At 45.1% G+C, this 144,179-nt stretch overlaps 3 protein-coding genes across 3 annotated transcripts; 2 read left to right on the top strand and 1 right to left on the bottom strand.

Annotated features, from left to right (window-relative positions):
* The first annotated feature begins 61,931 nt into the window (after positions 1-61,931).
* On the top strand, positions 61,932-63,272 carry LOC109786977 (myb-related protein 308). The gene is made up of 3 exons (XM_020345537.4): positions 61,932-62,184; positions 62,287-62,416; positions 62,538-63,272. Exons 1-3 carry the CDS (start codon positions 62,052-62,054, stop codon positions 63,091-63,093), a joined length of 819 nt encoding a protein of 272 aa, XP_020201126.1. The 5' UTR covers positions 61,932-62,051; the 3' UTR covers positions 63,094-63,272.
* An 18,577-nt stretch (positions 63,273-81,849) lies between these two features.
* LOC109786973 (uncharacterized) lies at positions 81,850-82,257 on the bottom strand. The gene has a single exon (XM_020345534.1). The coding sequence runs from the start codon at positions 82,255-82,257 to the stop codon at positions 81,850-81,852; it is 408 nt and encodes a 135-aa protein (XP_020201123.1).
* A 28,083-nt stretch (positions 82,258-110,340) lies between these two features.
* On the top strand, positions 110,341-111,129 carry LOC141022688 (uncharacterized). The gene has a single exon (XM_073498950.1). The coding sequence runs from the start codon at positions 110,341-110,343 to the stop codon at positions 111,127-111,129; it is 789 nt and encodes a 262-aa protein (XP_073355051.1).
* Positions 111,130-144,179: the final 33,050 nt, after the last annotated feature.

Here is a 144,179-nt window from a genome sequence, read left to right as displayed (position 1 = left end):
CTATGAGAATATGAAACTCCCGAATACCGGAGGAACACCTTGTGTGCTATCAAACGTTACAACGTAACTGGGTGATTATAATGATGCTTTATAGGTATTTCCGATGGAATTTGTTAGTTGGCATAGCTCGAGATTAGGATTTGTCACTCCGTCTATCAGAAAGGTATCTCTAGGCCCTCTCAGTAATGTACATCACTATGAGCCTTGCAAGCAATGTGACTAATGAGTTAGTTGCGGGATGATGCATTACGGAACGAGTAAAGGGAGTTGCCGATAACGAGATTGAACTAGGTATGATGATGCCGACGATCGAATCTCGGCCAAGTAACATACCGATGACAAAGGGAATAACGTATGTTGTTATGCGGTTTGACCGATAAAGATCTTCGTAGAATATGTAGGAGCCAATATGAGCATCCAGGTTCCGCTATTGGTTATTGACCGGAGATGAGTCTCGGTCATGTCTACATAGTTCTCGAACCCGTAGGGTCCGCACGCTTAACGTTCGATGACGATTTTGTATTATATGAGTTATGTGATTTGGTGACCGAATGTTGTTCGGAGTCCCGGATGAGATCACGGACATGACGAGGAGTCTCGAAATGGTCAATAGGTAAAGATTCATATATAGTACGATAGTATTCGGACACCGGAAGTGTTCCGCGGGTACCGGGTACGTATCGGGTCACCGGAAGGGGTTCCGGGCACCCCCCCGGCAAAGATATGGGACTTATTGGGCCTAGGGCGGGACTGACCAGCCCCTTGTGGGCTGGTGCGCCCCCATATGGGCTGATCTAAGTGGAGAAAGGAAAAGGGTAGGAGTAAAGGAAATAGAGGGAATAGGATTCCCCCTTCCTTTCCCCTCTCCCCTCTTTCCTTCCCCCTCCGAATAGGAATAGGAAAGGGGGGAGGCCGACTTGGGAGGCGCCCAAGTAGGATTCCTCCTACTTGGGGCGTCCCCTTGGCTGCCTATCCTCCCCTCCAACCTATATATATATATGAAGGGGGGCACCGCTAGAACACAAAACAAACATTGTAAGCCGTGTGCGGCGCCCCCCTCCACAGTTTACGCCTCCGGTTGTATTCACGTAGTGCTTAGGCGAAGCCCTGCGCAGATCACTTCACCGTCACCATGTCGTCGTGCTGACGGAACTCTCCCTTGACACTTTTCTGGATCAAGAGTTCGAGGGACGTCATCGAGCTGAATGTGTGCAGAACTCGGAGGTGCCGTACGTTCGGTGCTTGATCGGTTGGATCGCAAAGACGTTCGACTACATCAACCGCGTTAAGCTAATGCTTCCGCTTACGGTCTACGAGGGTATGTGGACAACACTCTCCCCTCTCGTTGCTATGCATCACCTAGATGGATCTTGTGTGTGCGTATGAATTTTTTGAAATTACTGCGTTCCCCAACAGGAGTGGCTATGCCCGTGCAAGTGCGGAAGCGCCATGCTCTGCGCTGGTGATAAACAACTGGGCGGCCTCATGGCCGCATTAACCTTAGGGAGCCGCCAGGCTCGATGTTCAGCCTCATGGCAACACTTTCCCTTCGGGAGAGTCACTCGAGGGGGCTGGGCACGAGGGCTACGCTCAGGTCACGCCTAGCGTACGCCACCCAGCCAGGTCCCTCGGACCTGGTCGTCGCGCGCCCCTTCTGAGCGGGACCTCGGCGAGGAAACGCATGGAGGTCTGTTCGTATGTCAAGGAGGACTTCCGAGCATCGCGACTCAGGAGCTTAACAGGTCACGTAGCCCCTCACTCCTTGGTCTCGAGCTGGCGATCCGGATGACCCAAAGGCAGCTGAGGTATGCGCGGGGTCGGGCCCTGCCGACGCAGAACGCTAAGGCCTACTCTCGCATCTCCTTCCTAAGGGTTGTTTGTACGTCAAGGGGGACTCCTGAGCATTGCGACTCAGGAGCCTAACTGGTCACGTAGCCCCTCACCTCTTGGTCTCGTCCTGGTGATCCGGACGACCCAGCGGTGGCTGAGGTATGCGCTAGGCCGGGCCTTGCTGACGCAGAACATAAAAGAAAACGGGAAGGAAATCGCAAAATCCTAGCAAGTTATTACAAAACATACTGTATCTCAAAGGTGCATGTTGCCGGAAACAAAATGGAAGGGAGCGCCACCAGCGAGCTTCTTCTACAGCCTTGGGCGCTGCCATCGCCCGCAAGGAGTGCCCCGTCGTCGATAATGTCTCCCTCGCCCGTACCGTCAGCCGTGGCTGTAGGGTCGGCAGCGCCATCAGCCATGGGCGCGGGGTTGATGGCGAGGAACTTCCGCAGCAGGGCCTCCACCTGGTCCTTCACGGCTTCGGCAGTAGCGGTGCAGTGCTCCAGGTCCACAGGTTCAAGCAAGGCTCCAAAGTCAAAGTTGGGGTCGCGAAGATGGAGGTGGCTAAAGACGCGCGTCATGGCTGAGGCGGAGAGTGTGCGGGCTGCTCCTTTCACCATGGGGCCGACCCCAAGGACAACGCCCTCAGTGCCATGACAAGTTGGGTGAGCAGCTCGGCGGGGCTTCCTCAACAGTCACCAACGACTCCTTCAACCCCCTCCCGTAGAGATCCCGCAGCGCCTTGCGGGACCTCTGCTCAAGAGAATTGAAGGCGGCACATTCTTTGGCAGGAACTTTTGCCTTGGCCTCCACCTGGGCCTTCTCCGCCTCCACCTCCTCCTTCAGCTTCTCCAGGCGGCTTCGCTCGGCGGCCTGCTTCCGTGCCACTTGCTCGAGCTCGGTGTCACGGTCGACGACTACGGCTTCTCGGGCCTCCAGCTTCTCCTCCCGCGCCTTGCGCTCACGAGCCTCGGCGGCCAGCCTGTCATGGAGGGTCTTCAGCTCGGCCTCCGCCACTCAGCAGCGCCCCTCGGCAGCCTCAGCATCCTTCACCGCCACGTCGCGGGCGGCCGCGGCCAGGCCGGCAGCCTGTTTGCCCTCCTCTGAGGCCGCCACGGCCTGGGGCCATGCCGCCCTCACAGACGCGCCGGCTCAAAGCCATCCCGAGATCAGCTCCAGGCTCCCCGACGCCACGCGCCGGTCGGTGCCTTGAAGATCGTCACGAAGCTGGTTCAACGAGGAAAGAGCCTCCTCCAGAGCACCAGGCGCGGCAGAAGAATCGCGGCCCATTGGCGTGATGGACGGGGGAGGAGACAGCACCGGCGTCAGGATCAGCGAGGAAGCAGCAGAGGGGGCCGGGCGCTCCCGAGCCTTCGGGACCTCAGCAGCCGAGCAGAGGGCGGGAGCCTCCAGAGCCGGCTTGGCTACGGAGATGCCCTCCTCCTGAGGCCGGGCCCCCGAGCCACGGGAGGATGACCTAGCCGCAGGAGCGTGCAGGCCATCCCCGTCCTTCTGTGCCGGAGGTGGCGCGGCCATGGCAAGCTACTGGGCCTCGGTGGTCCCGACCGTCTCCTTCTTCTTCTTCACCACCGGCGTTGCCCTAGCCGTACAAAAGGGAAGCATCAAGACACTGCGACAAGAACAGGAAACAAAGACCAAGACGACGCGCTTACTGGTCCACGGCAGCGTAATCCCTCACCCTCTTCGGAAGCACCATGCCCGCAGGCCTCGCAGGCTGGGGCAGTGGCGCGTGAGCCCTAGGGGCGGACAAGGGCGCGGCGCCCAGGTCTGCAGCAGTGATGGCCGGCGACGAGGCGGAGGCATCGCCTCGCGGGATCAGCGCCGACCTGCTCTTCTTCGGGACCCCTAGCTTCAGCTTCTTCGGAGGGGTGCCCTTGGACCTCGTGGTGACCCCGGCGGAGCGTGGTGACTCCCTGACTAGGTGCTCGCCGGCGTCGTCGTTGTCAGAGAGGGTGCAGAGAAGATCAGTTTGGCGCGGGGGAAAGATCTCCCCCGCCCCCTCCCGGGTCGTCTCCGAGTCCACCCTCTCCTCCTGGTCGGACTCGCCGGAGGACACCGTCACCAGAGAGCCAGGGGGCTGGGAAGGCGCCAGAGGTAAGAGCCTGCGCTCGTCGAAGATAGGCATGGCAGCAGCGATCTTCTCTCCATCTGGGCGGTGGTACAACGGAAGATGGGAGTCCGGGGGGCAGCCCTGATCCTTCCCGAGCAGGGTGCGCACGATCTTGTCCAGCTCCTCCTTGGACAAGTCATCCGAACACAGCCGCAGGTCAACAGGTGGTGGTGGTGGTGGGTTGTTGTTGTTGTTGCCTTGGTTCTGAACTAGCGCTTGCATCAGGGTATTCTGCTGCTGAATCAACTGAGTGATCTCCGGTGGGAAAACAAATCCGGTGTCACGTCTCGGAGGCATCTGATGGGTTTAGAAAAGATGAGAAAATAGGATAGAATGAGGTCTAGAGGGAAAACACTACCCATATGCACATGAGGCAAACACAATCATATCACTCCAATCAATTCAAACAAGGCATACAATCGATCTAACTATTGTTACAAAGTGCTTGGACTATACTATATACATGGTGGAATACTACTACTAATTTGGTGGTCTACTAGAAAAATTGATCGGTCGAAGACTCCATGATATCTGCTCCGGCTTCATCAACATAGTCATCATCGCTGGGATCCAAGTCGGTGTCGTCGATGATGATGTAGTTCTCCGGGCAAGTAGAATCGTCATCTTCTCCTCCTGGTGCTGGATCTCCCATGAATACTCCGATCTTCTTTGTCAGGTCGCCATTCTTCTCCACTAGTGCGACGATTTCCTCCATATAATCCTCACGTGTAGCCTTGAGTTCTTCCTCCAGTTCCATGATCCTAGTCCTTGCCTCCTTCAGATCTATCATGTCTGCGCACATCTGGTTCTCCTGGCGACGAATGTGCTGGTTTAACTCCTGAATGAAAGCTGCAATAGATCTATCCTTCCTGGTGCTGATCATCTCCCATTGCTCGTCTCGGCGCCCACAAATCTGATAGATAGTATCCTTAAGATCCTTGTGGTACACTTCTCCAATGCGTCCCATGGTGATGTGGGCTGCCATGCTCTTTCCTAGACTCCAGGTTGGTGCATCAAAGGAAAACTCTATGGGCTCAGTGACTGGCATGAACGTCCTTCCTGGAACTTGAACTTGAATCATCCAGCGCTCTTCTTCTGGTAGTATGGCATTGTAGGTCCCGGTGAAGCTTGGTATTCCGATGTTCAGGTACTTAGTAACTTCCTTTAAGTGTCGTCCAAAAGGTGTATCCTCTTCCGGTTGCGCGAACTTGTTCCTTGCATCCGCCATCCTAAAAGAGTGGAAGAAAGGAGAGGAGTCAGAAATGAGAAGAGAGTAGTGATCTAGGGCTTTAGCTTAGTGGTCGTGTCCTACAGTCAGCGTGTGCTCTGATACCATCTTTGTAGCGACCAGACCTCAAACAGTCTAGTCTCTGTGCATCAGTGTCATCCCTGGATCGGTAATGCTGACACACACAGTACTTGAAGGATTTATAACAGAGTAGCAATCACACACTTATTACATCGAATAGTCTCAAGAGAGAACTTAATACAATAAATATGGCTTAAGGCCATCTAAAAATGATAACAGCGGAAGGCTTGGAAGATAAGTGAGTCCATCAACTCCAACAGCATCACTGAGTATAAGACCACGACCTATGGCACCTTACTCGTCGTCTGAAAAGTCTGCAACATGATACGTTGCAGCCCGAAAACGGGTCAGCACATGGAATATGCTGGCAATGTAACACATAGAGAGTAATGAACAGAATAATGCTATCACTACATGCATATTTGGCTGGTGGAAAGCTCTACGGTTACAGTTTTGTGAAAAGCCAATTTTTCCCTACAACAAAGGAATAAATTTTATTTAACTATCATGGTGGTTGTTAATCATTGAGAAGGTACCTCCAACTCAATCCCAATTAAGAACGTGATTAACCCAATCAAATTAAATTAAGTAACATGATGATGAGATTCACATGATAATCCGAGGACTAGATACTCAAGATGTCCATAACCGGGGACACGGCTAACCATGATTAGATTGTACACTCTGCAGAGGTTTGTGCACTTTTCCCCACAAGACTCGATCTCCTCTGTTTGATTTCTCGCACTACATGGTGTTTGAGAAACGGATGACCGAGACACAGTCTTTCAGAAACAATAACTCTTTACTCCGGGTGGACAGTTACACCTACTTTCCCCTACATCTGCTAGCCCACCTCTTCAAGAGGTCATGTAACCTACTCAACTATGCTAGAGCCCATAATAGCTTGTGGCTGCACACGGAAGTTTCTAGCATGAATAATCTCATGATCCCTTTGAGCCTGGGTGGCGGTCCATAGGATGATCACACGGGTACTCCGGGATATCCAAAAAAATACAGGCAACACTGGGTACTCCAGGTGCCTCAATCCACCCAGATGTTTATTTAAGTAGCCACCTTAAGTTGAACCATTAATTAACAATCTCACATCTGTCATGGAAAAATCCACTCAAACCCAATCCACGTTTACGAGCATAGCAAAGCAATATAAGCAAACGTAGAAGTAACTCCCAAAGGTTTGATAATAAACAGGGCAATAGGTACTACCTCATCTACTTCCCAAAACCCACATATTAAACAGTTCCTAACCATGCAATAGTTTGAGGGTTGATCTAATGCAATAAAACTGGGTGGTAAAGAGGTATGATCAAAGTGTTACTTGCCTTGCTGATGATCCGTGAAACCTAGAGACTCATAGTAGCATGCTTCGCACTCCGGGTACTCTATCGCAAACAAACAATACATACATAAGCAATCAAGCAAGGGTGCATGGGTAAAACTCAAAATAAGAGATCTAACCAGAAAGTTCAACTTAAAACCTCCGGTTTGCAAAAAGAATCAAATCGAACGAAACAACGAAACTCAAACGGCGAAAGAAACAAGATTCATTTACTAATCTGGACCTAAGTCAAATTTTACAGTAGCAAAAACTTGTTTAAGTTGGTTAAACAGAAAGAGGGTTTCGAGATGAAACTCTAGGCACTTGAATCGCCGGATTCCGATAAACGAGCGAAAATTTATACTAAAACGAAAAACAGATCGGAAATCGCGATCGAAAATAATCGCGGAAAAATCCGAGAAAAAGAAAAACTGACGAACAGGCTAACGAACGAACGTTCGCTGTCTGCGGTTAAACGACGAAAACCGTTCGTTAAAACGAACGCACGGACGAACGTCCGCAAAATAACTAAACCGATCTATATAAAAAAATCTAGGGTTTAAAAAAACCGAACGAAAAACTGGGCGGTTTTCTCGCGGAAACCGGCGGCGGCGGCGGTCAACCTCAGGCGGTAGGACGGCGGCGGCGGGGCAGCTCCGGCATCGAGCGGGGCTCCGGTGGGGCGGCGGGGCTTCGGGCAGCGGCGTCGGCGGCTTTGGGCGGCGGCGGGGCGGTTCGGGCTGGGCTACGGGGCTCGGCCTCCCGCTTATAAAGGCCGGCCGGGCCAGAGTCCTAGCCGGACACGGCACGGTAGGTCGGTTAGTTTTTTTTAAATAATTCGGACGTGCAGAAAAAGAAAGAAAAGAAGTACTAAACGGACTCCAAAAATCCCAAAATAAATTTTTCCCGTCCTCTAAAAATAAGCCGGAGAAGGTGAACATTTATTTGGGCCTAAAATGCAATTTTGAAAAACACGTATTTTTCTAATTCAAATAAAATCCAAATAAAATCAAATATTTGTTTTTAATATTTTTCCTCCAATATTTCATTATTTGTGGAGAAGTCATATTATCCCCTCTCATATTTCTTTAAATATGAAAAAAATCCGGAGAGAAAAATAATTAAAACAAATGACCCTATTTTCAAAATTTGAGAAAACCCAAATATGAAAATAACGAAATCCCCAACTCTCTCCGTGGGTCCTTGAGTTAGGTAGAATTTCTAGGATCGCAAATCAAAATGCAATAAAATATGTTATGCATGATGATCCAATGTATAACATTCCAAATTGAAAATTTGGGATGTTACAAACCTAGCCCCCTTAAGATGAATCTCGCCCTCGAGATTCGAGTGGGCTAAAAATAGGTGAGGGTGGTCCTTCTGTAGATCTTCCTCTCGCTCCCAGGTGGCTTCATCCTCGGTATGGTGACTCCACTGAACTTTGCAAAACTTGATAACCTTGCTGCAGGTGACTCTGCTGGCAAACTCCAGAATCTTAACTGGTTTCTCCTTGTAGGTCAGATCGCTATCCAACTGAATCGCTTCCAGGGGCACTGTATCTCTCAGAGGAATATCAGCCATCTCCGCGTGGCACTTCTTCAACTGAGAAACATGGAACACATCGTGAACTCCCGACAATCCTTCGGGCAATCCCAACTTGTAAGCAACTTCTCCCATACGTTCCAAAACTTTGTATGGTCCTACAAAACGTGGCGCTAACTTTCCCTTAACTCCAAAGCGCTTCACTCCTCGAAGTGGTGATACTCGAAGATAAACTCTGTCTCCGACTTCGTAAACTGTCTCCTTGCATTTAGAATCTGCATAGCTCTTCTGCTTGGACTGGGCTACCTTGAGCCTATCGCGAATCAACATCACCTTCTGTTCAGACTGTTTAATCAAATCTGGTCCAAAAAACTGACGGTCTCCAACTTCATCCCGCAACAACAGTGTCCTGCACCTCCTTCCGTACAAAGCTTCGAAAGGCGCCATCTTCAAACTGGATTGGTAGCTATTGTTGTAAGAAAACTCTGCATACGGTAAATTATCGTCCCAACTGGATCCATAATCTAGCGCACAAGCTCTCAGCATGTCCTCCAAAATCTGATTGACTCTCTCGGTCTGTCCGTCTGTCTATGGATGAAAGGCTGTACTGAACTCTAGCCTGGTACCCAAAGTTTCGTGCAACTGAATCCAAAACTTTGAAGTAAACTGGGTTCCTCTATCTGATACAATGGTCCTCGAAACTCCATGCAGACATACGATCCTGGTCATGTATATCTTTGCCAACTTAGCACTGGTATAAGTGGTCTTTACTGGGATGAAATGAGCTACCTTCGTCAAACGATCGACTACAACCCATATCGAGTCATAGCCTGAACGAGTCCTGGGAAATCATGTGATAAAATCCATGCCTAGCTTATCCCACTTCCATTCGGGTATCGGCAATGGTTGTAGCAATCCTGCTGGCTTCTAATGCTCTGCCTTCACTCTCTGACATACATCACAAACTGCTACATACTCCGCAATATCCTTCTTCATTTCGGTCCACCAGAAACTATCCTTCAAATCCAGATACATCTTGGTATTTCCTGGGTGAATCGAATATGGTGCATCATGGGCCTCTTGCAGAATCAACTTCCTGATCTCTGGATCATTGGGCACATAAACCCGGTCCTCAAACCATAAGGTATCGTGCTCATCCTCACGAAATCCCTTGGCTTTTCCTTTACTCATCCTTTCCTTTATCTCGGTAATCTCCTTGTCTGTCTTTTGAGCTTCTCTGATCTTATCCATCAAAGTAGACTGAATCTCCAATGCTGCTACAAAGCCTCTTGGAACTATTTCCAAACATAGTTCACAAAGATCCTCTGCTAACTCCTTGGGTAACTCTCCGGTCATGAGTGTGTTGACATGGCTCTTGCGGCTCAACGCATTAACTACTACGTTAGCCTTCCCTGGGTGATAATGCAATCTCATATCATAATCCTTAATGAGCTCCAACCATCTCCTTTGCCTAAGATTCAACTCCTTCTGCGTGAAAATGTACTTCACACTCTTGTGATCCGTGTACACCTCACAATGGTTTCCGATGAGAAAATGTCTCCATGTCTTCAACGCATGCACTACGGCTGCTAACTCCAAATCATGTGTAGCATAATTCAACTCATGGGGTTTAAGCTGTCGTGAGGCATATGAAACAACTCTTCCCTCCTGCATTAGCACTGCTCCAAGTCCTCGACGAGAAGCGTCGCAATATACTTCATAATCCTTGCGTTGATCTGGCAGAATCAACACTGGCGCTGTAACTAAACGTTTCTTCTACTCCTGGAAACTAGCCTCACATTCCTCAGTCCAATTGAACTTGGTGTCCTTCTTCAACAATTCCGTCATAGGCTTTGCAATCTTCGAGAAATTCTCAATAAATCTCCGGTAGTATCCTGCGAGTCCAAGGAAACTCTAGATCTCTCCAACTGTCGTGGGTGACTCCCAATTTGTCACAGTGTTAACCTTGGTGGTATCTACTGCTATTCCTTCTCTGGATATAACATGTCCAAGGAATCCAACTTCCTTTAACCAAAACTCGCACTTGCTGAACTTGGCATATAACTGATGTTCTCTGAGCTTTCCAAGTACCAAACGCAAATGCTTCTTATGCTCTTCTTCATTCTTCGAATAGACCAGAATATCATCAATGAACACTACGACGAACTTATCCAAAAACTCCATAAACACTTTGTTCATCATGTTCATGAAATAGGCAGGTGCGTTAGTCAGGCCAAATGACATAACGGTGTACTCATATAGCCCATACCTTGTGGTAAAAGCTGTCTTGGGTATATCCTGCTCTCGAATCTTCAACTGGTGGTATCCTGATCGCGAATCAATCTTGGAAAATACTTTAGCTCCTTGTAGTCGGTCAAACAGATCATTGATCATCGGCAGTGGGTACTTGTTCTTGATTGTTACTTCATTCAATCCACGATAATCAACAACCATCCTCAACGATCCATCTTTCTTCTCCACTAGAAGTACTGGTGATCCCCAAGGTGACGAACTTGGGCGAATATATCCTTTATCCAGTAACTCCTTAATCTGCTTCTTAATTTCTTCCAAATCCTTAGCGGGCATCCTGTACGGTCTCTTAGATATTGGCCATGTGCCTGGCAAAAGCTCAATAAAAACTCAATGTCTCTATCTGGTGGCATGCCTGGCAACTCCTCTGGAAATACGTCAGGGAAATCCTTCACCACTGGCACTTCCTCGTACAACTCCTGATAAGGAATTCACTTGAGTCCTCTTCGGCACATGTCGGGATACATACTTAATCCTTCTTCCTTCTGGGGTAGTAAGCAAGATCGTCTTACTAGCACAATCGATGTTTCCTCCATACATCGATAGCCAATCCATTCCCAAAATCACATCCAAACCTTGGGACTCCAAAACTATTAGGTCTGAGGGGAAAACATGCCTACCTATGGCCAATGGCATCTGAAAACATCCTTGGCTTGCCATATACTCTGCTCCTGGCGAGGTTACTAACATAGGTGTTCTAAGAACTTTAGTGGGCAACTTAAAATTATCCACAAATCCCCTTGATATGTATGAATGCGATGCACCAGTATCAAAAAGAACGATTGCAGTAATTGACTTAACCAAAAACTTACCTATTACTGCATCAGGCTGTGCTTCGACCTCCTCCACGTTAACGTGGTTCACTTGTCCCCTGTTGAAAGGGTTTGGCTTCTTCCCCGAGCTTCCATTGCCATTTCCATTCTTAGCTTCCGGACAATCAGTGGCATAATGTCCAGTCTTCTGGCACTTGAAACAAGTAACGTGGCTTAGATCCCTCTTGGCTGGGGTTGATGGGTTGGTACGGTTCTGTCCGTTGCTTCCTCCATTCCCATTGCCATTCTTGGGGCCACTATGATTGTGCGAGCTCCCTCCATTGTGATTGTGACCTCCGTGGTTATGCTGAAGGTGTCCTCCCGAGTTCGGGGTAAAACGAGGCTTCTGATGAGCTCCTGTACTATACTTTCCTTGTCCATACTTCCTCTTGCGGCTCTCAATCTGCTGCTGCTTCCCTTCAATCATGAGAACTCTATCTACCAACTCCTGGTAGTTGTTAAAAGTTGCCACCATCAACTGCATGCTCAGCTCATCATTCAGTCCTTCCAGAAACTTCTCCTGCTTAGCTGCATCCGCAGCAACGTCATCTGGGGCATAACGTGCTAACTTACTAAAATCCTCCACGTATTGGCTAACGGTACGTCTTCCTTGGCATAAGTTACGAAACTCACGCTTCTTCATGGCCATAGCTCCTGCTGAAACATGGGCAGTACGGAAAGCTTGCTGAAACTGGTCCCATGTGACGGTGTCAATGGGGTGAGTGGCTGTGTAATTCTCCTACCATGATGCTGCGGGTCCATCAAGCTGATGTGCGGCAAAACGCACTCTCTCCGCATCTGTGCATCCTGCAGTGGTCAACTCCCTTCCAACCTTGCGGAGCCAATCATCTGCAACAATCGGCTCGGTGCTACTAGAAAACACCGGCGGATTCAGCCTAAGAAAGCGGGCTAAGTGATCAACAGGTGGTGGTGGTGGTGGGTTGTTGTTGTTGTTGCCTTGGTTCTGAACTAGCGCTTGCATCAGGGTATTCTGCTGCTGAATCAACTGAGTGATCTCCGGTGGGAAAACAAATCCGGTGTCGCGTCTCGGAGGCATCTGATGGGTTTAGAAAAGATGAGAAAATAGGATAGAATGAGGTCTAGAGGGAAAACACTACCCATATGCACATGAGGCAAACACAGTCATATCACTCCAATCAATTCAAACAAGGCATACAATCGATCTAACTATCGTTACAAAGTGCTTGGACTATACTATATACATGGTGGAATACTACTACTAATTTGGTGGTCTACTAGAAAAATTGATCGGTCGAAGACTCCATGATATCTGCTCCGGCTTCAACAACATAGTCATCATCGCTGGATCCGAGTCGGTGTCGTTGATGATGATGTAGTTCTCCGGGCAAGTAGAATCGTCATCTTCTCCTCCTGGCGCTGGATCTCCCATGAATACTCCGATCTTCTTTGTCAGGTCGCCATTCTTCTCCACTAGTGCGACAATTTCCTCCATATAATCCTCACGTGTAGCCTTGAGTTCTTCCTCCAGTTCCATGATCCTAGTCCTTGCCTTCTTCAGATCTATCATGTCTGCGCACATCTGGTTCTCCTGGCGACGAATGTGCTGGTTTAACTCCTGAATGAAAGCTGCAATAGATCTATCCTTCCTGGTGCTGATCATCTCCCATTGCTCGTCTCGGCGCCCACAAATCTGATAGATAGTATCCTTAAGATCCCTGTGGTACACTTCTCCAATGCGTCCCATGGTGATGTGGGCTGCCATGCTCTTTCCTAGACTCCAGGTTGGTGCATCAAAGGAAAACTCTATGGGCTCAGTGACTGGCATGAACGTCCTTCCTGGAACTTGAACTTGAATCATCCAGCGCTCTTCTTCTGGTAGTATGGCATTGTAGGTCCAGGTGAAGCTTGGTATTCCAATGTTCAGGTACTTAGTAACTTCCTTTAAGTGTCGTCCAAAAGGTGTATCCTCTTCCGGTTGCGCGAACTTGTTCCTTGCATCCGCCATCCTAAAAGAGTGGAAGAAAGGAGAGGAGTCAGAAATGAGAAGAGAGTAGTGATCTAGGGCTTTAGCTTAGTGGTCGTGTCCTACAGTCAGCGTGTGCTCTGATACCATCTTTGTAGCGACCAGACCTCAAACAGTCTAGTCTTTGTGCATCAGTGTCATCCCTGGATCGGTAATGCTGGCACACAGAGTACTTGAAGGATTTATAACAGAGTAGCAATCACACACTTATTACATCGAATAGTCTCAAGAGAGAACTTAATACAATAAATATGGCTTAAGGCCATCTAAAAATGATAACAGCGGAAGGCTTGGAAGATAAGTGAGTCCATCAACTCCAACAACATCACTGAGTATAAGACCACGACCTATGGCACCTTACTCGTCGTCTGAAAAGTCTGCAACATGATACGTTGCAGCCCGAAAACGGGTCAGCACATGGAATATGCTGGCAATGTAACACATAGAGAGTAATGAACAGAATAATGCTATCACTACATGCATATTTGGCTGGTGGAAAGCTCTATGGTTACAGTTTTGTGAAAAGCCAATTTTTCCCTACAACAAAGGAATAAATTTTATTTAACTATCATGGTGGTTGTTAATCATTGAGAAGGTACCTCCAACTCAATCCCAATTAAGAACGTGATTAACCCAATCAAATTAAATTAAGTAACATGATGATGAGATTCACATGATAATCCGAGGACTAGATACTCAAGATGTCCATAACCGGGGACACGGCTAACCATGATTAGATTGTACACTCTGCAGAGGTTTGTGCACTTTTCCCCACAAGACTCGATCTCCTCTGTTTGATTTCTCGCACTACATGGTGTTTGAGAAACGGATGACCGAGACACAGTCTTTCAGAAACAATAACTCTTTACTCCGGGTGGACAGTTACACCTACTTTCCCCTACATCTGCTAGCCCACCTCTTCAAGAGGTCATGTAACCTACTCAACTATGCTAGAGCCCATAATAGCTTGTGGCTGCACACGGAAGTTTCTAGCATGAATAATCTCATGATCCCTTTGAGCCTGGGTGGCGGTCCATAGGATGATCACACGGGTACTCCGGGATATCCAAAAAAATACAGGCAACACTGGGTACTCCAGGTGCCTCAATCCACCCAGATGTTTATTTAAGTAGCCACCTTAAGTTGAACCATTAATTAACAATATCACATCTGTCATGGAAAAATCCACTCAAACCCAATCCACGTTTACGAGCATAGCAAAGCAATATAAGCAAACGTAGAAGTAACTCCCAAAGGTTTGATAATAAACAGGGCAATAGGTACTACCTCATCTACTTCCCAAAACCCACATATTAAACAGTTCCTAACCATGCAATAGTTTGAGGGTTGATCTAATGCAATAAAACTAGGTGGTAAAGAGCTATGATCAAAGTGTTACTTGCCTTGCTGATAATCCGTGAAACGTAGAGACTCGTAGTAGCACGCTTCGCACTCCGGATACTCTATCGCAAACAAACAATACATACATAAGCAATAAAGCAAGGGTGCACTGGTAAAACTCAAAATAAGAGATCTAACCAGAAAGTCCAACTTAAGAACTCCGGTTTGCAAAAAGAATCAAATCGAATGGAACAACGAAACTCAAACGGCAAAAAAAACAAGCTTCATTTACTAATCTGGACCTAAGTCAAAATTTACAGTAGCAAAAACTTGTTTAAGTTGGTTAAACAGAAAGAGGGTTTCGAGATGAAACTCTAGGCGCTTGAATCGCCTGATTCCGATAAACGAGCGAAAAGTTATACTAAAACGAAAAACAGATCGGAAATCGCTATCTGCGGTTATACCCGAGGAAAAGAAAAACCGTTCGCTATCTGCGGTTAAATGACGAAAACCGTTCATTAAAACGAACGTACGGACGAACGTCCGCAAAATAACTAAACAAAAAAAACTAAACCGATCTATATAAAAAATCTAGGGTTAAAAAAAACCGAACGAAAAACCGGGCGGTTTTCTCGCGGAAACCGGCGGCGGCGGCGGCGGTCAACCTTGGGCGGCGGGACGGCGGCGGCGGGGCGGCTCCGGCGTCGGGCGGGGCTCCGGTGGGGCGGCGGGGCTCCGGGCGGCGTCGGGCGACGGGCGGAGGCGGCGTCGGCGGCGGCGGGGGGACTAGGGTTTGGGCGGTGGGGCGGCTCGGGCTGGGCTACAGGGCTCGGCCTCCCGGCTTATAAAGGCCGGCCGGGCCAGAGTCCTTGCTGGACACGGCCCCGTAGGTCGGTTCATTTTTTTGTTTTTTTTAATAATTTGGACATGCAGAAAAAGAAAGCAAAGAAATACTAAACAGACTCCAAAAATCACGAAATAAATTTTCCCCGTCCTCTAAGAATAAGCCGGACAAGATGAACATTTATTTGGACCTAAAATGCAAACTTGAAAAACACGTATTTTTCCTAATTCAAATAAAATCAAATAAAATCAATTATTTGTTTTTTATATTTTTCCTCCAATATTTCATTATTTGTGGAGAAGTCATATTATCCCCTCTCATATTTCTTTAAATATGAAATATTTTTTGTAGAGAAAAATAATTAAAACAAATGACCCTATTTTCAAAATTTGAGAAAACCCAAATATGAAAATAACGAAATCCCCAACTCTCTCCGTGGGTCCTTGAGTTGCGTACAATTTCTAAGATCGCAAATCAAAATGCAATAAAATATGTTATGCATGATGATCTAATGTATAACATTCCAAATTGAAAATTTGGGATGTCACAGTAAAGTAGCGTAAGTATTTCCCTCAGTTTTTGAGAACCAAGGTATCAAATTGAAAATGGAAGATTAATATAATGGAAAATAGACCCGGGGGCCATAGGTTTCACTAGTGGCTTCTCTCGAGAGCATAAGTATTATGGTGGGTAAACAAGTTACTGTTGAGCAATTGACAGAACTGAGCATAGTTATGAGAATATCTAGGTATGATCATGTATATGGGCATCACGTCTGCGACAAGTAGACCGACTCCTTCCTGCATCTAGTACTATTACTCCACACATCGACCGCTATCCAGCATGCATCTAGAGTATTAAGTTCAAAAGAACAGAGTAACGCTTTAAGTAAGATGACATGATGTAGAGGGATAAACTCATGCAATATGATATAAACCCCATCTTGTTATCCTCGATGGCAATAATACAATACGTGCCTTGCTGCCCCTACTGTCACTGGGAAAGGACGCCGCAAGATTGAACCCAAAGGTAAGCACTTCTCCCATTGCAAGAAAGATCAATCTAGTAGGCCAAACCAAACTGATAATTCGAAGAGACTTGCAAAGATAACCAATCATACATAAAAGAAGTCAGAGAAGATTCAAATATTGTTCATAGATAAACTTGATCATAAACCCACAATTCATCGGTCTCAACAAACACACCGCAAAAAAATATTACATCGAATAGATCTCCACGAGAATCGTGGAGAACTTTGTATTGAGATCCAAAGAGAGAGAAGAAGCCATCTAGCTAATAACTATGGACCCGAAGGTCTGAGGTAAACTACTCACACATCATCGGAGAGGCTATGGTGTTGATGTAGAAGCCCTCCGTGATCAATGCCCCCTCCGGCAGGACGCCGGAAAAGGCCCCAAGATGGGATCTCACGGGTACAGAACGTTGCGATGGTGGAATTAGGTTTTCGTGGATGCTTCTGTTGGTTTGGTGGTACGTAGGTATATATATAGGAGGAAGAAGTACGTCGGTGGAGCAACATGGGCCCCATGAGGGTGGTGGGCGCGCCCAGGGGGGTAGTCGTGCCCCCCTACCTCGTGCCCTCCTGGTTGCTTTCTTGACGTAGGGTCCAAGTCCTCTGGATCACGTTCGTTCCAAAAATCACGTTCCCGAAGGTTTCATTCCGTTTGGACTCTGTTTGATATTCTTTTTCTGCGAAACACTGAAATAGGCAAAAAACATCAATTCTGGGCTAGGCCTCCAGTTAATAGGTTAGTCCCAAAAATAATATAAAAGTGTATAAGAAATCCCATTATTCATCCAAAACAGAATATAACATAGCATGAAGAAATAAAAAATTATAGATACGTTGGAGACGTATCAAGCATCCCCAAGCTTAATTCCTGCTCGTCCTCGAGTAGGTAAATGATAAAAACAGAATTTTTGATGCGGAATGCTACTTGGCATAATTTCAATGTAACTCCCTTAATTGTGGTATGAATATACAGATCCGAAAGATTCAAGACAAAAGTTTAATATTGACATAAAAATAATAATACTTCAAGCATACTAACTAAGCAATTATGTCTTCTCAAAATAACATGGCCAAAGAAAGTTATCCCTACAAAATCATATAGTATGGCTATGATCTATCTTCACCACACAAAGTATTTAAATCATGCACAACCCCGATGACAAGCCAAGCAATTGTGTCATACTTTTGGTGTTCTCAAACTTTTTCAATCTTCACGCAATACATGAGTGTGAGCCATGGACATAGCACTATATGTGGAATAGAATGGTGGTTGTGGAGAAGACAAAAAGGGAGAAGATAGTCTCACATCAACTAAGCGTATCAACGGGCTATGAAGATGCCCATTAATAGATATCAATGTGAGTGGGTAGGGATTGCCATGCAACGGATGCACTAGAGCTATAAGTATATGAAAGCTCAACAAAAGAAACTAAGTGGGTGTGCATCCAACTCGGTTGCTCATGAAGACCTAGGGCATTTTGATGAAGCCCATCATTGGAATATACAAGCCAAGTTCTATAATGAAAAATTCCCACTAGTAATGAAAGTGATATCATAGGAGACTCTCTATCATGAAGATCATGGTGCTACTTTGAAGCACAAGTGTGGTAAAAGGATAGTAACATTGTCCCTTCTCTCTTTTTCTCTCTTTTTTTTATTTGGGCCTTTTCTCCCTTTTTATGGCCTTTTTTTATTAGTCCGGAGTCTCATCCCGACTTGTGGGGGAATCATAGTCTCCATCATCCTTTCCTCACTTGGGACAATGCTCTAAAAATGATGATCATCACATTTTTATTTACTTACAACTCAGCAATTACAACTCAATACTTAGAACAAAATATACTCTATGTGAATGCCTCCAGCGGTGTACCGGGATATGCAATGAATCAAGAGTGACATGTATGAAAGAATTATGAACGGTGGCTTTGCCACAAATACGATGTCAACTACATGATCATGCGAGGCAATATGACAATGATGGAGCATGTCATAGTAAACGGAACGGTGATAAGTTGCATGGCAATATATCTCGGAATGGCTATGGAAATGCCATGATAGGTAGGTAGGGTGGCTGTTTTGAGGAAGGTATGTGGTGGGTGCATGATACCGGCGAAAAGTGCGCGATATTAGAGAGGCTAGCAATGGTGAAAGGAAGAAAGTGCGTATAATCCATGGACTCAACATTAGTCATAAAGAACTCATATACTTATTGCAAAAATCTACAAGTTATCAAAGAAAAGTATTACGTGCATGATCCTAGGGGGATAGATTGGTAGGAAAAGACCATCGCTCGTCCCCGACCGCCACTCATAAGGAAGACAATCAATAAATAAATCATGCTCCGACTTCATCACATAACGGTTCACCATACGTGCATGCTACGGGAATCACAAACTTTAACACAAGTATTTCTCAAATTCAAAACTACTCAACTAGCATGACTCTAATATTACCAACTTCATATCTCAAAACAATTATCAAGTATCAAACTTCTCATAGTATTCAACACACTCATAAGAAATGTTTTACTAATCTTGAATGCCTATCATAATTAAGGCAAATTACCATGCTGTTTTGTAGGACTCTCAAAATAATCTAAGTGAAGCATGAGAGAACAATAGTTTCTATAAAACAAATCCACCACCGTGCTCTAAAAGATATAAGTGAAGCACTAGAACAAAAACTATATAACTCAAAAGATATAAGTGAAGCACATAGAGTATTCTAACAAATTCCAAATCAAGTGTGTCCCTCTCAAAAGGTGTGTACACCAAGGATGATTGTGGTAAACTAAAAAAATAAAGACTCAAATCATACAAGACACTCCAAGCAAAACACATATCATGTGGTGAATAAAAATATAGCTCCAAGTAAAGTTACCGATGGAAGTAGACGAAAGAGGGGATGCCTTTCGGGGCATCCCCAAGCTTTGGCTTTTTGGTATCCTTAGATTATCTTGGGGTGCCATGGGCATCCCCAAGCTTAGGCTCTTGCCACTCCTTGTTCCATAATCCATCAAATCTTTACCCAAAACTTGAAAACTTCACAACACAAAACTTAACAGAAAATCTCGTGAGCTCCGTGAGCGAAAGAAAACAAAACACCACTTCAAGGTACTGTAATGAACTCATTCTTTATTTATATTGGTGTTAAACATACTCTATTCCAACTTCTCTATGGTTTATAAACTATTTTACTAGCCATAGACTCATCAAAATAAGCAAACAACACGCGAAAAACAGAATCTGTCAAAAACAGAACAGTCTGTAGTAATCTGTAACTAACGCAAACTTCTGGAACTCAAAAAATTCAGCCAAAATAGGAAGACCTAGACAATTTGTTTATTGATCAGAAGCAATTGGAATCACTATTTTATCACGTGTTGGTGATTTTTAACAATTGTTTTCGTGAACAGAAAGTTTCTGGAATTTTCAGAAAGATCAAATAACTATCATCCAAGAAGATCCTATAGGTTTAACTTGGCACAAATACTAATTAAAGCATAAAAACAAATCTAACCAGAGGCTAGATCAAAGATTTATTCCTAAACAGAAGCAAAAAGCAAAAAACTAAAAATAAAATTGGGTTGCCTCCCAACAAGCGCTATCGTTTAACGCCCCTAGCTAGGCATAAAAGCAAGGAGAGATCTAGGTATTGCCATCTTTGGTAGGCAATCCATAAGTGGCTCTCATAATAGATTCATAAGGTAATTTTATTTTCTTTCTAGGGAAGTGTTCCATGCCTTTCCTTAACGGAAATTGGAATCTAATATTCCCTTCCTTCATATCAATAATTGCACCAATCGTTCTAAGGAAAGGTCTACCAAGAATAATAGGACATGAAGGATTGCAATCTATATCAAGAACAATAAAATCTACGGGCACATAATTCCTATTTGCAACAATAAGAACATCATTAATTCTTCCCATAGGTTTCTTAATAGTGGAATCAGCAAGGTGCCAGTTTAAAGAACAATCATCAAAATCACGGAAACCTAGCAAATCACATAAAGTTTTTGGGATCGTGGAAACACTAGCACCCAAATCACACAAAGCATAGCATTCATGATCTTTAATTTTAATTTTAATAGTTGGTTCCCACTCATCATAAAGTTTTCTAGGGATAGAAATTTCCAACTCAAGTTTTTCTTCATAAGATTGCATCAAAGCATCAACGATATGTTTAGTAAAAGCTTTATTTTGACTATAAGCATATGGAGAATTTAGCACGGATTGTAACAAGGAAATACAATCTATCAAAGAGCAATTATAATAATTAAATTCCTTGAAATCCAAAATAGTGGGTTCATTAATATCTAGAGTTTTGATCTCTTCACTCCCACTTTTACAAATTTTAGCATCAAGATCTAAAGATTCCGAATTTTTGGAACGCCTTCTAGGTAGAGGTGGATCATATTCAACCCCGTCACTATCAAGATTCATATTGCAAAACAAAGATTTAATAGGGGACACATCAATAACTTTTAGATCTTCATCTTTATTTTCATAGAAACTAGAAGAACACGCTTTCACAAAACAATATTTCTTAGCACGCATCCTAGCGGTTCTTTCTTTGCACTCATCAATGGAGATTCTCATGGCTTTGAGAGACTCATTGATATCATGCTTAGGTGGAATAGATCTAAGTTTCAAGGAATCAACATCAAGAGAAATTCTATCAACGTTCCTAGCCAATTCATCAACTTTAAGCAATTTTTCTTCAAGCAAAGCATTGAAATTCTTTTGCGAATTCAAAAATTATTTAACAGTAGTCTCAAATTCAGAAGGCGTCTTATTAAAATTTCCATAAGAATTGTTGTAGAAATTACCATAATTATTAGAGGAATTACTAGGATACGGCCTTGGATTAAAGTTTCCTCTATACGCGTTGTTACCAAAATTATTCCTACCAACAAAATTCACATCCATAGATTCATTATTATTATCAATCAAGGTAGACAAAGGCATATCATTAAGATCATAAGAAACACTTTTAGTAGCAAATAATTTCATAAGTTCATCCATCTTTCCACTCAAAACATTAATTTCTTCTATCGCATGCACTTTTTTATTAGTGGATCTTTCGGTGTGCCATTGAGAATAATTAACCATAATATTATCTAGGAGTTTACTAGCTTCTCCTAAAGTGATTTCCATAAAAGTGCCTCCCGCGGCCGAATCTAAAAGATTTCTAGAAGCAAAATTCAATCGGGCATAAAATTTTTGTATAATCATCCACAAATTCAAACCATGTGTAGGGCAATTACGTATCATTAATTTCATCCTCTCCCAAGCTTGTGCAACATGTTCATGATCAAGTTGCTTAAAATTCATAATACCATTTCTAAGAGAGATGATCTTAGCGGGGGGAAATACTTAGAGATAAAAGCATCTTTGCACTTATTCCAAGAATCAATACTATTATTAGGCAAAGACGAAAACCAAGCTTTAGCACGATCTCTAAGCGAAAAAGGAAATAGCTTCAATTTAACAATATCATTGTCCACATCTTTCTTCTTTTTGCATATCACACAAATCAACGAAGTTATTTAGATGAGTAGCTGCATCTTCACTAGGAAGGCCAGTGAATTGATCTTTCATGACAAGATTCAATAAGGCAGTGTTGATTTCACAAGATTCAGTATCGGTAAGAGGAGCAATCGGAGTGCTAAGAAAATCATTGTTGTTGGTATTGGTGAAGTCACACAATTTAGTATTATCTTGAGCCATCGTTAGAAGCAAGCAATCCAACACACGAGCAAACGAGAAGCAAGCGAAAAAGACGCGAACGGAAAAGAGAGGGCGAATAATACGGCAAGGGTGAAGTGGGGGAGAGGAAAACGAGAGGCAAATGGCAAATAATGTAATGCGGGAGATAAGAGTTTGTGATGGGTACTTGGTATGTTGACTTTTGCGTAGACTCCCCGGCAACGGCGCCAGAAATGGCTCGTTGTCGGGAGTCAAATCTTGACTTGACTGGGTGTAGGCCTCCCCGGCAACGGCGCCAAAAATCCTTCTTGCTACCTCTTGAGCACTGCGTTGGTTTTTCCTTGAAGAGGAAAGGGTGATGCAGTAAAGTAGCGTAAGTATTTCCCTCATTTTTTGAGGACCAAGGTATCAATCCAGTAGGAGGCCACGCACAAGTCCCTTGCACCTACACAAACAAATATAAACCTCGCAACCAACGCAATAAAGGGGTTGTCAATCCCTTCACGGTCACTTACGAAAGTGAGATCTGATAGATATGATAATATAATATTTTTGGTATTTTTATAATAGAGATGCAAAGTAAAATAAAAGGCAATAAAAATAGCTAAGTGTTGGAAGATTAATATGATGAAAAATAGACCCGGGGGCCATAGGTTTCACTAGTGGCTTCTCTCGAGAGCATAAGTATTACGGTGGGTAAACAAGTTACTGTTGAGCAATTGACAGAACTGAGCATAGTTATGAGAATATCTAGGTATGATCATGTATATGGGCATCACGTCCGCGACAAGTAGACCGACTCCTTCCTACATCTACTACTATTACTCCACACATCGACCGCTATCCAGCATGCATCTAGAGTATTAAGTTCAAAAGAACAGAGTAACGCTTTAAGTAAGATGACATGATGTAGAGGGATAAACTCATGCAATATGATATAAACCCCATCTTGTTATCCTCGATGGAAACAATACAATACGTGCCTTGCTGCCCCTACTGTCACTGGGAAAGGACGCCGCAAGATTGAACCCAAAGGTAAGCACTTCTCCCATTGCAAGAAAGATCAATCTAGTAGGCCAAACCAAACTGATAATTCGAAGAGACTTGCAAAGATAACCAATCATACATAAAAGAATTCAGAGGAGATACAAATATTGTTCATAGACAAACTTGATCATAAACCCACAATTCATCGGTCTCAACAAACACACCGCAAAAGAAGATTACATCGAATAGATCTCCACGAGAATCGTGGAGAACTTTGTATTGAGATCCAAAGAGAGAGAAGAAGCCATCTAGCTAATAACTATGGACCCGAAGGTCTGAGGTAAACTACTCACACATCATCGGAGAGGCTATGGTGTTGATGTAGAAGCCCTCCGTGATCAATGCCCCCTCCGGCAGGACGCCGGAAAAGGCCCCAAGATGGGATCTCTCGGGTACAGAAGGTTGCAGCGATGGAATTAGGTTTTCGTGGATGCTTCTGTTGGTTTGGGGGGTACATAGGTATATATAGGAGGAAGAAGTACGTCGGTGGAGCAACGTGGGCCCCATGAGGGTGGAGGGCGCGCCCAGGGGGGTAGGCGCACCCCCTACCTCGTGCCCTCCTGGTTGCTTTCTTGACATAGGGTCCAAGTCCTCTGGATCACGTTCGTTCCAAAAATCACGTTCCCGAAGGTTTCATTTTGTTTGGACTCCATTTGATATTCTTTTTCTACAAAACACTGAAATAGGCAAAAAACAGCAATTCTAGGTTGGGCCTCCGGTTAATAGGTTAGTCCCAAAAATAATATAAAAGTGTATAATAAAGCCCAGTATTCATCCAAAACAGAATATAACATAGCATCAAGCAATAAAAAATTATAGATACATTGGAGACATACCAGGCGAGCGCGCGGACTTCGCCTTGTCGGTGGCCATCAGTCACGGGCTTGGGGGAGAGTTTCGATGGATCTAGAGTCTCTCTCGGCAAGGAGAAGGGGATCTGGAGCAAGACGAAGGAAGGGCAATGAAAGTTCCGTAGAAGGCGCCAGCCTTTTTGTTAGGCAGGGGCAGTTGTCGAGGCAGTGTGGGGAAGCGGAGGCGCCCATGTCTCATCAATCGCCACGTGTCAACCAAGGCCGAAGGCGGTTGAGGCCCGCGGCGCTCCGCACTTGCCCTTTAGCTTCGCCTCGAAGCCAAGTTCGAGCGCGCCTTGGGCCCGGGGGCTACTGTCGGCGTTCTGGGAACGGGGGTACCCAGACTTGCCTTCCTACGGCCCACGGCGTGGCTCCGTCGATGGCCCGGTATGGCCCAGCTTCAGCAACAACAACCCAAGACCCTCGCGAGGCGGACGACACCAAGACCTCCCTGGGGGGGGCCTCCCCAGGTTGGCTCCCGAGGAGCGGAGATATCTATGCAAGCTGCACCTCGCGAGGTTCATATGACGTGAGCTATGACGACCAAGGCCAGACGGGCACCAGCAGGCGCAGTGTACAAGTTTCCTCTATGGTGCTAAGAAGGCGAGCGCAGGCACGGGGTCCCGAGGACTCAAGCGAAGGTTTCCATATCGGTGCAACAAGACCAAGACCACCAGGACGGTAGGACGAAGGTCATCGCGGAGCCCACCGCGGCGTCACCACTAGAGGCTTTTGCACGCGAAGACTACTTTTGTCAGGATAACTTGTACTAGTTGTCTCCCTTCAAATTTGGCCGTTGTGGGATCCCTTCCCGCCTACATTTGGGAAGAGGACCAAGGCCACTATAAATAGGACCTTGCCACCACCATAGAGGAGGAGGGATCATTTATATCATCCTCACACCCACCAGCTCATCGAGCTCAAGAACACCTCACCTCCTGAGGCTGTTCGTCCATTGTACTACTTCATCCACAGCCCCTCGAGGCCAATCCACCACAAAGCAGGAGTAGGGTTTTACACCGCAAGGTGGCCCGAACCTGGGCAAACTGCCGTGTCTCTTGTCCATTTGGTTCGTCGAGCTAGGTTGTGGAATCGATGCGTAGGCAGACTGGGGAGGACGAGTTCTTCGCACGCACCCCAGATTTTGAACCTCTCAAGGGTCTGCAGAACCCTGAATCTGACACCATGGAAAGGATCAGATTCAACCAAAGTAATTAACTCTGGGTTGACAGAGAATTCATAATCCTTATCATCAACAAAGATAGGTGAAGTAGCAAATTCAGGATCACATTTCATTTTAGCATTCAAAGTCTTTTCTTTATACTTGCATAATAATTTTTCCAGATCAGTTCTATCCTTACAACCAAGAATGTCTCTAGTAGTCTCCTCATCCATAACATAACCTTCTGGTATCTTAGGCAATTCATATCTAGGAGAACTAGTTCTAATAGGTGTTTCAAGATTTTCATTTTTCAAGCTCTTCATCAGTTTCAGCAATTTCATCAGTTTCAACATTCTCAAAAGCTTTAGTTCTAGCAAGTTGTTCATCAAGAAATTCACCTAGTGGCACACTATCATCAAGCAAGGTACTAGCATCATCATAAATATCATTCATAACAGAAGTAGCAACATCAATAACTTGCGACATATCATGATTAATAGCATGTGGTGGTGTTGCAAGTTTACTTATAACAGAAGGTGAATCAAGTGCAGAGCTAGATGGCAAGTCCTTACCTCCCCTCGTCTTGGAGGGAAAAATCTTAGTCTTAGCATACTTCATATTCTTCATAGTTATAATTTGATTATAATCCCAACTGACTCCAAAAATATAGCTATGCTCCCCGGCAACGGTGCCAGAAAAAGGTCTTGATAACCCACAAGTATAGGGGATCGCAACAGTTTTTGAGGGTAGAGTATTTAGCCCAAATTTATTGATTTGACACAAGGGGAGCCAAAGAATATTTTCAAGAATTAGCAGCTGAGTTGTCAATTCAACCACACCTGGAGATTAATTATCAGTACAAAGTAGTATGATAGGTGTGATAGTAGTAGCAACAACAATAGTGACGGTAACAGTGATAGCAATGATTTTGTAGAAGTGCAACGGTAACAATAGCAATAGTAACTTAGCAAGAACAATATAAGAGAAATCCGTAGGCATTGGATCGGTGAATTCATTGGATGATATTCATCATATAACAGTCATAACTTAGGGCGATACGGCACTAGCTCTAGTTCATAAATATAATGTAGGCATGTCCGTAAATAGTCATATGTCCTTATGGAAAGAACTTGCATGAAATCTTTTGTCCTAGCCTCCCGTGGCAGCGGGGTCCTATTGGAAACTAAGGGATATTAAGGCCTCCTTTTATAGAGAACCGGAACAAAGCATTAACACATGGTGAATACATGAACTCCTCAAACTACGATCATCACCGGGAAGTGTCCCGACTATTGTCACTCTGGGGTTCCCGGATCATAACACGTAGTAGGTGACTATAACTTGCAAGATCGTATCTAGAACATATATATAATGGTGAGAACATAAACGGTTCAGATCCGAAATCATGGCACTCGGGCCCAAAGTGAAAAGCATTAAGCATGGCAAATTCATAGAAACATCAATCTCAAAACATAATGGATACTAGGGATCAAGCCTTAACAAAACTAACTCGATTACATGATGAATCTCATCCAACTCCTCACCTACCAGTGAGCCTACGAAGGAATTACTAACTCCCGATGGGGAGCATCATGGAATTGGCAATGGAGATAGGTTGGTGATGACGAAGATTGAAGATCCCCCTCTTCGGAGCCCCAAACGAACTCTAGATCTGGCCTCCTGATGAAGAACAAGAGGTGGCGGCGGCTCCATCTCGTGAAACACGATAATTCTTTCTCCCCCATTTTTCAGGAAATATGTGATTTTATAGTATCAGGGTTGGAGTCGCGGGGCCACCAGGTGGGGACAACCCACCTGGGCGCGCTTGGAGGGGGGCGCCCTGGTGGGTTGTGCCCACCCAGGTGCTCCCCTCTTATGGTTCTTGGCTCCAGAAATTATCTTTATTTGTATAAAAATTCCTCGCAAAGTCAGTCCGGGTTAGTTTCATTCAAATCATGCAAATTAGAGTCCAAAACAAGAGGAAAAGCGTTAGGAAAAGTAGATACGACGGAGATGTATCACCTATCTTTTACTTTCATGTATTTACATTTAAGCAAGAGTCAATAGTATTCCTTCTTATTTCAACCTCAATTATTCTTTAGTTGGCAAGTATCATATGGTGGGGAAATATCCAAGCATATATGGCCATTCAAATATATTTGATCATAAACTATTATCATTGACAATTATCTATCTGGTTAATAAGTTGGGAGGCGAAACATTAAGCCCCAATCTTTCTCTGTGTTCGACAGATGCTATTTGTTCTAAAGATATGCTTTGAGTGTTAGCAATCATGGAAGACTATATGATAGTTGAGTATGTGGAATTTGCTAAATCAGAGCTCTTACATAGACCCTTCCTGAAAGTAAGATGAATTGCAATTGTTTGGTGACTGAGAACATAGTTTGTTAGTTTTCAAGAAACTTTATGGTCTTTACTTTAACATGTGCATAGCTTATTACTTGATCATGAGAAGTCCTATGAGATGAGCTATAGTTTATGATACATAATGATGCTAGAAAAGTGTTTGGAACTATCATTGATCAAATTTATGCACTATGCTAGCATTCACACTTCATAAATTATTTCTTTTGTAATTTACGTACTCGAGGACAAGCAAGAATTAAGCTTGGGGATGCTGATACGTCTCCAACGTATCTATAATTTATGAAATATTCATGCCATGTTTACAACAATTTTATATGATTTTGGTATGATTTGATTAGAACTAACCCAGACTGACGTTGTTTTCAGCAGAACTACTGTGGTGTCGTTTTTTGTGCAGAAATAGAAGTTCTCAGAATGGGCTAAAAATTTACGGTGGTTTTTTATGCACAAGAGCTGGGCCAGGAAGTGGACGAGGAGGCCACAAGCCCTCTAGGCGCGCCCTACCCCCCAGGGAGGGTCCTCCGGGCTTGTAGGCCCCTTGCGCACCCCTTGACGTGACACCGATGCCAAAAATTCTTATAAATACCCAAACCTCCGAAAAGAACCCTAGATTGAAGTTCCGCCGCCACAAGCGTCTGTAGCCATGAAAAATCAATCTAGGCCCTCTCTGGCACCCTGCCCGAGGGGGCCATCATCACTGGAGGCCATGGAGAAGGACCCCGGAGGGGGCCATCATCACCATGGAGGCCAAGAACCAGAGGGAGAACCTCTTCCCATCTAGGGGGGAGGTCATGGAGGAGGAAGCCCTCTCTCTCGGTGGCGCCGGAGTGCCGCCGGCGGAACCATCACTGCGGTGATCGTCTTCATCAACATCACCTTCCTCATCTCTTTTAAGCGGTCCACTCTCCCGCACCCCGATGTAATCCCCTACTTGAACATGGTGCTTTAGGCCACATATTATGATCCAATGATGTGTTGCCATCCTATGATGTTTTGAGTAGATTTCTTTTGTCTTTTGGGTTGATTGATGATCTAGATTAGTTTGAGTTGTATGTTTTATTTTGGTGCTGTCCTATGGTGCCCTCCGTGCCGTGCACACGTGAGGGATTCCCGTTGTAGGGTTTGTAATATGTTCATGATTTGCTTATAGTGGGTTGCTAGAGTGACAGAAGCTCAAACCCTAGTAAGGGGTTGCTTGCGTATGGCAGTAAAGAGGACTTGATACTTTAATGCTATGGTTGAGTTTTACCTTAATGATCTCTAGTAGTTGCGGATGCTTGCTAGAGTTCCAATCATAAGTGCATATGATCCAAGTAGAGAAAGTATGTTAGCTTATGCCTCTCCCTCATATAAAAATGCAATGATAATTACCGATCTTGTTAACAATTGCCTAGGACAATTCCGCACACCGTTCCATCATTATTCCACACTCGCTATTTGTAATACATTGTGATATATTCTAACTTTATGATAACAACACATATTTTTAGTTTAGTTCTCTGATATCATGCAAAGCTATCCTCTTCGTATCCACAACGTAGTTTTAATTCTTGTTTCTAGATGGAAGCAAACGTTCGGTGTACGTAGAGTCGTATCAGTGGCATATAGGACTTGAGAGAATATTGATCTTACCTTTAGCTCCTTGTGGGTTTTACACTCCATACTTATCAGTTCCACCTTTGGAAATTGCTACGATGATTCCTTGCACTTGGGGATTATTAGCTAGCATTTTAGTTATCTTACGGCCGAGCGCGTATTGCTTCGGATTGCACACCCCTCTAGCGCAATGACAACCCGCCACGTAGCTAGTACCCAATCTATTTTTAAGCTTATTTTTATTTTTGTTTGGCGGAACCATCTCAATAACAACAAACATTTTTTAGTAATTGCAAGCAAGTCCTTTTGTTGCAGGAAAAAATTGCTTTTGGCAAAAACTTAAACGTAGAGCCCCACAGCAAAATTGCATATAGTCACTGTATTTTATTACTATTCTCTCTTTGACATGCCGGCATATTCAAAATGCTGACCTACACGGCTGCAACGTCTCATGTCGTAGAGGATTATTCCAACCAGGAGTGAGGCTACGATCCACACTCGGTGATTGCCCTTTGGAGTTGGACGGACTCGCTTATCATCTACGCTTCCGCATTAGTTTTTCTCATGAATTGGCCTTCGATCGATTATTCTGATGTAATAAAGACTCTATATGAGAATCATGTAATAAATCAGGTGTGATTGAACTTTGATATTTTCGCCAATGTACTATGTGCCGACATGATCTTGGGATGGTACAGATACACACAGACTTGACCATTTTCGAGTCGGGTCGCTACACAGATGATATTCAGAGCACACGCTGATCGTAGGTCGCAACCCCTAGGATCGGAAAGCCATAGGAAGAAATTATTTTATTTTATGTCTTTATTTTTTCCATAATTCTCCCCTGTTCATTTCTGACTTCCCTTCAATTTCAACCTTCTAGATGGCCACCGAGTACATCCCAGTCTTGCTGTCAGAGTTTTGCCAGTCGGATGAGACGATGCCTTTCGGCAAGTAGTTGGTTCAGATCATCAGGAGGTTGAAGATTGCTCTGCCCTCCATCACCTGGACTCCTACCAATGCACTTCTGACGGACACTCGCTATAGGATTGTGGTGCACATTCCAGGGAGGACTTTTGGAAGCTTCTCAGAGCCCATTGACGTCTAGTTAACCGCCCCTACTTGGATCCTCGGGAGGGACATGGCTATTCATTGTGCACCTGGACACCTCCGGGAGGAGTACAGGGTCGAGCTCGACGGATCAGATCTCACCATGATCTCTCGCAGAACTGCAAATGCAGAGATCATGCACACCTTGGATGACGACTCCATTCTCTCATATGTCCAAGACCTGGAGACTCACATCAGGATTCTGGAGGTTCAGACGCATAGAAGCTCGAAGATGTTCAGGAAGCTGATCTTCCGTGAAATGGAATTTGAGGATAAAGCACGCGAGGACCATGACGATAATGGAGAAAAGGTCAAGGACTTTTTGGAGAGAATCCAGAACTTGAAGACTTATATTGCCGCGATGGAGGAGAAGATGGACCTGGGAGAAGACCTCTATCCGAATGGTGACGATGGACCCTTGCTGAGCAATGATGAGGATAACAAGGAGAGCTCCACTGAAGGACGCACCAAGAGGAGACGCACCACCGGAGGACGCACTGCTGGAGGACGCAAGGATATCTGAGGAGGATACTTAGTCACGACCACCATGTTATCATTTTTATTTTCTCGTTGATTGATTAGGCCGATGTTTTCTATTTGTCGTAAGGTTTGTATCCCGAGTTGAACTATGATTGAGTTGAATAAGTGAATGATTGGTGTGATAATGATTGTTGCATGCATATGGGTAGTGTTATTTTCTCTTTAGACCTTGTTCTATTCTAATTTCTCATCCACTCCAAAACATCAGATGCCTCTGAGACATGACCCCGGATTTAATTTGCTGCCGGAGCACACCCAGCTGATCCAGCAGCAGAATGCCTTGATGCAGATGCTCATCCAGAACCAGGGCAACAACAACAACAACCCACCACCACCACCCCATGTCGATAACCTGACCCGTTTCTTAAGGTTGAATCCGCCTGTGTTCTCTAGCAGCACCGAGACGATTTTTGCTGATGATTGGCTCCGCAAGATTGGAAGGGAGCTAGTAATTACTGGATGCACGAATGCGGAGAAGGTGCACTTTGCCGCACATCAGCTTGATGGACCCGCAGCCTCTTGGTGGGAGAACTACACCACCACCTATCCCATCACCACAGTTACATGGGATCAATTTCAACAGGCCTTCCGCACCGCTCATGTCTCAGCTGGAGCCATGAGTTTGAAGAAGCGTGAGTTCTGCAACTTATGCCAGGGGAATCGTCGTACTGTGGGGCAGTACGTGGACGAGTTCAGTTAGTTAGCTCGCTATGCCCCAGATGATGTGGCCACATATGCCGCAAAGTAGGAGAAAATTTCTGGAGGGACTCGATGATGAGCTTGGAATGTAGTTGATGGTGGCTACCTTCATCAACTACCAGGAGCTGGTAGACAAGGCCATCATCCTTGAAGGCAAACAACAGCAGATTTATAGCCGCAAGCGAAAGTATGGCCAGGGGAAGTACAACTCTGGAGCTCAGCAGAAGCCCCGCTGCACCCCATACTCAGGAGGACACACTCGCCACACCCATGGAAGACATACTCATGGAGGACAGAACCATGGAGGGAATGGGAATAATCGTCAGAACAACAGCAGCTTCAAGTTTGGCGATGGAGGGAATGGCAACCAGCACCGTCTCGCTCTGGCTCAGAAGGATCTGACTCATATCACCTGTTTCAAGTGCAAGAAGAGGGGACATTATGCCACCGACTGTTTGGAGGCCAAGCAGGGAAATGGAAACAACAAGAGCAATGGAAACTCAGCAACCAAGAAGCCCAATCCTTTTCCCCGTGCTCAAGTGAACCACATTGATGTGGAGGAGGTTTACGATCATCCAGAGACTGTGATTGGTAAGTTTTTATTAAATTCACGTCCGGTATTGGTACTTTTTTATTTCGGTGCAACGCATTCATTCAAGAAAGTTTACGGTCTATACTTTAACATGTGAATAGTTTGCTACTTGATCATGAGAAGTTTTATGAGATGAGCTACTCCTTATGATATATAATGATGCTAGAAAAAGTGTTTGGAACTATCATTGAGCAAACTTATGCACTATGCTAGCATCCACAATTCATAAATTATTTCTTTTATCATTTACCTACCCGAGGACGAGCAGAAATTAAGCTTGGGGATGCTGATATGTCTCCAACGTATCTATAATTTATGAAGTATTCATGCCATGTTTCTAACAATTTTATATGGCTTGGTATGATTTGATTAGAACTAACCCGAACTGACGCTGTTTTCAGCAGAACTACCGTGGTGTCGTTTTTTATGCAGAAATAGAAGTTCTTGGAATGGGCTGAAAATTTATGGTGATTTTTTGTGGACCAAAAGAGACCCCCGAAGCTTCAAGGACGAACCAGAAGCCTCACGAAGAAGCCACAAGCCTGCTAGGTGCGGCCTACCCCCTGTGGTGCCTAGCAAGCATGTCGCTGCCTCGTGCACCCCCTTGACGTGAGAGTGATGCCAAAAATTTCTATAAATAGCCAAACCCCCCAAAAGAACCCTAGATGAAAAGTTCCACTGTCGCAAGCCTCTGTATCCATGAAAACTCAATCGGGACCCTATTTCGGGACCCTGCCGGAGGGGGAAATCATCGTCGGAGGGCATCTTCATCATCCTGGCGGCCACCATGATGAGGAGGGAGTAGTTCACCATCGGGGCCAAGGGTATGTACTAGTAGCTATGTGCTTGATCTCTCTCTCTCTCTCTCTCTCTCTCTCTATATATATATATATATATATATATATATATATATATATCGTGTTCTTGATTTGGCACGATCTTGATGTACCACGAGCTTTGTTAATATAGTTGGATCATATTGTGTTTTCCCCCTCTCTATCTTGTTGTGATGAATTGATTTTTTACCTTTGAGGTTTCACGATTATCAAATGGAATAATTTTATGAATTCGAGAACACTTGATGTATGTCTTGCATATGAATACCCATGGTGACAATGGGGTACTATATTGATTCACTTGATGTATGTTTGGCACTCAACTCGCAGATTTCCGAGGTGAAATTGGGGTAACCTATGCAGAGGGGTTGATGCGTGTTTTCGTCCTACTTTCTTCGGTAGAAATCTTGGGGCACTCTTTCAAGTTATTTGTGTTGTATTGAATATTATGAATCTGAAGTTGTTTGATGCATATCGTATGATCAACTCACGGATACTTGTTGTGACAGTGGAGTATCTTGGTGACATTAGAGTTGGTTGATGTGTATCATATGGTGTTATTTTAGTACGAACTCTAGGGCTGTTTGTGACACTTATAGGAATAGCTCATTGGATTGATCGGAAATAATAAATTTGAGGTGGTTTTGTACCCTACAAACAATTTTGTCTTATGTTCTCCGCTAGATAAGAACTTTGGAGTGACTCTTTGTCGCACGTTGAAGGATTGTTATATGATTCAATTATGTTAGCACTATTGAGAGATTGCACTAGTGAAAGTATGAACCCTAGGCCTTGTTTCTAAGCATTGCAATACCGTTTGTGCTCCGTTTTATCACTTCTACATTGCTGTTTTTATAAAAAAACTACATCTACTATCCCTACTACACTTGTATCACCATCCCGTCGCCGAACTAGTGCACCTATATAGTTGGCCATTGTATTGGGTGTGTTGGGGACACAAGAGATTTATTGCATCTGAGACTATCTTCATCCTACGCCTCCCACGGATTGACAAACCTTTGGTCATCCACATGAGGGAAATTTTCTAATATCTTACAAAACTCTGCACTTGGAGGCCCAACACGAGTCTACAAGAACAAGTTGTGTAGCAGACATGAGGCCTTTCCTTGATGAATTAGTCTCAGAAACTCAATGTGCCTTCGTCCCTGGGAGGATGATCACAGACAACACGTTCATTGTGTTTGAATGTTTCCATAAGATCCAACAAAGCAAAACCCAAGGGATACTTACTACGCCTACAATCTTGACCTGGCTAAGGCGTATGATTGAGTGGATTGGGGCTTCCTTGAAAGTGTCCTACTTAAGCTTGGTTTTGACAATAAGTGGGTTGGTTGGGTGATGACCCGTCTTTCAATGGTCAGGTATACGGTGAGATGTAATGGTGACCTTCCGGAGTCTTCTCACCCATCACGTGGTTTGAGACATGGTAATCCACTAAGTTTGTACTTATTCTTGCTTGTGGAGGATGGGCTTACTGGTCTTCTAAGAAGAGAGATGACGAAAGGTACTCTATCCCCGCTCAAGACTGCCCGTAATAGTCCAGGCATCTCTAACCTTCTCTTCACAGACGATAGTTCGCTATTTTTGAAAGCGGATGTGGAGCAAGCCAAGAAAGTTAAGAAAGTGGTTACCACCTTCCAGAAAGGTCTACGCAACTATTGAGTCAAAGCAAGTGCCCACTTCTGTTTAGTGATACTTGTCCCTAGCATATCAGAGATGAGTTCAAAGTCACTCTTGGTGTGGATAGTGCATCTTTTGAAAGTAAATATCTGGGCCTACCGACCCCCGAGGAAGAATGAAGGATGAGTGCTTCCAACCGATTATGGATAGGTTTGGGAAAAGATATGCAATGATTGGAATGAAAAGTTTATGTCCCAAGCGGCAAAGGAGGTCCATGTCAAGGTTGTGGTCCAAGCTCTACCAGCCTATGTCATGGGTGTTTTTAAGATGAACATGGGATTCTGTTAGAAGTATGAGAGGATGATAAGGATTTCTGGTGGGTGGCAATGAAAATCACCGTAAGGTGCATTGGATGTCATGGGCTAATATTACTAAGCACAAAAGAAATGGGGGAATATGTTTTCGAGATATACACATGTTCAATCAAGCACTGCTAGCCCGCCAACGTTGGAGGCTTCCTCAAAACCCCAATAGCTTGTGCGCAAGAGTTTTAAAATCTGAGTATTACCCCCATGGCAATATGTTGGACACATTGTTTTCTTCGAATGACTCACCCTATTGGAGGGGGGTCGAGTTTCGTCTTGAGCTATTGCAGGAAGGTGTGATCTGGCGAGTTGGGAATGGCAAAAGCTTACAAACTTAGAAAGACCATTGGATCCCACGCAGCGAGGGTTGGAAAACAGCAAAATTCATCAGGCATTCAAGTATTAGCTGGGTTAACCAGCTCATGCTCCCAGATGGAAGGCAGTGAGACGTCACGCTAATTAATCAAATTTTTTACCGGTTCAATGCGGAGGAAATTTGTAAACTGAGAATACCAGTAAATATGGTGGAGGATACTATTGCTTGGCATTATGAGAAAACTGGTCAGTTTATTGTGAAAAGTTCTTACAAGCTTGTGGACATGATCAAGAGAAAGACCATTGTGGCTACTTCATCCTCCGGAGCCGAGGTTGGGGACAGAAGCATATGGGATATCAATTGGAAAGCAAAGATACCAGAGAAAATCAAGATCTTTGGCTGGCGCGTTGCGACCCAGTCACTAGCCACAAAGCATAATGCACGTAAGAAGGCTATCACTATTGATGTGACCTATGTGGATGTGAAGTAGAGGATGAATTCCATGCAGTAAACGCATGCACTAGAAGCAGAGTTCTAAGATTTGCTATGAGAGCAGTTTGGGATATCCCAAAAGCAGTAGTATTCAAATTCTCTGGAGAGGATTGGCTGCAAATCCTGTTGAGCTCGCAAAATGAGACCACGAGGAGAAGAATTCTACTCCTATTCTGGCAGTGTTGGAACCTGAGAAATAAAGCCATTCATGGAGATGGAAAAGATATGGTTCAAGGATCTGCAATGTTCCCGACCAAAGATGATGAGGATGTCACAATTGCACAACTTCCGGCAGGAATAAATAGTGAGAAAAATGTCTGTCAAGTTAGCCACCCAATACCTGGTGCGGCATTTGTACCACAGGAGAGCAACTGGCTGGCCCCTGAGGTAGGATGGGTGAAACTGAATACTGATGCATCCTACTTGGACTTCTCAGGCGACGGTTGGGGAGGTGCAATGGCTAGTGACTCCTGTGGCCGGGTGCTCTTGCTTGCTTGCTTGTCCACTGGCAAGTGCAGCTCCCCTACTAAGTCGGAAGCCGCTGCCGTGCTTGGTGGCCTGTTGGAACTGGCCAAGGTTTTCAGAGGGAAAGTGATTATTGAAACTGACAGCTCGTCTGTCGGATAGTTTTTGAAAAACACCAGGATGAACCATTCAGTGTGTTATCCATTGGCGGCAGATATCAGTCACACCCTGCGACTCTTCCAGGACCATAAAATTAGAGTAATCAACCGGAAGAGCAACTATCTTGCGCACTAGTTAGCAATGTTGTCGAGAACTTGTCGGAGTCAAGTTTGGATAGCTAGAGTTCCGGACAACCTTGTCCGCCCGATGCAGTCTGATTGTAATAAAACCAGGGAGTAACTTACTCCGTGCATCTAAAGAAACCACTCTTGTATTATGGGACGGAGGGAGTAATATATAGTGCATACATTTTTAACATTTTAATTTTGTTGACAATTTGTCTGAATTAGATCACAATGAGTTAATATGAAGGGGGTGTTCTTTTAATACAAAGGGGGTGTTATTTTAAATGCATACATGCAGAATGAGCGTGGTGATATGCTCCTGAGACGAACAGTACATTTCAAATAAATACTAGCAAATAAATTTAAAAATGATCTGATTTTTTGCACATGCTTATGTTAATGTCTTTTGGAATAGTTTGAATTGCTTACCAGATATGTCACGTGGTATATTTATGTTAAATGCGTGCTAGACAGTAATCTAATTTTTAGGCGTGATATGTACATATCCATTTTTTTAAAATATTTTTCACATTTGCAGAAACATTTTTGCCGCACAGAAGCAAATGCACCAAGAGCCAAATTGGATTTTCTCTAGAGGGCCCCGGTATTTTGTCTCCCGTAAGCACTTGCTCCAGGATGAACCATAAATACAGAATAAATAGCAAGTTTTCAAAACAAAATTGTACATGTGCACATTAGTGACTTAGTGTCAAAAGCGAGCTTGATAATTTCATGTGAAACAAAACAATTGTGCTTCGTAAGTATTAAGAAACAAAGTTCAGTGGTCTAAAATTACTGAAAACTATGCTTGCGTAATGTCTTCGGTGGTTGTGGTTACCGCTTAAAAACATTATTATTAAGAAAAAACATGGTTGGCCTGTAGCAACATATAAAAAGAAAAAAACCAAGCATCCACGAAACGCTGGACAGTTTTCAGGATTCAAAGGCCAATACACGAGGTGTGGTGACAACATTCCAACTCCGGCCGCGCATACTGTTTTTGGCAGTGTTTCGTGGCTTTTCGACCCAAAAGAGAAGACTGCTTCAATTCGTCAGGTTTGGTCTCTTTTTTTCATTTGCGGAGGGTCAGGTTTGCTCTTTGCTGCCGCACAGATATTAATAAAGCGAAAAATGAAGTAGCAGGTCAGGTGATGCGGAGCATCCTACGAACATCACCATGTCAAGAGTTTGTTTGGCAAGTGACACGTGCGACATCTACTTCACACACACAAAGGTGAATTATCTCCTTTACACGTGCTCACTTGACCCCGTCGAGGATGGTATGCTACTTGACACTCCTTCCGTGTGCATGCATTGGTATTGTCGGAACGTCACGAATGTTGAGGAGGAGTGCGAGCGCAAGTGTACGTCTACACCATCCGCGAGAGAAGCATGGAAGAGAAGGAGGAAGAAGACCTGGAATGAGCGATACTACCGCCTACAAGCGGTACTACCACTAAGACCATCCAAGCGGTACTACCGCCGAACGTCCGCTCTACTGCCGCTCAACCGGACAAACCCCTGTGCTCGAGCGACCCGGGTCCGGTACTACCGCCCAGTCCATGCGGCACTACCGCTTACACGCGGTACTACCGCCCGAGATCCGGTACTACCGCTCTGCCTGGGCGCAGCCGCGGGCCTTTGGCCTTGTATCCCTCTCCCACTTACCCCTTCGTGGCTTAGACTATAAATAGACCACCTCCACCTCCTTTCTAGGGATAGCAAAGTATATTACATGATTTAGTGAGCTTTGCTCCTTGTATCTCCTCTTGTGAGAGAGAGACCACTCCATTGGAGTTCAAGACCTCCTATGGAGAAGATCCCCTAGTGGATATCAAGCCCCCAACTTGGGAAGGATCCCCATCATAGGATCATCAAGACCTCTCTCCTCATAGGATTGGGATGAAAGTACCTTGTATCTTTCCTTTGTTGTTGTTGAATCATTGTGACCTCTTGTGTGTTCTTGGATCTAGCATATGTGTGATTGGATCTAGTCAATTTGAGTGTTTCCCCTCTCTTGTGTTCTTCGTGTTCTTGGGGATTTCCCCTCCAATTCGTGAAAGATCTCCATCTAGGGTTCCACCCTAACAACATCTTGGTATCAGAGCCACGTTTATCACGAATTTGGAGTGTCCCCCACCGGTTTCTAGCCTTCTTTTGCTTGATGTCGTCCTAAATTCGAAAATCCCCACCAAAAATAGCCTCAATTTTTTTGTGATTTGTTGGTTTGATGATGTTTTGTTGATTTTGATCCATGGATTTGCTTGGTTTCGAGTGGATCTAGCATCTCCCCAAGTTTCCCCATCTTCCATCCACGAAATTCGTCAAATTTTGCCACCAAAATCATCCATTTCCGCCCCAAAATCGCGCCCCGATTTGATCTGCGAAAAATCCCGACACGAGCGGTACTACCGCCCGCCAAGCGGTACTCTCGCCTATAAGCAGAACTACAGCCCTCCCGAGCGGTACTTCCGCCCAGCCTAAAACTGCCGAAAAATCCCGACACGAGCGGTACTACCGCCCATCCCAAGCGGTACTACCGCCCTTCCAAGCGGTACTTCCGCCCCTCCCAGTTTCAGCGTTCCGAGTTTCACCATTTCGGCCATAACTTTCGCTCCCGGAGTCCGATTTTGACGTTCTTGAGCTCGTTGAGTAGCTATTGACACCCCCCCATCCATCTAGGTTCCATCACCATTGGACTCCATAAAAAAATTGGCATTTTGGCATCTTTCCATAGGCCATCCACCATATCATCCGCCAAACCACCATAGCTTTCCGCCACCTAACCCAATTTTGCTCCTTATAGCATTTGTGGTTGCTTGAGTGGTGACTTGAGTCTCCTAAGGTGTTTCGGCTACTTAGGGATGGTCACTTTGTCATCACCCACCACCACCACTTCCGCATTGCCAACTCCGGAGCCACCAACGCATTCCGCTACCACCATTTGACATTTGCCTTTGGAGATTTTGAGTTTGCGGTTTTTACCGTTTCCTAAGGTGTTTCGACTACTTAGGGACGGGTCTACATCATCTTGGTATCTACATCAAGAACACCGCCACTCATCATCGCCACGAGGTCGTCTTCGACATCGACCACTTCACCTTTTTGACAACCTAACCGTAAGCAAGAACGGTAACCTCTATATCATCTTGGTATCGTGGTATCCCTTCATTGTACATTCTTGCCATTACATTGTTAACCCCTTACCCCATTTTGCGTCACTTGCCTATCGAGACTAGCCTTCGAGTATTGCCGGCAACGTTACTTGTGCACATTAGTGATACATACCTTCCATTGCATACATACCATATCATATTGGTATCATCTTGGTATCATCATATCATCCCTTGTGTCACAAGATTGTTCCCGCATATACACAATTGCTATCTTGGTTTGTGCATTTCGCATAAGTGGCCATATAAAAAAAGCTTTTAAGCAAAAGGAAAAGAGAGCAAAGAAGCTTGTAAGCAAGAGCCATAGCATCGCCACATTGCATACCATACTACCATATTGATCATCTTAGATCATTGTGTGCGAAACACCGGAACATCATACACATAGCATACTTGGGATAGAAAATTTATCCATTTTGCATCTGATAGGTTGTGCACAAGTGTCGTATCCGCCTATTGAGCAATCGTGCTAGCGTCTCTCTTGAGTTGTGCAACACGAGCGTTTTCCGTGGATTCCACATTTTGTGCTCATTCCTTGGTTGCACGACCCCATTTATCTATCCGTGTGTGTGTGTTTCCGTGTGCCACCCATATTGCTATTGGTCTACTTGTTTCACTTGCGGATTTGTGAATCTTTTCCAACATTATTGACTCTTGCTAACATTTTGCATCAAATTTTTGTGCCACTATCCTCACCGAGCTCCACCATAAGCCTTACTTGTGTAGGTGTGAGAATTGACAAGATCCGATACCAATTGTGCTATTTCCTTGATACATTATTGAGTGATCATTGATCCATCTTCAACATTGGAAAGGTACATTTGGTCTAGTTCTTTCCTTTCTTCCACTTACATTTGCTCGAGTCTTGTGATGGATAGGCAAGGCATTTCATCTACGGTCTTCCACGACAATGACGAATTCGATGCCATCAAGAACAATTTGGACGCCAAGATGGATGCTCAAATGGAGGAGCTCAAGGCCCTCATCAAGTCCTACAAGAGATCTTCATCATCTTCGAGAAGACGCTCAAGTACACATGCTTCCGACCTACCATCTCCGGCAAGGTCACATCGGCATCGACACCACCAATGGCAAGAACGTAAAGGTCAAGAGCTCCACACCAACAACCGCTCAACGACTTCACCATCTCCCTTGGCATCTTTGCCAAGCGACTTCAAGGCATCTTCGCCTACAGACATACGGCATCTTTGCCAACAAGCACCTCAAGACTACACTCAAGATAAGCTCTCCAAGCTCAAGTCCGCGACTTCCACAAGCTACTACGACCTCGACATCGACCATGAGATTCCTTTCTACGAAACTCTAGAACCCGAGGAGTATCTCGAGTGGGAGCGCTTGATGGATGACTACCTCAAGCTACATCAAGTTCCTCCCGAAGATCAAGTGAAGTGCGCCACAAGAAACTTCCACGACTACGCGTCCAAATGGTGGCTTCACGCACCTTCGGAGACCTACGACATGAGTTGGCCCAAGACGAAGAGAGCTATGCGGCAAGAGTTCGTGCCTCCAACCTACACGGAACAACTTCTACGCCAATTGGAGAACACCATCCAAGGATCCAAGTCCATCGACGAGTACTTCAAGGAGATGAAGATTGCCTTGCGACGAGCCGGCGTGGACGACCCCATTTCGATGAAGTTGCACTTCATGATGGGATTGCACAACAACATCTCCAAGACTATCTTCCTCGAGAACTACAAGTCCCTTGACGACAACTACATTGGCGCTCTCAAGGCGGAACAAGAACTCATGAAGGCCAACGCTTCTCCACCCCAAGCGCACTTCGCGATGACCAAGCTCCATGACGTCGAGCATGAGGCTAGTACCACCGAGATGTCCAAGCCCTTTGAGCTCCATGATGATGCTTCCACCGTTGGCGACGAGAGTGATGATGTGCCATCTTCAGCCTTCATCCATGATGAGAGTGGCGATGTGCCATCTTCGGTCTTCATCCACGACGAGAGTGATGATGTGCCATCTTCGGCCTTCATCCACGGCAACGACGACGAGACGGTTGAGCATGGGATTTTCCGTTCGACCACAGCGATGTATGATGACTTGAGTGACTTGTGCCACCATATGGAGTGTGAGAGTGACTTCACCACTAGCCCCATATATGATGAGTTGCCACAATTCCCATGTGAGGAGAGCCACAACCCCCACCACTTGAGTGAGATGAGTGACTCCACCATACGTGACATTGAGTGCACCTACCTTGAGGGAGTGTGTGAGCCACCACCACATAGAGAGAGTGAGGAAGTTGATAGGGCACGTGAGGCCATTTGCATTTCTAACAACTTGACCTCTCCCTCTATTGTGTCTTCTCATTTGGTGCTAGGTCCCATATATGATGATGCGCCGATCCGCGATGACTTCGTCCTTCCTTTGGACACGACGATGGCCATGGTGGAATATGATGCACCCCCCACATGGTTCCATCAAGATGAAGATGATGACCACCATTTGGTCTTTGCACCTCACCTACACCACTTGAGTGGAACGACAAAGGTAACATAGGTGAAGGTGATGCTCTTGTCCCACTAGTGGACGTTCTTGACATTGATTGTTTGCATGAGGTTGATCCACCTATTGTCATGCTTCATGCTAGTTCGACTTCCCCATGCGATGATTTACCCATTTATGATGAGTTTGATTATTGCCATGTGGAGTCTATTAGTCATGATGCCATGTTACATAGGATTTCTTGTGACAATTCTTTAGGTCACATCATGTTTGACAATCTGCTTGACTTGTCATATGCTATGAATGAGATTAACCATATGTCTTACGTGCAATCTCATCGTAGTGACTATGCATATGCCATTAAAATTAACCCAATTTGCACTTATGGCATAGATGACAAGCCCATGGTTACTGGCATTTGTTTCTCTTGTGATGATATTGATATGCTTCCTTTGCATCATTTATCTCATATGCCATGCCATGACCACCTAGCTTTGGATATGCATTGTTTTGGATGCTGTCCATTTTCTTCATATGATGTTTCCAATATTGCTCATGAGGAGACCCCCATAGTTTCCTCACACATTTTAGGAGATTTTGATCCATCCCATTCATTGGATGATCCCAATACTTGTGTGCACAATATGCTCCCCATGAATAAACATGCTATTGATGTGCCATATACTTGTATGCTAAATTTGCATCCCCATCGTGTCATACATAACAACTATTCTTTCATGATGGATGACATGTTCTTATACCATGCATCAAATTTCTTTGAGCGATGCTTATCTTGTGCTAACTCACACACGCACATACACATCATGATGGATGATGTGTACATTTACCACGCACACAATTTCTTTGGTTTGTGTCTCTTTTGTGTAGGTACACATGAATACTTGTCAACCTCGCAATCCCACGAGTTGACAAAACGAGCTCTAGAGAGCAATGATGACTTGGGATCCCATGGATTTCCTTTCCCACCGCTCTTTTCGCGCAAAGACTTCGCGCAATTCTTCTACATGGCACTCACTTGGTTATGGGTTATTTTCCATTACATATTATATGCCCATATTGCCATGTTCACTTTGCATGATATGCTCTTTCCTATGCCTTTGCCATGCATTTGTGACCCATGCTTTGCATTACACATGATGATTGATTCTAATACGTGTATGTGTATTTGCAAGCTTGGTGGAGATATTGCCTGTTATGTCCATGTTTTCTATTGCCCCATACCTATGATGATACATTGATCTTGCATTGTGCTCGTGCTCGCGATATGTCATGTGCATTTCCTATATCTATTATGTGCTCACATGACATGATTGCCATGATTTCCTCTAGTGTGTTGCATCTTCGCTCCACTAGTTTGCACGACTTGATTGATATGCTTTCTCATGTTGCATCCCATTCTTGGATTACTTGCTACTATCACATGTTTGGTTGCAACAATGTCATTACTTCACATATGCCATGTCCCATTGATTGCTACATGCTTGTCTTGATTGCCTCACACATGATGAACATTTGCTCTTTCCATTGTGTTGAGTGCCACGCGATATTCACTACACTCCATGCACGTTATGCTTGGATTGTCTTGCACTTGACCCATGTGTTTAGACATATCATGTTATTTGGTGTTGTGAATGATTCATATGCCTACCATAGACCTTTCATTGAGCAATTTGTGAATGCTTCCTATGAACTTGATGTAGATGCTTATTCTATTGTCACACATATTTGTATCACTACCTCACAATTGCATACTTGTCCCCATGATATCTTTGCTTGTGCTCCATTGATTTTCTTACATGCCATGTCACAATCCTTTGTCAAACCATATGCTTTGCATGATGACGACACTTGTTGGGTGAATCACCACTTGAATGCTTGGTTTTGCACTAACGCTAACCACATTTGTTTTTCCAAGTGTTTGTTATCTTTGCTCCTTTTGAAGGAATCACTAGACGGTGCGACATTGGAGAGTGCCCATTGCGAGCTTAAAGATGATGAGTACTTGGTGAACGTCCACTTCTACATGGCGAAGCCATCTCTTTCCCAAGGTGATTTGGTTTTCGATCCGAGGTCGGATCTTTCCCAAGGGGGAGGGGATGATGCGGAGCATCCTACGGACATCACCATGTCAAGAGTCTGTTTGGCAAGTGACACGTGCGACATCTACTTCACACACACAAAGGTGAATCATCTCCTTTACACGTGCTCACTTGACCCCGTCGAGGATGGTATGCTACTTGACACTCCTTCCGTGTGCATGCATAGGTATTGTCGGAACATCACGGATGTCGAGGAGGAGTGCGAGCGCAAGTGTACGTCTACACCATCCGCGAGAGAAGCATGGAAGAGAAGGAGGAAGAAGACCTGGAACGAGCGGTACTACCGCCTACAAGCGGTACTACCACTAAGACCATCCAAGCGGTACTACCGCCGAACGTCCGCTCTACTGCCGCTCAACCGGACAAACCCCTGTGCTCGAGCGACCCGGGTCCGGTACTACCGCCCAGTCCATGCGGCACTACCTCTTATACGCGGTACTACCGTCCGAGATCCGGTACTACCGCTCTGCCTGGGCGCAGCCGCGGGCCTTTGGCCTTGTATCCCCCTCCCACTTACCCCTTCGTGGCTTAGACTATAAATAGACCACCTCCACCTCCTTTCTAGGGATAGCAAAGTATATTACATGATTTAGTGAGCTTTGCTCCTTGTATCTCCTCTTGTGAGAGAGAGACCACTCCATTGGAGTTCAAGACCTCCTATGGAGAAGATCCCCTAGTGGATATCAAGCCCCCAACTTGGGAAGGATCCCCATCATAGGATCATCAAGACCTCTCTCCTCATAGGATTGGGATGAAAGTACCTTGTATCTTTCCTTTGTTGTTGTTGGATCATTGTGACCTCTTGTGTGTTCTTGGATCTAGCATATGTGTGATTGGATCTAGTCAATTTGAGTGTTTCCCCTCTCTTGTGTTCTTCGTGTTCTTGGGGATTTCCCCTCCAATTCGTGAAAGATCTCCATCTAGGGTTCCACCCTACAACATCAGGGCTCTTTACCAACCATACGTACCTTGCTAATTAACTAAAAATTGTCCACTAATTCATGGAACTGTGAATTCCGATGCATCATTAATTAGCACACGCCTACATCCATCTCATGGAATCTTCTTCTCTTCCTTTCTGAAAACAAAGGCTTTGACACACCAATAAATTCTTATTTTTGCGAATAATAACATAACTAACCAGACACAAATTACGGGTAAGGTAGTTTTAACCTACTCCCTCCGTTTCTAAATATAAGTCTTTTTAGAGTAATATAAACTCGATACAGATGTATGTAGACATATTTTAGAGTGTAGATTCACTCATTCTGCTCCGTATGTTGTCCATATTGCAATCTCTAAAAAGACTTATATTTAGGAACGGAGGGAGTAGTAAGGTAGTCTACCAAAACGTCTAAGTTTTTTTGTACGGAGGTAGCATATATATTTAGTTTATCATTAGGTAAGTAGCCTTTCATACCTAATACCCTTAGGTAGTAATCACACGCACACAAAGGCATGCTTAGCTTCTAGAATCTTGAAAAGGAGAGCAGTTAGGGTAGATAGTACTGAAAAAAAATATGCATGTTAATTGATGGCTGGAGAATGAAACGCAAGCTAGTTAAACAAGTAGTAACACTTTTGACAGACAACGGATACCAACCACTTTCTAAACATTGTCGAGTGTTGGTACTTGAGACGACATATGGTCTTTAGATATTAAAACCATCGTCGAGCGTGGTTTTGGTTTTAGATTTTTGTATTTATATTACATCTAATTAAGTACTCCCTTCGTCCCATAACGTAAGACGTTTTTTGGCACTAATCTAGTGTTAAAAAATGTCTTAAATTATGAGACGGGGGGAGTACAATGCTTAAATGAGAAGCATGGAGTAACATGTCAGTACCACGTTAATCTCAGAATTCATGTCAAAATCTTATAAGACTTAAATCAATAAAAAATCACAATTTTTTGTACGCAAACTCATTTCAAACACAAATTTAAACTAATTCATGGCATAATTTGCGAACGGTATGAACACCATACGTAGCATATTAAAATTTTCATTGCCTACTACATTAAACAATCAAACTAGATTAAGTATCGAGATAAACCATATAAAACTACATACTATATAGCTCTACTTGTCGTGCCCCCTCCCCCCCCTCCCCCCCCCCCCCCAGAGGGGCTGGCCTTGTTGCCATTGGTGGTGTGCCGACTCCACGACCTATTTTCATCCTCCTCTTCCTCGTTGAGCTCATCAAACATCTCATGCTCGGCTTGAAGGCGGGAGAGCTGGGCGCGCCCATAGTCGATCATGCACTCAAACTCCATGGACTCGAAGTACGATGGGTCTTGGCGAGGAGGTCCGGCTCCTACACGACGAGCCTGGCCACCAAGTCAGCGTCGGGACACTCGACTACAATATGCACCTAGCCTTCTTGTGCTCCTTCTCCTCGGCCCCAGAGATGAACTGAACGACGGGAGGGGCGAGATCGATCGCAGCCGCCGCAATAGTAGGGAAGCTAAGCTTAACATGCGTCCCAATTAAGCGAATCGCGATGGCATCGTGCGAGCGAGCCGCCTTGACCGTAGTATCAAAGGTACCAATCTACCGATGACCCACATAAGCATAGCAGATCTCCTCCGCAAATTTTCCCCACGGTTTGCGCTAGACATTGTGGTACTTTCGCGACACCGGCCGTGACACGGATGCCAAAGCTCGGAGAGGCGATGTGCGGGCTCGGAGCTACGGTAGGGAGCTGGAAGTGTCGTAAATGATGGTGTGGTGGCAAGGGGAGGAGGTGCTGGAGCTCGGGGGTATCGGAGTCAAGGAAGATGGCGCACGGATGAGGATGATGATTGTTGTCTGCACAGGGAGCGGTGGGGGCGTAGGTGAGGCGACAGAGCTCAATCAGCAGATGTGCCCCTTGATCTCGAGGAAGGTCGTGGCGACAACCGAAATCGGCGGCGGAAGAGGTCCGCATTAGGGACGACGAGGGAAAAAATGGATGCGATGGGGCAGGCTAGGATTTCGAGGTTGCGACGATGGGTTTTATAACTGTAGATGTACAATCGACCAGTGTGTCAATCGTCACGCCATGAAAAAGAATATGGGAGGAGAAGCGTCTACCTATTTTAGCTCAGACTAAGCACCTCTAAAGCAAATGTAGTCTAGAAGGTTGAGTTTTAAGTGTCCAATTTGGAAGAAGTTAATGTTGGGGAACGTAGTAATTTCAAAAAAATTCCTACGCACACGCAAGATCATGGTGATGCATAGCAACGAGAGGGGAGAGTGTTGTCAACGTACCCTCATAGACCGAAAGCGGAAGCGTTGGCACAACGCGGTTGATGTAGTCGTACGTCTTCACGATCCGACCGATCAAGTACCGAACGCACGGCACCTCCGAGTTCAGCACACGTTCAGCCGGATGACGCCCCTCGAACTCCAATCCAGCCGAGTGTTGAGTGAGAGTTTCGTCAGCACGACGGCGTGGTGACGATGATGATGTTCTACCGACGCAGGGCTTCGCCTAAGCACCGCTACAGTGTTATCGAGGTGGACTATGGTGGAGGGAGGCACCGCACACGGCTAAAAGATCAAATCAATTGTTGTGTCTCTAGGGTGCCCCCTGCCCCGTATATAAAGGAGCAAGGGGGGAGGTGCGGCCGGCCAGGAGGAGGCACGCCAGGAGGAGTCCTACTCCCACCGGGGATAGGACTCCCTCCCTTTTCCTTGTTGGACTAGGAGAGGAGAGGGAAGGAGAGAGGGGGAAAGGAAAGGGGGCGCCGCCCCCCCTCCTTGTCCAATTCGGACTTGGGGGGAGGGGCGCGCGGCTGCCCCTTGGCCGCCTCTCCTCTTCCACCAATTGGGCCCATGAGGCCCAATAGCCTCCGGGGGGGTTCCGGTAACCCCCCGGTACTCCGGTATATATCCGATAACCCCCGGAACCATTCCGGTGTCCGAATATAGTCATCCAATATATCAATCTTCATGTCTCGACTATTTCGAGACTCCTCGTTATGTCCGTGATCACATCCGGGACTCCGAACAACCTTCGGTACATCAAAACTCATAAACTCATAATATAACTGTCATCGAAACTTTAAGCGTGCGGACCCTACGGGTTCGAGAACTATGTAGACATGACCGAGACACGTCTCCGGTCAATAACCAATAGCGGAACCTGGATGCTCATATTGGCTCCCACGTATTCTACGAAGATCTTTATCGGTCAGACCGCATAACAACATACGTTGTTCCCTTTGTCATCAGTATGTTACTTGCCCGAGATTCGATTGTCGGTATCTCAATACCTAGTTCAATCTCGTTACCGACAAGTCTCTTTACTCGTTCCGTAATACATCATCCCGCAACTAACTCATTAGTTGCAATGCTTGCAAGGCTTAAGTGATGTGCATTATCGAGTGGTCCCAGAGATGCCTCTCCGACAATCGGAGTGACAAATCCTAATCTCGAAATACGCCAACCCAACAAGTACCTTCGGAGACACCTGTAGAGCACCTTTATAATCACTCAGTTACGTTGTGACGTTTGGTAGCACACAAAGTGTTCCTCCGGTAAACGGGAGTTGCATAATCTCATAGCCATAGGAACATGTATAAGTCATAAATAAAGCAATAGCAACATACTAAACGATCAAGTGCTAAGCTAACGGAATGGGTCAAGTCAATCACATCATTCTCCTAATGATGTGATCCCGTTAATCAAATGACAACTCTTTGTCTATGGCTAGGAAACATAACCATCTTTGATTAACGAGCTAGTCAAGTAGAGGCATACTAGTGACACTCTGTTTTGTCTATGTATTCACACATGTATCATGTTTCCGGTTAATACAATTCTAGCATGAATAATAAACATTTATCATGATATAAGGAAATAAATAATAACTTTATTATTGCCTCTAGGGTATATTTCCTTCAGTTAAGGTTCTAGGGGCCTGGTATAGCACTTCAGCTTTTAAAACTAAATTTTATTTCTCAAATATAATTTTTGAAGGGTCCGCTAAAATAGGATCCGCTAGAGACTCTCTAACAACAAAGTACTTATCAATTTTTTAATAGAGTACAGACGCAGACGGTCATACATATGCACATGCACTCACCCCTTATGCATGCACGCACATCCTACCGTTATGAGCACCTCCGAGAGACTGAGTCGGCACATCATCTTGAAATTGACGAAGTCGTCAAAGATGCTTTCATAGTCGACAGGAATGTCTCCTCCCACTGAACGCACATCGGCGAAAAGTCTGAAATAAATCCAGAAAATGCGAGCACCAGTGTTAAGTCTAGGACTTCAATCCTGGTGGGCTGGGATACCACTATACTCCTAACCATCTACTCACGGGTTGGTTCGCAAAACATTTACCAACTTAAACAACAACTTTCGGCATATCAATTGAAGAGAATAACTAAACAAATTTGTATATGGCGAACCACCTTATTATTAGAACAGATCCGAACGCCTCGTTCACCATTAGTTTCACATCCCACACGCGCAAAACATTCAATCTTTCTTACCAAGATCTCCGCTCCCCTCTCTCTTTCGTTTTTCTCTCTCCCACCCAGCCAAGTACCCCCGCTTCTACCGGGTGGGATTTTATGTTTCCTTATTAGGTGGTTTTTTCTTAGGAAAAAATGCAGATGTGAAGCTTTGAATTCGGGTCGCTTGAAACAGACCAATCACCCACATTACCACAATAACCAACTAACCACTGCATGTTTTCTATTAAGTGAAAGGAAAACTTGCACTAGTGCAGGAATGCCTAGCAGTGTGAGGCGCCAAAAGCCCAACAGTGACGGGCGAGGCTCTTCGGGGCGCCAGCCACTGACGTCCCGCCACTTCTAACATGGCATCAGTAGCGGGCGCGCGCCTGCCACCGGTAGTAACTCTGTAGTGGCGGGATTATCTAGTCGCCCGCCACTGGGAAATGTAGTTACAGTGGCGGGCCTTGCCTGGCACCCGCCACAACAATATGTCTAGTCGGCAGCACTTTTAGTTCTCCGCCGCTATTACAAAACCAAGCATTAAACAATAGCTGACGTATTTATGTACATTACAATAGATGTATGGCAGATTAGCATTATCACATTTTATCATAATGTCAATCCAAATGCAATACAATAGATGTACGCATTAGACTACAATTCACACAACAACATCATAAGTAAGTACACATAGCCTTCTCAGCAAAGTCCATGTTGCATCTTACGTACATATACGACCTCATGATAACAACAACACCGTAATGACAATGAACTGGATAAAATCAATGGGAGCCTCTCCCACTATCCTCAAGTTAAAAATATATATAATGAACTGGATAAAGATTATGAAATTCTTTACTCATCCATAGGGACTTGCATACTTCATGGTTGATTTTCTCTGTGAGGACGAAGTTGAAGTAACGATCCTCTGCTCCTCTTTTAGTTTTTTTATCCTTTATAGTAGTTGTTCTCGTAACCATCCACTTGTTCATTGCATTTCTCCATGAATTATACTCCTAAATTTTTTCCATAGTGCACCACATACCACTTCATCTACGAAGATAAACAAACAAGCTAACAAGTCAATTTCATAGTTATCCAGTTACATATAGCAAAGTCATATAGCAATCTTCATAGCAACATAGAAATTACGTTAGCATTGATCATACAAATCACATAAAGGCAGTGATATGGACAAAGCCCCTATAGATATAACCCTAATTGTTATGCGTAAGCATAATTATCAGGTGGATTTTGATGGAGATTATATGAAATATGAATTATTATTTTGTTATCCGAAACAGAAATACCACACAATATTTTATTATATGCAGGATTACACAAGACATACACAAACCTCGGGTGAAGATGCGAGGACTAATTGTTCAAGGGAATCAAACAAGACCAAGACATGCATATGTTTTAAATTCGAACATCCAAGAGATGCTCATGTCATGCCTTGCACCATATCAACATGTGTGCATGCTCGCTGATGCTAGTAGTCCAGATGCAAAAGTTCAACCCTGTCATGGCAACATAGAAATTAAGTTCAAATGCAACATTCATATAGATCACATAAAGGCAGTGCACTAGTAGTTCACAAGCAAACGTTCAGCTCTGTAATGAGCTCTCCTCGCCTCCAAACATCTTCATGATCTCGGCTTGGGCGGTCCTCGCAGCTTCGGCGGCTACTCGCGCCCTCTCGGTGGTTGCCCAGTGCTCTCACTTTCTCGGCAGATGATGTAGCGCTCTCGGTAGCTGCTCGAGCGCTCTCGGCATAGGCGAGCATGGTCTCCGTGTACTCAGCCACCCTCGCGACGGTGTCTACGGCTGTAGGAGTCCTAACGAGGCGTCTCAACTTCTCCTTCGAAATCACATTAAAAAACTTTAATGAAATAATATTTATGAGAATAACAAATATAAGCATTCCCGCGACACTATATTTTTTCTACCATCGAACAAGATAAAACTGTTTACGAAAACAGTCGATATCTGTTCTTCGGGTGGACACTTCTCACTCTTAAGTGGTTCTACATATGTTGGACACTTCTCACTTTTAAGTCGTTCTACATAGTTGAACACTCCTTGATTGGTACTTTGATCATCGGTGCTGGTCGTTCTTCACCCTCTCCTACTGCTTTACCAAGGTCTCAGAGGAGGGGAAGGAGAAGAATGACCCCCTACGACAGCAGCCGGTTCATCTCTCAAGTAGTTGTATATATGATGTACACTCACTCACTGACTGTTATTTTAATTGTCGGTGATGGCCGTCCTTCATCTTCTCCTCCTTCATTACCAAGATCTCAAAGGAAGAGAAGAAGGATGACCCCTACAACAACACTCGATGTCCTCCTCTTAGAACAACACCCATCTCAGTGGTGGATTAAGAGTGAGTATTTTCCACCTGAAGAAAAAAAATAAGTATATTCCGAAAAAAGGTTAAAAAATTACGGAAAAAAATCAGCATGACCTTTGCTAGAAATTGGACATATTGAGTGTCAGAAATTAAACGAACGGAACTTAATGAACATTCCGCTAAAACGTTGGTACTCACTATGGATACCTGCATCATGAATAAAATATGGTACACTAAACAACAACTAGAAACAACTACACAATGTCACTAGAATAAATATAACTATTATAAAATTTTACGAATATCCAATTCGGCTTCCGAGCTCATCTATACCTTATCAACAGTAAGTTCGAAAAAATTCTAGAAAAATTCAAAAACTTCCAAAAAAATTATGGTAAAATATGCTTGAGTGTGTGATGTCCGTGCCAAGTTCAGAGCATTCGGACATTGGAGTAACCCTTAGCCAAATAATTAAATCAGGTCCAAACAGTGCACAAACAGTAAACTTTTTCATAAACCCTGAACTTCTCTTTTTTTCAAAGAGCTACACAGATGTCCAAATACTCTTAAATTTGTCTCAAGCATCTTCCACCATAAAAAATCAGAATTTTTCTAGTATTTTAAACAAATTTACCATTCACTTCCGGGCTCATCTGAGCCCCGGAGCAAAAATGCCGCGTCCAAACTTTTACTAGTGTAAAAAGAAAGTTATTCATTATCACAACTATAGATAGCAAACTTCTACTATAGTACATCCTATAATAAACTTTTACTACAGTAAGAAAATGTTGTAAATTTATGATTAGAATAACCAAGAACAACTACACTCTACAATAAGAGAGAGAGAGAGAGGTATGGTTACGGGGGCAGAGGGAGACGACCGGGGGGTGGGGCGGCAAGGACAATGGTGGCGGCGGACGTCGAGGTCGACGGGAACACCGACAATGTTGGAGGCAGTGGAAGGCGGGGGCAATAGTGAGGGCGAGGACGCTAGAGGTGGCAGTGGATGGCGAGGGTGAGGATATTCGAGGCGACAACGGACGACGCGGGTGGCGGGGAAGACGGGGAAGGCGACGATGTTGGAGGCGGCGAATGGCGACCGCAACGGTGGCAACGTCGAAGGCCGCTGGCGACAGCAGCGACACGAAGAGCGAGAGGAAGAAAGACTGTGTGTTTATGGATAAGGTGTGCGTGGCTGCGGGTGTGAGCAGGTTTGGTGGATAAAGTGGTAGATAGCAGTGACGAGCGACAGCGAATATCCGCCATAGCTACGTTCGAGTGGCTGGTGTCGCTTGGGACCTGCCACAACTAAGTTTTTGAACCACATCCTACCACACTAAAATCTATTTTTAAAAACATTTGAACTTCAAACTTTTCCTTTGATTAATACACACCATCGAAAGCCCCATTTTCAAAGTTGGCGTCTTTTCGAGTTGGCCTGCTATTTGTGAGATATTAACTGATTTTTCGGCCACTAAAAAGGGAGAAAATCTTTTAGCGTACAAGTGAGCTCGGAAAGAGATCAAACCTGTCATGGTATCTTTATAATACCCGTAAATTATATGGTAAAAAAATTACCAGTGTTATGGCAAAAACTCGACGTACTTCATGTACAAAGTAAAGACTCTCCCACAAAGTGTTAGGGTTTCGAACGGAAATCACCACCTTCCTCCATTTATTTTAATCATTAGGAGTTCAAACATTTTCCATTAGTAATACACTCCATCCAAAGCACCATGCCCAAATTTGAGAATATTCTAGGTTTGGTAATGATGATTTTCTTAAAAAAAATTGGATCTAACGAATGAGTGGTGGAGGTCGAAAAGAGCCCACCACCACTAACTTTCTGGAAATTTTGAGTTAGGTTGGAGCGGATTACCGAAATATTGCTGTGGGGGACATTGTTTTGGCCCACCACACTATTGCATGCCAAATCAGTGATAGGCAATTTCAAGGCGTCCGCCACTGCTCGCTTTCACCACGTGGTCAAATTTGAAAGAGTTTACGACTAGCGGGCGAGTGTTTCTGGCCGCCACTACTTGCATGGTTTTAGTGGCGAGCGCTTATATTTACCCGCCACTGCTACTTTTCAAAAATAACAGTGACGGGTACTTGAAGGCGTTAACCACTGATCTGAGGCCACCTATAAGCCTTTTCCATGTAATGTAGGGGTTAGATCATTTGTCTATATTAAACGAACCTTCTTTATTATTAAACTAGTAATCAAATCCAGAATCTTGTGTCTTTGGCCTTTACATCACCAAACTATAGATGAGGATGAGACACATCACGCTGCCTTATTGGTCATCATCATGGTGTAACCCCGGGCCAAACCCACCAGTCCACCCACGGATTCCTGGCAGTTAAGTCTAGGATATAAATTGGTCTCACCGATCAATACTAGTCTTTTCTGCGCACTTTGTTCTCACTCATGCGCATCTGAGATCAACTTCTAGTTGGACAACTATCTCAAATTACTCCAAGCCAAGCACTCTTAACTTTGAGGTTCTTTCGGGTGGGCTCTTAGGGAAAAAGTGCACCTTGTTGATATGAGTATTCTATCATTCCTATTAAACCGGGATGTAACACCCCCCTCCCAAAGGAAACCACATCTCTGTCGTCCCAGGAACATTCCATCTTGGCACACGTTTGTGCGCACCAGTGGCAGAATTTACTTGTGCCGCGTGTATTCATCACTGACCCTCACACACCCGTGTAACCGTGAGGGTCAACTCTGATACAAATTGTAATACCCCGACCAAACCCACCGGTCCACCCCCCCCCCCCCAATTCTTGGCTGTTGCGCCTGGGATATAGACTGGACCTATAGACCAACAATAGTCTTTGTTATGCTCTTTGTCCTCACTCGTGCGCACGCGGGATCAACTTTCCCATTCGGTCACCAATTGTCGAATTGCTCCAAGTTAAACATGCTTAGTTTTGAAGTTCTTTTCAGGTGGGCTCCCAGAAAATAAGGTAAAACTTGTTGATATGAGTAGTCTATCATTCCTATTAAGCTGAGATGTCACACATGATAACTTACGTGCAAACACTCTTGAACTTTGACTTGGGTAAAAGTTATCTAAACATTCTTCGGTAACTAATGTCTAAAATACCATGCTAGTTAAACAGAAGTTATTGAAAACATACCCCGGTAACTTTCTCTCTAAATACTCCGTGTCAAGTAAAAATATGAAGCACGCTTAACTTTTAGGTTCCTTTCGTGTGGGCTCTCGGAAAAGAAGGTGCACCTTGTTGACATGAGTAGTCTATCATTCATATTAATTTGGGATGCCACACATGGTAACTTACGTGCAAACACCGTCGAACTTTGACTTGGGTGTGGGGAGTAGCATGGTACTTTTACTTGCCGCATATCCGATAACTTTGACAGGGGAAGGGAAGATGATGAAACAACGATAACTGCATGTGTAAACACCATTATAACTTTGACCCGAGGATTTTTTTTTTGTTAAAACATAACCCCGATAACTTCTATGTAAATAGCATGATAATTTACGCACCACGGACCTGATAAGTTACGTTCCAACATTGTGCTAACTTTTCACCCAGGGAGGGAAAAGTTTCCGAAACATACCCCTGATAATTTCTGTGTAAACAACATGGTAATTTTCACACCATAAACCTGACAACTTACGTACAAACACCATGGTAATTTTGACCTGGTGTTTTTTTGTTGTTGAAATGTACCCCCCCCCCCTAGATAAATTCTGTGTAAATTGGATGGTAATTTACGCGCCGCAGACCTGATTACTTGCATTCAAACATCATGGTAACTTTTTCAATGGGAGGGGGGTTTGTTGAAACCTACTCGGTATCTTATGTGTAAAGTTACCATGCTTCTCATGATATAGTTTATAGCCTTCTCATGCTATATTAGCAACCTTATCAGGTAAAGTTACCAGGCTGCTCAGCTCATAGTTATCACACGCTCATGCAAAAGTTACCATTCCTAAAATTATTATTTTTGGTGATATGATAGAAACAAGAAGGATTCAAATACTCTTATTTATGTACATCAAACAACAAGTAAAGATGGTTGGCGTTGGTTATTGGGCTTAGTAGCTGTTAAATAGATCCGGTTCAAGTCCCTTTCTAGTACTTTGTTCTTTTTCGTGTTGTTTTGTGACTAGAAAGGAATACAATGGAAAAAAACCAATGGTTACTATTAGTAGCTACGGTTTTTGAGAGAAGGGAAGAATCGATGAAAACGAGCATGGGACAATAGTGATCATGAGTCGGTTTTTTTAGAGAGAACGTCGGCCTTTATTGATTAAGCAATAAACTTACACAGAGTCTCCCGGATGCAATCCGGAGCAGAACGGAAAATACAAAGACTAGAAGAGTTCAAACTAGATCTAGCTAGGATATGAGCTAAAACATTACATTGCCGACGAACATGCTGGAAGCAAGTAGAAGAGAGGCCGTTTGCCATGATCTTAACCTCCAAAAGAACGGATCCCACCACCGATCGATCTCTGGAGGAAGACGAAAGACGCTGCACCACTGAGAGGCAATCAGTGTTGAAGGAGACATTGGAGAAGCCCTCCTCACGAGCCAAGATGACAGCACACCGGAGCGCCATGGCCTCAACCATCTCAGGAGACCGTGCGCCCCAAAGAGGCTCAGAACATGCCGCCACACATCGCCCCGCATGGTCAAGCATCACCACACCCAAAGCAGATTTGCCCAGCTCTTCCGACACCGCAGCATCACAGAAAGCCACCACTGTACCCTGCGGCGGCGGAGACCAAAGACAACCAGAAGAGGAGGTCTCACACCCGGGAGCAGGAACATGTTCGTATAGGTTGAAAGAACATGCGGTGCCCCCATGTTTGGTTTTAGTAATTGATGACAATGTATATGGACTAATGGTTGCCTTGAGTTATATTTGAAGGATTTGTCCATAGGCATTTCTTGAAGTCCATGTGTTGGTTTCAAGGAGTTTAAGTGGTGACCAAGGTGTTATTAAGGAATTATCCAAAGATTGGTCATGTGAGAGTTGAGCTTATTGCAAGCATGTCTTGGAGAAGAAGATTGTGTGATCATTCATGTATATCTTCAAGACATCATCCAAATGAAGAGAGTTGAAAAGATTAATGGTTTATCAAGACTAAGTCAAGAGTGAATCAACTTGATCAACTCACAAAGCGTAGAAGATGTACCGAGAGGGATCAAGCGATCCCATGGTGTGGTAAGCATTGTCAATTACGCTTTGTGTACTAACCCATGATCTTCGTGAGAGTTCTTTGTGGGGTTAGGTTGCGGTGTGCAAGTTCAAGTGAAGCATCATGAAGAGATCAAATGCTTGAAGCTTGCCGTCCATTGTGGTGACAATGGACTTGTGAAGATGTTGCGGTGTGCAAGTTCAAGTGAAGCATCATGAAGAGATCAAATGCTTGAAGCTTGCCGTCCATTGTGGTGACAATGGACTTGTGAAGATGTGCGGAAGAGTGGCTCACCCATAGTGGAGCATGGGGGAGCAATCAACTAGTCTTCATCGAGCCAACGCAACCAAGAAAGGTGGTCCAACTTGAGGGAGTCAAGATCGTCATCATCTAGCTCAAGTGGACCATGTGCAAGGCAAAGGTTTGCTCTTGATAGGTTTTCTATTTTACCGGTCTCATGATGGTAGTTGGGAGACCGGGTTATAGGATCGATTGCCGTACTATCAAGGGGGGCTCTCGATGAGTAGCTTGATCGTATCGTTCATAGAGAGCTCAAACCATTGCATCCTTGCATCATCTTTATTGGTTCTTGGTTGGTTCTTCTCTTTGTGAGTTTTGGAGCTTATGGTCATCTTGATGACAAGCTCGAGTTCATCGAAAACGGAGTTCACTCGCACCTTCTATGATGTTTTCGATGTTGGAGGTTATGCCGGTTCTTCTCGGTTGGAGGTTTCACTCCTCTACTTGTTGGCATACCTCCCCTGCCTCTTCTTACTATAACCAACAAGCTTGAGTTTGCTCAATTCGGAGCTCATATGCAGAAGTTATGGCAGTTTTGGTTTTCTAGCGGTAGTACCGCGGGCTGGAGCGGTAGTACCGCTCCCGAGCGGTAGTACCGCTGGTAGCCCCCAGCCGTAGTACCGCTGTGGTCTCGTGCTAGTACCGCCTCGATTCGAGGGGTCTGTTTTCGTGTCGGGTTTTACAGTACTAGCCGCGGCAGTGGGGGCCGTAGTACCGCTCATTTGCGGTAGTACCGCCCTGCCACCGCGGTAGTACCGCTCTAGGCCCAGCGGCAGTACCGCGAGGGGGAGCGGTAGTACCGCTGGCCAAGCGGTAGTACCGCTCTCTACAGGGCTGAAGTGGGGGTAATGGTTGGTTTGTTCCCCCCACTATATAAGGAGGTCTTCTTCCCCAATGGACCTTATCCGTGGAGCTCGTGTTCTTCCCCCATTGTTGACCTTCTTCGAGCTTTCTAACTCTCAATCCCTCCATGGATTCTTGCTAGTTTTTGAGGAAAAAGAGAGAGGAGATCTAGATCCACATTTCCACCAATCACTTTCTCCTCTATGTGAGGGGAACCCCTTGGATCTAGATCTTGGAGTTCTTGGTGTTCTCCTTCTTGTTCTTCCTCTCTTTTTCTTCCCTAGCATTAGTTGCTTCTATGGGATTTGAGAGAGAAGGACTTGGGCACTCCGTGTGCCCTTGCCATTGCATTTGGTGCATCGGTTTGAGTTCTCCATGGTGATACGTGGAAGTTACAAGTTGAGAAGCTTATTACTCTTGGGTGCTTGGTGCCCTTGAGCTTGTTCCTCTTGGGTGCTTGGGCGCCCTAGACGGTTGGTGGTGTTCGGAGCTCAATCATTGTGGTGTAAAGCTCCGGGCAAGCGTCGGGGTCTCCAATTAGGTTGTGGAGATCGCCCCGAGCAATTTGACGGGTACCGGTGACCGCCCCCAAGGGTTGCCAAAGTGTACGGGTTCGGTGACCGCCCCCAAGGGTTGCCATTTGTACGGGTTCGGTGACCGCCCTCAAGGGTCCCTTAGTGGAATCACGGCATCTTGCATTGTGCGAGGGCGTGAGGAGATTACGGTGGCCCTAGTGGCTTCTTGGGGAGCATTGTGCCTCCACACCGCTCCAAACGGAGATTAGCATCCGCAAGGGTGTGAACTTCGGGATACATCGTCGTCTCCGCGTGCCTCGGTTATCTCTTATCCGAGCTCTTTACTTATGCACTTTACTTTGTGATAGCCATATTGCTTCTTGTCATATATCTTGCTATCACCTAGTAGTTTATCTTGCTTAGCATAAGTTGTTGGTGCACATAGGTGAGCCTAGTTGTTGTAGGTTTGTGCTTGACAAATTAACCGCTAGGTTTATTCCGCATTTGTTCAAGCCTAAACCATAATTATTTTAAAGCGCCTATTCACCCCCCTCTAGGCGACATCCACGATATTTCATAGGTGTTAGAAGATAAGGTCAATACAGGCCTTTGCCCTGGCAGCAGTATGCTTCGGCTGGGGCGCCACAAGTTCATTCCTCGCTACATTCCGAGCTTCCCAAATATGCCAAATGGCAACCGTAAGGACTGTTGCCTCTAGATCCGAGCACCCAGAGAGGAAGTCGAAGAGCCACTGTTTGGGAGAAGAAAAGCATGAATGCCAGAGATTGATGTGGAAGAAGCCTTTGATATCATCCCACATAACACGTGCATGAGGGCAGAAGAGCAGGGCATGCTCCACTCGCTCCGTTCTGCCACAGAAAGGACAGTCCGTCCTGGTGGAAACTTGACGATGACTGAGTTGATCACCCGGTGGTAAGCAATCATGAGCAAGGCGCTAGAGAACAATTTTCATCTTATTGGGGACCTTGACATGCCAAAGAGCCTTCCATAGTTTCTCCTCCGCCGGCCAACCTGAACTTTGACCCAAACCATTGCTGCTTCGGTCCAAGATAAACCGGCTTGTTCTGGCCCAGTTGTAGGCAGACCTGACTGTATATTCACCAAACCTTGTGAAAGGCCAACACACATAATCCGTTCCTCCATTCCTATTGACTGGGATTTGAAGTATTTCCTCGACCACCCTAGTAGGAAAGAAGGCTCTGACAGTCGCCTCGTCCCAAGCCCTCCTGTCAGCATCGATGAGGCAGTGAACAGTGGCCTTAGCAGGAATAGGCGAGGTGGGCTGCAGCACACTTGGTGGAGTAGACGGGATCCAATGATCAGCAAGCATGTTTGTCTGTCGCACGTCCCCGATCCCCCACTGCACTCCTCTCTTGAGAAGATCACGACCATGAATAATACCACGCCACGTGGCCGAAGCCGTCCGTGGCACTGAGGCATTCCAGAAACTGCTATTGGGATAGTATCTCCCCTTCAAAACTCTAGCACACAAGGAACCAGGTTCAGTCAGGAGTCTTCACCCTTGCTTACCCAGCATCGCTTGGTTGAAGAGGGCCATATCACGGAAACCCATGCCACCGAGAGACTTGGGGGTCGAAAGCCAGGCCCAAGATCTCCAATGAAGCCAAGCCAATCACGAATCGTTTTGTTTTGTCACCAGGTATCATAGTCCATAGCTAAAAATAGTTACTATCATAGAGATTCAGGACAACAGGGGCATATTAGGCAGGAACTGGGAACAAAACAAAACAAAATAAATATATTATTCTCTACTTATATGTACTTCAAAAGGACGTAAGGTTTTTTCCCTTTCCTCCTCTTCCCTCCCCCTTCCATCTTTGATTTGTCTCCCACGCCTTATTAGTTTTCCAAAATAAATAATCGTTTCTTTGGTAAGTCATTAAATTTTCACCAAATAATGATTAACAATAAGATGTCAAGTAAATCATGGTGATTGCGTAGAAAAACTTGCTAAATAAGTTCTTATCAAATAAATGCTTAACAATAAGATGACAGGTAAATTATGATAAAACTTACTAAGATTTTAACGCATCAACATAATAATAAACGTGTAGTCACAGGCTAATCTACTAGCATGTGTATGTTTTCGTTGCAACGCACGAGAAGTTATCTTCTAGTCTACTCGTAAAAGACATTTATTATTATGTTATAGTCTATGTTGCCATTGCAACACACGAGAAATTACATTCTTTTGAATGTATATGTACTTCAAAAGAATATAAGGTTCTATCGTCCACCTTGTCCTTCATCCAGCATTCCTCTTTTCCTCTCGTCTTTTATTTGTCACTTGACAAATAAATTATGTTTTCTTTGACAAGACATTAAGTTCTTGCCAAATAAGTGATTATCAAATAAAAATTTTAGGCAGGTAAATCACGGGTTTGATAAACAATTATTCATACAATCACACTAATACGAATAGATAATCAGAGTGAACTTCTTAGAATATTGACACAGGTTGCAAGTGAGAATATTGACACAGGTTGCAAGTGCGCGAGCTATTATCTATGAAACCAAACAATTGAAGCGATGAGATAGGACAAGGGAGGGAGAGGGGGATGCGCAAAAAAAAAGGGAAAAAAACAAAGAAAAAAAAAAACAAAAGAGGGAGAGGGCTCCGGACAGGAGCAGAAGCATGCCATTCCCTACCTACCAACCTACCAAATCCGTCCCTGGGGCTCCGCAACCACTCACTCACCCCCTCCTCTCTCTCCTCACACCAACTCGGTCAAATGTCTCGGAGTGATCCGGGTCAATGGGAATGGGACCCTTTCCGCTCTATCTCTCTCCATCCACCTCGACCTCGCCCCGCTTTCTCTCCCTCCGCCCCTCCTTCTCCGCCACCATATAAGCGCCTCTCTCCTCCCTGAGATTAAACAACAGTCGTCACTTGGCTCTGCGTCCGTCTCCTCCAGCTACTTCTCCGATCTCTCTCTCTCCCTCTTGCGCCTAGGGCTGTGGGCCGTGCCGGCCGTCGGCGGACATGGGGAGATCGGCGTGCTGCGAGAAGGCGCACACCAACAAGGGCGCCTGGACCAAGGAGGAGGATCAGCGGCTCATCGCCCACATCAAGGCCCATGGAGAAGGGTGCTGGAGATCGCTCCCCAAAGCAGCAGGTACAACATACTCCTATCTTTATTTGGTATGCGGACTCAACATTGGCATGCATGCCGGCCGTGTGGGAGGTGATGTTGATTCGTGTGCATGTACTCGTGTAGGGTTGCTGCGTTGCGGAAAGAGCTGCCGGCTGCGGTGGATCAACTACCTGAGGCCGGACCTTAAGCGCGGCAATTTCACCGACGAGGAGGACGAGCTCATCATCAAGCTTCACGAGTTCCTCGGAAACAAGTAAACCATCTAAGCCCCAGCTTGCTATGGCCATCGAAAAATCTGAACTGAAATATATGTGCCGGATGCGATGTAATGGCGGACGGCGGTGATATTGATTATTGGCTTCCTTGCTTTGCAGGTGGTCGCTGATCGCCGGGAGGCTGCCGGGGAGGACGGACAACGAGATCAAGAACTACTGGAACACGCACGTCAAGCGCAAGCTCCTCGCCCGCGGCGTCGACCCGCAGACCCACCGCCCGCTCAATGCTGGCACCGCCGCCGTGCAGGGGATGCACACGCCTTCGTCCCCCGTCGTGGCGAGCGGCGCCAGCCCTCACCAACTCGCGGGCGGCTCCAGCTGCTCGCCCGATGCCAGCGGCCACAGCAGCGACGCCGACGACAGCGTGTCTTTGCCGCCGTCACTGGCGGGGAACCTCGGCGTGGGCATGATCGACCTGAACCTGTCCATAAGCCCGCCCTGCCAGCCGCCCCTAAGCCGAGAAGCGGATGGTGTGCTTAGGACGGGATACTCGGAGAGGGAGAAGATATGCTTGTGCTTGAACCGGCTGGGGTTGCACGGCGGCGAGGGGTGCAGCTGTGTCGGTTCCTCGTCTTCTTCTTCCTTGCACCCGGCGAGCTCCGGAGTGTTAAGATTCCTTGATGCCTCGCTCTTCAGAGATCCTAAAGTACAATAGCTTAGAGACCGAGATATTAGCTTCGGAAAGTCAGAGCTCAGATTAATTAGAGAGAGAAGCGCGTACGTAGTTATACTGAAATTTATGTTTTTTCGGAGCATTTTTGTGTAAGTTGATCGGAGGAAGTTTTGTGTTTGCCTTCATTCTCTAATGCCTGGTCTAGATTGCAAGTTTTTTAACACATGGATTTTACGACAATTTCCACAGATTGGGTAGCTCGACATAAAATTGAGTAGGAGTAAAAGAAATCGCTTCCTGTAATCCACAACGTACCGATGGGGGCCCTTGACTGTCATGTTCCAGACCGGCTATAGTCTTTGATTGTAGCCCAGTCTGGCTTAATTGTCGTGCTGCTGGTTTTATTCACCGGAACCAATGCTGCTTTAATTGTTCTTTCCTCTTTCTTTGATGCATGGCACAGCTAGCTATGGTGGTGAAGTCATATTTGCGTTGGTAGTTGAGCTCAACGCCTTCTTTCCTCGTTCTTTTGCTTCGTGACACCTTTTTGTCCATTACCACTTCATTTCCGTAACCTTCTCCGGCCGGCGCTTTGTTACGAATGTAGTGTAGGTACTAAAATTGGGACATTTATTTTAGGACGGATGAAGTAGTACATAAAAATGCACCTTAATTTTATAATTTTATAGAAAAGAGCAAATATTGTTTAGAAGCAAGACGTGAACATCATCGTAGGTACGCCCACTCCACATAATGCTAACTACGTACTCCCTCCGTCCGCGAATAAGTGTATGCTCCCTCTTATTCGGTTTATAGGGCTTATCTTAATTTTTTCGTTTTTTCAATTTAAAGGCCTCATCTCCATGTCCTATTGAGATTCCGAGGCGCATTAAATTTGGGTGGTTTTGTAAAGTACGAGATACATTCCTCCACTCACCATCTACCTTGGTTGGTGAGATTTCATATTTGAGCCCTATAAACCGGAAAAGAGGGAGTATTTAGTTTTTGTCTTAAGTCTCAAAACTTTGACTAACTTTATAGGGAAGAGTAGCAGCATTTATGACATTAAATTAGTATTAGTAGATTTGTTGTGAAATGTACTTTCATAATATACCAATTTGATGTCATATATGCTACTACTTTTTTCTGTAAAATTGGTCAAAATTTTAAAACTTTGACTTAGGACAAAAGGTAGAAGTACGCTTATTAGTAGACTTTCCGCTTCATTTTGTGCAAGTTTCCAATCCTTGATTTTATCCAAGATTTGAGAAGCTAAGACGTGAGCTCCAACTTGCTGCTCCAATCATTTGAAAACACATGCATTCCTCTGCTTCACAATGACCAAGCAATGCCAATCATCAAGGAGTCAAAGCCCCGCTTCTCCGCTTTTCAGAAGCTATCGCGGTGCCTAAGCCACCAGTCCATGAATGTGTATGCAGCCATCAGCCCAGGTATAGGGGTTGCAGCGCATCGAAGCAGTAATGCCAAACTTCTCTAGCATAGACACACTAAACTAGAAAGAGATCAACGTTATCTTCATCTTGAAAGATGGGATGTCTTGAAGGCCACGACGCGCATGCCGATCCGATGTTCATAGTCGGTATTGCGCAGCTAGCCAAGCGAATATCTTACATTTAAGCGGTGCCCAACTTCTCCAGATGCAGGCTGCCGTAGTGGATCGAACTAGTCCCTGGCATAGGCGTGAGTAGGTGGATTTAGCGGAATAAACATCTGATGTCGCGCAGGGCCAAGCAAAGACATCAAGGGCCTCGCAGTCACGCTACATAGTGGCAAAGGTATGTCACAGATGCATCAAGTGCAATTGCGCCATGAAAAGAGGTTTTTGCCAGACGATCCAATACTCATCCACCATCATCTGTTAAATTATTTTGTGGTTTTCAGAGCAGGTGTCGACTCTAGCATAGATCAAAGGCGGAATGTCCTCGGCCAAAAAACTAGGGATCCATCGATCCCTCCAGAAAAGAACTTTGTTACATTCTCCCACCGTGGTGCTGATCAAGCTATCAAATACTGATCGAGCATCGCTATCCATCATGAGAGCAAGCCCTTGCCACAGTCTATCCGGATTAGTTCACCGCAGCAAATTCCACCGCACCCTCGGAGCAAGCGTCCACAACATTAGGTTCTTTATGCCCAGCTCTCCAGAGCAAGTAGGCATTCAGATAGTGTTCCAAGCACCAAGGCACTGTCCACCATTGACCTTCTCTTTGCCCGCCCAAAAGAAAGAACACATCCATTTGTTCATATCATCGACGACCCAAAAAGGCACATCTAGCACAAGCAGTTGGTCAACCGGCCTAGCAACAATGACTGATTTGACCAACACTAGCATGTCGAAACGTTGCGTAAGCCGTCGTTGCCAGCCCGGGATGAACTTTCTGACAAGGCCCAGCATCGGTTGCCACTCATCTTTGGTTAGTTGCTTGATGGTGAGCTGGAGACCAAGATATTTGCACATAAATCCAGTAGCACACACTGCGGCAGGTTGAGAACTCGCGCACGATCCTCCTATTTGCCTCAAATCAAGGTGGCCGAGCATTTCCTGTAGTTCATCCGCAGCCTAGAGGCTTCACCAAAGACTTCGAGAGCATCAACAACAATACGGAGATCTTGACGGGATGGACGAATAAACAGGATGATGTTGTCGGCATAAATAGATAACAGTATCTAGGCATTGATTCCTCTGTAGGAGCTCAGCACACGTTCTTCCATAGCTCTGACGATGATCGTCATAAGGGCATCCATAGCAATGGCAAAAAAGAGGGGGGAGATGGGATCGCCCTGGCGCAAACCACACGCATGCACTATACTCTGGCTAGGGGCACCATTCACCAGAATTTGGTGGAAGCAGATTGAAGAAGAATAGCCACCGATATAAGCTAGTTGCTACCAAACCCTTTGGCAAGAAGAACTTGAAACAGGAACGGCCAGGAAAGAGAGTCAAAGGCGCGTGTCGTGGATGAAAACGATCACCTATGGGGCCAAGAGCCCCATGTGGTTCGGCAACGGGGAGATCACGTTGCACAAAGAGCGGAAGCCATGAGGCAGCATGAAGATGGGGCTCTGGTCATTTTTACCCAGGTTCGGGCCGCTAATAAGCGTAAACCCATACTCCTGCTTTGGTGGATTGGATGGAGAAAACACAACAGCACGCAGTGCTCAAGCCCGGCAAGGTGGGCTTGGGGAGAGCTTCTACGCGCGTACAAGTGTGAGGGGGTATGAATCCCTCTCTAGGTTGCCTTGGGCCTCTAGCTCAATGGGTAACCACAGTGGCAAAACAGTCATTATCTCGTGATTAGAGAGCTAACAGTGCTATCATACCTAACTCTGGCACTTAGGACAAAATGCCATAAATGCTACCTTAGCTGGCGTGCGGGGGTGCATCCCCGGCAAGCTTATGTCGCCGCTTAACCACCTTCTACTTATCATCTTGACACACCCTTGGACGGGTGTCAAATGGGTGTGATCTTCTTATCATTGAGCTTCCACGTGCTTAGTGAGAGCCACTTAATCACATGGAGAGCTCGTCACTGCATCGATAAGTGACTGGCATCGCGATGCGGTGGTAACTAGCCTGCACCTGCCGGGGGCAGGGCTTGCCGGGCTATCTCGGAGGGGTGTGCGCTTTGGTCTCCGGTTGCCCTAGAGGCGCAGCTAGCGGGGGTTTGCCTTTGCTCTTGTGTTCTGCATCGACTCTGCCGGCCTCGCCTGGCCAGTGGAGGATGCTTCTCTTAGAATCTTCGCATTGTATGTTGGCTTTGTCTTCTTGATCCGCTCCTTGATCTCACGAAGAGCGATTTCTCTGGCTTGGTCTTGCGTTACTCATTGGTGCTGGATATATGATTGTCAGCATGCGTGTGTATGGGCCCGGTCAACAAATTCAAATGTTTGTTGCACCGACAGGAGCCCCCGGGCCTGGCCCATATGTGTCGTCGGGCATCGTTGGCGTAGGCCCCAACAAATGCACAGGCGAACACTTTGGTCGTACCACAGTGGGATCCATGTCTTCCATGATATCTTCGTTGCTCCTTCATTAACCTTTGACGGAATCAGTTTCCGGTTTCCCCGCGAGTCGTACTGAACGACGTGGGGCTACCCACGTAATGGTACGTGGGTCGCTCACATTCACGGGGAGGTAACTGCCATTTTACTCATCCCACTACCGCCGCCGTTTCCGCCATGTACGCTGCATGCATTGCGCAGGGTTGGTGGTGGAGACGCAGGATGCGAGAATGAGTGCCATGGCAGAAAACTCGGTGTTGCGGATAGGCCCAGGATGGCGGTCTGCGATTCCGGATGTTGCTAGTGACGCTGATGGACCGAATTGGTCGATCGTGGCTGTTGCCACGAGGTAGTGGGGAGCCAGCCCCCTACCACGTTCCGCTATAAAAGGGAGCGCAGAAGTGGGCGAAAGGACTCACCCATGCATCTCCTTTCTATTCTCGTGCTCCTCTTCTATCATGGTGAGGGGGAGAGGGTGTGTTCGTGCTAATGCGGTCGCGACGAGGACCTCTTCTCGGCAACGCATCCCTGCACCGGTTGGGGATGCGGGGGCAGAACCCAGCGCACAGGGCGGTGCAGCGGGACGTGGACGCGGTCGGCGAGGCTCTCGGGGCTGGGGAGGACGCAACGGTGCTCTTGTTGCTCCTCCACCAGCCACTCTGGCCCCAATGGAGGGCCACGTCGGGGACACGCCGCTGGAGTTCATCGTCAGGCTGCGAGCCCCCTGCAGCGGTCTTCGGCTTCCTACCCCTTTTGCAAGGGTAATGGAGATTGAACAGACGCACGGATTGAAGCTACACATGACGGGTTGCTGTAATGGCAACATGCGGGCGGACTTGGAGTTCCCGCCCGCACCTAATGTCATGCTTCTCCGGCGTGGCTGGAAAACCTTTGCACGTGCCCATAGCTTGGCGGAGGGGCACGTCCTCAATTTTAAGTTAATGGAGGCAGACATGCTCTCCATCAAGGTCTTCGGCTGTTCGGGTGCTCGCTTAGGGTGCTGCGCGGAGAGCTCGACCGATGACAAAAGCTCCTCCTCGAGCGACAGCGACGAAGAGGACACTGACAGCAAAGACGACGACGTCGAGCAAGAAGACGATGGTTCCGACTCCAGCTGAGCGCCGGACGCACCATCACCGCCAGCCAGGCGCCGGCAACACCATCATCTGCACCTGGTCTTCTCCCCGGCAGAGCAATTTGCCGGGGTGGGTGTGGATGCCTTCGCCTCCTCCAGCTGGACTCCGGCAGGCTCCCCGTGGACTCAGGCTTCGTCTTCCCTGCCGGTGTCCTTCCTGCAGTGTTCCGCTGGTCCTAGCGGTGGTGACCAGGGCATCACCTGGCCGCTCCTTCCGCCTTTCCGGCTTCGTCCCCGCCCTCCCGATCTTGTCAGGCTGCGTCCCCCGGGACCTGACGGGGTCAGGCTGGGCTTCTGCCCAGGCACTCCTTTTGCCCTCTTCACCTCCCACTTTAGCTCCTAGGAGGAGAGGGACAAGAAAGGCATTACGGGGCACTTATCCGTTTTCAATCTAAAAGATGTAGGCACTTGCCAAACTTTAGCTTAAATTATGTAATCTCCCATCCATGTTTGTACGCCGTATGGTTTGTACTCGTTTATCCACGTATTAATGAAAAAAGATTTGATTGTCGGGCGCTTGTGCATGTATCACATCCATGCTGAGGAATGACTCCTCAATACGTCCAGGTAAACAAGGTTTTTCGGCAAGACACCTTGCCGGTCCCTTCCGTTGCCGCCACAGAGCTCGGCTTGACGGGTTAGGAGCGTGGAAGGGAATCGGCCCCTCGTCAACCCTTTTCCAAATGCTACTGCTACCATCCTGACTGAAGTAATCCTTCAAATCAACGGATGGGAGCACAAATGTTGAGGGCAATAAGGTTTTTCTACACATAAGCTTTTCATACATGGGTATACTATGGATGGCTAGGGGAACTTATCTGCTTTATGCTGCCGAGGATCGGTACACCAGCTTGTTCTCACTTCTTCTCTTCGGGGAGTTTATCCGCGGCGGGGGCCTGTTGTTAGTACAGGGGAAAAACATCAGCATACGATCTCATCTATATGATTTAAGGACTATAGCAAAGTCAGTTTTAAATAAGCATGCATGCAAGTTTTAGGCGCCAGCGCTTCGTTTTATTATCTTTGCACATGGTCTGCGCCTCGCTTTGTACAAAGGGTTACATGCACATCGACAAGGCTTGTACAAAAGGTGGTTGCCGGGGGCTGAGCCCGGCAGCCGCGCCTTATGGGTAGAACTTGTGAAGATGCTCAATATTCCATGAGTTTTGCATTTTAATGCCATCTTCGCTCTCCAGACGGACTGCGCCAGGTCTGGAGACTTGTACTACCCGGTAAGGGCCTTCTCACTTTGGCGTCAACTTGTTGGAACCCTTGGCGGACTGAACGCGCCTAAGGACAAGGTCGCCTTCCTCAAGGCTCCGGGCATGAATCCTGCGGCTATGATAGCGGCGCAGGGCTTGCTGGTAGCATGCAGCACGCACAGCGGCCCGGAGAAAATCTTCCTCGAGGAGCACGAAATCGTCATGCCGAAGCTGCTTTTGCTCTACTTCATCATAGGAAACTACTCGATTTGACCCGTATATGAGTTCTGTGGGGAGCACTGCTTCCACCCCATACACTAGGGAGAAGGAAGTCTAGCCGGTGGCTCGATTTGGTGTCGTCCGGAGGGACCAAAGAACCATCAATAGCTCATCAATCCAACATCTCCCGCATTTCTGCAACTTATCAAAAGTTCTCGTCTTGAGTCCACACAACACCTCAACATTCATCCTCTCAACGTGCCCATTGCTCCGGGGATGAGCAACAGACGCAAAGGAGACCTTGCTCCCAAGGCTTTGGACGTACTACATGAAGGTGCAGCTCGTGAACTGGGTGCCATTATCGGTGATCACTCTGCTGGGTACTCCAAAAAGGCACACCAATCCTTTCAAGAAGACGGCTGATTGTGCGGTCACCTTCCTCACTGGCTCCACCTCAGGCCACTTTGACTTTTCGATTGCAATGTAACAAGAATTCAAAGCCCCTGGTAGCATGGGGGAAGGGGCCCAAGATATCGAGCCCCCATACCAAGAATGGCCAGGATAAAGGGATCGTCTGGAGAGCTTGAGCTGGTTGGTGAATGTTTTTGGAATGGAACTGGCAGGCTTCACACTTGGTGACTAGCTCAGTTGCATCCTGGAGGGCTGTGGGCCAGTAGAAACCCTGTCGGAAGGCTTTTCCAACCAGGGCTCTTGATCCAATGTGAGAGCCACACATACCCCCGTGTAGCTCTGCCAACAGCTTTAGCCCATCTTCCCGGCAAATGCATTTCAATTTCACCCCGTTTGGTCTTTTTCTGTATAGAGTGTCATTGACAAACCGGTACATACTAGATTGTCAGGCTACTTTTTCAGCTTCTTCATGCTCTTTCGGAAGTTCTCATGTTTGAAGGAAACAGACTATGTGATACGCCCAAGTTGGAGCCTGTGGCTCGACAATAAGGACTAAAGGCACCTCGTTCGTGGGAGCCCTTCCCTCTACCGCAAGAACTTGTGGTTCTGCGGGAGGGTGCTGTTCACCAACCGAAGCGGGGTTACCTCCGCCAGTCTCTCTATCAGCAGCTTCGGGGAGTTCTGCCGGGAAATGCTTGTCAGGGTTCAACTTTCTTATTTTTCTAGCCATTGTTGAAGGGGACACTGATGGTTGAGTTAGATGGAGGATAAAATTCCCTGGTTCCACATGATGCTTTTGTGCAGCGCGCTTTGACAAGTGATCAGCGATGCTATTTTCTACTCATGGCACGTGCTCAGCTTGTAATCCCTCCAAGTGTTCTTCCAACTTCCTCACCTCTACCACATATGCCTCCATCAACAGACTCTGATAATCTTTGTTGATTTGCCTCACCACTAGCTGAGAATCTCCATGAATAACCAGTTTCTTGATTCCCAACTCCATTGCAATTCTGAGTCCGGCAAGGAGCCCCTCATACTCAGCAGTGTTGTTGGTGGCCTTCTCCCAGGGAAAGTGCATTTGAACCACATACTTGAAATGCTCTTCGGTGGGCGCGACAAGAAGCACGCCGGCTCCGGCGCCCTGCAGTGAGAAAGCACCATCAAATTACATGATCCACTCTTGAGGTGCCTCTTTGCCGGGGAGAACTGTTTCTGGCACTTCTTCATCTAGAGTGGGCATCCATTCTGCAATGAACTCTGCCAATGCCCTGCTCTGGATAGTTGAGGTGCTTTCATACTTTAAGCCAAAGCTTGACAATTCTAGTGCCCACTCGACTATTCTGCCTGTGGCTTCGGGGTTCCACAATATGTGCTAAAGTGGAAAACGGGTGACAACTATGATCTCGTAGGCTTGGAAGTAGTGGCATAGTTTCCTCGAGGCCATGATAAGGCCGAAGATTAGCTTTTGCACTCCAGAGTACCTTGAGCTAGCCCCTGTAACAGGGAGGTGACAAAGTAGACTGGCTGTTGCAGCACTTTCTTCCTTACCAAGGTTTTAGGATCGCTTTCGTTGGCTTGCTCCACCTCCCCCTGGTCTGTGTCTAGTCCTGTCACGACTAGTTTGGTTCCATCTCTGGAGGGTGCAGTTGCTGCAGCTGCTTCCTCATCCACTTCTCGATGTGCCACCAGCGCTGCACTAACCACTTGGTTCGTCGCAGCTAAAATAGCAACAATGGCCCTTGTGGTTTAGGCGCGACTAAGGTGGCAGCAGAGGAAAGGTAGGCTTTCAGGTCTTGCAGCGCTGCTTCTACTTCCGAGGTCCACTTCATCGGGCCTGCTTTCTTCAAGACTTTGAAGAAAGGCAAGGCACGCTTGGCAGACTTGGAGATGAACCTACTCAGTGCGGCAATGCATCCAGTCAAACGCCTCACATCTTTAACAGTCTTGGGTGCTTGTATTTGCTCGATTGCTCTGATCTTGTCGGGGTTGGCCTCTATCCCCCGTTGGGATACAAACAAACCAAGGAGCTTGCCGGATGGGACACCAAACACACATTTCTCAGGGTTTAGCTTCAAATTGATCTTGCGTAAGTTTGCAAAGGTCTCTTCCAAGTCTTGGATGAGTGTTGATATGTCCTTGGTCTTGACCACTATATCATCATATAAGCTTCTACATTCCTGTGTAGCTGGGGTTCGAAACCAACCTGAACTGCCCTTGCAAAAGTGGATCCGGCGCTCTTTAACCCGAAAGGCATTCGTACAAAGCAGTACATGCCACATGGAGTTATGAACGCGGCCTTCTCTTCATATTCTTTGGCCATAAATATCTGATGGTACTCGGAGTACACATCCAAGAAAGATAGCAAATCACATCTGAAAGTGGAATCAACAATTTGATCAATGCGCGGCAGGGGGAAAGGGTCTTTTGGACATGCTTTGTTCAAGTCCATGAAATCAATGCAGAGCCTCCATTTCCCGTTTGCCTTGCGCACTACCACTGGATTCGCTAACCAAGTTGGATGCAGCACCAATCTGACCAAACTAGCTGCTTCAAGCTTCTTGATTTCCTCGGCAATAAACTGCTGCCGCTCTAAAGCTTGCTTTCTGACCTTCTGCTTGACGGGCCGAGCATGAGGGAAGACAGCAAGGTGGTGCTCGATTACCTTCCTGGGAACACCGGGGATGTCAGATGGTTGCCAAGCAAACACATCGACATTCGCCCACAGGAAGGTAACGAGCACACTTTCCTAATTGTCATCAAGGGTGGCACTATGGTGAATGTACCATCAGCGCCATCCTGCCTTGCCGAAACCCTCTTCACAGCAGGTGAAGCAACCTTGGGTCTCTTGCTAGTGGAACTCTCCGGCGGGTCATCAACAGGCGCAGCGCACTCCGAAGAGGCGCGCTTCCCAGAGTCCTTGCCGGCATCTCTGCTAGCCTTCTTTCCCTTCTTTGTTTCCTTGGCGGGAGCTAGGGCATTGATGTCTACTATGCAACTTTATTCTTGTAGACACGTGTTGGGCCTCCAAGCGCAGAGTTTTGTAGGACAGTAGCAATTTTCCCTCAAGTGGATGACCTAAGGTTTATCAATCCGTGAGAGGTGTAGGATGAAGATGGTCTCTCTCAAACGACCCTGCAACCAAATACAAGAAATCTCTTGTGTCCCCAACACACCCAATACAATGGCAAATTGTATAGGTGCACTAGTTCGGCGAAGAGATGGTGATAAAAATGTAATATGGATGGTAGAAATATCTTTTTATAATCTGAATAAATAAAAATAGCAAGGTAGCAAATAGTAAACGGGCACAAAAACGGTATTGCAATGCTTGAAAATGAGGCCTAGGGTCCGTACTTTCACTAGTGCAATCTCTCAACAATGCTAATATAATTGGATCATATAACCACCCCTCAAAGTGCGATGAAGAATCACTCCAAAGTTCCTTTCTAGTGGAGAACATAAGAATAAATTGTTTGTAGGGTACGAAACCACCTCAAAGCTATTTTTTCGTTCAATCTATTCAAGAGTTCATACTAAAATAACACAAATATATTCTTTCCGTTCGATCTATCCTAGAGTTCGTACTAAAATAACACCAAAGCAAATTCATATTCGTAATAATCAATCCAACACAAAGAACTTCAAAGAGTGCCCCAAGAGTTCTAACGGAGAAACAAAGACAAGAATGTGCATCAACCCCTATGCATAGATTACCCCAATGTCACCTCGGGAATCCGCGAGTTGAGTGCCAAAACATATATCAAGTGAATCAATACGATACCCCATTGTTACCACGAGTATTCAATTGCAAGACATATATCTAGTGTTCTCAAATCCATACAAGTATTCAATCCGATAACAACGAAATCTCAAACGGAAAAGTTCAATTCATCACAACAAGATAGAGAGGGGAGAACACCATATGATCCAACTATTTCAACAAAGCCCGCGATACATCAAGATCGTGACATCTCAAGAACACGAGAGAGAGAGAGAGAGAGAGAGAGAGAGAGAGAGAGAGATTAAACACATAGCTACTGGTACAAACCCTCAGCCCCAAGGGTGGACTAGTCCCTCCTCATCATGGTGGCCGCGGGGATGATGAAGATGGCCACCGGAGATGATTCCCCCTCCGGCAGGGTGCCGGAAGGGGGTCTAGATTGGATTTCGATGGCTACAGAGCCTTGCGGTGGCGGAACTTCTGATCTAGGTTTCTTTCTGATGGTTTCTCTATTTATAGGATTTATGGGCGTCGGTTTCACGGTAAGATGGGCCTTGAGGTGAGCACAACCCACCGGGGCACGCACGGCCCACCAGGCGCGCCCTGGTGGGTTGTGCCCTCCTCGTGGCTCTTCTGGCCCTCCCACAAAGCTTCAGGGGTGTCTTTTGTTCCCAAAAAATCGTCAATAAGTTTCGTCCAATTCCGAGAACTTTTATTTCTGCACAAAAAACAACACCATGGTAGTTCTGCCGAAAACAACGTCAGTCCGGGTTAGTTCCATGCAAATCATACTAAAATCATATAAAATTGTTGTAAACATGGCATGAATACTTCATAAATTATAGATATGTTGGAGACATATCAGCATCCCCAAGCTTAATTCCTACTCGTCCTCGAGTAGGTAAATGATAAAACAAATAATTTATGAAGTGTGAATGCTACCGAAGTGCATAAGTTTGATCAATGATAATCTTAATCACTTTTCCTAGCATCATAACAGCAATTCTTTCTTATAAAACTTCACATGTTAAAGTAGAAACCAATTCACACGTTAAGGTTCAAACAATGAATTCTCTTGAAACTCAACAACCTATGTTCTCAGTCACCAAGCAATTGTAATTCAACTTATTCAATAGATTTTAAGTAAGAGCTCCACATACTCAACCATCATATAGTCTTCTATGATTGCTAACACTCACCGCATACATGAGAAAAACATTTCAACCGGAGACATAGAAAGATAGGGGCTTATTGTTTTGCCTCCCAACGTATTCACCTCAAGGGTGATGTCAACAATAATAACTCATGCTACCCATATTCAACTGGACATATGTGCCTAGATCTTTCCTCACCACGCGATGCTTGCCAAAAGAGAAAAATAAAAAGGAATACAGAGAAAAACTTTGACTCTTTGCATAAAAGTAAATACCGAAAAGTAAAAGATAGGCCCTTCGCAGAGGAAAGCAGAGGTTACCATGCGCTTATTTGTTTGTATGCTCAATCCCTTAGTGCAAAAGAACGTCACGTTGTATTGCCCCTTAAGATGGCAACCTTTATTATGCAGTCTGTCGCTTTTATTTTTTTCCATCCAAGTTCGTACATCGCTCAATTTTCTCTTACACTAAATGATCTCACTTTTAGAAGCAATTTTTATTGCCTTATTGCACCGATGACAACTTACTTGAAGGATCTTGCTCAATCCTTAGGTAGGTATGGTGGACTCTTGAAAATAAGATTTGGGTTTAAGGGTTTTTGGATGCACAAGTAGTATCTCTACTTGGTGCGGAATTTTTGGCTAGCAAAGATGGGGGGCAAGCACCACATGTTGAAGGATCTATGACAATATGACTTCTATGTGAATATGAGCAAACATAAATCATTACGTTGTCTTCCTTGTCCAACGTCAACAATTTTGGCATCTAATATTTTGATGGGGGCTCACAATCACAAAAGATTTCCATGATAGTGTATTTGCATGTGAAAGTTCTCTTCCTTATACTAATTATTTGTGAATTGCTTGTATGACCAATATTGTGATTGTCAAGCCTCAAAAGATTTCACTTTCTAAACCCAATGTGAAGCTACCACTAGGCATGATATAATTTCAACTTCATGATATTCAATTCATTCAACAATTTACTCATAGGATATAAGTGAAGCACAAGAGTAAATGACAAACTACTCCAAAAAGATATAAGTGAAGATCATGAGCATAATATTTATTTATCTCAAATTAATCTAAGTGAAGCAAGAGAGAGTTTCTTCAAAAATACTAAAGCACACCGTGCTCAAAAAGATATAAGTGGAGCACTAGAGCAATTCCACAGAAAAGAGCTTCGTTGACGGGATGTGAGTGCCGCTTACTTAGCCTCCCTGGCAACTATTTGAGCAATCTATTTTATTTAAAAACTTTCAGATCTAAGTATTTTATTAAAAAATCAAGAAAAACAAAATAAAATGACATTCTAAGAATAGCACACATCATGTGAAGAAGCAAAAATTAGGCTCAACCGATACTAACCGATAATTGTTGAAGAAGAAAGGTGGGATGCCTACCGAGGCATCCCCAAGCTTAGATGCTTGAGACTTCTTGGAATATTAACTTGGGATGCCTTGGGCATCCCCAAGCTTGAGCTTTTGTGTCTCCTTAATTCCTCTCATGTCACGGTTTCCCTAAATCTCAAAAACTTCATCCACACAAAACTCAACAAGAACTCGTGAGATAAGTTAGTATAAATCAAAGCAAAACCTTATCATTCTCTACTGTAGCAAATCACTAAAATTATTATTCAACATTGCATACTAAATGCCTCTGCATATTTAATACTCCTATCCTCAAATAGAATCATTAGACAAGCAAACATATGCAAACAATGCAAACATAACAGCAATCTGCCAAAACAGTACAGTCTGTAAAGAATGCAAGAGTATCAATACTTACCTAACTCCAAACATTATGAAATTATACCACACTGTAGAAAATTTATCAGAGCTTATTATGCAAAAAGTTTCAACATTTTATCACATTCTGACTTTTCTAGGGAATTTTTGCAACAGCGGTAAACTTTCTGTTTTCAAACAGCAACATGTAGATTTGCAAAATAAGCATAGTAAAAGGCTATCAATGCCACTTTTATTGAAATAAAAGATGCAAAAAATTATTCTAAATAAAATAAAGAAAATACTAACAAAATAAATTGATGCTCCAAGCAAAACACATATCATGTGACGAATGAAAACATAGCTCCAAGTGAGGTTACCGACAATGTTGGAGACGAAAGAGGGGATGCCTTCCGGGGCATCCCCAAGCTTAGTTACTTGGATATTCCTTGAATGTTACCTTGGTGTGCCTTGGGAATCCCCAAGCTTAGGGTCTTTTCACTCCTTATTCTCTTCATATCGATATCTCACCCAAAACTTGAAAACTTCAATCACACAAAACTTAACGGAACTTTGTGAGATAGGTTAGTATGTGATACGTCTCCAACGTATCTATAATTTTCGATTGCTCCATGCTATTATATATTATGTTTTGGATGTTTAATGGGCTTATTTATACACTTTTATATTATTTTTGGGACTAACCTATTAACCCAAGGCCCAGTGCAAATTGCCGTTTTTTTGCCTATTTTAGTGTTTCGCAGAAAAAGAATATCAAACAGAGTCCAAACGGAATGAAACCTTCGGGAGCGTGATTTTTGGAACAAACGTGATCCAGGGGACTTGGAGTGGACGTCAAGCAATGAGCGAGGAGGCCACGAGGCAGGGGGCGCGCCTACCCCCCTGGGCGCGCCCTCCACCCTCATGGGCCCCTCGTGGCTCCACCGACCTACTTCTTCCTCCTATATATACCTACGTATCCCGAAACCATCAAGGGGCACCACGAAAACCTAATTCCACCACCGCAACCTTCTGAAGATCCCATCTTGGGGCCTTTTTCGGCGCTCCGCCGGAGGGGGCATCGATCACGGAGGGCTTCTACATCAACACCATAGCCTCTCCGATGATGTGTGTGTAGTTTACCACAGACCTTCGGGTCCATAGTTATTAGCTAGATGGCTTCTTCTCTCTCTTTGGATCTCAATACAAAGTTCTCCTCGATCTTCTTGGAGATCTATTCGATTTAACTCATTTTGCGGTGTGTTTGTCGAGATCCGATGAATTGTGGGTTTATGATCAAGATTATCTATGAACAAATATTTGAATCTTCTCTGAATTCTTTTATGTATGATTGGTTATCTTTGCAAGTCTCTTCGAATTATCAGTTTGGTTTGGCCTACTAGATTGATCTTTCTTGCAATGGGTGAAGTGCTTAGCTTTGGGTTCAATCATGCGGTGCTCGATCCCAGTGACAGTAGGGGAAACGACACGTATTGTATTGTTTCCATCGAGGATAAAAAGATGGGGTTTATATCATATTGCACGAGTTTATCCCTCTACATCATGTCATCTTACCTAATGCGTTACTCTGTTCATATGAACTTAATACTCTAGATGCATGCTGGATAGCGGTCGATGTGTGGAGTAATAGTAGTAGATGCAGGCAGGAGCGGTCTACTTGTCACGGACGTGATGCCTATATACATGATCATGCCTATATTCTCATAATTATGCACTTTTCTATCAATTGATCGACAGTAATTTGTTCACCCACCGTAATACTTATGCTATCTTTAGTGAAACCTATGGCCCCCGGGTCTATTTTCCATCATATTAATCTCCCATCAACAAGCTATTTCTATCGCCGTTTATTTTGCTTTCTTTACTTTTAGTCTTTATCATAAAAATACCAAAAATATTATCTTATCATCTCTATCAGATCTCACTTTTGCAAGTGGCCGTGAAGGGATTGACAACCCCTTTATCGCGTTGGTTGCGAGGTTCTTATTTGTTTGTGTAGGTATGAGGGACTTGCGTGTGCCCTCCTACTGGATTGATACCTTGGTTCTCAAAAACTGAGGGAAATACTTACGCTACTTTGTTGCATCACCGGTTCCTCTTTAAGGGAAAACCAACGCAGTGCTCAAGAGGTAGCAAGAAGGATTTCTGGCGCCGTTGCCGGGGAGTCTACGCACAAGTCAAGACATACCAAGTACCCACCACAAACTCTTATCCCTCGCATTACATTATTTGCCATTTGCCTCTCGTTTTCCTCTCCCCCACTTCACCCTTGCCGTTTTATTCGCCCTCTTTTTCCGTTCACCTCTTTCCCTCTGTTTTTCTTGTGCCATGGCCGAATCAAAAAGGGCCAAGGGCTCTCTCTATGGTTTTACTTGGCACTTTATTGAAACAAAAGCTATAAAACATGATTAATACAGTAGCCTAATCATGTGAACACACAAAAACAGTAGGTAAAAGTGTTGGGTTGTCTCCCAACAAGCGCTTTTCTTTAATGCCTTTTAGCTAGGCATGATGATTCCAATGATGCTCGCATAAAAGATAAGAATTTAAACAGAAAGAGAGCATCATGAAGCATATGATTAGCACATTTAAGCCTAATCCACTTCCTATGCATAGGGATTTTGTGAGAAATAACTTGTGGGAAGAAGAATCAACTTGCATAGGAAGGCAAAACATGCATAACTTCAGAACTTTCAACATAGGAAACTTGATATTATTGCAATACCTACAAGCATATGTTCCTCTCTCATAATAATTTTCAACAACATCATGAATGAACTAAACAAAATAACCATCACATAAAGCATTCTTTTCATGACACAAAAGCATATAAATTTTACTACTCTCCACATAAGCAAATTTATTCTTATGAATAGTAGTGGGAGCAAACTCAACAAAGTAACTATCATGGGATTGAAAATTAAAATCATGATGAAAAGTTTCATGGTTATCATTATTCTTTATAGCATACATGTCATCACCATAATCATCATAGATAGGAACTTTGTTGTCATAATCAATTGTGACTTCTTCCAACATAGTGGAATCATCATTAAATAAAGTCATGACCTCTCCAAATCCACTTCCATAATTACTACAATAAGATTCAACACCCTCCAAAATAGTGGGATCATTAGTACCTAGAGTTGACACTCTTCCAAACCCACTTTCATCAATATAATCATCATAAATAGGATGCATGCTTTCATCATAATAAATTTTCTCATCAAAACTTGGGGGAGTAAAAATATCATCTTCATCAAATATAGCATCCCCAAGCTTGTAAATTTGCATATCATTAGCATCATGGATATTCAAAGAATTCATACTAGCAATATTGCAATCATGCTCATCATTCAAATATTTTCTGCCAAACATTTTATTGACTTCTTCTTCTAACACTTGAGCACAATTTTCCGAACCATCATTTTCAAGAAAGATATTGTAAATATGATCAATAATATGATGCAACCTCAATTCCATTTTTTATGTAGTTTTCTTTTATAAGACAAGCTAGTGATAAAATAAGAAACTAAAAGATTCACTTGAAAGATCTAAAGATATACCTTCATGCACTCACCTCCCCGGCAACAACGCCAGAAAGAGCATGATGTCTACTACGCAACTTTATTATTGTAGACACGTGTTGGGCCTCCAAGCGCAGAGTTTTGTAGGACAGTAATTTTCCCTCAAGTGGATGACCTAAGGTTTATCAATCCGTGAGAGGTGTAGGATGAAGATGGTCTCTCTCAAACGACGCTGCAACCAAATACAAGAACTCTTGTGTCCCCAACACACCCAATACAATGGAAAATTGTATAGGTGCACTAGTTCAGCTAAGAGATGGTGATATAAGTGTAATATGGATGGTAGAAATATATTTTTATAATCTGAATAAATAAAAACAACACGGTAGCAAATAGTAAACGGGCACAAAAAGGGTATTGCACTGCTTGAAAATGAGGCCTAGGGTCCGTACTTTCACTAGTGCAATCTCTCAACAATGCTAATATAATTGGATCATATAACCACCCCTCAAAGTGCGATGAAGAATCACTCCAAAGTTCCTTTCTAGTGGAGAACATAAGAATAAATTGTTTGTAGGGTACGAAACCACCTCAAAGCTATTCTTTTCGTTCAATCTATTCAAGAGTTCATACTAAAATAACACAAATATATTCTTTCCGTTCGATCTATCCTAGAGTTCGTACTAAAATAACACCAAAGCAAATTCATATTCGTAATACTCAATCCAACAAAAAGAACTTCAAAGAGTGCCCCAAGATTTCTACCGGAGAAACAAAGACAAGAACGTGCATCAACCCCTATGCATAGATTACCCCAATGTCACCTCGGGAATCCGCGAGTTGAGTGCCAAAACATATATCAAGTGAATCAATACGATACCCCATTGTTACCACGAGTATTCAATTGCAAGACATATATCAAGTGTTCTCAAATCCATAAAAGTATTCAATCCGATAACAACAAAATCTCAAAGGGAAAAAGTCAATTCATCACAACAAGATAGAGAGGGGAAAACACCATATGATCCGACTATTTTAACAAAGCCCGCGATACATCAAGATCGTGACATCTCAAGAACACGAGAGAGAGAGAGAGAGAGAGAGAGAGAGATTAAACACATAGCTACTGGTACAAACCCTCAGCCCTGAGGGTGGACTACTCCCTCCTCATCATGGTGGCCGCCGGGATGATGAAGATGGCCACCGGAGATGATTCCCCCCTCCAGCAGGGTGCCGGAACGGGGTCTAGATTGGTTTTTGATGGCTACGGAGCCTTGCGGCAGCGGAACTTCCGATCTAGGTTTATTTCTGATGGTTTCTCTGTTTATAGGATTTTTGGGCGTCGGTTTCACGGTAAGATGGGCCTTGAGGTGATCACAACCCACCGGGGCACGGACGGCCCACCAGGTGCGCCCTGGTGGGTTGTGCCCTCCTCGTGGCTCTTCTGGCTCTCCCACAAAGCTTCGGGGGTCTCTTTTGTTCCAAAAAATCGTCAAAAAGTTTCGTCCAATTCCAAGAACTTTTATTTCTGCACCACGGTAGTTCTGCTGAAAACAGCGTTAGTCCGGGTTAGTTCCATGCAAACCATACTAAAACCATATAAAATTGTTGTAAACATGGCATGAATACTTTGTAAATTATAGATACGTTGGAGATGTATCAGCCATAAGTTGCCTCAGCTGCTACCGCATCCCAATACATCTTGTCTACACACATGACCGCATTTTTCTTATCTAACGGGACGGAAATGACGCCCATCGGCCCTGGCATCTTCAAAGTGTTGTAGGCATAGTGGGATGCTGCCGTAAAGTTTGCCAGAGCTAGATGACCAAGAATCCCATTGTAAGGCAAAGGAAGTTCAACAACTTCAAACACGACCCTCTCGGTCCGGTAGTCCAGTTCCTCACCAAATATTACAGGCAATGTGATCTTCCCTTTGGGCCGGCTCCTGCAGGGGTTGATTCCTTGGAATGTACCCGTGTCCTTGAGTTCTTCATTAGAGATCTGTAGCTTCCCAACCACCTTAGGGGAGATCAGGCTTAGCCCAACCCCGCCGCCAACTAGCATCTTTGTTACATTGAGGTTGCGGATCGTTGGGGAGGCCAACAACGGCAAACACCCTACCACAGTAGTGCGGTCAGGGTGATCCTCTTTCGTCAAAGATGATAGGCATGCGGGACCACTTAAGTGGCCTTTGGTAATCCGCAGTCGGCTCCACGGCATTGACTTCACGCGCCCATTGCTTGAGCTGCTGATGAGAGGAGTGCAAGGATGCACCCCCATCAATGCACATGGCTTCAGTTGCCTTCTGGAATTCTTGTTCGCTAGTTTCTTCTTCATCCTCTTCATCACTCCTGTCATCTCCTTGTTTCTTTTTGCAACCTCTAGCAGGTTTTTCCTTCTGCTGCGGGGCCTTACCGCGGCGGCCTCCTCTACTACCACGATCTTTCCCGCCAGCACCCTCCTGGCCTCTCTCCCTATCATGCTTCTTGTATTCAGCCTTTTGCTTCTTAACAAGCTGCTCAACTTGATGGCACTCTTGGAGATCATGGCCCTTGGTGCGGTGGATTTTGCAGTATGGCCCATCGGATTGCCCGGCCTTCTCCGCTGCCGCGGCCTCCCGACAATTAGTGCACGTAGCAGCTCCCTTGCCGGGGGCCTCGATCTTAGTCTTCTTGCTGGCACTAGGATCACCACAGCTCTCAGTGGCCAACACTGACTTCTCTTTGCGCTTCCTATTGCGCCTCCGGTTCCTCCCCTTCGGGTTGGCGGTGCCGTCATCATCACCAGAATTGATTTTAATGCCAGCCTCTTCTCCGGGGAGTCGCCTCCCTTCTTCAGCCCGAGCACACTTATCCTCTAGGGTGTATAGCTCGTTGATGGTCTTGGGAAGCCACACATTCATCTTGGCATGCATCCTTCTATTGTGCACGTTCGAATGGAACGCAACAATCACGGCTGCAGGGTGTATCTCTAGAATGTTACGGTGCAATCGACTAAACCTCTGTATATATTTGCGCAGACCCCCCTTCCTTATGTGGAAGGACCTGCAGATCACTAGGCTGTCCAGGCTCTTGGTGTCCACCTGTGAAGGCGCCAGCGAACTCACTGCACAAGTCTGCCCATGATGAAATGGAGTTTTCTATCAGGTGCATCAACCATGATCTCACATTTGGCTTAAGTGCCAAAGGGAAATAGTTGGCGAACACCTTCTCATCTCTGCCTCTGGCGGCTTGAACAACAATTGTATATGCGCTCAACAACTCTGCTGGGTTTAACTTTCCGTCGTATTTTTCGGCATTTCAGGCTTGAAGACTCGAGCAGATGGCCAGCGGACCTGTCGCAGCTCACAAGTGAAGGAAGAGCACCCCACCTCGTAAGGCAGGTACCCACCAGCACTGGGCGCGAGCTCGTCATCATCTGGGCCATTGCGACTGTCGGACTGACGGCATGCCTCTCGGTGTCGCTCTATGGTGACACGCGCATCTTCCTTCCGCCGGTCTTCCAGAACTCGCCGCTGATCACGGCGGGTTTGCAGGTCAAACGAAGCCATCGACGTCTCGTTGGGCTCGTTGACTCGTTGGGCTTGCCGTGGCTGCCATTGGGCCTGCTGTCGCGGAGGGGATTGCACCATTGGTGTAGCCCCCTCAACACGGCCAACGTCTCGGGCCGCTGCCGCTGTTCACTCGCATTGTGAAGGCTCTGCATGCTGTGATTTACCAGCCTCAGCAAAACCAATCAAACTCTGGATAGTTGCCCTCCACTCATCCATCTTGTCAGCCGTTGGTGGAAAGTTCAACATGAGCTGGGCTCGCACCATTGCTTCCGCGGCCGTGCTTGGCATGGCCAGCGAGGCAGATCGCGATGTCGCTCGACTCCTGGAAGAACCAACAGGAGCGTCATCGTGTTCTTGCCCTCGTGAACCGGTCGCTAATGTGGTCTGCTGGTGAGTTGGCCGTGCTTGGGGGTCGACGGCCCCGTTCAGCACTCCGCCTTGCCCGTCTTGCTCCGGGCAAGGTGTGCGCCTAGTAGCTGGTAGTGGGCAAAACTGGAGGATCGCGGCTTGCGCCGGAGCGGGTGTCGCTGTTGCGACTACGTCTGCTGGTGCAGCGGGGAGGTGGAGACTGGTCGTTCCCTCCCCCCGCAGCTTCCGGGCCAAGCTCACCAGGATGCTGCTGATGCTTCCCATCCCTGGTGTTTCCTGCTCCAGCTTCGGCCGCGGGGGACACAACGATGGTGCTGCCTGCGCCGGTCGTATCGCCTACGGCACCCGTCTCACCAAACACCGCCGCCGCGCCTGCGGCGTCTGCAGCTGCGTGTGAGGGGGCCTTCGAAGTGGAGGGATGTGCGATGGCACCAGGTTTCTTCTTGGGCGCCAGGGACGGAGAAGATGATGATGATGAAGATCGACACACTGTTCACTACTTCGTGTTCGCGCAAGCGAGTCCCCCTACCTGGCGCGCCAAAGATGTCGTGGATGAACACGATCACCTATGGGGCCATGAGCCCCTTGTGGTTCGGCAAGGGGGAGATCACGTTGCACAAAGAGCGGAAGCCATGAGGCAGCACGATGATGGGTCTCTGGTCATTTTTACCCAGGTTCAGGCCACTAATAAGCATAAAACCCTACTCCTGCTTTGGTGGATTGGATGGAGAAAACACAATAGCACGCCGTGCTCAAGCCCGGCAAGGTGGCCTTGGGGAGAGCTGCTACGCGCGTACAAGTGTGAGGGGGTCCGAATCCCTCTCTATGTTACCTTGGTCCTCCTTTTATAGCTCAAGGGGTAACCACAGTGGCAAAACAATCATTATCTCGTGATTAGATAGCTAACAGTGCTATCATACCTAACTCAGGCACTTAGGACAAAATGCCATAAATGCTACCTTAGGTGGCGTGCGGGGGTGCATCCTCGGCAAGCTTATGTTGCCGCTTAACCACCTTCTGCTTACCATCTTGACACGCCCTTGGACGAGTGTCAAATGGGTGTGATCTGCTTATCATTGAGCTGCCACGTGCTTAGTGAGAGCCACTTAATCACCTAGAGGGCTCGACACCAGATCGATAAGTGACTGGCGTCCCGATGCGGTGGAGCGGTGGTAACTGGCATGCGCCTGCCGGGGGCAGGGCTTGCCGGGCTATCTTGTAGGGGTGTGCGCTTCGGTCTCCGGTTGCACCAGAGGCACAGCTGGCTGGGGTTTGCCTTTGCTCTTATGTTCTGCATCGACTCTGTCGGCCTCGCCTGGCCAATGGAGGATGCTTCTCTTAGAATCTTCGCCTTGTATGTTGGCTTGGTCTTCTTGATCCGCTCCTTGATCTCACGAAGAGTGGTTTCTCTGGCTTGGTCTTGCGTTACTCATTGGTGCTGGATATATGATTGTCAGCACGCCTGTGTATGGGTCCGGTCAAAAAATGCAAATGTTTGTTGCACCGATAGTGCGAGAGATGATGAGTTTGAGAAGGACACCTTAGCTCTTCCTTGCATAAATTTTCCTAGAAACTTGCAACACTAGCAGGAAATTATCATCAGGATTTCGCCCTTGAATGGACAAATTTGTACATGTTATCATGGACTATGCCATGGATGTGGCCATGGCCATGGGTATATGCCTTGGAATCCATGCAAGTGCATAATAGATAGGACATTTTGTGAAAAAAATCAAATTTGCGGTGTTGCGAGTTTATGATTATTCCGACAAACTAGTGCACATAAGATAGCTCAATGCAAAAGGATTTCAATTTTTTAGGCTTTTTCAGCTTGTTTGATTTTTTTTCCAAAATGGGGTCAAACTAAGAAGGTTAACATTCATACCAAATGGTATGAAATTTCAACTTTTGTTGTCCCAGGTGCGTGCACCACCAACTTTAGAGCCTAAAATGATTTATTTTTTTCAATTTTCAGGACCAAACTACATCACACTTGTAGTTCAAATTTGAGCAAGTTCTGATAATTCACTGGAAATCCGGTCAATCAATGAAATATGGAAATAATACTCGAAAATTCATGAAACTTGGTCAGTGGACATCCAATGTGATCTACTTTGGATGAGAATGAAAGGCACAATTTTCAAACTTATTTCAGGCACTGCTACTTGTGATAGGCATGGGGATTGCCTCGAAGAGGAAGGGTGATGTAGTATAGTAGCAGATAGTATTTCCCTCAGTTAAGAACCAAGCTTATCGAACTAGTAGGAGACTCACACAAACAAATGTAAGCATACATGCACACACACACACACACACACAACAAATACTAGCACCCAACGCGGGCAAGAGGGTTGTCAATCCCCTTGTACTCCTTAATTGCAAGGATTAATTCGGATAGCGGTAGATAGATAAATTACAAAGGAAAATAAAGGTAAATAAATTGCAGCAGGTATTTCTAGGATTTTAGTAAATATAAAGTGAATGGACCTGGTGGCCATAACGTTCACTAGAGGCATCTCTCTCATGAGCATGGCAATGGTGAGCAAACAAATTATTTTTCAGTAATTGAGAGAAAATCACATTGTTATGACATTATTCATGGCATGATCAACATAAGGCATTACCTCCAAGACAAGTATATGGACATCCATCTGCATCTACTACTGTTACTCCACCCCAAGACCGCTATCCAGCATGCATAAAAAAGTATTAAGTTCATAACAAATAGAGTAATACTTGATGCATGACAAAGTAAGACCAAATAATATGCTCAAACCCAGTCGTTTTACCCTTAGTAGCAACAACACAATACGTGTCTTCTGACTCCTCATGTCACTGAGTAAGGACACCGCAAGATTGAACCTAGTACCAAGCACCTCTCCTAGTGAAGATAAATTGGTCTAATTACCCAAAAGAGATAGGCACACCGGAGAGAAATACAAGACTATAAAATCCCACATAATAAATCTCAGAAAATACTCAATTGCTTTTAATGAATAATCTAATCATAAACCCATAATTCATCGGATTCCAACAAACACACCACAAAAGTTTATATAGGATTGTTCTCATATGAGATCATTTTATTGACAATCAAGAGAGAGAGGGAGAGAGAAAGAGCAAGAGAGAGAGAGCAAGAGAGAGAGAGCATCCTAACGAAGACATCAGGGGTGTGGCAATCACGCCCCATAGTGGCAATGGTGTGTCACAGATGCATGAAGTGCAATTGTGCCATGGAAAGAGGTTTTTGCCAGAACGTCCTGGATCTAATACTCATCCACCATCGTCTATTAAATTGTTCTGTGGTTTTCGGTGTGGGTGTCGAATCCAGCGTAGATCAAAGGCGTAATGTCCTCAGCAGAAAAACCATGGATTCATCGACCCCCCCCCCCCCAGAAAAGAACTTTGTTACCTTCTCCCACCGTGGGGCTGACCAAGCTATCAAAGACCTATCGAGTATCGCTATCCACCATCAAAGGAGGCACTTGCCAGGGTCTATCTAGATTAGTTCGCCACAGCCATTCCCACCGCACCCTCAGAGCAACCGCCTAAAACATTAGGTTCTTTATGCCTAGCCCTCCAAAGCAAGTAGGCATATAGATAGTGTTCCAAGAAACAAGGCACTGTCTACCATTGACCTTCTCTTTGCCCACCCAAAAGAAAAAAACACATCCATCTGTTCATATCATTGAAGACCCAAATAGGCGCATCTAGAACAAGTAATTGGTGATCCGGCCTCGCAGCAATGATTGATTTGACCAGCACTAGCCTGTCGGAACGTTGCATAAGCCCTCGCTGCCAGGCTGGGATGAACTTTCTGACAAGGCCCAGCATCGGTTGCCACTCAGCCTTGGTTAGTTGCTCGATGGCGAGCTGGATACCAAGATATTTGCACGGAAACTCCGATACTACACACTGCGGCGGGTTGAGAACTCACGCACGATCCTCCTGTTTGCCTCAAATCAAGGTGGCTGAGAATTTCTTGTAGTTCATCCACAGCCTAGAGGCTTCACCAAAGACTTCGAGAGCATCTCCAACAATACGAAGATCTTGCCGGGACGGGTGAATAAACATGGTGGTGTTGTCAGCATAAATAGATAACAGTATCTAGGCGTTGATTCCTTTGTAAGAGTCGAGCACACCCTCTTCCATAGCTTTGACGATGATCATCATAGGCATCCATGGCAATGGCAAATAAGAGGGGGAGATGGGATCGCCTTGGCGCAAACCACGCGCATGCATTATGCTCCTGCTAGGGGCACCATTCACCAGAATTTTGGTGGAAGCGGATTGAAGAAGAATAGCTACCGATCTAAGCCATTTGCTACCAAACCCTTTGGCACGACGAAGTTCAAACAAGAACGGACAGGAAAGAAAGTCAAAGGCACGAGAGATGACGAGTTTGAGAACGACACCTTAGCTCTTCCTTGCATAATTTTCCTAGCAACTTCCACACCAGCAGGAAATTATCATGAGGATTTTGCCCTTGAATGGACAAATTTGGACATGTTATCATGGACTATGCCATGGATGTGGCCATGGCCATGGGCGCATACATTGAAATACATGCAAGTGCATACTAGATAGGCCCATTTGTGAAGTTTTTTTTTCAAATTCGTGATGTTGCAAGTTTAAGATTTTTCCCACAAACCAGTGCACATCAGATGGCTCAATGCAAAAGGATTTCAGTTTTTGAGGCTTTTTCATTTTTTTCAAAATGGGGTCAAACTAGGAAGGTTGAACATTCATACCAAATGGTTTGAAATTTCAACTTTCATTGTCCCAAGTGCATGCACCACCAACATTGGAGCCTAAAATGATTTTTTTCAGTTTTCAGGACCAAACTGCATGACACTTGTAGTACAAATTTGAGAAAGTTATGATAATTTACTTAAAGTCCAGTAAATCAATGAAATTAACAACAATACTGTAAAATTCATGAAACTTGGTCAGTAGGCATCCAATGTGGTCTACTTTGGATGAAAATGAAAATGCACAAATGCCTAGTAAACTCAATTAATGTATAAAAAAGGTCAAACGAACCCTGAATAACTGCAAATTTCAGCACGAATATCGTGTTGTTCCATGTTGCATGTAGAAAAAAATACAAGGAAAGAAGAGGCAGCGATTATCGTTTCGCCCACAAGGGGGGCACGTTTCCCTATCGGAACCACGAGGCTTCTTGAGAGAAGCTCCGGTTTGTAAGAGGATTGTAATAAAACATGCCCCAAATTGGAAAAAAAAAGCCATGACATATATGTGCCATGTCATGACACCATGCCAAGTTTCATGATTTTCGAGTGAGTTTTGGATATGCGGGGATTTAAAAATCGAGATTTTCAATGTTCGAGGTTGAGCCAGACGCCGAGATGGTTGTAATTCATTCCCATTCTTTGCATGGGACCTAAACATGCATCCAAGGACACATGTATGATTTTTGTAGCCCTTCTGGTGCACTGGAGCATGTATTTGTAGTTCAAATTTGAATTATGCACATTAAATTAATGCTTAGAAAACTTAATTGTAATGTATAGAAAAAGGTCAAATGAACCCTGAATATTTAAAGTGGTTCTGGTCAACTGTTTGGAACCCGTGGGTAAGCACTATGCGCACGTGTCGTGCTAGCTCTCGCTTCCTTCTTTACTAAGTTTTACATATTAATGGTGTTATATATATGTCCAAACATGCTACCGTTTCCCGCCACTCCTCCCATCGGTTTCCCGCCTCTTCTCCCATCTGTTTCCCACCGCCAGTATCAGTGCTCATAGAAGGCTAGGCGGCGACGCACCGGCCATGCACTACTGCAGGATGCTGCTAATGCAACACTACGATTAGAGACCCTTTGACAAAACTGTGTGCGATGCATTAATTGCAAACGATGATGTAAAAAACCATCAAAAAGATGCAAAACATTTGCAATGAAGGATACATCGAACACGGTTCAGATTTTAGTTGTGTGTGCGATGCGGGGCATACGGTTCAGTTCAATTAATTATTTGCGATGAGGCAGAACAAAAGAAATGGGCAGCCAGACGAAGGCGTGTGCGATATACGGCATACAGTTCACTCGGATAAACTGTTTGTGATGAGGCGGAACAACAGAAATGGGCATCCAGATGAAGGTGTGTGTGATATACGGCATACAGTTCACTCGGATGAACTGTTTGTGATTAGGCAACACAAAAGAAACGGTCAGCCAGATCAAGGTGTGTGCGATATACGGCATACAGTTCACTCGGCTGAACTGTTTTCGATTAGGCAACGCAACAGAAACAGTTCAGCTACATCAAGGTGTGTGCAATGCAGGGCATACAGTTCATTCCGATAAACCGTTTGTGTTGAGCCAAGAGAACGGAAACGTTTCACATAAACAAGTTGTGTGTAATACGCAGCAAACATCCAATTACATAGGTGGCTAGTACACACATGACATTTCCACACACCAAAGTAAACTATGCATGCATAATTAACTAGGATAAACGATCATCTGATCATCATCTACTTCTTATGCTAGCTCGATGTTCCTTCTATGCTAAATTTCCACTAATTGATGGCGTTTTATGAACACGCCACCGTTTCCCGCCATTTCCTCATCGGTTTCCCGCCACCCAACGATATTGCGCATAAACCTAGGCGGCGCGTGACTCACCAAAAAGGAGGAGTAGAAGAGATGAATCTCCTCCAAAAGAGAGAAGGAGTAGAGATGATCGATATGAAAGAAGACCCTCTCGTAGAAGCAAGGATTCGGAAAGGAAGGACAAGTCATCAAAGATCTACACAAGACAAAGACATCAAGCTCAGGTTGGTGAATGGGTATCCGTTTCCGACTCCGACAACTACTCCGAGAGAAGCAATCACTCCGACTCCGACTATACTCAAGATGAAGGTGTTGCCGGTCTTGCATTTGTGTCATCCAACTCCTACGACATATTTGACTAACCAAATGAAGGAAATGGAAGATGCTTCATGGCTAAAGGCCCCAAGGTATCAGACCCCGAGTATGTTGATTTCAATAGTGATGAAGATGATTTGCTAGGTGATGATGATTTACTTGTTGGCAACACTGATGAAAACTATGATGAACTTGCTAGAAATCATGCTAATCAAGATGAAATGAATGACAATGACAAGAAGGAGATTAAGCGTCTAACTAAAGAACAAAACACTCTTAAGTTAGCTCATGAAACAACTCTAGAGGATCATAGAGACCTCCTAAAGACTCATGAGAAGCTACGCTTCGAGAAGCTAAATTTAGAGCAAAAGCATGAGTTTCTAGAAGCTATAAATGACGATCTTCGAAAGAAGAGTTCTTCTTATCTTGCCAAATGTCTCCTCTTGTCTACTTACATGCCACAAGTAAAATCTAGCAACAAGAGCAGGAAAGATTCTTCCTCTAGTAGTAACAATAACCATGTTAAATCCAATATTGTTGCTTCTAGTAGTTCTCTTGATTCCACTAATGAATCTCTTAGCCAAGTTACACTTGAGCAAGAAAATAGCTTATTTAAGGGAATTATAGAGAAAGATGTTTACAAGAGCCTTTCTGGGAGTAAGCAATTTGAGGAAATTGTACGCAATCAAGGAAGGCACCGGAAGAATGAAGGTGTTGGTTTTGAACGAAAGTTCAATGCCAATGGAGTTGAATGGGAAGAAGATCAATACCCCAACACAAAGTTTGTTCCTCAACAAGAGAAGTATGGTCCCACTTCTTTCAAAGGAACACAAGCTCAAGATGATCTTCCACCACAAGACCACAAGCTAAATGGCAAGGACAAGCTTCAAGAAGAGATTGACTCATTTGAAGAAGCTCCTAAGGCCATGGTTAAGTGGGTTCCCAAGACTACGTCAACCTCAACATCATCAAGTTCAAGTACAACTCCAAGGATTCCTATCAAGTTGATGTGGATGAGGGAGCCCTGGACTAAGGGGTCCTCGGGCGTCCGGCATGTTGGACATGGGCCGGACTAATGGGCTGTGAAGATACAAAGACCGAAGACTTTTTACCCGCGTCCGGATGGGACTCTCCTTGGCGTGGAAGGCAAGCTTGGTGACTAAATATCGAGATTCCCTTCTCTGTAACTGACTTTGGGTAACCCTAGTCTCCTCCGGTATCTATATAAACCGGAGGGCTTAGTCCATAGAGGATAGACAATCATAGTCATACAGGCTAGACTTCTAGGGTTCTAGCCATTAGGATCTCGTGGTAGATCAACTCTTGTAATACTCATATTCATCAAGATCAATCAAGCAGGAAGTAGGGTATTACCTCCATAGAGAGGGCTCGAACCTGGGTAAACATTGTGTCCCCCGTCTCCTGTTACCATCGACCATAGATGCACAGTTCGGGACCCCCTACCCGAGATCTGCCGGTTTTGACACCGACATTGGTGCTTTCATTGAGAGTTCCACTGTGCCGTCCTCAAAAGGTCCGATGGCTCCTTCAATCATCTACAACAATGTTGTCCAAGGGGAAGTCTTCCTCCCCGGACAGATCTTCATGTTCGGCGGCTTAGCACTGCGGGCCAACTCGCTTGGCCATCTGGAGCAGATCGACAGCTACGCCCCTGGCTGTTAGGTCAGATTCGGGAGCTTGAACTACGTCGCGGATATCCGCGGAGACTTGATCTTTGACGGATTCAAGACCTCGGCGGCCGCTTCCCGTCACCACGATGAACATGACTTAAATCTGTCATCGGACCATACCCAGGAGATAGCACCTGTGACTGCTCTGGCCTTAGATCCAGAGCAGATCACGCCATCCGAAGATGGGAAGCTCAACCCCACCACGGATGCCGCAGTCCCGGCGGCGTCAGAGCCACACACAGACCCAACCTCGAGTGGAATCTGTGTTACCGGAGCCTCGGACTCGTTTCCGGCTACAGGCTCCAAACCATGTGCGTCCACAAGCGTTGAGCTCGATCAGTCATTGATCGTTGAATTCAGCTCCGCGGACATTTTTCGGCACTCGCCTTTGGGCGACGTGTTAAACTCGTTAAGAGCACTATCCTTAGCGGGGGGCTCGTAGCCGAACACTATCCGGTTCGAACTGGAGGCTGATGACGGGGAATTTCGCTTCCCATCCACCGTCCACTTCATAGCCACTGTCGAAGACCTAACTAACATGCTCGATTACGGCTCCGAAGACATCGACGGCATGCACGACGATGCCGGAGAAGAGGAGGCCCAAAACCCGTCGTTTACCGGATGTTGGACGGCCACCTCCTCGTATGACGTATACATGGTGGACACACCTGAAGAGAACAAGGGCGATAACAAGAAGGATTCAGTCGAGGATAAACCTCCTGAGATCCCACCAAAGCGCCGGTGTCAATGGCGCCGCTCAAAATCACGCCGCAGCAAAGATAGTAACACCGGCACAGGAGAAGATAATACTCCGGACGGTGCCAAAGATAATGAAGACCCCGTTGAAGCAACTTCCGAACAAGAAGAACGGGAAGATGGGCAAGTTAGCCCCGATGAACAGACCATAAACGAAGACTCGGAGGACAGTAATTATCTTCCGCTCTCTGAGGAGGAGGCGAGCCTCGGCAACGAGGATTTTATCATGCCTGAGGAACCCCTCAAGCAGGAGCGATTTAAGCGCCAACTAATAGCCACTGCAAGGAGCCTGAAAAAGAAGCAGCAGCAGCTTCAAGCTGATCAAGATCTGCTAAATGATAGATGGACTGATGTCCTGGAAGCCGAAGAATACGACCTTAAGCGCCCTGCCAAAAGTTACCCGAAGCGCAAATTGCTACCTCAGTTCGATGATGAGGCGCCGGAGCCCGTACCATCATCACGCAATGCGGCTGACCGACCACCACGCGGTCGGGATAAAGCGGCAACTCAAGCCGAACACCAGCCCGCCCCACCTCGCCATAAAGGCAGAGACAAAACAGCTCAGGGTCATACATATGACCTTCGACAGGGCCTGGACAGTAGAGTAGGATATACCAGATCGATGTACGGATCGCGAGGACGTGCTCCGACACGTGACGACGGCTATCTATTCGGACATGACAAGCCTAGTCATGCCCGGGCCAAAAACCGCAGACGGACTCCATTGGAGCTACGTCACGATGTGGCCCGATATAGAGGCGCCGCACACCCTCTTTGCTTCACCGACGAAGTAATGGAGCATAAATTCCCAGAAGGGTTTAAACCCATGAATATTGAATCATATGATGGAACAACTGATCCTGCGGTACGGATCGAGGATTTTCTTCTCCATATCCATATGGCTCGCGGAGACGACATTCACGCCATCAAATACCTCCAACTAAAACTCAAAGGGCCAGCTCGGCACTGGCTAAACAGTCTGCCCGAAAACTCTATTGGCAGCTGGGAGGATAAGATCCCTTTCGCGACAACTTCCAAGGTACATATGTCTGGCCCCCGAATGCCGATGACTTAAGTCACATTGTCCAGCAGCCCAGAGATTCAGCCAGGAAGCTCTGGACTAGGTTCCTAGTTAAAAAGAACCAAATCATCGATTGCCCGGACGCGGAAGCCCTAGAGGCCTTCAAGCACAGCGTCCGGGACGAGTGGCTCACCCGACACCTCGGTCAAGAAAAACCGAAATCCATGTTTGCCCTTACCGCTCTGATGACCCGCTTTTGCGCGGAAGAAGACAGCTGGCTCGCTCGTAGAAGCAACAGCGCCAGCGATCCGGGTACTTCCGATGTCCGAGACGGCAATGGCAAGCCACGACGCAGTTAACACAAACGTCGCAATGATAATGAAAGAACGCATGACACAGCGGTCAACGCTGGATTCAGTGGCCCCAAACCCGGTCAACGGAAAAAGGAAGGCAAACAGAGATGGGCCATCCAATTTAGACAAGATATTGGATCTGCCCTACCAGATTCATGGCCACCCCGATAAACCAGCTAATCATACCAACAGAAGTTGTTGGGTCTTCAAGCAGGCCGGCAAGCTCAACGCCGAACACAAGGGGAGGAGGCCGCCTGGTGATAGCGACGACGAAGAGACTCACCAACCAAATACCGGGGGTCAGAAGCAATTTCCCCCCGAAGTAAAAACAGTAAACATGGTATACGTGACACACAACTCTACAGGGGAGCAGGAGAAGCACTCCCTCCGGACTGAGGATCATACTATGGCGACCTCAGCCAAAGTACAAAGCGGTCTTATTAAACCACATACCTTGTCGGCCATTAAGCCACCGGTCTCCATTCAACAGGATCAACCAATTTCGGAGCTGGACTAGCAGTTCGGCTTCCGCCGTCCGCCTCATATACCTGCAAAATCTGTACCGCGCATACATAACTATGCACTTAAGATACCCTGGGCATCGGCGGAAGCACAATACGGATGAGCCTGCAAGTACTCCCATCACCTCTTTTTTCTTTTCTAACTACTCTTTCTTTTTCATTATCCTTTACCATAGGTGGCGCAAAGGCTGGTCATCTCACGGACTCTATCGGAGTTCGGGTTCGTAAATTCACCCAAAGGCTACTCCTATTAAGGAGCCCCTTCACCTAGGAAAGGCACCGTAGACGTGCGACAGGAGTTCCAAAACAACTTTTTGTAGACCGCACTCTCTATTTTGCGAGCCTGTAAAGTGCATGTTTCCTCAGCTGTCAACCCCTGGCATGTCAAATAGCTGGGGTTGTGGCGTTATTATCTATAAAGTGATGATTGGCATGTCACTCAGGTTCCAGTGAACATAATCCGTATCCGGTATTCACTTTTCTATATAGAACTGAATTTTGCTCCTTTGGTTGTTTCACACACGCACCCCGACATAACTTGCCAGGGGCTTGGTATGGGAACAAAATGAGTTGCCAATAAAGTCCGAACAGCTTTATAGCATACTTCAGCGTCGCGAGTTCGGCCTTATATGCATCAGCTCCGAATCATGTCTTGGGTCAATAGTTGGGTTGCCCGGCTCCTGTGCTTACTACCTTACATTCCGCTCTATCGGCTAGGGTAGTAAAGGGATAACTACTGCGATTGTGTTTCCGGTTCATCTGGTCAAACACCTCAGTAGAGAAAGCAGAAAACTGACTACCATGATGCGGCGAGAGCTGGTCAATCACTCGATGACTTAATGGAATCTTTAGCGATTCCCCCGTATTACACGAAGGACCTTCTTTCAGGTCATACATGTAACGCACCGCATTGGATAACCGCGTACATAATAGGGTCTATATCGTAGATCCACCATAAAACTCCTATGGCTAAGTGAAAGTGTTAACGCCCTATAGTCCGATTGCCTAGTTCACCGCATTGACACATCCTTTATGGACCAAGACGTTGGGTTAAGAGTGATCAATTGCTTTTCCGAACACCCCCGTACTTTCTACGAGGGGGCTGAAGCCGACGACTAGAAAACTTTCAGATTATACAAAAACGGCCGCATAGGAGGAATCAAAGCTTTTAAGCAACTCTAAAATCAGAAATAGCTTTATTATTTCATAATATTGTCTTTTACAATTTCAATACATTTTCACTCGAATATCACGTCTTTCGAGCACTGACCCTCTATCAAGCGGGCACCCTCTAAGACATCCTCGAAATAATGCTCTGGTGCGTGGTGGTCCTTGCCCTTGGGTGGAGTCTTCGCTGCAACGTCGATGGCCTTCATCTTCGCCCAGTATGTCTTGATACGGGCAAAAGCCATCCATGCACCTTCAATGCACGATGACCGCTTCATGGCGTCAATACGCGGCACCGCATCAACAAGTCGCTGCACCAAACCGAAATGACTATCCGGAATTGGCTCGGTCGGCCATAGCCGGACCACGACGTCTTTCATGGCAGATCCGGACATCTTGTGGAGCTCAGCCCACTGAGCCATCTGTTCGTTCAGCAGCAGCGGACGCTTCGGCATGCTAAACTATGACCAGAATAGCTTTTCTGTTGCACGTCCTTCTTGCACTTGAAAAAACTGCGTCGCAGCGGAGACACTCTTCGACAAGTCCAACAATGCGTCTGGAGAACTCCACACTTGATTCAGCAGGGCATAATTCAGATCGCCAACTTAGTTTGTAATAAAAAGGGTTACCAGCCGCGATCTCCCCCGTTTGCCGGATCTCCTCCCGGGCCGCTCTAGACTCGGACCGCGCTTCTTTCGACTCTCGCAAGGCCTTGTCAAGATCAGCCGTTTTGGCTTTATTATCCTTCTTGAGAAATTCGCACCGGCTAGCAGCATCCTTTAGCTTAAGCGCCATCGTGGATATTCTCTCCTCATACTGGCGCCAAGCAGCCTGTTCGGCCTTTAATTCAGCCGATGCCTTTTCGGCAGCCACATTACTAATCCGGGCCTGCTCCTTGGCCCGGGCCAACTCAGCCCGAAGGATCTCAACTGCGGCAGCACCATCTGCAGTCATGCATATTTCAGTATACAATGCTTAGCATCCTGCTTATATTATAAGCACGTGCATGCAATGACTACCCCCAAAACATACCTTGTGCCTCATCAAGCCGCCTGTTGATAAGCGTGATGTCATCATCCGCTACGTCAAGCTTCTGCTGCAGATCTGCAACATCTGTAGTTCAGGCAGCCGCCAGGGAGGAAACATCGTGTGTTCCAAATTAATCAGATTATTTCCTGGGCATATCTTTTTATCCTCTGATCGCCTCCCTTGGGAAGCCAATCAGAGTCTCAGGGGCTACTATCTATACACGGGTGCATTTTGTGAATAAAGCACAATAGAAAATATTACAGTACAAACCTCGAAGCCTCTTAGCAGGCTCGTGAAGGCTTCATTCAATCCGCTTTTCGCGGACAGAACCCTTTGAACCACCGTACCCATCAAGGTGCGATGTTCCTCTGAGACAGACGCCTGACGCAGCATGTTCGTCAATATATCCGGTGCTTCTGGATCTCCGGAAGTTGATGTAGGAGTACGGCCTCCCTTCGAAGGGATCCGTTTATCCGTCCCTAGCGTCGTCTCCGGCTGTAAACCGGACAGTCCAGGGCCTTTATTGTTGGCCCCCGGACCCTGGGCTACCGAAGAATCACCTTCGGGTAGTGTCTTCATCACCCCTCTCACCACTTGTTGATCAGGAGAGACCCTCCGGGACGACACCTCAAAGTCGTCCGCCTTATTGGGCGAGGAGACCGATGGAGGTGTCTTGCTTTCCATCATCTCCGGAAGAAGATCCCCCGAGGAGGAGGATTGGTGAAGAAGACTATTTGCCGAGCTGCAAAAACATATATTCTAGATGTTACCTTGGTAACAGGAAAGGAACGGGATATGTTTAAAAACATCCTTGTTCACTTACGATTTGGCTAGAGGCTTATCCTCATCGTGGGACTGTGCGACGACGTCGTCCTCCAAACCCGAGCCGCCCAAAAGGGGCACCTTGCCTCGCTTAGGAGCCCTTTCCTCCCAATCTTCGGAGGCAGCCCTTTTCTTACCATGGGGAGAAGGGATGTTGGCTTCTCCTTCACTTTTGCCTTCAGGTGGGGGAACCTTGATCTCCCCGGACACTGTGTATGATATCCCCTCGGAATGGAGGCTACCTTTAGCCTTCCCGCTCTCCACCTGGTCCTCCTTGACGGGCACCTGATGCGGTGCCGGGGTCAGCATCCTTGTTAGCACGGGATCCGCTGAGTCTTCAGGAAGGGAGGCCAAACACCTAATTCGCTCCGCTTTCTTTATCCAGCCCTGGAAGGAGATAGTTTGCTTAGTAACATATTACGGCATACTTAACTAAAAAAGTGTTCGGGAGTCGAGCGCTTACCGAGGTATCCGGATGGTTGCAGTCGAGGCCGATGTCCTCGGTGGTGTCCGGCCATTGTTTTTGTTTCCCGAAAAACAACTTCCACATTCCTTTGTGCGTAGCGCCAAAGAAGTGTTGGAGGGTCCATGGTCCTTCCGGATTAAACTCCCACATACGGAGAGGCCGACGCTGGCATGGCAGGGCTCGGCGGACTAGCATTACTTGAATCACGTTGAAAAGATCGATGTCCTTCTCAAGGAGGCTTCAGATGCGGCTCTATAGAGTCCGCACTTCATCAACTGATCCCCAGTCCAACCCCTTATTAATCCATGATGCGAGCTATAATGGAGGGCCAGAGCGGAACGCAGGTATAGCTGCCCACTTGGTACCGCGGGGTTCAGTGACGTAAAACCACTCCCGCTGCCATAGGTTGGAAGTTTCGGTGAAGGAGCCTTTTGGCCAGAGAGCATTGGTAAGCTTGCTCACTGTGGCACCACCGCACCCCGCCTGTTTCCTGTCGACCACCTTCGGCTTCACACTAAAGGTCTTGAGCCATAAGCTGAAGTGTGGGGGAATACGAAGGAAGGCCTCGCACGTGATGATAAACGACAAGACATGGAGGAAAGAATCTGGGGTTAGATCATGAAAATCTAGTCCGTAATAAAACATGAGCCCCCGGACAAAAGGATGAAGAGCAAATCCTAGCCCTCGGAGGAAGTGAGAGATGAATACTACCCTCTCGCCGGATCTGGGAGTCAGAATAACCTATCCTTGAGCAGGAAGTCTGTGGGGGATCTCCACAGTCAGATATCTGGCCGCCCGGAGCTTCGCAATGTCCTCCTCTATAACGGAGGAAGCCACCCAGCGGCCCTGCGGGTTGGGTCCGGACATGATTAGGAAGCTTGAAGCAATGAAGTCGAACCTTGGGTGCTAGAGCTCGGGGTTGGAAAGGCTGAGGAAAGGGTTGGTGTAAAATAAGACGGCCCTTGGCTCCTTTATAAAGGCAACGGGTATCGAACGCCTCCTCCTAATCCTGAAAACCTGCCTATTACTAAGGAATCTTTCCATAGGAATGGTTGGGTTACCCACGCTCGTATTGATGAGAATCCCGCAATAAGGGGACACGATCTCTGCTTCGACAAGTCGTGCCAATAAAAACCACGCCTCGAAACATGGAACGGCAGGACAAGAAATGGTTCGAAATAATGACCGGGCAAGCGTGATGTCACGTTACAAAAAGTTGTTAGCAGATTGGACTCGTGAAATATTATACTCTCTGCGGTTGTGTGTGGAACTTGTGTTGCAGATCCGGACACGTTCGTTGCGTCCGAAGACTATCTTGGAGTATTCGGAAGGGGAACCCGCCTTGCAATGCCGAAGACAATCTGCGCGCTGGACACCTCGTCATTGAAGCATGGTTCAAGGGCTACTGAGGGAGTCCTGGACTAAGGGGTCCTCGGGCGTCCGGCCTGTTGGACATGGGCCGGACTAATGGGCTGTGAAGATACAAAGACCCAAGACTTTTTACCCGTGTCCGGATGGGACCCTCCTTGGCGTGGAAGGCAAGCTTGGCGACTAAATATGAAGATTCCCTTCTCTGTAACCGACTTTGGGTAACCCTAGTCTCCTCCGGTGTCTATATAAACCGGAGGGCTTAGTCCGTAGAGGATAGACAATTATAGTCATACAGGCTAGACTTCTAGGGTTCTAGCCATTACGATCTCGTGGTAGATCAACTCTTGTAATACTCATATTCATCAAGATCAATCAAGCAGGAAGTAGGGTATTACCTCCATAGAGAGGGCCCGAACCTGGGTAAACATTGTGTCCCCCGTCTCCTGTTACCATCGACCTTAGACGCACAGTTCGGGACCCCCTACCCGAGATCCGCCGGTTTTGACACCGACAGTGGATCCCAAAGAAGAAGAACTAGAGTGTTCTTGAGGATGACTCTACCAACATACTTCACTCATATTCATTTTGGCGAGGACTTGTGCAATCAACTTTCATATCTTGCACTAGTTCATGGATTCACAAACCCTCTTGTTGGTAAGCAAGGGACAAGGTAACCTAATGCTTTCGTGGACATCATCATATGTGCAATTCACTCTATGTCTATGGATATCCTTGTATGTTCATTGCGGGACTAACCCGTGTAGGTATTGAAAGTGCAACACTCCAATGGATTGCTCCAAAAGATCTAAATCAACATTGAGCATCCACATCTTCACTATCTACATGAAGTCATCATCGACAAAACCCAAGTTTAGTTCATCCCTCTTAGGGGGATATCACATCTAGGGGGATCTTTGCTCTAAAAGTTGAGCTAAAGTAACTCAAATGGTGTGAACACATCAATGCTTTGTGTCAAAGTGTAACCTCAATTGTGCTTAAACGATGAGTATGACCTATACGATCAAATGTTCTCATTTGACTCCTCAGTCAATATACTCATATATAAATGACCTAGTCATCGCCAATTGCTTGATAGATGCTAGAATTGGTTGTGCATGCTTTGTCACATATTTCATTTGCTATCTTATTGTGTGAGCATGTTGGTTGCATAATTTCTTCATTCGAGGACATCCATTTGTTGGTGTGATTGTCTTTGTTTTTATTGACCAAATGGATGGACAAGAATGCCTAAGAACCTTCCCTAGCTATCTATGCTTTTCTCTTCACAAACTCTTTTCATGCTACATCACAAAAATTGAACAAGTCTTTTTCGTACCCTACGGGTGAGGACCACTCGGAGTCATCGATTCATCAAGGGCTGCTTTCCAAAACCTTCTTGTGTATTTTGGTCAGACCAACTCACTCGTATTCGGTCCCACCAAAATCACCAGACTGATCTAAGTTTTTCTCTTGGTGATATCGATTAGAATGACTCGGTCCCACCGAGTTGCACAAACTGCACGCAGTTTGCATCTCGGTGCCACCGAAGCATTCCATTCGGTGCCACCGACATCACATGGGTATATAATCTGCGGACCCGTACAGTTGAAAATTTCTTCAAACCACATGAGCGCATGCCCCATTGCTGCCGCCCCCTTGGTCTCCGTATCATCGCCATCGCCGCCTGTGCGCCTCCGCCGTAGGTCTCCGTCGCCATCAACGGGAATCTCTACCGCCATTCTCACTGTAACAAATCATCACCAAGTTAGGGTACAGATCGAACTCTTTGTGTTGTTTCCCTTTCCGATTATGTGCACAAAGATAATGCCTAGCTTCTTGCCACGAATGAGATCATTCTATCCATAGAAATGCTCCTTCAGATTAGATACGATGAAAATTTTTAGGGTTAGGTTTCCACCGAGCTCATCTCGGACCGACCGAAATGAATCTTTCGGTACCACCGCTTGGCCCTGGCCATTGCACTAAGTACAACTCAGTGCCACCAAAGTGTACTGATCGGTGAGACCGAAAGCAAAACCTCAGTGAAACCCTAGCATCCCGGAGTCACCGAACAACTACTCGGTCTGACCGATGTTGTGTGTTTGGACTCTGTTAATGCTTCGGTATCACCGAGATTTTCATATCGGTAGCTCCGAAATGCTTTCTGCAGAAAACTAGAACTAAAGTTTTGATTCAATTTTTTGAAAAAACAACTGCTTTTTGTGATGCTCATCCACTCTTCCCATACCCATCTATTCACAAGGTCTGTCTACAAGATGTCTGATGCCAGTGACAGCCAGAACAAGTCAGAGGAAGAGGTTAATCTTAGTGAGGGCACAAGCCCAAGTGGGAGATATGATGAGGGTAGCAGAAGCACTTCTAGCAATCTGCCCAAAGCTGCCACAAGACAAAGAAAGAAGAGAACCTCAGAAAGTGAGGATGAGGAATTTGTTGTTGAAGAAGAAGTGACTTCAAAGAAGAAAGTGCTCAAGAAAGAGTATAACACTGCTTCTGCCATTAAGACATGTCTCCATAAGAAGGCTCCCGCAAAGAGAGTTCCTATGTCAAAGGCCAGAAGATCAACAGTTCCACAAGAGCCTATGGAATTTACTCTTGAGCCAAGAGAAGAACAAGAACCTGCTGATGGAAAGAAAAAGAGGAAAGAGAGAGTGAAGAAGACCATTGCCAGAGTGATTAGCAAACCATCCATGATGGTGGATGATGAAGATGATGATGAGGAGGAACCAGCTGCACCCCCTGCCAAGTCTCAAAAGCTAATGGCTAATGCCATGAAATCTGCAGGTGCACCCTCCAAATCCAAGCCCAAGCCTGCACCTAAGGTTGTTGCTCCCAAGAGATCCACAAGAAACATCCCTGCTGCTGAAAAGAACAAGGCCCCGATGCTAGAGGTTCGGGAGGGTGAAGAGCCACAAGTGCTCAGGAAATTGAAGCCAAAGATTCCAGACCATGATGATGGACATCCAGTGGCTGAAAACATGAAGCCCAGGAAGGATAGTGGACTGAGAGAATGGAGGAAAGTTTATCCATATTCTGCGAGGAGAATATCATGTGACTATCGATTCAATACCAGAGAACAACAGGATTTCTATGAGACAGTGCTGCTTGACAAGAAGCCCATCATAAGCAACATGAAGTGGGTGGATTGGAAGTACATAGATGCAATGAAGACTACTTCCCCCATGTCCATGAGAGTTTCAGGCTGATAAGTGTTGATCTTTTGTTGGACAAAAGCTCACAAAATGGAATGATGAGATGGTGATGCAGTTTTACTCCACTTCACACTTTTATCCAGATGGAAGAATAGTGTGGATGACTGAGGGAACTAGATACGAGTCAACTATTTCTGAGTGGGCCACTCTCATCAATGCTCCAAAGGAAGAAGAAAATGATATTGATGTATATGGGAAGCACAGGATGGATCACAACACTATGGCACATATGTACAAGACCATTCCTGATGATGCTTTGGAAACACACAAGTTTGGCTCTATTTACTATCTGCTTGCTGGTTTGGCCACCATAAACTACATCTTGAGGCATACTTTGTTTCCCAAATATGGAGATGAAAGGATGATTCGTGGCCACTCCATCAACCTGCTCCACCTGTTTGATATTCCATAGAAATTCAAAGTCATGAGCCTGATTGTAGAGACAATCAAAAGAACTGCTGCTGACCAGAAGAGCTTGTGTGGATATGCACCACACATCCAGATGCTTATCAACTCCAAGGTTGGTACACGAACATATCTACTTGACAGAGAGCACCTTCCTCTTCAGCCAGAGTTTGAACATAATGAAGTGGTGATGGATGCTTCACATCCAATTTCAGTTGAGGCTCAATAGAAAGCTGAGAAAGCAAAGGCAGCCAAAGCAGCAAAGGCAGCAACTGCACCAAATGCATCAATAGTGAATCTCAAGTAAAAGCAAGACCAACTGACATATCTTCTAGAAGCAACTCTAAGGATTGAGCGGAGTCTGGCCAACTTAGCCAAGAACCAGGAGAGCCTAGAGCAGATAGTTGAGGACAAAATGTATAATCTTGATGTCAAGGTCACAGAGATACAATCTATTGTGGAGAAGTTGAGAGATGATGCTGAAGATGGCAATGAGGACACTACCACTGAGAGATACCAAGCTGTGCCAAGGGCACCCAGATCTTCAGCTATGCCAATTGCAGACACGAGGCCTACTCACTCTGCACCTGCCACCACCACCTCACTGCCACCCCCAGTGTCAACTCCTCCAGCTCAACAGAAGTCAGCTGAGGCATTCATGAAAGCAATTCTCTCAATGCCATATACGCACACCGGAGCAACAAGCCAGAAGACCCCTTTAGGAGTTCTCGGAGATTGTGCCTAGAGTGCCGAATAGCACTATACTTTTTCAAGCTTTTTGGTAATTTGTTTCCAAAGGGGGAGAAAGTGTATAGATCATAGGCTGAGAGAGAGAGAGAGTCTCGTTCTTTTGCTTGTTGGTTTTTATTGCCAGTTGCTACTCCGTTCGTTTGGTTGGTGCTACTTACTGTTTTATGCTCGTGAGATACTTTATGTGGTTGTGTGTTTGTTCATACTATGCTTAATGTGTGATATATGCCTATCTCTATGATTAATTGTGTATGATCATTCACTTATGTATTTAGTGATGCATTCATCTTATTTAGCTCTTATCATTTTGTGCGCTCCACCAAGATGTATGTGACATGGAAGAGTGACCCATGATCCTAATCGATTGTGCATTTGCATTCAAATGCAAATTTTAAATAATGCACAAATTTAGGGGGGGTTGTTGCTTATCACATACCTCTCAAAGCGACGATGTATTTCATTCATTTTATCATTTGTTGAAGCTTTGATCTATATGTTTGAAGGAAATATGCCCTAGAGGCAATAATAAAGTTATTATTTATTTCCTTATTTTCATGATAAATGTTTATTATTCATGCTAGAATTGTATTAACCGGAAACTTGATACATGTGTGAATACATAGACAAACAGAGTGTCACTAGTATGCCTCTACTTGACTAGCTCGTTGATAAAAGATGGTTATGTTTCCTAGCCATAGACATGAGTTGTCATTTGATTAATGGGATCAAATCATTAGGAGAATAATGTGATTGACTTGACCCATTTCGTTAGCTTAGCACTTGATCGTTTAGTATGTTGCTATTGCTTTCTTCATGACTTATACATGTTCCTATGACTATGAGATTATGCAACTCCCGTTTACCGGAGGAACACTTTGTGTGCTACCAAACATCACAACGTAACTGGGTGATTATAAAGGTGCTCTACAGGTGTCTCCAAAGGTACTTGTTGAGTTGGCGTATTTCGAGATTAGGATTTGTCACTTCGATTGTTGGAGAGGTATCTCTGGGCCCACTCGGTAATACACATCACTATAAGCCTTGCAAGCATTGTAACTAATGAGTTAGTTGCGGGATGATGTATTACGGAACGAGTAAAGAGACTTGCCGGTAACGAGATTGAACTAGGTATTGAGATACCGACGATCGAACCTCGGGCAAGTAACATACCGATGACAAAGGGAACAACGTATGTTGTTATGCGGTTAGACCGATAAAGATCTTCGTAGAATATGTAGGAGCCAATATGGGCATCCAGGTTCCGCTATTGGTTATTGACCAGAGAGGTGTCTCAGTCATGTCTACATAGTTCTCAAACCTGAGGGTCCGCACGCTTAAATGTTCGTTGACGATATAGTATTATATGATTTATGTATGTTGGTGACCGTATGTTGTTCGGAGTCCCGGATGAGATCACGGACATGACGAGGAGCTCCGGAATGGTCCGGAGGTAAAGATTCATATATTGGACGATATGGTTAGGCCAAGGGGTTAGGCCAAGGGGTCAGGCCCACGGGGCTATAAGTCGGTGCAAAAGGAGTTTTGCGGAAGCCAGGGGCCAAGCGCCGGAGACCCTGGCGTCTGGCCCTGGGCCAGACGCCGAGGCCCATGGCGTCTGGGCCAGATGCCAAGGATTGTGGCGTTGGTCGTGGAGTCCGAGTGGGACTCTTGCCTTTCGGGCAAAACCGACTTTGAGGAGGCTTTTGCTCCAAGTTTCGACCCCAGGGCTCAACATATAAATAGAGGGGCAGGGCTAGCACCAAAGACACATCAAGAAACACCAAGTCGTGTGCTGGCAACCCCGTCCCCTCTAGTTTATCCTCCGTCATAGTTTTCTTAGTGCTTAGGCGAAGCCCTGCGGAGATTGTTCTTCACCAACACCGTCACCACGCCGTCGTGCTGCCGGAACTCATCTACTACTTTGCCCCTCTTGCTGGATTAAGAAGGAGAGGACGTCATCGAGCTGAACATATGCTGAACGCGGAGGTGCCATACGTTCGGTACTTGATCGGGACGGATCGTGAAGGTGTACGACTACATCAACCGCGTTGATAAACGCTTCCGCTTACGGTCTACGAGGGTACGTAGATTACACTCTCCACTCTCGTTGCTATGCATCAACATGATCTTGCGTGTGCGTAGCAATTTTTTTGAAATTACTACGTTCCCCAACAGTGGCATTCGAGCCAGGTTTATGCGTAGATGTTATATGCACGAGTAGAACACAAGTGAGTTGTGGGTGATACAAGTCATACTGCTTACCAGCATGTCATACTTTGGCTCGGCGCTATTGTTGGATGAAGCGGCCCGGACCGACATTACGCGTACGCTTACGCGAGACTGGTTCTACCGACGTGCTTTGCACACAGGTGGCTGGCGGGTGTCAGTTTCTCCAACTTTACTTGAACTGAGTGTGGCTACGCCAGGTCCTTGAGAAGGTTAAAACAACACTAACTTGACGAACTATCGTTGTGGTTTTGATGCGTAGGTAAGAACGGTTCTTTCTCAGCCCGTAGCAGCCACGTAAAACTTGCAACAACAAAGTAGAGGACGTCTAACTTGTTTTTGCAGGGCATGTTGTGATGTGATATGGTCAAGACATGATGCTATATTTTACTGTATGAGATGATCATGTTTTGTAACCGAGTTATCGGCAACTGGCAGGAGCCATATGGTTGTCGCTTTATTGTATGCAATGCAATCGCCCTGTAATTGCTTTACTTTATCACTAAGCGGTAGCGATAGTTGTAGAAGCAATAGTTGGCGAGACAACAACGATGCTACGATGGAGATCAAGGTGTCGCGCCGGTGACGATGGTGATCATGACGGTGCTTTGGAGATGGAGATCACAAGCACAGGATGATGATGGCCATATCATATCACTTATATTGATTGCATGTGATGTTTATCTTTTATGCATCTTATTTTGCTTAGATCGACGGTAGCATTATAAGATGATCTCTCACTAAATTTCAAGGTATAAGTGTTCTCCCTAAGTATGCACCGTTGCGAAAGTTCTTCGTGCTGAGACACCACGTGATGATCGGGTGTGATGTAACATCCCAATTTTCCTAAATGTGGATGTTAATAGATCATACATATGCATATCATATTTTTATTGCATTATTTGCTTTTTCTGAAATAATTTGAATCATTATGCAACAAAGGCAATTTATTGGAGTGAAGATAACATGACTTCTCCCCTGTTTTAAAAATGTTCATAATGTCCAGAATATTATTTCCAGTTCATCTGATATGTTCTGGTATTTTTCTTAATCTCCAAAATATTTTATTTGATTGTTTTATTGCTGTTTGAGTGGCTTATTGCATCAAAATTATTTTACAAAATTGCATTAGTATTGGAACTAGTGTTCCTGTAGTTTATAGCTGTAGGGCTATTTTTACTATGTGTCTAGGTATTTTTATTTAGAATTTATATTGTGTATTTTATTTTATTTATTTTGTTCTGCTGCTGCTGTTTTTGTTTTAAAAAAACACCAGCCGGCCAGCCAGCTACCCAGCGGCCCAGCTAGCTAGCCAGCCAGCTAGCCAACGCCGCGGCCCAGCTCCCGCCGCCGCAGCCCACTTCCCGCGAAGCGGTACGCAGCAGCGTCGCTCGCACCCGACCCGCGCCCGATCCACCTCGCCTCCAGCCACTGACCGTGGGCCCCGCGCTACTTTCTTCTTCCCCGAGTCGAACACGCACGCACCGCACGCACACCCGGGGTTGGAGTTGATTTTGCCAACTCAACCTTGTGTATATAATTGTAGTAATAAAAGAACTAAATAAAAATTTGACTATTAGGTAGCTATGAGGACAAAATCAGCTTTCTGCAAAAATAAACCCTCAAGCCTTCCTTTTGTTGTATTATGCATATACATGTAGGTCTGCTATATTATTACTCCTGTGTAACTTGCCAATACATTCAAAGTATTGACCTATATGGCTGCAACGTCTCATGTTGCAGGATATTCAGACGAAGAGTAAGGTACCGTTAGGGTCGCGAGTCTGCACTCAGCATCGCCAGTGGGCTATGATGGGACTCATTGTTATTTTCTGCTACTTTTCGTTGTTTGATTGAATAAAGCTAGCCAAGTGCTATGCAGATTGTTTTATTTTATATATTCTGGATCATACGTTGTAATAAATGATGCACTTGCTATTCTGGTATTCATCTATACTGTGTGTGCTAGCAAGTTCGATCCAGGGACTAGCACAGTAAGCACAGAGACTCAAATCCTTCGAGGTTTGGTCGTTACAGATGGTATCAGAGCAGTGTGTTGACTGTAGGACGTGACCCTAGAAAATGGATTAGAAAAGCCATAAGAGTGAAAATTATTTTATAAACCAGCTATACTTCTTGTTGTTTATTAGTTAACCCCCTCAAGTATCTTGAACAGTTAAGTAGGAACTAGTGCTGAGACCACCATTCATGCTTGCTTTATATTGCAACGTTATCGTGTTAGCGTATCTGATTGTGCCCACTTTCGTGGTATGAAGATACTAGATTGTTTGCTTGATTGGTAGTTGTTTGTTAAATTGCTTAGTGTCGAAATTATTCGACTATATATATATATAAATAATATTATCATATTGTTTGTTGTTTGTTTGTTTTTTGGTGTTATTCGTTGTTGTGTTTTGTTGGCTTGATCATATTATGCATATGGGTAGAATATATTTATATATACATAGCGTTTGGCCCTATTATATCTATAACTCTTCTATGCTTGCCCACCAGATGCCGCCGAGGCGTGATAATAGGCGTAATGTTGCAGGAGGAGACAACAATGGCAATGATGTACCGCCATACATGCAGCAGTTGCTTCAGGGACAAGCTCGTTTGATCCAGTTGCTTGTCCAGAACCAGAACAACAATAATAACAACAATAATCTGCCGCCACCGCCACCTGTGGATATGCTTACCAGGTTCTTGAGGTTGAATCCTCAGAGGTTCTCCAGTTCCCCTGAACCTATTGTGGCTGATGACTGGCTCCGTGCAGTCAATAGGAACCTGGAGACGGTTGGATGCACAGATGCAGAGAGGGTGAGGTTTGCCTCACATTTGTTGGAGGGTCCTGCTGCAGCTTGGTGGGACAACTACTTGGTCACTTATCCCATTGCTACTATCACATGGCCTCAGTTTCAGGATGCTTTTCGTGCTGCACATGTGTCTGCTGGTGCTATGAGTCTGAAAAAGAAGGAGTTCTGCAGTTTGCGCCAGGGAGGTCGCACAGTTAATGCGTATGTGGAGGAATTTAATAATCTTGCACGTTATGCTCCTAATGATGTTAACACTGATGCAGCTAGGCAGGAGAAATTCTTGGAGGGCCTTAATGATGAGTTGAGCCTTCAGTTGACAGTGGCCACTTTTAGGAATTGTCAGGACCTGATTGATAAGGCTATTGTGCTGGAGGGAAAGCAACATGCCATAGAGAATCGCAAGAGGAAGTACAACAACAATAACAGGTATAATTCAGGACCACAGCAGAAACCACGCACTTCATATCATGGTAATGGAGGTAATGTGCATCATAATCATCATGGAGGTAATGATCATAATCATCATGGAGGGAATGGCCACAACCATAATGGCCACCATCATCATAATGGGCACAAGAGTAACAATGGCAATGGCAGAGGTAATGGTAATGGTAATGGTAATGGAAATGGAGGGAACAATAACCAGAACCACCAGGTTACACATGCGCCAAGGGATTTGAGTTAGGTGCAGTGCTTCAGGTGTAAGGCTATGGGGCACTATGCCACAGATTGCCCAGGGGCGAAGAACTCAGGATCCAGCAAGCCAAACCCCTTCCAAAAGGGTCATGTAAATCATGTTAATGTGGAGGAGGTATACAATGAACCTGATGCAGTGATTGGTAAGTTCTTGATTAATTCAGTACCTGCAGTTGTTCTTTTTGATACTGGTGCATCGCATTCATTCATTTCGAGGGTATTTGTTGATAAACATGGATTGCCAACCAAAACACTTAGTATGCCTAGTAGAGTGAGTTCCCCAGGAGCTGAGATGATAGCAGGTGTTGGTTGTCATCAGTTGACTTTGTCTATTGGGAAGCATGAGTTTCCTACGGATTTGATTATATTGAAGTCACAAGGTCTGGATATTATTTTGGGTATGGATTGGTTGCGGTTATATAAAGGTCGTATTGATTATGCCAGTCGGTCTATCACTCTCAGTGTACCAGGAGGGAAGAGGATCAAATATGTGCGTAAGTATAAGCGTAATCAGGTGCAGGTGAACTCTCTTAAGGGGGGTACCCTGGAAGAGGTGCCAGTTGTGAGAGATTATCCAGATGTGTTTCCAGAGGAGTTGTCAGGTATGCCACCAGATAGAGATATTGAGTTTCTTATTGATTTAATACTAGGCACTGGACCTATTGCAAAGAGACCGTATAGAATGACTCCTCAAGAGTTGGAGGAACTGAAGAAGCAGATAAGAGAATTGCAGGCACAAGCCCAAGTTCATCACCTTGGGGAGCTCCAGTTTTGTTTGTGGAGAAAAAGGATGGAACCTTGAGGATGTGTGTTGATTATCGTTCTCTGAATGAGGTGACCATTAAGAATAAGTATCATCTGCCTATGATAAATGATCTGTTTGACCAGTTGGAGGGAGCTACTGTGTTTTCTAAGATTGATCTCCGTTCTGGTTATCATCAATTGAAGATTCGTGAGCAAGATATTCCAAAGACTGCTTTTACTACGAGGTATGGGTTGTATGAATATACTGTTATGTCATTTGGATTGACTAATGCTCCTGCATACTTCATGAATATGATGAACAAGGTGTTTATGGAGTTCTTGGATAAATTTGTGGTTGTTTTCATTGATGATATATTGGTATTCTCCAAGAATAAGCAAGAGCATGAGGTGCATCTGCGTTTGGTATCGGAGAAATTGAGGGAACATCAGCTGTACGCCAAGTTTAGCAAATGTGAGTTTTGGCTGGATGAGGTAGCATTCCTTGGACATGTTCTTTCAGGTAATGGAGTTGCAGTTGATCCATCTAAGGTTGCTGCAGTTACAGAGTGGGAGACACCCACGACAGTTGGAGAGATTCGCAGCTTTTTGGGCCTTGCAGGTTATTACAGGAGGTTTATTGAGAACTTTTCCAAGATCGCAAAGCCTATGACTGAATTGCTGAAGAAAGAGAGGAAATTTGTTTGGACTGATGAATGTGAAGCCAGTTTTCAGGAGTTAAAGCAGCGTTTGGTTACAGCACGAGTCTTAACTCTGCCGGATATACATAAGGACTTCCAGGTATATTGTGATGCTTCTCGTCAAGGACTTGGGAGTGTTTTGATGCAGGAAGGTAAAGTTGTTTCTTATGCTTCACGCCAGCTTAAGAATCATGAGCATAATTATCCTACACATGATTTGGAGTTAGCCTCAGGTGTGCATGCATTGAAAACTTGGAGGCCATATCTTATTGGTAATCATTGTGATATATTTACTGATCATAAGAGCTTGAAGTATATTTTTACTCAGAAGGATTTGAACCTCAGGCAGAGGAGATGGTTGGAGCTTATTAAAGATTATGATTTGAATGTGCAGTATCATCCTGGTAAGGCTAATGTTGTTGCTGATGCATTGAGTCATAGGAGCCATGCTAATGCAATAAATATTGATGATATGCCACCGGAGTTATGTGAGCAGTTCAGGAATCTCAGGTTGGAGATGGTTCCTAAGGGATATTTAGCAACACTTGAGGTAAAGCCTACTTTGCTTGACAGGATCAGAGAAGCTCAAAAGAATGATAAGGAGATTGCTAAGATAAAAGAGAATATGGTTAAAGGTAAGGCAGAAGGTTTCCATGAGGATGAACATGGAGCCATATGGTTTGAGAAGCGTATTTGTGTACCTCGATATGCAGATATCAGGAAGTTGATTCTTCAGGAGGCGCATGATTCACCTTATTCTATTCACCCAGGTAATACTAAGATGTATTTGGATTTGAGGGAAAGATTTTGGTGGCCTAGCCTGAAGAGGGAAATTGTTGGATATATTGCAACATGTGATGTGTGCCAGAGGGTTAAAGCAGAACATCAGAGACCAGCAGGTTTGTTATAGCCATTGCCTATACCTGATTGGAAGTGGGATGAGATTGGTATGGACTTCATTACAGGTTTACCCAGGACTCGGTCAGGTTATGATTCTATTTGGGTAGTTGTTGATCATTTGACTAAAGTTGCTCACTTCATCCCGGTAAAGACTACTTATACCAGTGCTCAGCTAGCAAAAATTTATATGTCTAAAATTGTTTGTCTGCATGGAGTTCCAAGGAAGGTAGTGTCTGATAGAGGTACTCAGTTCACATCCAAATTTTGGCGTTAGTTGCATGAATCCTTGGGCACCAGGCTGGAGTTCAGTACAGCTTTCCATCCACAGATAGATGGGCAGACAGAGAGGGTAAATCAGATTTTGGAGGATATGTTGAGAGCTTGTGCTTTGGACTATGGGTCCAGTTGGGATGATAATTTACCTTATGCAGAGTTCTCATATAATAACAGTTATCAGGCTAGTCTGAAGATGGCACCATTTGAGGTATTGTATGGTAGGAAGTGCAGGACACCGTTGATGTGGGATGAGGTTGGAGAACGTCAGTTCTTTGGACCAGACTTGATCAGGGATGCTGAGGAGAAGGTCAATTTGATTCGTGACAGGCTGAAGATAGCACAGTCCAGACAGAAGAGTTATGCAGATGCAAAACGTAAGGAGGTGACATATGAGGTAGGAGACCGTGCATATCTTAGAGTTTCACCACTCCGTGGAATTAAGAGGTTTGGAATCAAAGGTAAGTTAGCACCACGTTTTGTGGGGCCTTACAAGATCTTGGAGCATAGAGGAGAGGTAGCTTATCAGCCGGAGTTGCCAGAATCTTTGTCTGGAGTTCATAATGTGTTTCATGTATCTCAGTTGAAGAGGTGCCATGCAGAGATGATGGATGTTCCATTGAGGGACACAGTGCCACTTGAGGCAATTCAGTTGGAGAGTGATTTGACATATGAGGAGAAGCCTATTAAGATTCTGGAGACAGCAGAGAGAGTTACTCACACCAAGACAATCAAGTTATGCAAGGTTCAGTAGGATCATCATACAGAGGAGGAAGCTACCTAGGAACGAGAGGAAGATCTCAGGCAGGATCACCCACACCTATTTGCTAGCCAGCCCGAATCTCGAGGGCGAGATTCATCTTAAGGGGGGTAGGTTTGTAACATCCCAATTTTCCTAAATGTGGATGTTAATAGATCATACATATGCATATCATATTTTTATTGCATTATTTGCTTTTTCTGAAATATTCAAATCATTATGCAACAAAGGCAATTTATTGGAGTCTGATAACATGACTTCTCCCCTATTTTAAAAATGTTCATAATGTCCAGAATATTATTTCCAGTTCATCTGATATGTTCTGGTATTTTTCTTAATCTCCAAAATATTTTATTTGATTGTTTTATTGCTGTTTGAGTGGCTTATTGCATCAAAATTATTTTACAAAATTGCATTAGTATTGGAACTAGTGTTCCTGTAGTTTATAGCTGTAGGGCTATTTTTACTATGTGTCTAGGTATTTTTATTTAGAATTTAATTGTGTATTTTATTTTATTTATTTTGTTCTGCTGCTGCTGTTTTTGTTTTAAAAAAAACACCAGCCGGCCAGCCAGCTACCCAGCGGCCCAGCTAGCTAGCCAGCCAGCCAGCCAACGCCGCGGCCCAGCTCCCGCCGCCGCAGCCCACTTCCCGCGAAGCGGTACGCAGCAGCGTCACTCGCACCCGACCCGCGCCCGATCCACCTCGCCTCCAGCCACTGACCGTGGGACCCGCGCTGCTTTCTTCTTCCCCGAGTCGAAACGCACGCACCGCACGCACACCCAGGGTGAACCCGAGTCGAGGTCGTACACCCGAGCCGCCCCGTGCACGCCCGGGCCATCTGGCGCGTGCCCAAGACCCCGAAGAACCCCCGCACCCCTTTCCCGACCTCTCCCGCTGCCGCACGCTTTAGCTAGGGCGAAACGGATCTCGCCCCGGAGCTCGAAGTCCGCCGCCGTTCGCCGGAAGTTTGCGCCGCCGTAAGATCACCCATAGCAGCTCCGCCTGCACCCTTCGCTTTCCCCCTCGAAGCCGCGCCTCGCTGACTTATTTTCGTGGGCAGAGAGCCACTGGAGCAAGCAACTCAAGCTCGTCCGCCGCCGCCGGAGCACACGGCGTTCACGTCGTCACCGCCGCCCGCAGAGGACGCCCCGCTGCTGTTGAACACCAGCACCACCTTCGCCGCTCGACACCGCACCCTCCCGTCACCTTGTCTTCGCCGGAGACCCACGGGAGAGCCACCACCACCGATGGTCGACCGTCGCCGCCGTTTTTCTCTGTAAACAGTGAGCACGCACGCACAGGAGGTTTTTCGGCCAACCGCCCGCTGCCATGTGTCACTGCTACAGTACACGCGCAGGAGTTGCGACAGTTCAGGAGTTTTCTGCTGCCTTTTGTTTCTTTTCCAGATTTTCATCCAAATTTCAATTTGCTATAACTCTTAGTATATTTATCCAATTTAGGTAATTATTTTTCCTATGCACTCACAAAAACCAGCACTTTATCACAGTACCAAAATCTCACATGTTTGCACCTTTCAAATTTGAATTCGTTCAAATTCAAGTTAAACCTTCTGGAGGCCATAACTTTTAAATCATTTATCGGAATCGAGTGATTCTTTTTGCGTTGTGACCGTAGTGAAATTTAGGTGCTGTTAAGCTTCTTTTGTGAGTTTTAAAAATGGTTTTCTTGCTGTTGGTTTTATTTTGGTTCTATTCGTGTTCCGGTGATTGATTTGTTGAATTGTGTGAAACGTGTAGATTGTCCGGAGTGCGACGCGAACTATTGTCAGGAGTGTGAATTTCTGAACCAGAACCAAGGCAAGTTACATGTTGATCATCCTTTACCTATTGTTTTCTATGCATGTAGTTATATCACACTATGAATATATGCATGTATAGGAGTATTATATATGTTGGCTATGCTGTTGAGCTATCTTCCCGTCTTTTGCAAATCGTGGTAGTTGTAGTTTGCTATGCTTTGTAGACGGGGGTGGTTCGTGTATTCATTGAGTTTATGTGAGGATTATATATATAACAATTGAGTAGTAACTCAGGATTTAACTCACCTCTGGGCGGAAGTGGTATTGCTTGGTGTTGAGGGAAGGCATCATGGGGTCTTGCACCTTTTCTAAGGCCATGCGCCCATGAGAGTTCACCCTAAGTGGAATGCCTCCCCGGTTCAAAAAGATCAGACAGACTTAGTGACTAGTAGCTTCCATGTGCGGCCACTGGCTATATGGGCTCTGACTTAGTTGATCAGTTGTTGGAACCCTTGCCTAGACTGTGTCGACAGATGTAGCATATGTAGGTGGGATGTGGCCGTCAGGTGGTTGAGTGAACCTCTTCTGAAAGACTTTGTCTCAATCTTCGGATTGGGTCCAATGGGTAAAGTGTACTAAACTCTGCAGAGTATTAAAAACTAATCATGATTAGCCGTGCCCCCGGTTATGGGTAAATTTGAGCGACTATGCCATTACAGTTGTTGGATGATCTTGACAGATGTGACACTTAATAAATTTGTTGGGCAACTTAATAAAGGGTAGGTTGGAGTTGATTTTGCCAACTCAACCTTGTGTATATAATTGTAGTAATAAAAGAACTAAATAAAAATTTGACTATTAGGTAGCTATGAGGACAAAATCAGCTTTCTGCCAAAATAAACCCTCAAGCCTTCCTTTTGTTGTATTATGCATATACATGTAGGTCTGCTATATTATTACTCCTGTGTAACTTGCCAATACATTCAAAGTATTGACCTATATGGCTGCAACGTCTCATGTTGCAGGATATTCAGACGAAGAATAAGGTACCGTTAGGGTCGCGAGTCTGCACTCAGCATCGCCAGTGGGCTATGATGGGACTCATTGTTATTTTCTGCTACTTTCCGTTGTTTTATTGAATAAAGCTAGCCAAGTGTTATGCAGATTGTTTTATTTTATATATTCTGGATCATACGTTGTAATAAATGATGCACTTGCTATTCTGGTATTCATCTATACTGTGTGTGCTAGCGAGTTCGATCCAGGGACTAGCATAGTAAGCACAGAGACTCAAATCCTTCGAGGTTTGGTCATTACATGTGATAAGCTCTACGTTCAAATACAATGGGTGCAAGACTGTTTTGCACACGCGGAATACTCAGGTTAAACTTGACGAGCCTAGCATATGCAGATATGGCCTCGGAACACTGAGACCGAAAGGTCGAGCGTGAATCATATAGAAGATATGATCAACATAGTGATGTTCACCATTGAAAACTACTCCATCTCACGTGATGATCGGACATGGTTTAGTTGATATGGATCACGTGATCACTTAGATGAGTAGAGGGATGTCTATCTAAGTGGGAGTTCTTAAGTAATATGATTAATTGAACTTTAATTTACCATGAACTTAGTCCTCGTAGTATTAGCATATCTATGTTGTAGATCAATAGCTCGTGTTTAGCTCCCCTGTTTTATTTTTGATATGTTCCTAGAGAAAACTAAGTTGAAAGATGTTAGTAGCAATAATGCGGATTGGATCCGTGATCTGAGGATTATCCTCATTGCTGCACAGAAGAATTTTGTCGTTGATGCACCGCTAGGTGACAGACCGATTATAGGAGCAAATGCAGACGTTATGAACGTTTAGCAAGCTCGATATGATGACTACTAGATAGTTTAGTGCACCATGCTTTACGGCTTAGAATCGGGGCTTCAAAGACGTTTTTGAAACGCCACGGAGCATATGAGATGTTCCAAGAGGTGAAATTAGTATTTCAGACTCATGCCCATGTCGAAAGGTATGAGACCTTTGACAAGTACTTTGCCTACAAGATGGAGGAGAATAGCTCAACCAGTGAGCATGTGCTCAGATTGTCTTAGTACTACAATTGCTTGAATCAAGTGGGAGTTAATCTTCCAGATAAGATAGTAATTGACAAATTTCTCTAGTCACTATCACCAAGTTACTAGAACTTAGTGATGAACTATAATATGCAAGGGATAACGGAAACGATTCCCAAGCTCTTCGTGATGCTGAAATCGACGAAGGTAGAAATCAAGAAAAGCATTAAGTGTTGATGGTTGACAAGACCACTAGTTTCAAGAAAAAGGCAAAGGGAAGAAAGGGAACTTCAAGAAGAACGACAAGCAAGTTGCTGCTCAAGTGAAGAAGCCCAAGTCCGGACCTAATCCTGAGACTAAGTGCTTCTACTGTAAAGGACTGGTCACTAGAAGCGAAACTGCCCCAAGTATTTGGCGGATAAGAAGGATGGCAAGGTGAACAAAGGTATATTGGATATACATGTTATTGATGTGTACTTTACTAGTGTTTATAGCAACCCCTCAGTATTTGATACTAGTTCAGTTGCTAAGAGTAATAACTTGAAACGGGAGTTACATAATGAACAAAGACTAGTTAAGGGTGAAGTGCTGATGTGTGTTGGAAGTAGTTCCAAGAATGATATGATCATCGCACACTCCCTATACTTTCGGGGTTAGTGTTGAACCTAAGAAAGTGTTATTTGGTGTTTGCGTTGAGCATGAATATGATTTGATCATGTTTATTGCAATACGGTTATTCATTTAAGTTAGAGAACAATTGTTGTTCTGTTTACATGAATAAAACCTTCTATGGTCATACACCCAATGAAAATGGTTTGTTGGATCTCGATCGTAGTGATACACATATTCATAATATTGAAGCCAAAAGATGCAAAGTTAATAATGATAGTGCAACTTATTTGTGGCACTGCCGTTTAGGTCATATTGGTGTAAGGCGCATGAAGAAACTCCATGTTGATGGGATTTTGGAATTACTTGATTCTTGCGAACCATGCCTTATGGGCAAGATGACTAAAACTCCGTTCTCCGGAACAATGGAGCGAACAACTGACTTATTGGAAATAATACATACTGATGTATGCGATCCGATGAGTGTTGAGGCTCGCGGCGGGTATCATTATTTTCTGACCTTCACAGATGATTTGAGCAGATAAGGGTATATCTACTTGATGAAACATAAGTCTGAAACAATTGAAAAGTTCATATAATTTCAGAGTGAAGTCGAAAATCATCGTAACAAGAAAATAAAGTTTCTACGATCTGATCGTGGAGGAGAATATTTGAGTTATGAGTTTGGTCTTCATTTAAAACAATGCGGAATAGTTTCGCAACTCATGCCACCTGGAACACCACAACATAATGGTGTGTCCGAACGTCATAACCGTACTTTATTGGATATAGTGCAATCTATGATGTTTCTTACCGATTTACCACTATCATTTTGGGGTTATGCATTAGAGACAGTTGCATTCACGTTAAAAAGGGCACCATCTAAATCTGTTGAGACGACACCATATGAACTGTGGTTTGGCTAGAAACCAAAGTTGTCGTTTCTTAAAGTTTGGGGTTGCGATGCTTATGTGAAAAAGTTTCATCCTGATAAGCTCAAACCCAAATCGGAGAAATGTGTCTTCATAGGATATCCAAAGGAGACAGTTGGGTACACCTTCTATCATAGATCTGAAGGCAAGACATTCGTTGCTAAGAATGGATCCTTTCTAGAGAAGAAGTTTCTCTCGAAAGAAGTGAGTGGGAGGAAAGTAGAACTTGATGAGGTAACTGTACTTGCTCCCTTATTGGAAAGTAGTTCATCACAGAAATCTGTTCCTGTGACACCAACACCAATTAGTAAGGAAGCTAATGATGATGATCATGTAACTTCAGATCAAGTTACTACCAAACCTCGTAGGTCAACCAGAGTGAGATCCGCACCAGAGTGGTATGGTAATCCTGTTCTGGAGGTCATATTACTTGACCATGACGAACCTACAAACTATGAGGAAGCGATGATGAGCCCAGATTCCGCAAAATGGCTTGAGGCCATGAAATCTGAGATGGGATCCATGTATGAGAACAAAGTGCGGACTTTCGTTGACTTGCCCGATGATCGGCAAGCCATAGAAAATAAATGGATCTTCAAGAGTAAGACGGACGCTGATAGTAGTGTTACTATCTACAAAGCTAGACTTGTCGAAAAAGGTTTTGGTAAAGTTCAAGGTGTTGACTACGATGAGATTTTCTCACTCGTAGCGATCCTTAAGTCTGTCTGAATCATGTTAGAAAAATGCCACATTTTATGAAATCTGGCAAATGGATGTCAAAACTACATTCCTTAATGGATTTCTTGAAGAAGAGTTGTATATGATGCAACCAGAAGGTTTTGTCGATCCTAAAGGTGCTAACAAAGTGTGCAAAGCTCCAGCGATCCATTTTTGGACGGGTGCAAGCATCTCGGAGTTGGAATATACGCTTTGAGGAGTTGATCAAAGCATATAGTTTTATACAGACTTGCGGTGAAGCCTGTATTTACAAGAAAGTGAGTGGGAGCACTATAGCATTTCTGATAAGTATATGTGAATGACATATTGTTGATCAAAAATAATGTAGAATTTTCTGGAAAGCATAAAGGAGTATTTGAAAGGAGTTTTTCAAATAAAGACCTCGGTGAAGCTGCTTACATATTGAGCATCAAGATCTATAGAGATAGATCAAGAAGCTTGATAAGATTTTTTCAATGAGTACATACCTTGACAAGATTTTGAAGTAGTTCAAAATGGAACAGTCAAATAAAGAGTTCTTGCCTGTGTTACAAGGTGTGAAATTGAGTAAGACTCAAAGCCCGACCACAGCAGAAGATAGAAAGAGAATGAAAGTCATTCCCTATGCCTCAGCCATAGGTTATATAAAGTATGCCATGCTGTGTACCAGATCTATTGTATACCCTACACTGAGTTTAGCAAGGGAGTACAATAGTGATCTAGGAGTAGATCACTGGACAGCGGTCAAAATTATCCTTAGTGGAATAAGGATATGTTTCTCGATTATGGAGGTGACAAAAGGTTCGTCGTAAAGGGTTACGTCGATGCAAATTTTGACACTGATCCAGATGACTCTAAATCTCAATCTGGATATATATTGAAAGTGGGAGCAATTAGCTAGAGTAGCTCTGTGCAGAGCATTGTTGACATAGAAATTTGCAAAATACATACGGATCTGAATATGGCAGACCCGTTGACTAAACTTCTCTCACAAGCAAAACATGATCACACCTTAGTACTCTTTGGGTGTTTTTTTTTGACACCTGAAACAGTAGGAGAGCCTCCTACTGTGTAACTAAATTAATAAATGAGGGGTTTTACATATGGAGCTGTACATGCCATCCCCTTTGGGGATGGTTGGGGGGGTGGGAAAGTAACAAATCAAAGGGTAGCTACAAAGGAGGTGAGAAAGGAGATGTGTTTATCTCCCACCCTATGAGTTAGGAGAGATAGGTCCTCTTTTAGTCTTGAGATCCAGGATGTTTTTGTGGGTGTTATTCTTCTGAAGACTTTATTATTTTGTTCCTTCCAGATGCTCCAAGCAGCTTGTAAAAATATTGCCATGAACATTTGCTTGTTCCATACAGTTTTAGCTGTGCTTATCCAATCCAATCGTGAGTCTTGAGAACTCCAGCAAATGGCAATATCAGACCAGCAATCCTTGCTGAAGGCACAACCAAAGATAAGATGTTCAAGTGTTTCTTCCACGTTGGACTCGCAGAGGGGACAAGTAGAGTCATTGCCAATGTTGTAGTGTCCTCGCTTCAGCATGTTTCTGGTGTTGAGTCTATCAGATAGAAGAAGCCACCCAAAAACCTTTATTTTCATTGTAACCTTGGACTTCCAAAGCCAGGTATAAGTTTGATGGGCCCGAACCTCCCTGAAGTAAAAGTTATAGTATTTGCTGGCCGAGTACTTCTGAGTCATCCAAGTACAGTTCCAGCTATCATTCCCCGAGAGGCTATCTTGCAGTTGAATGTCACGTACAAGACGTTGAAGATCTCTAGTCTCTGCATGCGCCTGTACCGAAAGCGGCAGATGAAACGTTTCGTGCAATACTCTTTGGGTGTTAATCACATAGCGATGTGAACTAGATTATTAACACTAGTAAACCCTTTGGGTGTTGGTCACATGACGATGTGAACTATGGGTGTTAATCACATGATGATGTGAACTATTGGTGTTAAATCACATGGCGATGTGAACTAGATTATTGACTCTAGTGAAAGTGGGAGACTGAAGGAAATATGCCCTAGAGGCAATAATAAAGTTATTATTTATTTCCTTATTTTCATGATAAATGTTTATTATTCATGCTAGAATTGTATTAACCGGAAACTTGATACATGTGTGAATACATAGACAAACAGAGTGTCACTAGTATGCCTCTACTTGACTAGCTCGTTGATAAAAGATGGTTATGTTTCCTAGCCATAGACATGAGTTGTCATTTGATTAACGGGATCACATCATTAGGAGAATGATGTGATTGACTTGAACCATTTCGTTAGCTTAGCACTTGATCGTTTAGTATGTTGCTATTGCTTTCTTCATGACTTATACATGTTCCTATGACTATGAGATTATGCAACTCCCGTTTACCGGAGGAACACTTTGTGTGCTACCAAACGTCACAACATAACTGGGTGATTATAAAGGTGCTCTACAGGTGTCTCCAAAGGTACTTGTTGAGTTGGCGTATTCCGAGATTAAGATTTGTCACTCCGATTGTCGGAGAGGTATCTCTGGGCCCACTCGGTAATACACATCACTATAAGCCTTGCAAGCATTGTAACTAATGAGTTAGTTGCGGATGATGTATTATGGAATGAGTAAAGAGACTTGCCGGTAACGAGATTGAACTATGTATTGAGATACCGACGATCGAACCTCGGGCAAGTAACATACTGATGACAAAGGAAACAACGTATGTTGTTATGCGGTTAGACCGATAAAGATCTTCGTAGAATATGTAGGAGCCAATATGGGCATCCAGGTTCCGCTATTGGTTATTGACCAGAGAGGTGTCTCAGTCATGTCTACATAGTTCTCGAACCCGTAGGGTCCGCACGCTTAAACGTTCGTTGACGATATAGTATTATATGAGTTATGTATGTTGGTGACCGAATGTTGTTCGAAGTCCCGGATGAGACCACGGACATGACGAGGAGCTCCGGAATGGTCCGGAGGTAAAGATTCATATATTGGATGATATGGTTAGGCCAAGGGGTCAGGCCCACGGGGCAATAAGTCGGTGCAAAAGGAGTTTTGTGGAGGCCAGGGGGCCAAACGCCGGAGACCCTGGCGTCTGGCCCTGGGTAGACGCCGAGGCCCATGGCGTCTGGGGCAGATGCCAAGGATTGTGGCGTTTGGCCCTGGAGTCCGAGTGGGACTCTTGCCTTTCGGGCAAAACCGACTTTGAGGAGGCTTTTGCTCCAAGTTTCGACCCATGGGCTCAACATATAAATAGAGGGGCAGGGCTAGCACCAAAGACACATCAAGAAACACCAAGCCGTGTGCCGGCAACCCCGTCCCCTCTAGTTTATCCTCCGTCATAGTTTTCGTAGTGCTTAGGCGAAGCCCTGCGGAGATTGTTCTTCACCAACACCGTCACCACGCCGTCGTGCTGCCAGAACTCATCTACTCCTTCGCCCCTCTTGCTGGATCAAGAAGGCGAGGACGTCATCGAGCTGAACGTGTGCTGAACGCGGAGGTGCCGTATGTTCGGTACTTGATCGAGACGGATCGTGAAGGTGTACGACTACATCAACCGCGTTGATAAACGCTTCCGCTTATGGTCTACGAGGGTACGTAGATTACACTCTCCCCTCTCGTTGCTATGCATCACCATGATCTTGCGTGTGCGTAGCAATTTTTTTTGAAATTACTACGTTCCCAACAATGTTGTCATCAATTACCAAAAAGGGGGGATTGGAAGTGCAACTAATCCCCGGGTGGTTTTGGTAATTCATAACAACATATAGCTCATTGAACTAATATCCATTCAAGATAAATATTTTAGGAAGTTCAATGAATGGCATGGCATGGACTAGAGATGTGGACCCCTCAAAATGCTAAGGAAATATATTGGCAAAAGCTCAAGACTCCCCATCTTTATTTTAGTGATCCAAGATCACATTGAGTCCATAGGAAAGTCAATACTATTAAAAGGGGATGAGGTGTTGCTTAATGGCTTGCTTGCTCAAATGCTTAGTGATGTTGCTCCAAAACCCTCAACCACCTTCATCCAAATATGTCAACATCCTAAACTCCAACTCGGCCCCACAGATTCTTTCTATCCGGAGCCACTGAGTTCATATGACATAGCCACAGCCAGAAACCCTAGCAGTTCGGTCTCGCCGATACGGGTCTCGGTCTCACCGAGATGGCCCTGCCAACACTCTGTGACTTGTTGCATTTATTTCGGTATCACCGAGTTATGCAATTGGTCTCACCGAGTTGGCTTGGCAGATTCTCTATTGCCTTATTGCTTCACTTCGGTGTCACCGAGTTGATGCAATCGGTGCCACCGAGATGATGTTCGCCCTAAGCCCTTGCACATCATTCTCACCGAGTTGTTCCAGTCGGTCCCTTCAAGATTCCTAACATTCACATTTTTAACATATTGGTGCCACCGAGTTTAACTATTCGGTCCCACCAAGATGAGTCAAATGTATGTAACGGCTGGATTTTGTGTGGAGGCTATCACTGGTACAGTGAGGTGCTATACAAATGGTTTTTAACCCCTTTCTGCGATGGCTTTTTGAACCGTCGCCAAGTGAGTGAATGCGATAGGAGGGTCCTTCCCACATGACCCAAAAACCGTCGGGGATAGGCCCTCCGGTCACACACGCTCAGCAAAGTGAGGTCGTGTGCAACAGGCGAGCGATCAAATACGGTTATACATATAGTTGTGCTAAAAATACAATTATACAGGCCAAATCATTGCCGGTCGTAAGTACATCCCACACAGTCAATCCCGGCTAAACGTTTCCGGTTGTATGTACACACACTCAATCCAAGGAATACATTTTCGTTAGTATGTACATCCCACACAGTTAATCCAAGAAGTATGTTTCCATTCGTATATACATCCCACACAGTCACTCCAAGGAAAACGTTTCTGTTCACAGGTACATCACATACAATTTTCCCCATTAAATCGTTTGTGATAGCGCTGCAATTGCAGACGATATTAACAATTTTATCGTTTGCGTTATTGAATGCACCACACACGGTGCGCAGAAGAAACTATGTGGCAAAGGTTGTCCATCACACACACTATTTATGTAGTAAACATTTGCGCAAGGTGGTCTAACGCAAACAATTTTCAAGAGGATGTCGTGTGTGATTGTTCATTGATCCAACACGGCTTATTCCTAGAAACTGTGTGCGTTGCTTGAGGTCATCGCCCACGGTGTTTTCTCAATAACCATTTGCAATAGAAAAACCTAATTAGCGGGCTAATTGGACATTAGCAGGCTAATTGTCCTATTATTAATAATCCATTTATTAATCTAACTGACATTTCATATTAAACACACAATATATTTCATTTTCATATTAAGGAAGCAGGATTTCATAGTTGAAATACATCAGAGTACAACATCATATAGCTTCAGCACTCGGCTACCCCATTACACAACTGCACCATCACCAAGTTTCACATGCAACATCTATAACCTTTCGAAATTAGCATCATAGACCGTACATAGACAGATGAATCTCATCTGGAAAACTGCTGAAGCGAAAGGTGAATATTGAGCCTTCATTGATGTTGAAGGTCCGTGCAGCTTTAGGCCAGTGCCTCTGGATGATTGACCGTCCATCCTTCATCCTCTTCAGGAACACTTCAATATTGAACCGTAGGTGTTGTATGAATACCTTCCTCTCCCCCTGACCATACATGTGGTTTGAGAGGTAATCATCAGTGAACTGCTTTGGGAAGGCCTGAAAACAAGGATGTGCATAAATATCTTCTCTATATTGGAAATGGGGCAAAGGAATAAAAAGGCAAGGTATAATAGTTAGTACCATCCTGTAGTGAACTGATGTCATTGTGCAAACAAAGATCTTGTTGTTTTTTGTCGCTAATTTCTTTATCCTAACAATCTTTCTGAGTTTCTTGACTTAACTGATATTCATGGACAACTCATTTCCCCATAGGCAAAAGGGGTTGAACAGTGGGTCAAAACCTCTGACAGCAGGACCTACATGTGCAAGACCAAATTGTTAAAAACATAAATATTAGAATGGTTCCTGCAATTGCACAATAATGTGTTATTAGACAAAGGACCATGTGAGGCAGTCCTAGATTTAGGGGTCCTCGAGTGTCCGGGCTATGTGACATGGGCCGGACTGGTGGGCCGTGAAGATACAAGGCAGAAGGCCTTCCCCCATGTTTGGATGGGACTCTCCTTTGCGTCGATGGCAAGCTTGACATCAGGATGTGTAGTTTCCTTTCTCTGTAAACTGACTCTTTACAACCCTAGGCCCCTCCGATGTCTATATAAACTGGAGGGTTTAGTCCGTAGAGGCTATTAGAATTTACATAGGCTAGACAGTTTAGCCATTACGATCTCGAGCTAGATCGACTCTTGTAAGCCCTATACTCATCAAAGTCAATCAAGCAGGAAGTAGGGTATTACCTCCATTAAGAGGGCCCGAACCTGGGTAAACATCATGTCCCCTTTATCTCATGTTACCTTCAATCCTCACACGCACAGTTCGGGACCCCCTACCCGAGATCGGCCGGTTTTGACACCGATATTGGTGCTTTCATTGAGAGTTCCACTATGCCGTCGACAAAAGGTTCAATGGCTCGTTCGATCATCAACAACGATGTTGTTTCTGGGGAAAGTTTCCTTCCCGGTCAAATTTTTTTGTTCGGCGGCTTTGCTCTACATGCCAATTAAACTGGGCACCTCGAACAGATCGACAGCTACGCCCCTGGTCACCTGATCAGTTTCGGGAACCTGAATTATGTCGCTGATACCCGAGGAGACTTGATCTTCGAAGGGTTCGCGGCCTCGACCACCGCTCTCGCCTTAGATCGGGAGCAAACTGCGAGGTCCGAAGATGGGAGTCTGGAGCCCACCGGACTCTCTGCTATTATGAAGCTCACTAACGGAGATTCGGAGGCGACTGTGTCATCGGCAAGCCCAGAGTCAAATTGCGTTCCCCCTTGATACGTCTCCAACGTATCTATAATTTTTTATTGTTCCATGCTATTATATATTCTATTTTGGATGTTTATGGGCTTTATTATACACTTTTATATTATTTTTGGGACTAACCTATTAACCCAGAGCCCAGTGCCAGTTTCTGTTTTCCCCTTGTTTTAGTGTTTCGCAGAAAAGGAATATCACACGGAGTCCAAACGGAATGAAACCTTCGGGAGCGCTTTAAGCGCCAGCTAATCGCCACTGCAATTTTGAAAAACGCGTATTTTCCTAATTCAAATAAAATCAATTAAAATCCAAATAAAATCAAATATTTGTTTTTAATATTTTTCCTCCAATATTTCATTATTTTTGGAGAAGTGATATTATCCCCTCTCATATATTTTAAATATGAAACATTTTTCGGAGAGAAAAATAATTAAAACAAATGATCCTATTTTCAAAATTTGAGAAAACCCAAATATGAAAATAACGGAATCCCCAACTCTCTCCGTGGGTCCTTGAGTTGCGTAGAATTTCTAGGATCGCAAATCAAAATGCAATAAAATATGTTATGCATGATGATCTAATGTATAACATTCCAAATTGAAAATTTGGGATGTTACAAACCTATCCCCCTTAAGATGAATCTCGCCCTCGAGATTCGGGTTGGCTAGAAAATAGGTGAGGGTGGTCCTTCTGTAGATCTTCCTCTCGCTCCCAGGTGGCTTCATCCTCGGTATGGTGACTCCACTGAACTTTGCAAAACTTGATAACCTTGCTGCGGGTGACTCTACTGGCAAACTCAAGAATCTTAACTGGTTTCTCCTCGTAGGTCAGATTGCTATCCAACTGAATCGCTTCCAGTGGCACTGTATCTCTCAGGGGTATCTCAGCCATCTCCGCGTGGCACTTCTTCAACTGAGAAACATGGAACACATCGTGAACTCCCAACAATCCTTTGGGCAATTCCAACTTGTAAGCAACTTCTCCCATACGTTCCAAAACTTTGTATGGTCCTACAAAATGTGGCGCTAACTTTCCCTTAACTCCAAAGCGCTTCACTCCTTGAAGTGGTGATACTCGAAGATAAACTCTGTCTCTGACTTTGTAAACTGTCTCCTTGCGTTTAGAATCTGCATAGCTCTTCTGCCTAGACTGGGCTACCTTGAGCCTATCGCGAATCAAATTCACCTTCTGTTCAGACTCTTTAATCAAATCTGGTCCAAACAACTGACGGTCTCCAACTTCATCCCACAATAACGGTGTCCTGCACCTCCTTCCGTACAAAGCTTCGAAAGGGGCCATCTTCAAACTGGATTGGTAGCTATTGTTGTAAGAAAACTCTGCATATGGCAAATTGTCGTCCCAACTAGATCCATAATCAAGCGCACAAGCTCTCAGCATGTCCTCCAAAATCTGATTGACTCTCTCGGTCTGTCTGTCTGTCTGTGGATGAAAGGCTGTACTGAACTCTAGCCTGGTACCCAAAGTTTCGTGCAACTGATTCCAAAACTTTGAAGTAAACTGGGTTCCTCTATCTGATACAATGGTCCTCGGAACTCCATGCAGACATACGATCCTGGTCATGTATATCTTTGCCAACTTAGCACTAGTATAAGTGGTCTTTACTGGGATGAAATGAGCTACCTTCGTCAAACGATCGCTACAACCCATATCGAGTCATAGCCTGAACGAGTCCTGGGCAATCCTGTGATAAAATCCATGCCTAGCTTATCCCACTTCCATTCGGGTATCGGCAATGGTTGTAGCAATCCTGCTGGCTTCTGATGCTCTACCTTCACTCTCTGACATACATCACAAACTGCTACATACTCCACAATATCCTTCTTCATTCCGGTCCACTAGAAACATCCTTCAAATCCAGATACATCTTGGTATTTCCTGGGTGAATCGAATATGGTGAATCATGGGCCACTTGCAGAATCAACTTCCTGATCTCCGGATCATTGGGCACATAAACTCGGTCCTCAAACCATAAGGTATCGTGCTCATCCTCACGAAATCCCTTGGCTCTTCCTTTACTCATCCTTTGCTTTATCTCGGCAATCTCTTTGTCTGTCTTCTGAGCTTCTCTGATCTTATCCATCAAAGTAGACTGAATCTCCAATGCTGCTACAAAGCCTCTTGGAACTATTTCCAAACATAGTTCACAAAGATCCTCTGCTAACTCCTTGGGAAACTTTCCGGTCATGAGTGTGTTGACATGGCTCTTGCGGCTCAACGCTTCAGCTACTACGTTAGCCTTCCCTGGGTGATAATGCAATCTCATATCATAATCCTTAATGAGCTCCAACCATCTCCTTTGCCTGAGATTCAACTCCATCTGCGTGAAAATGTACTTCAAACTCTTGTGATCCGTGTACACCTCACAATGGTTTCCGATGAGAAAATGTCTCCATGTCTTCAACGCATGCACTACGGCTGCTAACTCCAAATCATGTGTAGCATAATTCAACTCATGTGGTTTAAGCTGTCGTGAGGCATATGACACAACTCTTCCCTCCTGCATTAGCACTGCTCCAAGTCCTCGACGAGAAGCGTCGCAATATACTTCATAATCCTTGCGTTGATCTGGCAGAATCAATATTGGCGCTGTAACTAAACGTTTCTTCAACTCCTGGAAACTAGCCTCACATTCCTCCGTCCAATTGAACTTGGTGTCCTTCTTCAACAACTCGGTCATAGGCTTTGCAATCTTTGAGAAATTCTCAATGAATCTCCGGTAGTATCCTGCGAGTCCAAGGAAACTCCGGATCTCTCCAACTGTCGTGGGTGACTCCCAATTTGTCACAGTGTTAACCTTGGTGGGATCTACTGCTATTCCTTCTCCAGATATAACATGTCCAAGAAATCCAACTTCCTTTAACCAAAACTCGCACTTGCTGAACTTGGCATATAACTGATGTTCTCCGAGCTTTCCAAGTACCAAACGCAAATGCTCCTTATGCTCTTCTTCATTCTTCGAATAGACCAGAATATCATGAATGAGCACTACGACGAACTAATCCAAAAACTCCATAAACACTTTGTTCATCATGTTCATGAAATAGGCAGGTGCGTTAGTCAGGCCAAATGACATAACGGTGTACTCATATAGCCCATACCTTGTGGTAAAGGCTGTCTTGGGTATATCCTGCTCTCGAATCTTCAACTGGTGGTATCCTGATCGCAAATCAATCTTGGAAAATACTTTAGCTCCTTGTAGTCGGTCAAACAGATCATTGATCATCGGCAGTGGGTACTTGTTCTTGATTGTTACTTCATTCAATCCACGATAATCAACAACCATCCTCAACGATCCATCTTTCTTCTCCACTAGAAGTACTGGTGATCCCCAAGGTGACGAACTTGGGTGAATATATCCTTTATCCAGTAACTCCTTAATCTGCTTCTTAATTTCTTCCAAATCCTTAGCGGGCATCCTGTACGGTCTCTTAGATATTGGCCCTGTGCCTGGCAAAAGCTCAATCGAAAACTCAATGTCTCTATCCGGTGGCATGCCTGGCAACTCCTCTGGAAATACATCCGGAAAATCCTTCACCATTGGTACTTCCTCCTGTACAACTCCAGATAAGGAATTCACTTGAGTCCTCTTCGGCACATGCCGGGATACATACTTAATCCTTCTTCCTTCTGGGGTAGTAAGCAAGATCGTCTTACTGGCGCAATCGATGTTTCCTCCATACATCGATAGCCAATCCATTCCCAAAATCACATCCAAACCTTGGGGATCCAAAACAATTAGGTCTGAGGGGAAAACATGCCTACCTATGGCCAATGGCATCTGAAAACATCCTTGGCTTGCCATATACTCTGCTCCTGGCGAGGTTACTAACATAGGTGTTCTATGAACTTTGGTGGGCGACTTAAACTTATCCACAAATCCCCTTGATATGTATGAATGCGATGCACCAATATCAAAAAGAACGATTGCAGTAATTGACTTAACCAAAAACTTACCTATTAGTGCATCAGGCTGGGCTTCTACCTACTCCACGTTAACGTGGTTCACCTGTCCCCTGTTGAAAGGGTTCGGCTTCTTCCCCGAGCTTCCATTGCTATTTCCATTCTTAGCTTCTGGACAATCAGTGGCATAATGTCTAGTCTTCTGGCACTTGAAACAAGTAACGTGGCTTAGATCCCTCTTGGCTGGGGTTGATGGGTTGGTATGGTTCTGTCCGTTGCTTCCTCCGTTCCCATTGCCATTCTTGGGGCCACTATGATTGTGTGAGCTCCCTCCATTGTGATTGTGACCTCCGTGGTTATGCTGAAGGTGTCCTCCCGAGTTCGGGGTAAAACGAGGCTTCTGATGAGCTCCTGTACTATACTTTCCTTGTCCATACTTCCTCTTACGGCTCTCAATCTGCTGCTGCTTCCCTTCAATCATGAGAGCTCTATCTACCAACTCCTGATAGTTGTTGAAGGTTGCCACCATCAACTGCATGCTCAGCTCATCATTCAGTCCTTCCAGAAACTTCTCCTGCTTAGCTGCATCCGTAGCAACGTCATCTGGGGCATAACGTGCTAACTTACTAAAATCCTCCACGTACTGGCCAACGGTACGTCCTCCTTGGCGCAAGTTGCGAAACTCACGCTTCTTCATGGCCATAGCTCCTGCTGAAACATGGGCAGTACGGAAAGCTTGCTGAAACTGGTCCCATGTGACAGTGTCAATGGGGTGAGTGGCTGTGTAATTCTCCCACCATGATCCTGCGGGTCCATCAAGCTGATGTGCGGCAAAACGCACTCTCTCCGCATCTGTGCATCCTGCAGTGGTCAACTCCCTTCCAACCTTGCGGAGCCAATCATCTGCAACAATCGGCTCGGTGCTGCTGGAAAACACCGGCAGATTCAACCTAAGAAAACAGGCTAAGTGATCAACAGGTGGTGGTGGTGGTGGGTTGTTGTTGTTGTTGTTGCCTTGGTTCTGAACTAGCGCTTGCATCAGGGTATTCTGCTGCTGAATCAACTGAGTGATCTCCGGTGGGAAAACAAATCCGGTGTCGTGTCTCGGAGGCATCTGATGGGTTTAGAAAAGATGAGAAATAGGATAGAATGAGGTCTAGAGGGAAAACACTACCCATATGCACATGAGACAAACACAATCATATCACTCCAATCAATTCAAACTAGGCATACAATCGATCTAACTATTGTTACCAAGTGCTTGGACTATACTATATACATGGTGGAATACTACTACTAATTTGGTGGTCTACTAGAAAAATTGATCGGTCGAAGACTCCATGATATCTGCTCCGGCTTCATCAACATAGTCATCATCACTGGGATCCGAGTCGGTGTCGTCGATGATGATGTAGTTCTCCGGGCAAGTAGAATCGTCATCTTCTCCTCCTGGTGCTGGATCTCCCATGAATACTCCGATCTTCTTTATCAGGTCGTCATTCTTCTCCACTAGTGCGACGATTTCCTCCATATAATCCTCGCGTGTAGCCTTGAGTTCTTCCTCCAGTTCCCTGATCCTAGTCTTTGCCTTCTTCAGATCTATCATGTCTGCGCACATCTGATTCTCCTGGCGATGAATGTGATGGTTTAACTCCTGAATGAAAGCTGCAATAGATCTATCCTTCCTGATGCTGATCATCTCCCATTGCTCGTCTCGGCGCCCACAAATCTGATAGATAGTATCCTTAAGATCCTTGTGGTACACTTCTCCAATGTCCCATGGTGATGTGGGCTGCCATGCTCTTTCCTAGACTCCAGGTTGGTGCATCAAAGGAAAACTCTATGGGCTCAGTGACTGGCATGAACGTCCTTCCTGGAACTTGAACTTGAATCATCCAGCGCTCCTCTTCTGGTAGTGTGGCGTTGTAGGTCCCGGTGAAGCTTGGTATTCCGATGTTCAGGTAATTAGTAACTTCCTTCAAGTGTCGTCCAAAAGGTGTATCCTCTTCCGGTTGCGCGAACTTGTTCCTTGCATCCGCCATCCTAAAAGAGTGGAAGAAAGGAGAGGAGTCAGAAATGAGAAGAGAGTAGTGATCTAGGGCTTTAGCTTAGTGGTCGTGTCCTACAGTCAGCGTGTGCTCTGATACCATCTTTGTAGCGACCAGACCCCAGACAGTCTAGTCTCTGTGCATCAGTGTCATCCCTGGATCGGTAATGCTGACACGCACAGTACTTGAAGGATTTATAACAGAGTAGCAATCACACACTTATTACATCGAATAGTCTCAAGAGAGAACTTAATACAATAAATATGGCTTAAGGCCATCTAAAAACGATAACAGCGGAAGGCTTGGAAGATAAAGTGAGTCCACCAACTCCAACGGCATCACTGAGTATAAGACCACGACCTATGGCACCTTACTCGTCGTCTGAAAAGTCTGCAACATTATACGTTGCAGCTCGAAAACGGGTCAGCACATGGGATATGCTGGCAAAGTAACACATAGAGAGTAATGAACAGAAAATGTTATCACTACATCCATATTTGGCTGGTGGAAAGCTCTATGGTTACAGTTTTGCGAAAAGCCAATTTTTTCCTACAACAAAGGAATAAATTTTATTTAACTATCATGGTGGTTGTTAAACATTGAGAAGGTACCTCCAACTCAATCCCAATTAAGAACGTGATTAACCCAATCAAATTAAATTAAGTAACATGATGATGAGATTCACATGATAATCCAAGAACTAGATACTCAAGATGTCCATAACCGGGGACACGGCTAACCATGATTAGTTTGTACACTCTGCAGAGGTTTGTGCACTTTTCCCCACAAGACTCGATCTCCTCCGTTTGATTTCTCGCACTACATGGTGTTTGAGAAACGGATGACCGAGACACAGTCTTTCAGAAACAATAACTCTTTACTCTGGGTGGACAGTTACACCTACTTTCCCCTACATCTGCTAGCCCACCTCTTCAAGAGGTCATGTAACCTACTCAACTATGCTAGATCCCATAATAGCTTGTGGCTGCACACGGAAGTTTCTAGCATGAATAATCTCATGATCCCTTTGAGCCTGGGTGGCGGTCCATAGGATAATCACACGGGTACTCCGGATTAGTGGAGGTCGCCGTCGGAGCGGGCGCTCCCCCCTCCTTTGAAGGGGATTGCTCGCTCGATTCTGGAGCCACATGGGTCTCCGGAATGGTGTTCAGCTGGGGGCCGGACTGGTCGGTCCCCCTGTCGTCAGTCTCCATGGGGGTTGTGCCCCCCATGTTCTCGGCAGCCGAGGCATTACCCTCTGGCGCCGTCTTGGCAGCCTCCCGCACCTCTCCGTGGCCCAAAGAGGCCCTTTGGGACAACACTTCGGTCTCGTCCATGGCGGTTGGCGGAGAGGCTCGCGGATGCGTCTCGCTCTCCACCATCCCCGGCTCCAGCGGGTTCCCCAAAGATGATGATAGTTGGGGGAGATCGCGGGCCGGATTGAAGCACACAATACAATGTGTTAAAACTACAATCATAAAGACCGGATATATGTACAGTATCCTGGGATACTTATGATGCGGCCAGGGGCTTCGACCTGGGGCACCACTCAGGGATGGCTTCGGCATCCGAATTGGAGCCGTCTGAGAGGGATATCTTCCCCCTCTTGGACGCCTCCGCCTCTGGGTCTGCGGAGGCCGCCCTTTTCTTCTTCCTCCCCTTACGGGGAGAATCACTTTCGGCCTCCTCCCCCTCTTTGTATTCATCTCCCTCGTGGGAGGAGGGAGCCTCGGTCTCTCCGGACATAGCGTCCGAAGTACCTTTACGGTGGAGGCCACCTTTGGCCTCCTTGATCTTCTTCTTGGCCTTCTTCTCCGGCGCCTGATACGGCGCCGGGACCAGCATCCTCGTTAACAGAGGAATGGTTGGGCCTTCGGGCAGTGGAGCCGAACAATTGATCTGCTCCGCCTTCTTCATCCAGCCCTGAAATAAAGGATGGAAGGCTCAACATACACTTTGATTGGTAAACTAAAGTTATGTTCGAAAAATAAAATACTTACTGGGGTGGCCGGATGAGCGCAGTCGAGGCCGATGTCGTCGGTCTTCTCCGGCCACGACTTTCGGGCCTTGAAGCGCAGCTTCCGGATCTCTTCATGCGTCGTGCCGGAGAATCACTGCAGGGTCCGCGACCCTTCCAGATTGAACTCCCACATATGTAGAGGCCGACGCTGGCAGGGAAGGATCTGGCGGAATAGCATCACCTAGATCACGTGTAGCGACCCGACCTCAGACGGTCAAGTCTCTGTGCTTAAGTGTCATCCCTGGATCGGTATGCCGACACACACAGTACTCGAGGATTTATAATAGAGGTAAATCACATGTATAAAGTAACGTAAATACTATTACCTCAATCCAAAATAGCGGAAGTAACAACAAGGTTGTGGATTCCCATCAACACCAACGGCAAAGTTGAGTGTAGAAATCGTAACCCTAACGTATCACTTACTCGTCGTAAGATCCTGCAACATGAGATGTTGCAGCCACAAAGGGTCAGTACATTGAATGTACTGGCAAATTCACACCATAGGTTAATGAAGAATGATAACTATCTACATGCATATATGGCTGGTGGAAAGCTCTAAGGTTATAATGTTTTTGCGAAAAGCCAATTTTTCCCTACTCCAAAGGAATATATTTTATTTAACTGCAAAGTTGGTTGAAAATATTGAGAAGGTTCCTCCAACTCAATCCCAATTAAAGGTTAACAACCCAACAAATTAATTAAATAGAGTGATGAGATCAACATGATAATTCAAGAACCAGATACTCAAGATGTCCATAACCGGGGACACGGCTAACCATGATTAGTTTGTACACTCTGCAGAGGTTTGCGCACTTTTCTCCACAAGACTCGATCTCCTCCATTGGATTTCTCGCACTACATGGTGTTTGAGAAACGGATGACCGAGACACGGTCTTTCAGAAACATTAACTCTTTACTCTGGGCAGACCATACCAACCTACATCCCTCTACCTACTGATCCACCTCTTCAAGAGCTCATGCAACTTACTCAACTATGCTAGAGCCCATAATAGCTTGTGGCTGCACACGGAAGTTTCTAGCATGAATAATCTTATGATCCCTTTGAGCCTGGGTGGCATTCCATAGGGTGATCACACGGGTCCTCCGGGATCCCCTTGGGCAAGCACTGGGTTCTCCAGGTGCCCGCAACCAATCCACCCAGATGTGTATTAAAGTAGCCACCTTAAGTTGAACCATTAAGTAAACAATCTCACATCTGTCATGGAATACACTCAAACCCAATCCACGTCTACGAGCATAGCATGGCAATATAAGCATAACGTAATAGTAACTCCCAAGGTTTGAATGCAGGGCAATAGGTTCCTACCTCATCAACTACTTCCCAATACCCACATGTTATCAATCCTACTCATGCAATGTTTTGAGGATGGAAACTAATGCATAAAAACTGGGTAATATGGGGTATGATCAAAGTGTTACTTGCCTATACATTGATGAAGATGATTCGCACTCGAAATCCTGATAGTTCTACTCGTCACACTCCGGTCAATCTAGCGTAAGCAAGCAATAGTAACCACACATAAGCAATCACTCAAAAGATCGGAAAGAACGAAGAAGACGATTCGGAAAACATCAAAACCAAACAAATAACTCTTGCAACATAAAACAATTTCTAACAGTACCAAAATTATATGAATTTGGCCTTATCAGAAAGTTTAGGTCAAGAGCTTCAATTAGCAAAAAGAATCAACTCAAACGGAGCTACGAAACTCAAGTTACGATCAAACGAAGTTTGAATTCAAATGTGGTCTAATTCAAATTTTAAACTTTCAAAAACATGTTTGAGTTGGATTACTGGATAGAGGGTATCATCATGAAGAAGTGGGCGTTGGTTTCGTTGAATTTGGATAAACGGGTAAAAAGATGTGGCCCGTTTGAAACAGAGGGACTAATCTGTAAGAAAGACAATTACATCTAGGTCCCTGGCCGAAATTAAAACAGAAAAAGAAAAACCTATCTAACAAACGTTCGCCGCCGAATGCTAACTAATGAATATGCTCACTAGAACTACCTAAACAGAAAACGTTCTCTGAATAACTAAACAAAACACACACAAAAACGAAAACAGTTTTATAAAACAAAAACGAGGAAACCGGGACGGTTTTATACCGTAGGCGGTTTTCGTCAAAAAAACCCGGGGCGGTTTTCGACGGGGCGCCGTCGACGGCGAGGAAGACGACCATGGCGGTTCGGCGACAACGGCTCCGGCGATCCTCCGGCTCGGCGGAGGGGATGGGGAGGGGCGGCGCGTCAGGCGGCGGGCAGAGGCGGGCGGCTTGGCTGTGCAGCGGCGATGGTGGCGGTTGCGGCGGATCTCACCGGCGACGGTGAGGCGCGAGATGCGAGGGCGGCGACGACTTCTGCGAGGGGAGAGAGAGGCGGGGCCGGGGCGGAGCTATTTATAGAAGGGGAGGGGATCGAGACGTGGAGGAGGGGGCAAGGGAGGCGGCGGCGGGAGTTGGAGGCGGTCACGGCGGCGGCGGCACTCTCGTGCTGGCTCGGGAGACCGAGCGGAGCTTGGGGATGAGCGACGCGGGCTGGCTGGGCCGCGGCCTGGTTGGAGCTGGGCCGGCCTAGTCGGCGGAAGATTTGTTTTTTTAACATTTATCTAGACAAACTAAAATAAATAAATAAAATAAACAAAAATATTATATAGGCATGTAATATACCAAAATTTGCAGAAAAAGATTTTCTACAACATGGACATTTTTATAATGCCAAATAAAATCCACAAAAATTTAAATAAAGCAAAGAGTGCTACTGCTCTAGTAAAATCCAGTAAAAATCATTTTAAAAATACCAAAATGATTTCAAATTTATTTATCTCCAATTTTCTGATGTAGGGAATCATGTTACCCTATTTTCCATATATTTTTATTTTGGAGAAAAATAATTTGAATAAAACCCAAATAACTCCAAATTGAAAATAATTTCAAAAGGGATTTTAAATTTAATCCTTTTAAACTCCCAACTCATATTTCATATGTTTGAAGAAGTCATTTTATCTTCTCTCATGAGAATCATTGAGTTGCTTGAAGTTTTATGAATTGGAAATATTTTCGAATGAAATTCAAATATTTTCAAATACCCTTTTCATTTAATTAAATGGAAGAAGTCATGTCATCTTCTCTCGAGGGTTTTGTATTTGAAAAGAATTTGAATTCACGAAGATCAAAATGCAAAAAATGGTGAAAGTTTGGGAAAGACCTTTTATTCCCTCTCATTTAACTTTCAAAAAGTTTCGAATTCACTCACTTTCAGTCAATCAATCAAACAATCAATCAAATCTATCTTTTTTATTATAACATTCCAAAATTTAGAATTTTGGGATGTTACAAACCTACCACCCTTAAAATGAATCCCGTCCTCGAGATTCGGAGAGGCTAGCAAGAAATAGGTTAGGTTTGGGGGTCTTCTCAGAATCCATCGATCATCACCGGGGTCTGGGGTGCTACCACCCTTAGAACCATCGTTACGGTCCCATCAATACCCATATACACCATCCTTATTCTTGACAGGGCCGGTCTTTTCAGATCTTCAGTATAATTCCTTCTCTGACTCTTCCGGTAGTGGCATAACCTTTTCCTCAATTCTTCTGTATCCTTTCTTCTTGGTAAGGTTATTTCGAGACTGGGTCTTCTGTGCTGACGGGTCTGGCGCCAATACTAATCAACTATCGATATCTCATGGCGATCATCCAATTATGGTTTCTCCTGTAGGAAATGGGTCTGGGTTGATCCTCACCGTATAACCTACGGTTGGCAACATCTGCCTTGTACAAGGGAAAATACTTATACCATTCTAAGGTTCAAACAAGGTTTTGATCGTCGTCTCTCTACTATAGGTAAGTCACTCAGATTTACCATCCCATATAGCAAGGCGAATAATAAGAGTAAGTCGGTATGGTGATCAATCCATCCCGCACCCAAATCATTACCTTGTATACGGTTTAGCGAATCTCGCATTCTAATACTCGGTCATCCTCACAAGCATGGTAGAATTTCTCTTGTCGACGAACCAAGTTCGGATAAATCCATGGATTCTGCAAGCCAGCAAACATCTATCGTTCCTTCACAACTCTCAAGTTTTGTGTTACTCCTATAAGATCGTTAGTCGATAAAGCATATCCTTTTCCAAGGTTTTTCCTTCAGCAAGATTGTGCTTGCTTCTTGGAAGGTCCTGGGGCCTGTGGGTTATGGCCCATCTCATCGCTTGTAAACCTTGAACTCATCATCGGGCCACTGATCATTATTCCAACATCCAGTTTCCTAGCATACTTAAAATCCATCCAATGGTACTGTCTCTCTTCCTTCTATTGGTACCAAACTACGACGTGATTACTCAGACTCATCATCGAGTTGCAATTGCTCCCTATTTCCAACATCATACCTCCTTTATATCCAATAGTACTACCTCCCTTCATATTCTTGGGATATCCCACATATGGAGATAAAACTCGTACTTATTTTGTCCGTACTCCACTTCGTGGAACATCATTATCCTTTCCAGGGTCAAGCATCCTTACAGGGGAATATTGGCCATCTCTGCATGGCACTTCTTCAACTGGGAAACATGAAACACATCATGAACGCCTGACAGTCCTTCGGGTGACTCCAACTTGTTGGCCACTTCTCCCATACGCTCCAAAACTCGGTATGGTCCTACAAATCTCGGGGCTAACTTTCCCTTAACTCCAAATCGCTTAACTCCTCGCAGAGGGGACACACGAAGACATGCTCTGTCTCCAATTTCATAGACTACCTCCTTGCGTTTTTGAGTCTGCATAACTCTTCTGCCTGGACTGAGCTACCTTCAGTCTATCTCGAATCAACTTAACATTCTCTTCTGACTCCTTGATCACATTTTGTCCAAGCAACTGACGGTCTCCAACTTCATCCCACAACAACGGTGTCTGGCTCCTTCTCCCATACAAAGCTTCAAAAGGGGCCATCTTCAAACTGGCTTGGTAACTGTTGTTGTATGAGAACTCCACGTAAGGTAGATTATCATCCCTACTAGATCCATAATCTAGCGCACACGCTCTCAACATGTCCTCCAGAATCTGATTGACTCTCTCGGTCTATCCATTTGTCTGCGGTTGAAAGGCTGTACTGAACTCTAGCCTAGTACCCAAAGTCTGGTGCAACTGATTCCAAAACTTTGAGGTAAACTGTGTTCCTCTATCTGATACGATGGTCCTCGGAACTCCATGCAGACATACGATCCTGGTCATGTACATTTTGGCCAACTACACACTTGTATAGGTGGTTTTCACTGGGATAAAGTGAGCCACTTTGGTCAAGCGAATCAACTACTACCCAGATAGAATCATATCCCGATCGGGTTCTGGGAAATCCGGTAATGAAATCCATGCCAAGCTTATCCCACTTCCATTCGGGTATCGGCATAGGTGTAGAAATCCTGCTGGCTTCTGATGCTCTGCCTTTACTCTCTGGCATACATCACCTATGACTACATACTCCGCAATATCCTTCTTCATACCAGTCCACCAGAAACGCTCCTTCAAATCCAAATACATCTTGGTGTTTCCAGGGTGAATCGAGTATGGTGAGTCATGAGCCTCCTGAAGTATTAACTTCCTGATCTTTGCATTTATTGGGCACATATACACGGTCCTTGAACCATAAGGTGTCGTGCTCATCCTTACGAAAACCTTTGGCCTTTCCTTTGCTCGTCCTCTCTTTTATCTCGGCAATCTCTTTGTCATCCTTCTGGGCTTCACGGATCTTTCCCAACAATGTAGACTGAACTTCCATTGCTGCAATAAAACCTTTGGGAACAATCTCCAACCGAAGTTCCCTGAAATCCTTGGCTAACTCCTTTGGTAATCCTCCGCTTATGAGGGTATTCGTCCTTGTTTTCTTTATGGTTGTGTCCTATTTCTCCACAAAGCTTGTATGCACAAGGTTTCTTCATATCCTTTCCATAAGGCCTCAACTTCTGGGACACAAGACGAGATCTTTGCAGAGTCAACTTAAATTCTTCCCAAGTGGTTACTCTTTGCCATCCATTGATGGTTTGGTACATCCTCCACCAAGTAGCAGCGACTCTTACAAAGAATTGAAGAGCATGCTGGGCCATACCCTTTCCGGCTATCATGTTATATTCCATATGATCTTCCATGTTCTGAATCCACCAGTCTGTCTCCAATTGACTCATCGGTCCAGAAAATACAAGCTCATCTCCATTCATCCTCTATTGGGTCCATGGGTTTGGGGTGAGATAAGAGAGAGAGAGAGGGATGCACACAATACAAGCAAAAGTTTTAAAAGGCAGATTTTATTTGTGGCTGTCGGGAAAAACGTCAAACAAATGACAGCTCACAATCGTCACATCTAACGTAGGTAGATAACAGGGGTTTGGTCTTCTAAAGGCCAAAAATCTTCAAAGTCGCCAAACTCTTCAAGTCTTGTTCATGTCTTCGATGGCTTCTTCTGATCGTGCTTGTCCTTCTCAAGTTCTTTTGCCGGATCATCTTTGTTGACGCGAAGTCTCTCGTGACGTCCTTTAATATTTCTGGAGTTGTGTTCCAAACTTCTGGGTTTCAACATCCTTGGCATGAACCATGGTCCTACTGTCCTTCAGTTCCTGATGAATCTCTGGTATCTCGAGGTTTTGCTCCTCCAGCTTGGCTACTTTCAGCTTCTTGGTCCTAAGTTCTTCACGAAATGCTTTCTCGTCAAAATATGGCTTCCTGCAGGTCCATCTTAAACTTCTTGATGTAATACTCCAGATCCTGGTGATACACCAGCTAAGGTTAAAACTTCATCCTTTGCTGATAGATGCTCCATCAACCTTCTACCATCCAATCCTTCCGAAGAATGCATGCTTAAACTCATCACGGTGACAAATAGCATAAGCGGGCGATAACATCCTGGATAGCCATGTTTCTTCCTATCTTTCCATAGTTGATATCTCTTGCCTTAGGGTTTTCTTGACAAAACTTTGAGTTCTAATGCGCCATGTTCCGGTCTTTCTCCGATACACCTTGATCTCGGTTATTGACATATTTAACAGTCTGACAAATTCCATAAGAGTAACCTTACTTGGTGATACAAATCTGGGAATTCTTCAGAGCCTTCAACTTCTCCTAGTCTTCGAAGTCTTCAACCGTTGTAGTTTCCATTATTCAGATGCACGGTAAAATCTTCTTCATTCCAAAATGGTATTAGTTCTCCGATATCTTGCACTTCTTGGAGTGGTCTCATCCGTCGAATCTTTGAGTGGTCAAAAGGGAAAAAGGGGTATGGTCTCACTAAAAGGGAAAATTTGAATAAGCTCAGAAGAGAGGAGAGGAGAGATAAAAGATCTTTTTTTTGAAAAGAAAGTTATAGAAAAAAATCTTTCCTATGGGCTTGCCAGTTTCTAGGGGTCACGTCCTACAGTCATAATGTGCTCTGATACCATCTTGTAGCGATCCGACCTCAGGCAGCGGAGCCGAACACTTGATCTGCTCCGCCTTCTTCATCCAGCCCTGAAATAAAGGATGGAAGGCTCAACATACTCTTTGATTGGTAAACTGAAGTTATGTTCGAAAATTAAAATACTTACTGGGGTGGCCGGATGAGCGCAGTCGAGGCCGATGTCGTTGGTCTTCTCCGGCCACGACTTCCGGGCCTTGAAGAGCAGCTTCCGGATCTCTTCATGCATCGTGCCGGAGAATCGCTGCAGGGTCCGCGACCCTTCCGGATTGAACTCCCACATATGTAGAGGCCGACGCTGGCAGGGAAGGATCTGGCGGAATAGCATCACCTAGATCACGTGTAGCGACCCGACCTCAGACGGTCAAGTCTCTGTGCTTAAGTGTCATCCCTGGATCGGTATGCTGACACACACAGTACTCGAAGATTTATAACAGAGGTAAATCACATGTATAAAGTAACGTAAATACTATTACCTCAATCCAAAATAGCGGAAGTAACAACAGGGTTGTGGATTCCCATCAACACCAACGGCAAAGTTGAGTGTAGAAATCGTAACCCTAACGTATCACTTACTCGTCGTAAGATCCTGCAACATGAGACTTTGCAGCCACAAAGGGCCAGTACATTGAATGTACTGGCAAATTCACACCATAGGTTAATGAAGAATGATAACTATCACTACATGCATATATGGCTGGTGGAAAGCTCTAAGGTTATAATGTTTTTGCGAAAAGCCAATTTTTCCCTACTCCAAAGGAATATATTTTATTTAACTACAAAGTTGGTTGAAATATTGAGAAGGTTCCTCCAACTCAATCCCAATTAAAGGTTAACAACCCAACAAATTAATTAAATAGAGTGATGAGATCAACATGATAATTCAAGAACCAGATACTCAAGATGTCCATAACCGGGGACATGGCTAACCATGATTAGTTTGTACACTCTGCAGAGGTTTGCGCACTTTTCCCCACAAGACTCGATCTCCTCCGTTGGATTTCTCGCACTACATGGTGTTTGAGAAACGGATGACCGAGACACAGTCTTTCAAAAACATTAACTCTTTACTCCGGGCAGACCATACCAACCTACATCCCTCTACCTGCTGATCCACCTCTTCAAGAGCTCATGCAACTTACTCAACTATGTTAGAGCCCATAATAGCTTGTGGCTGCACACGGAAGTTTCTAGCATGAATAATCTTATGATCCCTTTGAGCCTGGGTGGCATTCCATAGGGTGATCACATGGGTCCTCCGGGATCCCCTTGGGCAAGCACTGGGTTCTCCAGGTGCCCGCAACCAATCCACCCAGATGTGTATTAAAGTAGCCACCTTAAGTTGAACCATTAAGTAAACAATCTCACATCTGTCATGGAATACACTCAAACCCGATCCACGTCTACGAGCATAGCATGGCAATATAAGCATAACGTAATAGTAACTCCCAAGGTTTGAATGCAGGGCAATAGGTTCCTACCTCATCAACTACTTCCCAATACCCACATGTTATCAATCCTACTCATGCAATGTTTTGAGGATGGAAACTAATGCATAAAAACTGGGTAATAATGGGGTATGATCAAAGTGTTACTTGCCTGTACATTGATGAAGATGATTCACACTCGAAATCCTGATAGTTCTACTCGTCACACTCCGGTCAATCTAGCGTAAGCAAGCAATAGTAACCACACATAAGCAATCACTCAAAAGATCGAGAAGAACGAAGAAGATGATTCGGAAAACATCCAAACCAAGCAAATAACTCTTGCAACATAAAACAATTTCTAACAGTACCAAAATTATATGAATTTGGCCTTATCAGAAAGTTTAGGTCAAGAGCTTCGACTAGCAAAAAGAATCAACTCAAACGGAGCTACGAAACTCAAGTTACGATCAAACGAAGTTTGAATTCAAATGTGGTCTAATTCAAATTTTAAACTTTCAAAAACATGTTTGAGTTGGATTACTAGATAGAGGGGAT

The sequence above is a fragment of the Aegilops tauschii genome, chromosome 5 (assembly GCF_002575655.3).
Source record: "Aegilops tauschii subsp. strangulata cultivar AL8/78 chromosome 5, Aet v6.0, whole genome shotgun sequence".
Classification (NCBI taxonomy): Eukaryota; Viridiplantae; Streptophyta; class Magnoliopsida; order Poales; family Poaceae; genus Aegilops; species Aegilops tauschii.
The sequence above is the reverse complement of the archived record's forward strand: the minus strand, read 5'-3'. Positions and strand labels throughout refer to the sequence as shown.

Excerpts from the sequence above, each read along its gene's own strand:
- LOC109786977 (XM_020345537.4), top strand. The coding sequence starts at position 62,052 with ATGGGGAGATCGGCGTGCTGCGAGAAGGCGCACACCAACAAGGGCGCC. Across the intron at positions 62,185-62,286 it reads ATCGCTCCCCAAAGCAGCAG|GGTTGCTGCGTTGCGGAAAG; the intron begins GTACAACATACT and ends GTACTCGTGTAG. Across the intron at positions 62,417-62,537 it reads CACGAGTTCCTCGGAAACAA|GTGGTCGCTGATCGCCGGGA; the intron begins GTAAACCATCTA and ends CTTGCTTTGCAG.
- LOC109786973 (XM_020345534.1), bottom strand. The coding sequence starts at position 82,257 with ATGCTAGTTGGCGGCGGGGTTGGGCTAAGCCTGATCTCCCCTAAGGTG.
- LOC141022688 (XM_073498950.1), top strand. The coding sequence starts at position 110,341 with ATGGGGCACTATGCCACAGATTGCCCAGGGGCGAAGAACTCAGGATCC.